This window comes from Aethalodelphis obliquidens, unplaced genomic scaffold (genome assembly GCF_003676395.1).
Source record: "Aethalodelphis obliquidens isolate GAN/ISIS:26980383/991018 unplaced genomic scaffold, ASM367639v1 scaffold95, whole genome shotgun sequence".
In the NCBI taxonomy this organism is placed as follows: domain Eukaryota; kingdom Metazoa; phylum Chordata; class Mammalia; order Artiodactyla; family Delphinidae; genus Aethalodelphis; species Aethalodelphis obliquidens.
The window spans coordinates 779279-901174 of NW_020838039.1; the positions used below are offsets into that span (position 1 = coordinate 779279).

Sequence of the window (121896 nt, forward strand, 5' to 3'; positions counted from 1 at the left end):
TTTTTCTAGTCCCAGTGGCACCCTGATCAATGGCTCAAATTCCTTATCTTTGATACTCAAGTCCCCTCAACTTAGCCTTGCTGGAGGATAAGCTGTATACATGGCCATGTTTGTTTTGCAAAGAAAACTTTCACCCCCACCTGATTTTGCTTCTAGGGATGGGTGTCAGTTAATGCTTTTCATTGTAGCAGATGGTTGGTTAGGTGCTGTCCATGCTGGTCCGAGAATAACTCTAGATTAAGAGGGGCCAGTTTCCCTCTGGGGTGGGGTCTGGCATTTCAGCCAGCCAGGCGTCTCTCCCACAAGAGTTTTGTCCACCAATTTGCTGCCTTCTCTTATCAATACCTGGCAGAACAGAGCTACCGGTCTCATGGCAAAGGGGGATGACGGTGAATTATTTTCTCTTATAGTCTACCTCCTGAAGCCCAGTGTGGGATTTAATGCATAAAAAAGTAGTATCTTGGCTTGCCACCAGCATCCAGCATGAAGTTTTTTTAGAATTTTATTTTATTTTTATTTTTTATTGAAATATAGTTGATTTTATTTATTTATTTTTTTAACATCTTTATTGGGGTATAATTGCTTTACAATGGTGTGTTAGTTTCTGCTTTATAACAAAGTGAATCAGTTATACATATACATATGTTCCCATATCTCTTCCCTCTTGCGTCTCCCTCCCTCCCACCCTCCCTATCCCACCCCTCCAGGCGGTCACAAAGCACCGAGCCAATATCCCTGTGCCACAGCATGAAGTTTTAAAGTGGGAATCAGGCACTTGAAAGCATAGTGCCCATTTGATTATAAATAAAAGTGAACTGTATGTTTTTGTATGTATCTGGTTATATACAACTGTGAAAAAAGGAGGGCAAGGAATGATGACACCCTGCATCCCTGCTCTCTGAGCATTCACTCCTCTGCACCTGGTCACGGTGTCTCCAAACCCTCTGACTCCGAGTGGGGCCCTGTAGGTGAAGTGTTGAAAGCTTCCCAGTCATTCTGATGTGTCTCACTGGTGCTGTAGAAGAACCAGTGCCCTGGACCCTAGCTCTGGCTTTTGGAGTTTGGGTCTCAGTATCCTCGTGTGTAGTGAGAGTCTCTCTTAGCCCTGGAAGAAGGCATCTGGTGGATGACCTTACCTGGATAGGCCGCTGTGTTGAGAGCCTTATCACACTGCCTCAGAGTGTGTAAAGTACACAACACAGGGTACTTTAAAAACACTTTAAACATTGCATCTGTTTCACAGGTACTTTAAAACATCGATGATGTTTTCACCCCAGCAGTTCTGCGGTTCTTCTAGGTACCACGAAGGAACCCTGTTGCTGCTGGTATGCCGGTGGGGGTGGGGTGGGCAGGATAAACTTATAGTTGGGTTCCTGTGTACATACTGGGAGAACCCTTTCGTAATAAACTAGACACTCTACAATAAAATAAAAGAAAAGGAAGAAGACCCTTTTGCATGAGGCCCCCATCTTTTTCCCTTTTCTGCCCACTGGTACCACCGTCAGACTCAAGTCAACTTCAGCTGCCTGGACTGATCCTGATCTAACAGAGGGATATTTAAACAGCTCCAAGAGTCTTATCTCCATCTCGATATTACACCATTGCCGTTCTGATAACTAGGTTTTCACCTCATTTCCAAGCACTGGTCCCACCTGTGGGTCTTTTACCCGGGTTTCTTCCATGGTCCCAGTTTTTCAGTACCAAATCTCATAACCTACCTTGCAATAACAGCAGTAGTAATAAAAATAATAACACATCTTTGAGTAATAATAACACATCGTTGAATAATAATAGCAATAATTACACTCTTGAGCACTTGCTACATGCCAGGCAGTTTTCAAAATGCATTACACACATTAATTCATTTAATATGTGCATCAGAGGTGCCCCCTTTGCCAGCTTTCCTCCTAGAATTGTAAACCGACTGGGAACTTTGTCCACGAGCAGAGGCCTCTCTCTGCATGGAGAGCAGCCTTAACACTAAGGGTCTTGATCCCTTCATCCCATTATTGAAGTGTTGTCTACATCAATTTCTACTGGATTTTAGGGCCCTTAGCATTTCATTTTATACCCTCCCATCCACTCCTGCTGTAGCTTGTCCTGACTACAACCTCAAGACAGACAACTTCTGCAACCAGAGCCTGCAGTTGGTCAGCTGCCCAGGAATCCCTGCCTCCTCAGAGGAAGGGGGCAATAGGCGGCAGTAGTGGTGCCAAGCTCTCCTTTCCTCACCGGCCCTGCTTTGCTGTCAGTTACTGACATGTCCTAGTAAATCCTGAAATGCATCTCTCTACGGCATTCATGTCAGGGCCAAACATCACCATGTCCACAGGGTACTTGATGGAACGAACTGATTCATACTAATTCCATGTAGTTTCCAAGAAACTATAAAACAGGACCTTATTGTATTTATTTGCAAAATGTTTTAAAATTATCTTTAAAGGGTTTCTTTCAGAGTAGGTAATAAATACTCCCCAGAAACCCTAAGCATAGCAATCAGCATATGTGAAGTAATCAAAAGAATAAAACAATATGTTTAATCAAGAAGAATACAACTCTTTCTGGGTCATGCTAGAGAAATGAGGTAACAGGACAGGCTCAGCGTCAAGCAATTAGGAGTTTTAATGTTGGTCTGCCATTTACCAGCTGCATGAGGTAAGGAATTTAAGTTCTGCATCTGTTTCTTCATCTGTTAAATAGAAATGCTGCGACACTTCTTTCAGTGCTGCAGTGGGGTTTCAAAATATGGCATTTCAAAGTGCCTGGCACAGAGTGTGGCACAAATACATGCTCAGTAGTGGTGAGGACGCTAGTGATGTAATGATGATGACCATGGCCATGGCCATGGACCATGGAGATATGCTATTTGGCTCTCTGGGAGAGACCACAGGATGAGCATTTGGTAACTGATGAATGAAACATCAAAAGAGAAGAATGGAAAAAGGAAAAGGAAGGGAAAGGGGAAAAAGAGCTAAGACAGTTTAAAAGCTAGAAGAGGCAGAAAAAAGTAGAGCAATACAAAACCAGCCTTGTGGCCCCTGGCATCGTAAACATTTCCTAGAAGCTTCATAAGTTGATTTTTCTTTTCTCAGCCATTGCAGAATATTTCAATATCTGCCTGGGTTGCACTGAGGACCCTTAACCCAACTAAGTTTTGCTCTGTTTTTAAAAACACTGATTCTCAGGGAATTTGCAATGATTTAAATTAATCACATGAAACTAAAGGTATGTACTACACTATGCTACAAACTCAAGTTATAACTGAGTTGGCTGTCTAGTAGAAATAAATAAAGAATCAGAACATTCATAAGTACCTAGAATGATATTTACCTAAGAACAGCAAAAGCAGGAAGTAGTGCAGACATAAAGTGAGACCTGAAAGTCAGCATTATTCTGTCAGACTTTCCTGAGGCAGACACCCCAAATGCCATCCAATCCCGCCACAGAAGACAATCCTCATGAGAATTTTGAAAAGACAAGTTGAGTCGTATGTTGGAACAAATGATGGGTTTTTACTCTCCCACAACACCAAATTGTTGAAAGATTTCAGAGGTTGTATAAATAAAATATGAATATCGAAGTGCATAGTTCCCCTTCCACAAGTTTATCTTTGTTTATGTGAAGAATTGAAAATCAAAATGTGAGTTGACATTAGCTATTCCTTCCATAGTAATGTCTGATTTTGTCAATGAGGGAAAAAAAGTTCAAATATGTTCATTATCTCATTAAAATCAACTGCCCACTCTTCTCCCTTTCTGATTTTCGTTACCTAAAAAAATCTGGTCTTGTTGTTCACAGTCCGATCTGCTTAACGCTCAGCTCTCATATCCCCCATGTTCTTGTCTGCTCTAACCTGTAGTTTCAAACCAAATCAAAACCCTTAGTTCAGAGTTTACATTTATGCCAAATTTATGTGAGGCAACAATGCAACATAACCTCCAAAAAAGGTAAGTATCATCCTAGAGATAAGAGAAGTACAATATTCAGAATGCAAGAGGTGCTGGTCCCATTTCACTTTTGGAAAAAAAAAAAAAAAAAAGCACTACACCTAACATATTATTTATATCTCTTAAAGGTTTTAGGGATTCTTCCATTCCTGAGTTCAGAACCAGCCAAAAAATAAGACACAGGAGACCAACAGGTTAAACTGTCAGCTTTATTACTGATAAATTGATTGGAGAAAGTGACCTTAGATCTGTGGACAAAAGAGCCTATTACTACTGTACCCTACAAGCCCTTCCTGCATCCCAGCACCGCCCACACACACAAAGCCTCCCTCAGTGACTGGGGGAGAGTCTGGAGCTGCCTCTGCCTGGGGCAGGGAAGGGAGGGTAAGGGAAGATTACTGTCCTTTTATATTAATAGATTTGTTCCACCCAATTAGCTCACCAGTCATCACCTAACAAGTGAGTGGCTGGCTTCTCTGTAGGAAAGAGTGAGTGAGGGATGGACTAGAGGCCAAGAGTCTCATTCCAGTAGGGGTCCTTCAACATAGAAACGTTAACCAAATGAAAGGAGAGTCCTTCTCAACAACACTCAATTCTAGACTCCTCATCAGATAAAATCTGAGCATGTTGACACCATGACCAGGATAGTTCGGACCTTTGAAACCCTGTATCATAATCACAAATTGCTGTAAGGGTAGAACTATGTGAAATTAACACCTTCCTTCCAACTGCTAAATGAGTGGTGGATTTGTCTGCATGGCCCTGTGGCAGAGGCCAAAATTCTACTTGTCCCCCAGTATTTCCTGCATCCTGTTCAGTTAGGCAAGGCCATGTGTCTAGTCCTGCCCAGTGAATTGTGAGCAGGGCTGACGTGTCACCTGCAGCCTAAGGCAAGTCTGTTCTTGGTTCTTGGGTCTCTCTTACCCACTGCTGCAGTGACCTGGGGCCTCTGTCAACCTAAGTCTTGAGTGAATGAGAGAGACGTTCAAGAAGGCAAGGCCATGGCCACGGGGAACAATGAGGAAGGAAGTGCTTCCCAGAGCGTAGAATCAATTCTGAATCCAGGTACATTCTTCATCCCCTGAAGAGGAGGCCTATAAAATATCTGTTCAGCAAGATTTCAGAATTGCTGCAGATCAGTGAATGCTGGGCACCTCTTACTCCTTACCATTCTGAATGGAGTGTTGACTCTGTTCTGTCACTGTATGTTGGGTGTGAGGGATGCAAAGAACCTCTCTTTTTAGTTTACAAGTTTCTGGAGCAAGAGTGACCATATGCAGACCTCATACAGAGGCTATCATGGGACTCCTCAAAAATCCCAACCTGAAGCTCAAAGCCTTGATTTGCTGTGACTTTAAGCTGCCTCCCCTGTGGAGGAGCTAGGTGAAATCTATATTTGGAAAAAGAAGAGCAAAGGTATGTTGGTGGCCAGAAGGAAAGACTAAGGTGGTGACAGTGTTGCTCACCAAATGCTCTGGTTCAACGAGGCTAAGCGCCGAGGTCTTGTCAATAAGCTGTGGACGGAAGTGACTCCAGGTATCTGTCCCTGTATCTAAGACAAGAGACTAAGGAAACTTTATGTTGAGAGAGCAGAGCCACAGCAGAGCCTGAAACATTCCTGGTGCGTCACTACACGCTGCAGGACAACTTTCCTGGAAAGTTACAGGGACCTATAGGCATTTCATGAAATTACTAAGTTAAACCACTAAGATTTAGGGTTTTGCTTCTTACTGCAGCATAGCCTAGCTTATCCTGTCTGAGATGAAACACAGGGAGCAGAATTCTGAAGTTCCTCAGAGGATCAGTCCGGATCCTATTTTCCTTCTAACTCTATGGGCTCTTCCTAGAGGATCTTATACATTCTCATGACTTTAAATACCATCTATAGGTAGGTAAGCCTACTCCCAAGTTGCCCCTGGCAGCTCTGAATTGTACTTGCCATCCTGGCAAAATTAGTTGTGCCCCTTTCATTTTCAAATATGCCCTGGTTCGGATAATTAAATAATATAGCACCTTATTTATATGTCAACTACTGTCAAATCTCTATTTCCAATCCCAGGCCTCTTTTAGAGCTTCACACATAGACTATGCAGCCATACAAGCAACACCTCCATTTGTATATATCACAAGCATAGGCATCTCAAGCTTAACATTTCCTATACTGAAATTTTTTCTTCTCACCTTTGCAATCTGCTGCTTCTCCAATATGCCACATGCCATGTACCCATTTGGTCAAGTTAGAAACATGATGTCATCTATGACACCTGCCTCCTCATCGCCCACATCCAATGTCTCACCAAGGCCTGTCAATTCCACCTCTGAAATACATCACAAACCACGCACATCTTCTCATCTCTACTGCCACAACCTGATCCAAGTCGCCACTATTCTGGGCCCTGCAATAGCTTCCTGACTAGTCTCTACTCTTGCTTCTACTCTGGACACAGCGGCAAGAATGACCTTTAAAACTTAAATTAGATCATGTCCTTTCCTAGCTTCAGACCATTCAGTGATTCTAAAAACAGAATCCTCAATTCTGGTCCATAAGGTCCTGCATGATTTTGTACCTGTCAACTTTCCTGGCCTTTACTTCCCACCTCCCACATCTCTGCTCCAGTCATTCTGTCCTTTTTCTAGTCCTCCAGCAAGCCATGTTCTTTCCTACCCTAATGCATCTTCACCTACTCTTCCTTCTATCTGGCAGAGGCTGTTACATGCTCACCAAAGATCATATTCTCTTCACCTACCTAGGTGTGCTGCTAGACTATATTTCCCAGACTCCTTTGCAGTCAATATAGCTAGAGGATACAATTCTAGACAATATGATGTGATCATAAGTCACGTATACCTCTTCCAGGCCTGGCCCATACAGACATTCCCTACATGCTCCTCCGTGCTCTTTCCCCTTTCCGATTGGCTGCAATGGAGATGACCACCAGGCAACTCTCGCAGCCACATGTAGAAGATGGAAGATCATCTGTCAGAAAGAGACTCAGAATGACTGCGTGGAGAAAAGCTATCTCATCTTTCTGTCTTCTGCCCAGTACAGGTACCTGAGTAAGAAATACACTTCTATTGTGTTTAAGCCAGTATATATTTGGGAGTCTATTATTACAATGGTTAGCACTATTTAATCAAAAACCTGTACCTGAAGCATTGCTCAACCATACCACCACCACTATGCACACACACACGCACCCCTACACTCAGTAACTCTGCATTACTCACACCTACTCATAGCCTAGGTCTGGGCTTACACGCATTGGGAGGCCATCCCTGAATCCCCTCATCCACTCTAAATTAAGTTGTGCTGACATTCTCTTTCTCCACACACTAGTCCTTCCTGTCACTTTACTCATCACAATGCTTAATTACATATTCATTTGTGTGTATATTTATTTAAAGTCTATGTCCACAGCTGGTCCATAAGATCCATGGAATCAGAACCTTTTGTCCACCAAAATAATATACACAGAGCTTGCACTGTGCTTGGCATACAACAGTCACTTAATAAATTTAAAAATATACAGGATGAACCAATGAGAGGCCACTCTCAAGGGAATACATATGTTTTTTATCACAAGACCACAACTCTAGACCAAAAATCATAGAGAATTAAAATATATATCATAGGGATTTTTTAATATTTAATCATTCAGAATGCAATTCTGGGACAATCGACAACCAAGAGAAACCCTACACTGTGAAGCAGTGTTAGCCAGCTGAATAATATAACAGTATTGCCCCGATATGTACAACCAAGAAGTCAATTTCCATTCCTTTCATAAAACCTCTTGCTAAACGTTTACATTTTCTTCCCATCGAGAATGCATTAATGAGATCATGCTTATATAGCTAGTCAGCACAAGAGACAATGACAATTTACACAGGTCTGGTTTAAGTCTTGCAGTAGAGTGCTCACAACTCAAGCTATAGCTGTTGACCTTTCTGATGGCATTCATTATGTGACATTGTCACCAATTACATTAAAAGGACTCACTAACTTTTAAAATCTAGAATTACTCAAAAAGTTCTGTATTGCAAATAATACATGGACTATTGCATCTACACCTAAAATGGCAAAATCACTTAAATCTCTTCTATGGTCCTCTGTGTCTTATATGTAGGAAAATGAACATTATAGACCAAGTTCTTATATTTTTACTTGAGTCTATTTTAAGTAATGCCTATTAATATTTAAATGATTAAAAAATAAATCAATGTTAAATATTAACTGCACAAAATCTAAAAGAAAATGGCCATATTACATCATACTACATTATATAGATTAAAAGCAGTTAATTAGAAGGCTTTTTAAAAATTTAAAGTTTCTGACATCATCTTCCACCATTCCATTAATTCTTCCTTCTCTTCTTCTTTCCTTTCAGAAAATGACTCCAGTTCAAAATCAACCTAAAGGAGAAAATAAGGGTATATTGTTATCAAACTGATTACGTACCTTTAAAAACTGAGAAAAGAACAGCAGGTTTAGAGTTTATTAAAATAAGCTCAATCCAGCCACCTGAATTAAAGTATATCCTAAAAAACCTCTCATGATAAGCAACAAGACACTTTTAGGGAAAAAAATATCAAAAGCCATTATGTTTCAAATGCCATTATGTTTCAAATGTGCTTTGATCTAATAGCTTTCTAGAATTATTGGAAAGCAGATTATTTAGAGGCAGATTGTTTAAAGGCAGTTTTTCCCCCATAAAAAGTTGTAACTTATAATTAGTTTTCTGCCTTTGACTATTCAGTGAGCTTCTCCTGCCAGCCCTGAATTTTCTCCTAAAAGCTGGGGAAATACGGAAGAATGCAGTTCAGTGTCCTGGTGTTCCAAACCACAAGGTTCTGCTTTCTAGAACCTTGAATCTGCTAAAAAAAACTGATGGAAATACACACATCTCCAAACCACCACGAAGGCCAGTAGTCCAGGAACTCAACTCTCCTATGAACTGGGCATCCTCATCAGGTCTATGGAGAATTCATACACTTCTGCACAAAGGACTGTTCAAAATACGCAGCTCCAAACCCCAGTCCTCCCCGGGCCCAGGAGATAGCCATGCCCCATTCCCCATGGATCTAAGAGTTCTTTGATCTGGCCACTTGAGCCTGTGGTTATTTAAGAAAGTGACTACTCAATACCTCCTTGAACTCACACGGGCTAGAAAGGCTAAGGGTCAAAATAGTTGAACCTTTTCAACCTGGCTCTGGAGCTACTTTTGTCCAGGTTTTATTTGCCCAAATTTACCTCCTGATTTTAATACATATCCAGCCTAATATATACATACACACAATCGAAACCAAAGCAACAGTTAAAAACTCAGGATATTTAGTTTGCAAAACCAAGCATTTATACTCCAAACTTTGGGGACATAAACAAAAACACAATAAATTCTTTTCAAGCTTTTTAATTGGAAACTCTGTAGGCCATTCCATAGTAAACGTAATACAAGGACAATAGTAAAATCCTTCTCTAAAGGAGTTTTGGTCTTATCACCACCACCTTCCTAGTAAAATAAATGGTATTTACTTAAATAGGTATCATTCTTGATAGTTCTTAGCATAGAGGGCCTTGCTCATAGTGTGTGCTTAATAAATGTTTAGTTAATGCCTAAATTTACCTTGCAGGCCTAATTTATTTTTCCAAATACTTATTGAGTAAGGTATTATACTAGGTGCTAGGGATAAAAAGATAAATTGAACAGAATATTATTGAGATTGAAATCAAGGTCAGCAAATAAAAGCTTCATTTTTTTAAGGTTTTATTTGATTTTCTGGTGGATCTCTTCAAAAACTGAGAAATGGTAATAGAGCTTCACACTGAGTGGTGTTAAATCAATCACTGAGCCCTTGGGCAAGTCACTTAACTTTGCTAGGCCTCAGTTTTCTCATCTTTTAACAGATGGATAACAGGATAATAATGGCTTCTATCTCACAGAATTATTATGAGAGCTAAACATAATCACTTAAACATGCCTGACCCATGGTAAGTGCTTAATACATTTTAGCTATTATCACGATCACTTACCCTGACAGCGGGGCTATAAGGAACTGCCACTTTCTTTGTTATCGCCAGATAGCCTGGTGCCGAGGCTGTAACTTTATAGTTTCCAGGAACAAGCAATCTCCAGTAATCACCATCCTTTGCTGCAGGGCAACAAAATTTCAAGTCACAGGCACATATATGAAATGCATAGTTATGCCATCTAAGTTCAATTTTGATTCCCTGTTTTAAAAGTAGATGTTTACTGAATTTAATGAAATTCCATTGAAAAGAGCATGACACTCTCTAGAGGGCATCGTTACTTACAGCAATTTTACAGACATTAATGTTATCTAATAAATCTTCTAATATGATGAATCATCATAATCATGTCAGGAGTAACACAGGTTAACAGCTATATCAAGTCCCCAAGCAGTGGGATCCCACCATCTGGCACCATGTTTTGATTCTTGCCGAGCATCTGGCTGTGAAGACCCGGAGGTCTGAGTCTAGGTCAGTCTCAGAAAGTGCGGCTGAAGGCACCTCGTCAGAAACCCTCAGGGACTTGTTAGAAATTTAAATTTCTAAAGACTCAGAATAGTTGGTCTGGCTGCCTTCTAGGAACTGCATTTACAATCAGCCCTCCAGAGGACTTCTGTTCCCATTCCTCCCCTCACACCCCCCGTCTTCTCCTTGAGCAGCTTAGGTTCCTGGGCACCCCAGTCAACGATACACATATCCTTCAACCTATGTGCTGTTCCCCACCTGCTTATAGGCCTGGCAAACCACCAGCGCTGAGTAACACCCACCTCCTCTACTGTCTGCCTGCCCCTGTGGCTGTGAGGGGCTGGGGAAAACACATACCCAAGCTGGGCTGTCTCCTGTCCACAAACACCAGCCTTCCACAGGCCCTGGTCCTGCCCTGTCTTCCTCCCAAGCCCTTTCACTCTCCCATTTCCTAGATTAGTGTGCATCAATCACCTGGGAAACAGTAAAGTACAAATTCTAATTCACTAGCTCTGGGATGAGACCTGAGCTTCTGCATTTCTGACCAGCTCCAGGTGATGCTGAATTCAGCTGCTGGTAGGGGTCATACTCTGAATACCAAGGATCTAGTGGACAGTCTCCCTTTTCCTAACACCTGTAAAGCATCCTCTTCATCCTCACTCTCTGTTGATGCTTCCCATTGTATTTCATTGTGAATATGGAAACCATCAGAAAAAAATAAACCCCCATCACCATCTCTTCCATTCTACCTCTGGACTCTACATCTCCTTTCAGCTAGTGCCTCATTTATCTTCTTTGCTTTACAGCAAAATCTCTGGAAAGACTTGTCTACTCTTCATTTCAAATGTGTCTCCTCCTCTCTCCTTAGACCCTCCCCAATTGGGCTCCGCTGGTCCACTGAAATAGACTCATCAAGACTCTCCACTCTGCCTTATCCACAAGATTCTCCACTCTGCCTCATTCCTGACACTTTTCACACTCTCTCCCTCCTGAAACATTCCAGCCTTCCTGAACAAGGCACTGGGTTTTCTCTCCACCTTAGACCCCGTTGCTCATCCCTCCCTACTACCTCACCCTGCCCTAGAAAAGCTGCAGTGTCCCAGAGCCCACTCCTCAGATTTCATTCCTTTCTACCTATAATTATTCCCAACGTCCAGATTTTTCTAAATTTTTCACATCTGGAATGCAGAGAAAATAATGTTTGTATGTTACGCTAGAGTTAACAGAAGCAGTTACTTGTGGCCACAGGGGACATGGCCTGGGTCCTTCAGGAGCCCCTCCCTGGGGGCGAAGGGAGCAATAACTTGGCACAGGTTCTGGCATATTGGTCTGGAAGCTGGGCTGGCACTTCATGGGGTGTTGATAAGTATTGTTTAATGAATAAATAAATGGAGTTTTAGAGAACAAATATTCAGAATTTAAAAAATACACATTATAAATGTGGAGGTTAAGAAATAGGTAATGGTATAGGATGTTTGGGCACTAAAGGTTCATTAATGCTAAGGTCTACAAACATGTAGAGTTTATAGCTAAAAAGATATTGTTGTTGTTGAAAAGATCCCAACAAATGAGAGTTACACTAAAACGAGCTGGATAGATATTTATTAACAGGAGTAGGTAGGTTTGCCAGGAAAATACATCATTTTCCCCAAAGTAGGAAAATGGAAATGAGGCTTTAAACTTAGAAATAACTAACATCAACCTCAATCCTGTAACATCCTGTTCAGCCTTGAATACATCTGGATTTATGATACAGATTAAATGAAGAAATGGATGGGAAATCCTAGACACACAATACACTGGCAGTTACCGTCCTTCCTACTCTTCTGCTCCCTCCTGAGGTTCACCAATTAACAGCTCATTAGTACTTCTTCTTAGAAGAGATCAGTATTTTAATTCCAGCTGGTTCATCTTCCTTTGCCTCGACAACTGCAGAGACTCCCGCAGATGGCCCCACCTCACAGCTCTGGGGTGAAACAGCTGAGGAAAGGGCGCCACCTGCTGCACCCCAATTTCTAAGCGCAGCAGCCATCCTAAGTAATTGCTTGACCTGCTCCCCAGAAAAATTTAACTAGATCAAAGCTGGGGGGAGAGGGGGTAAAGAGACATGACGCATATAATTGCTTTGCTTAGAACAGTGTAAGAAGTATAACTATGCTAAGAAGTAACCACGCTCTCGTGTGCAATACTAGAGCCTCCGATCACGGCAGAGAACACCCACCAGATGTGACATCATGGTCTATTCCTTCCACGGAGATGGTTGCATTGGCAATTGGGTTACCTTGAAGGTCTCGTACAAATCCTTTAACCCCTCGGTGTATCTGTGATGGTCAAGAACAACCAAAAAATCTGTATTAGAAACGACCTAAAAGCATGCTTCAATCAAACATCTTATTTTCTAGCAAAATACTGCAGATCCCCACTGTTTAAGAATCAAAACAAGCTAAAAAAAGCCACTGAATTTTCTGTGTACTCTTTACTCTGCTTTTCTGCAAGCAGACAAATGAGAAGTAATCCCCTGAAAACTGATATCTTGTTCTGAGTCAAAGAAGACTTTGAAGTACCTTCCAAACCACCAAAGCAAAAACAAAACAAAAAGGTCTGTCAATGTGTAAAACAGTTCTGGTCTTAGCACATTTCATTGTTTTTCTCTCTATTTTAAATTTGGTCACTTGCATATACTTTATATGGCAGCTGTCATTTAAAAAGATAACCACATTACAGCCCTTCAATACTTTTTACTTCTAGATAAAAGGATATACACTGTGAATACTTTTGCATTAAACCAATTAATAATATCATTTTGGTTGATAATCAGTGCATGAAAGGTCAGTGAACTTACTAACTGAAAACTGGGTTTAGAAATAAAATGAAAGAGCTTTTATTGAGACAAGCCCGTGAATTAAGTTGCTGTCATCAACTACTGCAATGCAAACTACAGAAACAGCTTTATTTTCTTTTTCTTTTTATTATTTTTTTTTTGCGGTACGTGGGCCTCTCACTGCTGTGGCCTCTCCCATTGCGGAGCACAGCCTCCGGACACGCAGGCTCAGCAGCCATGGCTCACGGGTGCAGCCGCTCCGCGGCATGTGGGATCTTCCCGGACTGGGGCACGAACCCATGTCCCCTACATCGGCAGGTGGACTCCCAACCACTGCGCCACCAGGGAAGCCCCAGAAACAGCTTTACTTTTAAATGATAATTCAACTAAGTCAATATGTATTTGAAGTGACGGAGAGCCACTTAAGGTCTCTGAGAAGGTACTGCTTCTGAAATATCAAATGATAATCTATTAAGCTTGATTACCTAACAAAACATCCCCCTCCCCAATGCTCCAGTTGCTCCTCACTCATCTGGCCCCAGAAAAATGAATTTTCTTTTGCTACTGATGATATTTGAATATTTCCCTACAGAAAGTAGAATAAGTCTCATGTATCCCTTTGTCACTGGAGAATAAATTTGGCAGTGGTACAATGTTTTATCAAAGAGATAGCCCTGGATATCAGCAAATTCTTTTTTCATTTTTTGTTTTGTTTTGTGTTTTTTTTGTGGTACGCGGGCCTCTCACTGTTGTGGCCTCTCCCGTTGCAGAGCACAGGCTCATGTGCAGGCTCAGCAGCCATGGCTCACGGGCCCAGCTGCTCTGCGGCATATGGGATCTTCCCGGACCGGGGCACAAACCCGTGTCCCCTGCATCGGCAGGCAGACTCTCAACCACTGCGCCACCAGGGAAGCCCCCATTTGCTGTTTTTTAAAAAAGCAAAACCTCTGAAACTCTATAAAAGTAACACACAATTCTTTTCTCTAAAGGCAATTTACCAATGGTAAAAAGCTATACATGTTGTCAGTAATAATAAATAATATTTTAATGGCAACCAGTATAGTGAGAAGAGAGTAAACACTTTTTTAAAACAAAAAGACATTCTTAGACTTTTCCCCAAGACTTACCTATGGATTAGCTAACCAAAATTGTAAGAGGCTGAAATTTAGCCACTGGAAACAAGAAAAGTTAGTTTTCTGAATGAAATTCACATGGTAAAAGTCACTGGGATCAGAAAAATTGTTGAGATGAATTTATTCATCTTGAGGCACTATAATCCTGATATATTATAAACCTTAAAGAAATGAAAGTTTTAAACTTCCTCATCTTTGGAAAATAAATCAATCATTTCAAAAACATATAATGCACCTACATTAGGCACAAATATACCCAGTTAATATTCATAACTTTACTTTTTTCTGCCTTTGCAACCCAAGACTTAAATTACAGTATGTGATTAACAAATAGTTAAATAAGTAAATGTCTATCTCTGATATGCCAATTGTGAAGCACAATATTTCTGTTTGAAATTTTCCACTGTAGGAATAAATCTCAACTGAAGTGTTATAGGCTGTCACGACTCCACAGGAATGCAGACTAGAAAATACTGTCACTTTATGATTTTTGCAAAAGAAATCCCAGAAGTTCAAATTTCACTCATACCTGGGGAAGCTATTTTACTACACTTGTCCTTCCTATAATTCTCTCTCCCCAGATTCCAGGACATTTCAATCAACCAAGGCTTTAAAAAAAAATCCAGAATATTCTTCATTGTTACTAGAACTGTTTATGTCAATAGCCCTTAAATCCTCGAATACTTAAATGCCCCCCAGAGAGCTTGCTGAAATGGAGACTCTGGGGTCCTGCCCTGCTAGGACTGTGATTCAGTGTTGGGACAGGAAACTCATTTTTAACAAGAATCTAGATGATTCTGATGCAGGTGCTCATGAACCATTCTTGAAAAATTCTTTGGAAATTTTGAGAACTAGATGGTTCCAAAGCTATTGTGTGGGAGCTCTTCTTAGCAAACTATTTACCCTAATTAACTTTACAGTTCCAGTTCCTGCAAACATTCCTTTAAAACTCTGCAAGAGATTTCCTCTCAACCAATTACTGAATTGGATCCCCTAATCACCTACTTTCCACGAGTTGTAAAATTAGTCCACACTTAGATTTTAGGCCCAGGTGTTCAATCATTAATCACCACCATATTGTTCCATTGTCAAGAAAATTTCAACACAGAACTTCTGGCAGTCTTCACTGATCTTCCGCCAGCCTTTGATTCCCTAAACTAGAGTGTCCTCCGAGGCAAGCTGTGTGAGCTCACTGCAAATACCACTCTTACTGCTTCTATATAGTCTGCACCATAACACTGATGTCATGCCAGGGTGGGTCACAGGTATCTGTGGACAGATCAAATTCTCATTCCAAGTGGCATAAAACAGGACTGTATGACCTGGTCCCTCTTCTTTTCAGATTATTCTTACATAAATTGTAACAGCTTTTAGATGAATTAATACACCTGCCACCATAAATATGACAAGCATTCTCCTCTTTCCAATGGCACACATTTGGGTTTTGTTTTATATTGCATTTTTTTCTCAAGAACTAAGAGAGAACTTAAGTAGCAGCTGAATTAGTTTTTTAATTGTTGACAGGGTAATAATCTTATTGACATGGACTATAGGGAATCCTATAGCATAGCTCCAATAAGCCTTTTCTGAACTGGCAGGACTGGGTTAGGGACCCTTCTGTGTACTGCCACTGCTCTTTATTTTAGCATTTATCATCCTCTCTTGTAATTAGGTATTGATATCTGAACCTCACTAATACAAAGCCTTCTTGAGGGCACTCTCCCCAGTACCTCACAGGGTACCTAGGACATGAAAATAGCTTAATTTTTGTTGAAAAAATATGTACATAAAATGAAAAGCATTGTATTAAGGAGGCATTCTTTGATACCTAGGCAAAGAACACACCAAATTGGCCCATCTTACTTCCTCTGCCTAAAACTATATGTTTAAATTTTGCTCTTAAAAGGTCCATCCAGGGCTTTCCTGGTGGCGCAGTGTCCACCAGGAGACGCCAATACAGTGAGAGGCCCGTGTACCGCAAAAAAAATAAATAAATAAAGGTCCATCCAAATATAGCTCTCCTCAAAGGACATTCTACAGGGGTACCCACTACATTTGTTCCAGGGTCAACATGGCTAATTATCCTTAGTTTTGTTGTTGAAAAATGCCTTTTTATGTTAACATGCAGCAGGATCCCACTGATTAAAAAAATCCTGTGTAATGTGTGTTTTTTAATCACTGTCTGTCATCATTGGATCTATTCCATGATAATCCCTTTTTGTAGGTATTATATGTATACGTGACATGCGTAAAAGAATTCTTAAGCTAATTTTACTTTTTTTTTTTTTTTTTGCGGTACACGGGCCTCTCACTGTTGTGGCCTCTCCTGTTGCAGAGCACAGGCTCCGGACGCGCAGGCTCAGCAGCCATGGCTCACGGGCCCAGGCGCTCCGTGGCATGTGGTTTCTTCCCAGACCGGGGCACGAACCCGTGTCCCCTGCATCGGCAGGCGGACTCTCAACCACTGTGCCACCAGGGAAGCCCTGATTTTACATTTTTTAATGCACTGGGTTCATGTGTATATGTTTATATGTACCTATATATGCAAATAGCATTTGTTTATGTTAAATTAGCTTAAACATTAGTCTGGACTACCTGCCAGCATGTGAAACTAACATCACTCTCCCTGACTTTGGGTGTAAATGGCCGCATACAGAATGGAATGTGAAATTGTCAAGGCACTGCAGGCAAAGAAAAGAGTCCTTAGGTCTTTCCCACCAGCACTGCCCCTGGTGCCAGTGTCTACCTGGTACAGAGGGCTAGGGCTATCAGGGCACTGGCCTGGGTTAAGTCTGAGTAGGTAGGTATTTTATTCTGACATATTGTGAGATTCCCCCAAATTCTGTACAGTGACTCTCTGGTAAAGATCTAAGCTTATGTCATGAGAGGCAACATGGCATGGTGATTCTGGAACTAGACATTCTGGCTGTTTAACTTCTCTGTGCCTCTGATTCCTCATTTTTAATTCGGGGATGATGATGATGAGGGAGTAGAAGATGATAATGGATCCAGCTGAGTCTAGGGTGAGACAAGTTAGGCATGTGGGGCACAGAATTTAAGGAGATACTCACATCCTATACCTGCATGACCCTGAGAGTGAAAGGCTCCTTAAATTTGCATCCCAGGTGCCTCACTTACCTCATTCTAGTTCTGGTCCTGCCTCAGATGCCTGAGAGACAAGGTGATAAGCGTGGAGGAGGATCCTAGGATTGCCCTTGCTTAGTACAATATGAAAGAAAGTAGGGTGTCACCTCACTTCTCCACAACTCTCCAGTTTAGTCAGTTCTCAGTGAATATTCATGAACCACAAAACCTATGACAAATGAAAGCCTATTTGAATCACTACTGACACATTTTCCAAACGCAGCATCCTCATTCTGGGTCAGATGGAGTCCTGTAGGCTGGGATCCTCTTAGGAAACTATTGTACTCCAGGTTTAAATGTTCTTAAATCTCCCATTTTATGCTAGAGACTGTGTTTACCTGCTGAATGTAGCTAATGAGGGAGTTTTTGTTATCTTCCCAGTAGCTCTTCAAAGTCTCTTCAGGTGGAAACTTTTCACAGCTAAGCTCCACGGTAATCTCAAAACAGTTGCTGCTGAGGTAATTGAAATCTTGCATTCCTGCCAAAAAAAAGACATGAAAAGTCAAAATATGCATGTGGTGACTAAAACCCTACACAGACTGCTCTGCCGAGGGCCAAGTAAAATATGTACCAACCAGTGCATCTTGGGGAGACTGTGGGAAATCGCAAGTGAAATCACCTTCCATAAGCGATGGAACAACATACTTGGGAAATAGTTACCACCTCACAAGCACAAGCTCTCTCAGGTTCTTAAGCAGTCATTTAGTGTAACACATTGCTGTTTTACAGTGCTAAAGCAAGTATCAGCCACATTCCACAATGCTGGAATCAGCTTTGAAGACTGAGAGTGACGTCATTAAAATGGTGAAATAGGAGTTTTCTACTGTCTTCCCTCCCCAAAGAACACCAATTTTGACAATTACCCATGAATAGAGTGCCTTTGTGGAAGTTCAGGAATCTAATGGAAAAGTTAAAGCACAGCATTGGAGAAAAAAAAATCCAAGCTTGGACACATTGAAGGGAGTGTGCATCACCCCCTTCTCTAAGGTGGCACAGCTCAGTGCCAAAGAGACCTAATTTAGTGATATGCAAACATATAAAAATATACAACACACTGGTAAAGGTAAGTATATAGTCAGATTCAGAATATTCTGATACTTTAATATGGTAGTGTATTAATCACTTAACTCTAGTATAAAGGTTTAAAAATATTAAAAATAACAATAGCTACAATAATTTGTTCATAGATACACAAAATGGTAGGATGTAAATTGTGACATCAAAACATAAAATGTGGGGGGAAGGAGGTAAAAGGGTAAAGTTTTTGTTTGCAATCAAAGTTAGGTTGTTGACAGCTTAAAATGGACTGTCATGCTATAAGATGTTTTATGTAAGCCTCATGGTAACCATAAAGCAAAATCCTATGGTAGATGCAAAAAGAACTAAACAGAAAGGAATCAAAGCCTACCATTGCAGAAAATCATCAGTTCACAAAGAAAGACAGCAAGAGGGGAAGAAAGGAACAAGGGAACTGCAAAACAGAAAACAATAAAATGGGAAGTCCTTATCAATATTTTAAATGTAAATAGATTAAATTCTCCAATCAAAAGGCATAGAGTGGGGCTTCCCTGGTGGCGCAGTGGTTGAGAGTCCGCCTGCTGATGCAGGGGACACGGGTTCGTGCCCCAGGCCTGGAAGATCCCACATGCCGCGGAGTGGCTGGGCCCGTGAGCCATGGCCGCTGAGCCTGCGCATCCGGAGCCTGTGCTCCACAACAGGAAAGGCCACAGCAGTGAGAGGCCCAAGTACCACAAAAAAAAAAAAGGCATAGAGTAGCTGAATAAATAAAAAAATAAGACCCAACTATATGGCACCTACAAGAAACTCACTTCAGCTTTAAGAACACATGTAGGCTCAAACTGAAGGGATGACAAAAAATACTCCATGCTTACGGAAACCAAAAGAGAGGAGAGGTAATGATACTTATCTCAGACAAAATACAGTTTAAGCCAAAAACTGAAACAAGAGACAAAGAAGGTCATTATATTTTGATAAAGTGGTCAATTCGTCAAAGGATATAACTATCAAAAATATATAAACACTCAACATTGGAGCATCTAAATATATTAGGCAAATACTAACAGGTCTGAAGGGAGAAATGACAATAGTACAATAATAGTAGGGGACTTCAGTACCCCACTTCCAATAATGGATAAATAGATCATCCAGACAGAGTATCAGTAAGGAAACACTGGCCTTGAACTATAGTTTATACCATATGAACCTAACAGACATACAGAACATACCATCCAACAGCTGCAGAATAAACATTCTTCTCAAGCATACATGAAACATTCTCCAGGGTAGATCATATGATAGGTCACAAAACAAATCTCAGCAGACTTAAGTAGACTGAAATCATACCAAGTATCTTTTCCAACCACAGTAGTACAAAACTAGAAATCATAAGAGTAAAACTGAAAAATTCACAAACATGTAGAAAAGTAAACAACACACTCTTGAACAAGCAGTGGGTCAAAGGGAAGCCAAAATATCTTGAACAAATGAAAACAGAAACACAACCTGCCAAAACTTATGAGATGCAGCAAAAGCAGTCCTAAGAAAGAAGTTTATTATGATAAATGCCTACATTTAAAAGAAAAAAGACAATTTATTTATTCCTACACTTCAAAAAACTAGAAAATGAACAAACCAAGGGCAAAATTGGCAGAAGGAAGGAAATAATAAGGATCAAAGCAGAAATAAATTAAATAGAGGCCAGGAAAACAATAGAAAAGATAAACAAATCTAAGGGCTGGTTTTTGAAAAGATAAACAAAATAGACAAACCTTTAGTTAGACTTAACAAGAAAACAAAGAGAGGGGACTCAAAAAAATCCGAAAATAAAGAGGAGACATTTCAACTAATACCATAGAAATACAAAGGATCATAAAAGACTACTGTGAACAATTATAAGCCAACAACTGGATAACCTAGAAGAAATGGATAAATTCACAGAAACATACAACCTACCCAGACTGAACCATGAAGAAATAGAAAATCAAAACAGACCAATTATTGGTAAGGAGATTGGATCAGTAATCAAAAACTTCCGAAAAAGGAAAGCCCAGGGTCAGACGGTTTCACTGGTGAATTCTACCAAACACTTAAAGAATTAACACCAATCCTTATCAAACTCTTCCAAAAAACTGAGGAGGAGGGAACACTCCCAAACTCTTTTTTACAAGTCCAGCATTATGCTGATTCCAAAGCCAGATAAGAACACTATGGGAAAAGAAATTACAGGCTAATTATCATGATGAATACAGATGCAAAATTTCTCAACAAGACACTAGCAAACTGAATTCAACAGTACATAAAAAAAAAGTCATATACCATGATCAAGTGAAATTTATCCCTAGGATGCAAGGATGGTTCAACATACACAAATCAACAAATGTAATATACTGCATTAATAGAATGAAAGATAAAAATGATATCATCATCTCAAAATATGCAGAAAAAGCATTTGAAAACATTCAGCATTTTTTCATGATAAAAACCCTCAACAGATTGGGTATAAAAAGAACATATCTTAACATAATAAAGTCCATATATGACAACACCACAGCTAACATCATACTCAATGGTGAAAGATTTAAAGCTTTTTCTCTAAGATCAAGAACAAGACAAGGGTGCCTACTCTCACCATTCCTATTCAACATAGTGCTAGAAGTTCTAGACAGAGAAATGAGGCAAGAAAAATAAATAAAAGACATCCAAGTTGGAAAGGAAGAAGTAAAATTATCTCTGTCTGTAACGATATGACCTTATGTATAGAAAACCCTAGAGACTCCACAAACACACACACACGAAGAAAAAAAAACTGTTGGGACTAATAAAATATTTCATAAAAGTTGCAGGATACCAAATCATCATACAAAGATAAGTTGCATTTTTATATGTTAATAACAAACTATCCAAAAAACATACAAAGAAATCAATCTCATTTACAATAGCATCAAAAACAATAAAATACTTAGGAATAAATTTAACCAAGGAGATGAAAGAGCTGTACACTGAAAACTATAAGACATTGATAAAAGAAATTGAAGAAGATACAAAGATAATGGAAAGATATCCAATGTTCATAAATTTAATATTGTTAAAACGTCCATACCACTCAAAGCTATCTATAGATTCAATACAATCCCTATCAAAATTCCAATGGAATTTTTCACAGAGATGGAGGAAAAAAAACAATCCTAAGATTCATATAGAGCTACAAAAGACAATGACTAGCCAAAGCAATCTTGAAAAAGAAGAACAAAGCTGGAGGCATCACACTTCCTGATTTCAAACTATACTACAAAGCTAAAATAATGAAAACAGTAATGGTGCTGGTATAAAAAGATGCACAGACCACTGTAATAGAATCAAGAGCCCAGAAATAAACTCTGATATATACACTCAACTAATACTTGACAATAGAGCCAAGAATACTAAATGGGAATAAGACACAGTCTCTTTAAAAAAAAGTTTTGGGAAAACTGGATACACATGTGCAAAAGAATGAAATTGGACTTTTATCTTATGCTATACACCTATATTAATTCCAAATGGATTAAAGGCTTAAATGCAAGACCTGAACTGTAAAGCTCCTAGGAGAAAACAGAGACAAGGCTCCCAATACTGGTCTTAGTAAAGTTTTTTGGGTATACCAAAAGCACAAGCAACAAAAACAAAAATTAATAAGTGGGACTGCATCAAACTGAAAGCTTCTGCACAGCAAAGGATATGGTCAACAAAATGAAAAGGCAACTTAAGGAATGGGAGAAAGTATTTTTAAATCATATATTGCATAAGGAGTTAATATCCAAAATACATAAGGAACTTATACAACTCAACATCAAAAAAAACCAAACAACCTGATTAAATAATGGGCAGAAGACCTGAACAGACATTTTTCCAAAGAAGACACACAGGTGGCCTAAAGGCACGTGAAAAGATGCTCAACATCGTTAGTCATCAGAGAATTGCAAATCAAAACCAAACTGAGGGCTTCCCTGGTGGCACAGTGGTTGAGAGTCCACCTGACGATGTGGGGAACATGGATTCATGTCCTGGTCTGGGAAGATCCCACATGCCGCAGAGCGGCTGGGCCCGTAAGCCATGTCCGCTGGGCCTGCACGTCCGGAGCCTGTGCTCCACAACAGGAGAGGCTACGGCAGTGACAGGGCCGCGTACCGCAAAAAAAAAAAAAAAAAAAAAAAAACTGAGATATTACCTCACACCTGTCAGAATGGTTATCATCAAAAATAACACAAATAACAAATGTTGACAACGATGCAGAGAAAAAGGAACCCTCCAACACTGTTGTTGGGAATTTAAATTGGTGCAGCCAGTGTGAAAAACATTTTGAAGGTTTCTGAAAAAACCAAAAATAGAACTACCATACAGCCCAACAATTCCACTCCTGAGTATATATCCGAAAAAAACAAAAACACTAATTCAAAAAGTTACATGCACCCCAATGTTCATAGCAGCATTATTTACAATTGACAAGATATGGAAGCAACCTAAGTGTCCATCAACAGATCAATGGATGAAGATGTGGTATATTTACACAATGGAATACTACTTAGCCATAAAACAGAACGAAATTTTGCCATCTACAGCAACATGGATGGAGTTGGAGGGTATTATGCCCAGTGAAATAAGTCACACAGAGAAAGGTAAATACTGTATGATATCACTTATATGTGGAATCTAAAAAATAAAGCTGTGACTATAACAACAACAAAACAGACTCACAGACATAGAGAACAAACTAGTTGTTACCAGTGGGGAGAGGGAAGTGGGGAGCAAGATAGGGGTAGGTGATTAAGAGGTACAATTACTATATATAAAATAAGCTACAAGGATATATTGTATAGCACAGGGAATACAGCCAATACTTTATAATAACTATAAATAGAGTACAACCTTTAAAAATTGTGAATCACTATGTTGTACACCTGTAACTTATATAATATTGTACATCAGCTATACCTCAATTTTTTAAAAAAACAGAATAAACATATATCAGAAAGAAAATATCTGGAAGAATATTTTTCTCAGGGCATAATTCAACCAAAAAAAAAAAACATATTAAACAAACCAAAATCCTATAATTAGCCACTGCTGCTACTGTCCTAAATTCTGTTTTCACTTCCAGGTAGGCCACAGAAAATTGTTCTTAGGCAGAGAAAAAAAATCAGTATCTTTACATTTCACTCTTCATCCTTGGTAGAGGCAATATTACACAACTATGAGTGATCCAGCCCGAAAAATGAGAGCTCTTCAAAAAATGAGAACTCTTCAAAGTCCATGCTAGATTGCCACATGAGCTGCCTTGGTGTCTAGAGATGCTTCCTCCAGCTGTGCTGAGGTGGGCTTTTCCCTTTTCAGACCCAATAAAAGGTGAAGTGCTTCCTGATCTAATAATAGTGTTTACTGCAGCAGTGAATACAAAATAAACATTCCACATGAAGTGAAATTTTTTAAATAAAAACAAATGGTATGTGGACCAAGATATACTAAAGGCCAAAGCCAGCCCTCTAAAATATACATTTACCTACAATCGAAGCATGACTAATATATAACGGGGATGGTATCTTATTCCCTAAGGCCAGAATTTGAAAAGTAGGGTAATTAACAATATTCAATCTATATTTTCCCAGCGGATGTCTTCAGTTCGTTTACTACAGCTCTTCAATTAGCATCTTGATTCTTAAAAATCAACAAAAAACTATAATAGCAATCATCCATGCATAAAGTAGACTAATTTTAATGGATGAACTATAGGTTCAGTCTATTTCTTAATGATTGAAGATTGAAGTTTCCCTAAATGTAAACGGTAATTATTTTTTAAAAGCCACTAATCACATAAAGAGCAAAAGGGAAACTCGCCTCCAGGCACGCTGTACCACGCTGCGCCGTTGGTCGTTCCTTCTACGAAGCTGCTGTCGTCATCATTCTTGCGACACGGGGGCCGATCCGGGTCCGACATGGGGGGGTTGAAGGACGAGTACGCCCGAGCCAAACTTTGGAAGATGTCATCATCTGGGCAGGAGCTGTATTCATGAGCACTACCTGGAAAATAAACCCACAAGACTAAAGAAACTGACACAGGCTGAGGAGCACTGCGTGTTTTCTGAAGAGTGATTTGGTGTTGATCTCTTGCTGACGTATTTTTTAGCTACATCACTATGGGAAAGGAGTGAAGGTTTACGTACTCAACAATTACACCTTAGTTTTTAGGTTGCATAACGTCCACTCCTAATACCACAAAGCAGAAACTGGGTAGAATGTACATTCTGCTTATGAATTGAAAGCTTCACAAGAAAAGGTGACAAGTTCATAGTAAATTGGACTTGGGAAGACAGCAAGGAGATTTCCATTGTTAACTCCACAGGCACTATGAACCACTCTCACACATATTTTTCAGTATCTAAATTTACACTTTTAAAAAATTTCCTATGTGTATTACTGAAATAAATAAATATTTTAGTACACGGTATTCTTATTCTGTATTATCAACTATACCAGTCCTTTAAATTTCCAGCTATTGACAAACCACAAAATCTCCAAATTTTAAGGATGTTTTACCAAAGACTCTTCAAAACTCAGTTTCCAATACCTACAGTTATCCTGTGTTTACAAAGACCTAACTTTTCAAAGGCTCCTAAGAATCCATTCAAAGCAGGAAATTTCCTGGAACAACAAAAATTAAGCTGATAATATCTATCTGGCTAAAGTTTGCTGTGCTTAACTAAAACTAGTTAAAGCTTAACTAAAACTAGTTAAAGGAAACCAAAGCATCACTTCCCCTCCCTGACACCACCAAGAAACAGTTCCAAATGCAGAAGTGGGGGCTTCCCTGGTGGCGCAGTGGTTGAGAGTCCGCCTGCTGATGCAGGGGACACGGGTTTGTGCCTCGGTCTGGGAAGATCCCACATGCCGTGGAGCGGCTGGGCCCGTGAGCCATGGCCGCTGAGCCTGCGCGACCGGAGCCTGTGCTCCGCAACGGGAGAGGCCAAAACAGCGAGAGGACCACGTACCACAAAAAAAAAAAACAAAAAAAACAACAAATACATAAGTGTGAGTGCACAAAAAGACACATGCAGAGATGTATATGGGCCCTGATGGAGCTGCAAAAGGCTGCCTCCATTTTTAAGCTATCTTGTACATAAACCTACATAAATTCCATTACTCCTCCATTTTACCACAGTCCAAGAGTGACCCAAGTTCATGACGTCTGTTTTCTCCCTCTCCCTTCTCTAAGTATTCAGTCAAGATCATGTTTCTCTTCACCTAAACTTTTTTTTTTAATTTATAGTCTTTTTCTGCCAGATATATATGCCAATACCACATGAAATAGGGGATATTCCAGTTCAGTAGATGTATTTCTACAGGCAAAATCACTGAATGACCAGTCCCTTAAAAGAATATTACAGAAATCATCCAATAAACTCTTGTAAACGAATTGTAAACCTTGAACCAATTAGAGAAGCAGGAAGGACACCTACCGCTCCGTGTCTCGTCATATGGGTAATTAGCCACAAGGTCTCCTCCATGAAGATTGGCCGAAAGCACAAAAGGAATATCCATAATCCAATGAATGACAGCCTTGGTCTCAGGAGCAAGCTGTATTAAAGATTAGAGATTAAAAGGATTGTAAATGTGGCAGTCATTGGTGGGATCACTTGACAGAAAAGACATAGAAAAGGTAAAAACAACAACAAAACCAAAAACAACAACTGAAAGCTGGTCATATTCCAAGAACTCTGTGATTGTTTTCATAGAAAGAAAGGAGCAGCATTCCCCATCTCTATCTTTCTCAGACTTATAAAAAATATTTCGATTTCCTTGCAAGTTCTACTTAAAAGCTGCCAGCTTTTCTTTCTTTGTAACGTGAAAAACAGCATACAAATCACTTACAAATTTGGGCACAACTCCATCTGATCTTTGTTAATAATAACTAAGGATAAGACAAGGAGAAAAGAAAATAGCTGAGCCGCAGAACAGGGTTCCTTCTCTGTGGTGGTGCAACTGAAGAAACATGGTTGATTTTCCTTCCAATTTTTGCTTACTATTTTTCCAATTCCCTTCAACTACTTTAAACATTTTTCCTAAGAAAAAAATTAAATTGGGTCTCTTCCAGATTTCACCATCAAATAGTTTACTTTGGGATGATCATCTTAAATTTTAAAACAAAGGCAAAAGTTTCAGGAATTCATGTTGTCTTTTGAATGCTTCACAGCCCCTCATACCTTGGAAGCAAAACAAAGGAGGAACGAAATGTATACCAAAGAATTAAACTGAGCCAAAAGCTTGATACTTTATGCGATGAGTTTTTAATAGCAACTAGGAAGACTCTCAAACTACCAAGTACCCCTCTGATTTAAAAAAAATAAAGCTTTTTACTGGAGATGTGATTCATATTGTTCTTTGGGACAGAATAACTAAAAGCATCAGTAGGTTTTGATGGTTATAATTAGATCTTGTATTTGTATGTCTCTGTTCAGTTTATGAATAGCTCTCACATACACTATTTTATTGAGCTTCACAACATCCCCATTTTGCAGGGGAGAATCTGAGAGTTGGGAGTGTTAATGACGTGTCCAAGTTCAGACATTTAAGATTCAAATCCAGTATATAAACTATAAGTCCCACATTATTTTCAGTATGTCAGCTTTAATGTATCAAAACTATCCTATTTTTCATGTAGGCTACTTCTAATTGTGGAAAAGTGTGATTGTGATTTAGAATAGGACATTGTCTTTATTATTTGTTTGGTTTATCTTATTCTCACTATAAAAAAATATGTTCATTGTAGAAAATGTAGAGGAGATAAACACAAAGGAAATTAATATCATTTATATACCATTTTGTATGCCACCTATTTTGCTCAACAGATAACACTTTTTCATGTCACCGAATTATTATTTCAATGGCTGAGTAGTATCCAATGTATGGACATATTCTTAAACATGGAAAAAATAACAGCTAATACTTATTAAACACTTTCTGCGTGACACACTGAATTTTCACATCCACCCTATGAGATAGGGACTGCACATACCCCCATTTTACTGATGCGTAAAGTGAGACACAGAGAAGTCGGGGAATAGCGTGAGGCCACCTCATTGGGAGTAGTAGGACTGGACTCAAACCCAGCAGTATGGCTCAGAGCTACTACACGAGCACTAGGGACCTCCACTTGGTGGAAGAGGAGGAGAAAATAGGAAGATGTTGGTCAAAGGGTACAAACTTTCAGTTACAGAACGAATTAGCTCTGGGAATCTAATGTATCCCCAGATGACTTAATAATACTGTATTGTGTACCTGAAATTTTCTAAGAGAGTAGGTCACAAGCGTTCTCAACACAAAAGAAAAAAAAAAGATAACTATGGGAGGTGATGGATGTGTTAATTAGCTTGATTGTGGTGACCATTTCACAGCATATATGTATATCAAATCATCACACTGTACATCTTAAATCTATACAATTTTTATGTGTCAATTATACTTCAATAAAGCTGTGGGGAGTGGATCGCCAATTGCTGGGTATTGACTTGTTTACTATGAAAAAAAATGCTGTGAACACACACTGCACTCTTTGTGCAGATCCACATTTTTTTAAGGGAAATTTCCCTAGAAATGGAAAGAATTGACCAAAAACTAAGCACATTTAGAAAAAAATTTTTTAATGTATTCCAGACTGCACCCCTGAAAGATACAACAATATACCCAGCAACACTATAATAAACCTGTCATTTGTAATTACTCTTACCAACATGGGATATGTGTTTTTTAAGTCTGTCACTTTGATACATGACAAATAGAATTTTTTTAATTTTCATTCTTTGATTAATAAAACTAGAGCAGTTTTTTATATGTTTAGTGACCACTTAGGTTTATTCTTTGGTGACATGTTTATACATGGTTTAACTGATTTTTCTATTGAAATGCATATTTTCTTATTAATTTGCAAGAGTTGTTTATTTATTAAAAACATTAACCCTCTATCTACTACACATTATAGATATTTTCTAAGTTTCTTATTTGCCTTTCAAATTTAAGAATAATAATAATTAAAATATAAAACATTAAGATATTTATGTTGTCAAATCTACTGATCTTTTTTTATGGTCTTGTCCCTTGCTTTTATATTTCATTCCTTTATTCAAAAACTATTAAGCGGCCACCATAAGCCAGTTTTCTATACTGGGATTTAGAAAGTTCTATCCCACTCCAAAAATGACAAATTTACCAAAGTATTCTTTTACTAGGTTCATACTTTTTATATTTAAGTCATAATACATCTAGATTTTATTTTGATCTATGCTAATATTTGTGAGATGGATTTGTCTCAATTCCATTTATTGAATAATCTATTCTTTCCATAATAATCTGAAACACTCCCTTTTCATAAACTAAATTCTTATATACACTTAAATTTGTTTCTAAAGTTTAAATTAATTTAAATCAAATCCAGTTTAAATTTTAATTTAAATCAACTTTAAAATAACTAATATAGGACAATTTAATCAAAAAATCTGTAACGTTTATGCTTTTTTGCAACGAATTTACGGTTTATTAGGCTCGATTGCTCAAGAATGGCATTAATATTATATGATATGGGTTTGTCACACATCCTTCTATAATATTCTGTTCAGAAGTTTTTCTTTTACTGCTGAATTCCTTGTCAGTCCTCTTGTTTGTACATCTGCCCCATCTTTCCTATTTATTCAAAACCCAGTGATTGGCTCTGACAAATATTTCACTGAGTTCAGACGAGACAGAAATCTCTGTGGTTTGGAAAATCACTAAGGATTTCAGGAAGGAGGTAGAACTTCACAATGTCTCGGGGGAAAAATAAGGTAGATTTGGACAGAGAAGCAAGCAAATACTCCCTGGAGCGAAGGATAGGTTTGAATGTGAGCTCAGGAGGCAACACCATTCTGCGGCAGACTGTACTCTTGTATTTATTATTCACCTGAAAAGGTTCAAAATGGCATGTTTCCATATATTTATATGTTGATTCATGTGTAAGAAATAATTTTGAAGGACACATACCAAAACGTGAATGGTGGTCATTTAAGAATGCTGGGTAATGGGTTATTTTTCTGCTTATTTATATTTGCTTTATCTTTTTGTTTATAATAAAATATTAATTTTTTAATAAAAAAGTTTTTAAAGAAAATGGTTTTTGAAGCAAATTTAAAGATACAGTCCTGAAATATCACACGCCACAACATAAATGATCCTTGAAAACATGCTCAGTGAAACAAGCCAGGCACGAAAGACCACATATTATATGATTCCACTCATATGAAGTGGCCAGAACAAGGAAGTCCACAGAAACAGAAAGCAGATTAGTGGTTTAAGGCTGGAGTGGGGGTGGAGGGATAGTGGGGTGATAGCTAAAGGGTATGGGGTTTCTTTCTGAGATGATAAAAATATTCCGAAACTGTGTGGTATTGGTTGCTCATTACCTGTGAATGTACTAAAAACCACTGAATTGTACACTTCACATGGGTGAGTTCTATGGTATATAAATCATATCTCAACAAAGCTGTTTTTTTAAAAGAGAAAAAGAAAAAAAAAGATACAGTCCTGAATACACAAAGTCGTATGTGACTATTAGGTTTAGCCTATTGTTAGTTCCTATACATACACTATTGCTAATATTCATGTTACTAGATGTTCAAAAGCAAGCAAGCAAACTCCACAATTTGATAAGTTGAACTCATTTCTCTTTGACTATTAATAGAGCCTTTTAGGCTGACTAAATGCTGAAATCTCCTGGGTATTGTAATCACATATTTAACTAATCCATAGAGAAGGCTTTGGAGCACCTCTTAGATGGAGCCCTTAACAGAATCCAGAGCCAATTATGACCTATCTTTAAAACTTCCATTTAAAGACTGTAAATATGGGCTTCCCTGGTGGCGCAGTGGTTGAGAGTCTGCCTGCCGACTCTCGACGACCGGGTTCGTGCCCCGGTCCAAGAAGATCCCACATGCCGCGGAGCGGCTGGGCCCGTGAACCATGGCCGCTGAGCCTGCACGTCCGGAGCCTGTGCTCCGCAATGGGAGAGGCCACAACAGTGAGAGGCCCGCGTACAGCAAAAAAAAAAAAACTACATAAAGACTGTAAATATAACTCAAATGTTATGCTCTATAAGTAGATGGCTTTGGCTCTTAAAATATATCAAAGCTATATTTATTCCATTTTCTTCACCACTCTAGCCATTAAAGACAAGTATTTAATATAATTATTTGATTTAATCACTCTGTTTCCATGCAGTCCAAGCCAAGGCTCATGTACCGAGCCCAGATAATAGTGGAAGTGACCAGGCTGAAGAGCTTGAGAGCAGATGAGAAATGACTTAGCAGGAAGAACTCCGGGGAGCAGGAGAGACCTTGTATTCAGAGAGGTTCGGAAGAGCAAGGAGAGCCTCTGGAGGACTTGGTAAAATGTAAGTTCCTCTCTATCACTCATTCCCATAGCAGATACACCCCAGGCTTCTTGATTCAGCAATCACAGGAATCTACAGTTTTTAAAATTGACGTATAGTTGATGTGCAATATTATATAAGTTTCAGTGTACAACACAGTGATTCACAATTTTTAAAGGTTATACTCCATTTGTAGCTATTATAAAATATTGGCTATATTGCCTGTGCTGTACAATATATCCTTGTAGTTTACTTATTTATACATAGTAGTTTACCTCTTAATCCATGACCCTTATCTTGCCCCTCCCCCTTCCCTGTAACCACCAGTTTGTTCTCTATATCTGTGAGTCTGCTTCTTTTTTGTAATATTCACTAGCCTGTTCTTTTTTTATATTTCACCTATAAGTGATATCATACAGTATTTATCTTTCTCTTGTCTGACTTATTTCACTTAGCCTAATGCCCTCCAAGTCTATCCATGTTGTTGCAAATGGCAAAATTTCATTCTCTTTTATGGCTGAGTAATATTCCATTGTATATATGTACCACATCTTCTTTATTCATTCCTCCGTTGATGGACACTTAGGTTGCTTCCATATCTTGGCTGTTGTAAATAAGGAATCTGTATATTTAACCCCTGATTCCTACAACCATAGAGATTTTAAAACCACTCTAAGGAAACAGGGAACAGATTGGTGGGTGCCAGAGGCAGGAGGCTGGGGGTGGATGAAATACGTGAAGAGAGTCAAAAGTACAGACTTCCAGTTAAACAATAAATAAGTCCTAGGCATGCCATGTACAGCATAGAGTAGATAGTTAATAATACCGTACTGTATATTTGAAAGTTGCTAAGAGAGAAGATCTTACAAGTTCTCCCCGCAAGAAAAAAAAAGTGTAACTGTGTATGGTGATGGATGTTAACTAGACTTATTATGGTGATCATTTCACAATATATAAAATATCAAATCATTATGTTGTATACCTCAAATTAAATAATGCTATAAATTATATCTCAGTAAATACATACACACACACACACACACACACACACACCTACAAACACACACACCACTACAAGGCCAAGAAGGCGAAGTGAGAAAGGGGTGATGTGTAATAACATTAATGAAATATCTACTATGTATCTTGTACTGGGCTGGGTCCAAACACTATCTGTGTCTAATTGACAAAGATGGAAAAAGGAGATGAGCCAGACATGGGCAATATCATCCCGTGATTTAAGCAGGTTTACTGAAGATTTAGTAAAATGTAAACAAATCTTACTTCTGTTCCAGAAAAGAGACTAAAATTTAATTTTTATGCATTTTTTTAATTTTACCTTTACCCAGAAAAAGTATTGATATTGAGACTATTTAAAATAAAAGCTCTAATTTTTTTAAAGTGCCTTGAACAAACATCATTTTTAAAAAGTATTGCTTAAACTAGAAATATGAAACATCTAATATAAATATGATACAAGTCCCATTGAGGAAGAGGAAGGCAGTGCTGGCTGAAAATGAAGGCACTTACATGAAGGCTGCTAATCTCATATCCTGTCAACGTGAGTTTATTTCTCAATTCTTCTATGATAGGTGACAGGAATTCTTTCTCTCATTCCTTAGTTTTAACAGACAGCATGGGCAAGGGGGAAAGTTTGGGCTGATACCCACACTGGGCTTCCAGAACAGTTTTTCATTTCAGTCTTAGGCCTCACAGGTCATCACACAAGACTACCCTCTTTTCCCCTCTAATTGCCCCTGCCCTTTGCTTTTCCAGCTCTTCCTTCTCCAGGGAAAGATGGTTTAGGGGCTGAGAAACTGCAAATCTGTGACTCAGAAACAGGAGTGTTGGGGCTTCCCTGGTGGCACAGTGGTTGAGAATCTGCCTGCCAACGCAGGGGACACAGATTCGAGCCCTGGTCTGGGAAGATCCCACGTGCCGTGGAGCAACTAGGCCCGTGAGCCACAACTACTGAGCCTGCGCGTCTGGAGCCTGTGCTCTGCAACAAGAGAGGTCATGACAGTGAGAGGCCCGCGCACTGCGATGAAGAGTGGCCCCCGCTCACCGCAACTAGAGAAAGCCCTCGCACAGAAACGAAGACCCAACACAGCCAAAAATTAATTAATTAATTAATTAATTTTTAAAAAAAATAAGAAACAGGAGTGTTTAAGTGAGTCACTTATCAAGTTCTGCCAAAATCCTCAGCCCCTGGCAGCCCTTTTCACAGACCAGTCCCCACTTATAGGCTCAGTCCAGGTTTCTGGGATGAACTTTAAATACAGGCAGGAGAATTTGAAGAATTTTAGACCAATAAGCTGAGACTCCCTCTCTCCTGGATCCTCTACACAGTGTCCCAGCCACGTGCTGAGTGCGTGTCTGGAACTCCAGCAGCTGGTGTTGCGATCTGCTTGCCAGGCTGGACTGCACTCATTCATAATAGGCTTCAAGCCTACTATGAGTCAGACTCAAATAGGAATTCTAATTCCTGTAATCAAGGGACTGAAATCTAGAATCACAAAGAAAAACAGCTGTGTAAACAAATAATAATATAACATCTATAAAGTTCTATACAACTATAAGCACCAGACTGGAAATATATATAAAGAACATAAAGGCAGGCTCAACAGGATCTGTCTGGAGGAGGAGAGGAAGGCTTCACAGAGGAGGTGACATGGAAGGAAAGGGAAGAGCACTGTGAACATAAAGTTAGTAGAAGACAGTATGCTTACGGAGTACATGGCATATCAAAGCCAGATTAAAGAGTGGCTGAGCTGGCAGCTGCCAGCAGCCAAGGGAAACTTGAATGGCCCTGGAACTGTAATAAAATGGAGACACCGTCTTTTCCAAGCTCTCACTTAGGAAAAATACTAGAAGAAGCTGATAAGCCAGAGTTGAATTGCCTGGAAAGACACAAGACGCAGTGGGGGCTGCCCCCAGCAGTCCTTGCCGTTCCTCTGTGATGGGCTCGCCTCCCCTCTGTGGAACTGAAAATAGTGTTCAAACCCAGTGTTTAGTGGGTGTGTGCGTCCATCTGACCTTGTGGTCCGTAACAGAGCACTGAGCAATGACGCTGACACAGCAGTAACAATTCCAGGTCCTGGCCTCCAGCACTTCACATGTACTGGCTCATCCAATCCTCATAACCTCACTATGGGCTGGATGCTATTGTCAGGTCCACACTTCGGATGAAGGGGAGGAAGCACACAGTGGTTACAGAACTTTGCAAAACTCACACAGCAAGGACAGAACCAGAATTTGAAGCAAAGTGGCTGCCTCCAGAGCCTCCACACTAAACCATCAAACTATTCTGACATTTTGAGTCTTTTCCTTTATCCTCTGGGCGGTGGAGACCCGGTAAGGTTAGGGTTTTTCAGCAATAGAGCAATAATTTGTGTATGAAGATCACTCTGGAGGAATTTGAGAAGACTGAATGGAGCTGGGAGAGGCTGAACCCCAAACAGGAATGGGGGCTCCCTTCCTCGTCAGAGCAAACCACAGGGCCTGAGTTGGCAGAGGAAGGAGAGGCTGAAAGGTGTCAGGAGGCCACATCGCCAAGATCTGGTTACATGTGTGGTGAGTGGTGACAGAGACGGAAAAATCAAGGCTTTGACGATCAAGTAAATGAGAGAATAGTGTTTTCTTAGGGAATGATTTATTTCTGGTCATGCTGAGCTTGAGGCCCCAGGTGTCACCAGATAAAGGGACTCAGTGAGCAGGCAAAAGAGATCTGGGAGAATTTGTATAATGGACAACACTGAAGGTCCAGGAGAGGATGGAAACCCAAGGAGAGACAGGAGGGTAGCAGATGGGACCCGGAAGGCCAGCATTTAGGCGAAGGCAGAAGAAGCAGGGAAAGAAACTGAGGAGTGGTCTGAAAGGTACTAGAAGAGGTAGGAGGAAGTGCAGTTGTGCAAGGCAGAAGAGGAGAAAGTTCTGGAAAATAAGAAAAAGTTCAACAAGGTGGAATGCTGTAGGAGTTGCTAATCAGATGTGCTGATAAAGGGCCTCTAAAGAGGCCAAAAAGACTTTCTAGACAACTGGGTTCTCCCTCCTACCCCTGTCCCTGCCTCCCACTCCCTAAACCCCTGACCACTTCTAGGGGCAGGACTAGTTTCCAGGCCCCAGGCGTCCCAGCCTTGACTTTCACAGCCATAGTGAACTATCCCATACAAGCTTTCACAACACTCCTGTGTCCTTCATTGTGATGAAGATAATAGACATCTTTCCTTAGGCTGGAGGACAGAACCCAGGAAAACCATACATGTTCTTTACCTTTGTGTTTTGATCCACAATTTTCTTCAGATTTTTCAACAGATGATTATTTGGACCACCTTCTTTCTCATTAACATAAACTATTCTGTCCAGGTCAGGAAAGTTCCGGTTCAGATCTATTCCCTGGGCATTGCTTCGACCCACGAACCAGTCCTTCAGCTCACCAGGCTGAAAAAAAAAAAAATCAGAGGAAAATCATCAGTTATTTATTATTATTGTTACCATCTATTTAAGGTCTTCATTAATGGTTTTTAAAATAATTTATTAAGATTATTCATTTCAACAATATCCTCCTACAATGGCATTTTCACTATCTTACTGATATACACATGAAAGTATCAGGTTTAAAGTATATATTATGGATATTTTGAAAATATTCTCAACGAACAATATTTTACATGTCAATAATAATTTTATTTAAAAGATAATCAACATCAAACTGCAAAAAAAGTCCATGTGTGTTAGTAGTAGATGGCATGCCATCTCACAGCATGCCACTCTGTACTTGGTTTAAGTAAAATACTCACTGCCTCTGAAAACCACAGCAACTACTTCTAAATATTCAAAAGAATAAATTACTAAAGAAGGTTAGATGCTTAAAATGAGTTTAACATGAATTGTTTACATATTAATAATATACCTCTCTCTTACCGTCTTCATGAAAATATATGAGCTCTAGAACTTTTGTTTCAACTTTGTAAGTTGAAAATTTTTTGTTCAATTTGAAACCTTTCATTTCACTAATGATATAATCTGGAAATTTAATAAATTTCCAGAATATTCAGTTATATTCCATAATGTAGATTTTCCTGTTTTACTGTTAAATTTTACTAGATCTCTAATATAGAGATAATGCCCATATTCTTAAAGTCATGTAAACTCAGATACCTTAGACTGTGAGGAATCAAAACCTATAAGACAGAAAATAGCAATGACAGTTTTTTGTCTATCCTGTCTTACAGTTCTGAATATCACCTTAAAATAGTCAATAATTTAATTCTCTATGTTACTAGAATTTTTCTCTCATAACTTTAGAAATTATATCAATATTATACTTACAGAAATTCACTGTCTGGTCACTTGATCTTTTATTTTTAAGGTACAAAACAACTTCTTAACTATAGATTAACATACTAAATATATGCTTTAATATGTTCCCGTAAAATAAGAAAATTATTTCAAACTGTAGAAAATAAAATGTCCTCCATCCCTGTCTAAACAAAAAGGGAGCACACTTAACTGTGAAAACATAATTACTTCCCAGCTTCTCTAACAGTTAAAATGTATTAAATTAATTTTGATTTGTAGATAGGAGGGTTTTGTTTTGATTTGTTTGTTTGTTTTTACTTTACACATCACATATAGATAAGGATTAAACATCAGTGAAACATTGGCCAAAAATCCTCATTCCTTGATTTCAGTAGAGGGCGCTATGATACCGCCTCATTCAGAGACAGCAATGGCCTCACTCTTCAATACATGGCAGTAGATAGTTTTCAAACTTCTAGATTTTTAGGAAGAAATTTACCTAGTCACACACATGAATGAATAAATATGATTCATTTAACAACGAAAACAAAACATTAATTTAATACTAACAAAATTTCTCATTCACAATCTCTGCTGAAGAAACCCTCGCCCACCATCCCTTACCTTCTGCACTTTTTCCTTACCAGCAAATTAAACACCATATCACTTATACCCGCCCCTGCACTATCTGTAAGCTTCATGTGAGCGTATATTCCTTATATGTGAGCATATATGTACAAACCGTAAAAAAAAAAGCAAGCATGCCCTGTTGTGAGCTGGCCCACACCCACCTGAGATGCTGCCTTCTCAAAGCCATCAGGGTTGAGGGAGGGCATGATGTGGATCCGGGTGTTGTGGATCAGCTGGACGATTGTCTCATTCCCCTTTTGGTATTCGTTGCACAGGTACTGGGCCAGGAAAACCAGCAGTTCCCGTCCAACAGCCTCATTGCCATGCATATTCCCAATGTATTTAAATTCAGGCTCACCTAAAAGCGCAAAAATAGATAGTATGGAGACTTTTTCTATCGCACCAAAGAGAAGGCAAATGACATATAGTGTAAAAAGTATTGTATAGTTACCAATTTATTACACACAGCTGATAACTTCTTTGCCCTCCACAGCTGATGCCTAAGAAATCTGCGCTAAAAATAAAATACTCCAAATGCCCCTCTGTCCTTCTAGTTCTCTCTCCCCAGCTTCCCACTTGTTATGCAGTGAATTATGCCCCCCAAAATCATAGGTTGAAGCCCTAAGTACCAATGTGACTGTATTTGGAGATAAGACCTTTAAGGAGGTAATTAAGGTTAAATGAGGTCATAATCCAGGAGGATTGTTGTCCTTATAAGAAGAGGAAGAGACACCAAAGATTCTGTCTCTCTCTCCACATGCATGAATAAAAGGCCATATGAGGACACCTCAGGCAGGCACCTGCCTGCAAGTCAGGAAGAGAGGCCTCATCAGAAACTAACACTGCAGGTGCCTTGACCTTGGACTTCCATCTTCCAGAACTGTGAGAAAATAAGTGTCTGTTGTGGTATTTTGTTATGGCAGCCCGAGCAGACAAATATACACCCCCCCCAATAACTAATAATAGTACATCGTGTGCATCCTACCATTAAACAGTGAACTTTCATGTTTTCTTATTTAGTCCCCACCAAACAGCTAAAAATAGGTATTATTACCCATCTGTATTTTAAGGTGAGCAAACTAAAGTTCAGACTGCTTGAGAGGCCTGACTTCAGTTACACAGCCAATGAACCCAGGATTCAAATGCTGGTCTTCTCATTTAGTTAAAAATCTACTTTTTTTTTCATTCTTTTTTAAACCATAGTGACTAAAAGCATTAACTTCTAGAGCCAGACTGGGTAGTTTCAAATCCTGGCACCAATTCTTACTGGCTGGCCTCAAGTAGTTACTTCAGCTTTCTGTGGCTCTGTTTCCCCATTTATAAATGAGATCCTAGATTCTACCTCATAAGGTTATTATAAAGTTAAATAATGAGTGTCAGTGCTTAGAACAGTGCCTGGCAAAAAACAGTGCTATGTGTTTGCTATTTTTTTTAATATTATTATTATTACATCACATTGTCTTGTCATTGTAAGGTGCTTTACCATACATAATCTAGTTTTCTCTTTATAACAGCCCACTAAAATACAGGAGACAGATAGTTTTATTATCATTATTGTAGAAATGCAGCCAAAGAGGATAAATTTTGCTGAAGGCCCCAGAATTCAAACATAAATCATGCTGCCTATCCCATTGCATTTTAGGAGGAGTAATAAAATTGCAGAGCATGGCAGCAAAATAATCTTTTTTTAATTTACAGAGATGTTTAATTAGCTTTATTTACAGAGCAGAGATTATTTTGTCTTCAATGGTGCCTAGATAACATCATTAGGCAAGAATGCCAGTTTAAAAGAAATCTATGCAGAATCCTAAAAATAGCAGACGTTGACGCTCCTCAAGAAGGGTCAAGCTTGACTATATCAGCAGCTCTATGTCTCAGTTACTCAGAAGCAATTCTGTTGCAGTCTCTACATCCCAAGATTTTGAAGACAAGGCCACTATTACTGCATTCCTATCAAAGCCCATAGCACATAGGTTTTCTATTTTTTTGGTGTATTTTGGACTAGAAACTGGTGCTCCAGCATACACATGTGCCCCAAGTCGAGCTGTCTGTTTGAACATTTCGGGATTTTGTTTGTACTGATTTGCTACTACTGCATCTTGTGGATCTTCTGGTTCTGCAGCTGCCAGTAGTGCTTCTAATGACAATAATACCGTGCGGAGTCATTGCTGCTGCCCATTGATCTTTCAGGATATCCAAACAAATAGCCCCTGTGATGGAACTAATATTAGGATGCCATATTTTAGTGATAAACCGGACCTTAGGGGGATTAAATAGATATGTTTCTAGTATTTTAATCTCTAGTTGATATCTTCCTCCTTCATATGGTGTGTCTGGAGGTCCTGCTATTTCTCCTCTTAATTCTGTAAAATTCTCATCTACTAGATCTACTTTAGTTTGATTTTTGCTCGTCTCCTCGCTCTTCAGCACCTCCTTGAACTCCGGCTTGATTCGCTGCACCGCGATGTTGGCCATGTCTCCGCCCGCAGCTGATTCGTGCCCGCCTCCTCCGCCACCACTACGACCGCCGCCACCTCTTCCTCCACCGCCTCCTCCCTCGGCGATTCACACCCGAGCACACGAACGCTGCCAACACCACCCCTGCCGCCGCGCTCTCCTGAGTGTGCAATCACCTCCGCACCCGGCCCCCAAAATCCAAAATAATCTTAATTAATCCTATTGTTCTGCTCCTTTCTGCTTCATCCATCCAAAAGACCCAATTTCTGCAGTGAACAAGATCCTCCCATTTACAAAATCACTAGGACTGCCCACCCCTGGTTAAAAAAAAGAAGTTGGAATTATCCTTCTCTTAGAAATATGTTACCTAAATATTCTTTGCATGAGATTTCTGGGTGTGTGATTTGAGTGACCGCCAGCTGCAGAAACCATGTCCTGTGTGACCTCTCAGCCTGAGCTGAAGCTAATCTTAATCTAAGGATCAGGTGGGAGCAGGGTCAGGGCTGTATTTATATGTCCCTCATTTTTCACTTAGAGGGAAAGAAAGCCTCACTTAAATCACCTCCAGAGACACACGCCAAAGGTATGCACGTGGGAAGAGATGTTTTCTTTGCTTCTGATTTCAAGTCATAATAATCTTCCTCCTTTCTGTCAAACTCACCCCTTCAGTGTGTGTGTTAGTGGGATTGAGGCACAGGGGACACTGCACCAGTCCACTATGGAAGAAAGCAAGAGACCAGGAAGCCAGTGGGGTCTCAGAAGCCTGCCTCCCAAAGTTATTAGAGAAGATTGCAGTGTTGGAGGCTTTCTGGTCCTGCTGCTTTACCCCAACACAACTTTGGAGCTTTCGTCACTCAAAAGAGCTTGGCCCACAACTCATAATGAGTACGTGAGCACATTGAAATTTCCTATTATTCCTCTGGATTGAAAAACTAAAATTCTTTAATCACTTGAAGGAGGAATAGCAAACTCATAGTCACGCAGCTAAACTTAGCATCCCAGTGTTTTGTTTGGCTATCAGAGACTATCTTGTGTTTGAATTTGAATGCTTGGGATAGAGCGTGCTTTTTCCAGTCTGCCACAGGCCGTACCACTCCATATCACTGCTTTATTTATTTATGTTTCCAGAGTCAGAAAATTTCCAATGTGGTTTTTCTTCCTGCTCTGTAGGAAGTCTCAGGAACCAATCTCCCCAATATGTCTATTATATTTGTAAGGAGGTAGTAATGACACTAGCAATGCTTTAGGCTGACATAAAGATAGACACTAAAGGTCATTTTATAGAAGATATTAACGTGTGGAAATAAAGTACAAGGCATATATGAGTTAGCAAAAGAAAAGGAAAGTGTGTTTTTATACACTTCCTCTGTCTTAAGGAACAAATTAGATCGCTAGATAATACTGTCACCAGAATACAGAAGGGCTGTGATCTTTTAAGGTGACTGACACGTCTTGTGAGTTGGGGAAGAGCCACAGTTTAAATACAGCCTTTGTTGAATGTATGCAAAGCCCAGTGTCAGACACTACAGGGACCCCGAAAGCAAGTAAAGCAGCATTCCTGAACTCAGGGAACACAGGGTCTGGAGGAGGGCGCTGACATGCGAACAGTGTTTATGAGGGAGGCAACCATGCAGGAACTTTGGATCCACAACCAACCAGCTTCAAGGCTCCAAAATGAAATGTTACCACCACCTCTCTGGCCTCTCTCTGGCCCTTTATCCTCCCAAAGCCAGAGCTATCTTTTCAAAAGATAGTTCCCTCTACCTGAAAATCCATCAGTTAACTTCCCACTGGCCTTCACCATAAACACCAAAGTTCTCCATTGTGTTAGAGCAGACAGGTAACTAGGTGTGAGCAGAGAAAGGGGGGCAGGGGCCAGGTGGCAGGAAACCACGCCTCTTGTAAACAGTGCGGGTTCACAGGCAGATAAAGAAAAGAAGGAACTTCCAGACTGAAAGGAAACCACACATTCTGGGGTTATAAGTATCCTGGAAACAGACAAAGAAAGGTGGGAAAAGGCAGGAATCTCCAGTGTCTGAATGTAACCTGTTGCTCATTATGCTCTCATTACAATAAAATTAGCCTTGCAGATAAGAAATTCCCATCACGCACCAAAGCTATGACACTTCCAATCAAAGCTAAATAAGGACAGAAATCCCTCCTCCCCTTGGGAAGGTGGAGCTGGGATGAAAATCAGCCAAGACGACCCCCAAACCTCTCCTTCCCCAGTGAAATTCCACCCCTTCATTTGTATGGCCCTCATAACTGGCTTGCCAAAGAAACCCAGGGCAGCTCCTTACCTGTCTGCCCACTCTCCCTCTGAGAGCGTATTCTTGCTTATGTAAATTCTCACTTTACTTTCTTAACCTCCCTGTCTCCTTTCTGAATTCTTTCTGTGAGGAGACAAGAACCTTACTTTCACAAGAACAACAGGATCTCTAACCCCCAAGGGGCCTGGCCTGAGGACCTCTCATCTCCTGAGGCACCATCTCCTCTCCAGTCTTCCAGCCACACCTCCTTCAGCACAGGGCTCTTCTGTGATGCTGTCTACTCCTCACATATATTTTGCCCTCTCATCCCTCTGATCACAGATAACTATGGTTTCCTTAGAGTATCTTTCATCCAAGTCCAGTTCCTCTGTTATTTTTAATACCTCAGTTGGAAAATGTACATTAATCAGTGTGATTATGTGCTTAATCCCCATCCCACACTGTATGTAGTGGGATGGTGTCTATGTCAGCTCATGTGTGTATCACCTGTGCCTGGCATCTATGCAGTGAGAGCACAGATACATCAATTAAATAAATTCATGACTAAATGAATAGAGGAATGGTCTTTTCCTAAATCCCATGCTCCCAGCAGCATAGCTGAGAGTAGAGCTTCCCCTTGAGATGTTCCTTTCTGGAACAGTGAAGGGAATAACTGAATAACTGAAGGGGGCCTGAGGCAGTGTCAGGGAGGCTGCGCCCCGAGTCCCAGTGCTTGTTGCCCCATCCCACATTCTCAGACAGGAATGGAAATTCTTTGGGGAGGAAGGCAGCAGTGTTGTGGACAGCTGATTTCCCAAAAAGATTAATCTCCATGGTCACAGAGAACCATAAAGCTCTCCAGGCATACACTTCCCTAAGGCTATTTTTGTTGTAAGGTCTAAACAAAGGGTTCTGAAAAGACTTTGCCTTCATAATGTTTAATCCAGAAACAGAGATAAAATGGAAGATTTTGGAATAAGCCTCTCCGCTGTCAATTTACTTTCAATTTGTTTAACAAAGGGGTGACAGCTTTTCCTCAGCACTTAATTTTCTTTTCTGTGGCTATAAAGATGGAGTTTACAACAGGATGACATATGCATTCCTGTTTATAGTGTCTGCGTGGGCCAGATGCCAGGTTTAACCAAGACGTCATTCCTTGTGTTTATAACTGGTGACGCACATGTACCCAGGCACTGGCTCATCTCTCTCCTGGCAACGGGAGGAAAAGGCAGCAGGCACTCTTCATAGTACACTGGGGGACAGTTGTTTTTACCTTCATCTTACTTTCCTCACTATCTTTTTACGAAGTAGTTACCCTGTTCCTGAGGAATCACACTTGCACAGCCTGCATCACATTGGCTCAGGAAGTACAGTTTCCCTGTTGCACCAATTTTTCCACAGTTTTGTGTAACTATCAGTTTTCCAGTCACTTCACATGGCACACAGTCATCAGTCAAGCTAGCATTAAAAGACAATCAACTCACAAACCACATTCAGCCTGGCTGGGCTGCGTTTCTATCTTCCTCATCTGTGCCGTACAACAATCAATGTACCTGAGTGGATCTGTATTTTCTTCATCAGAACAAGATAAGAATAACTTACAAGACTTTTTAAACATAAGATCCAAACTTTTATTGAAGTCAGAAATAATAAATCCCCACCTGGAGCAAGCAAATAATTTTAAATTCCATACTTCTTGTAACTCTTAATTTGCCCGTTGTGTATTGATGTAATTTGAAATAACTAAATCAGTAAGAAGGGAGATGGGGAGGGGAAGAAGGGAGGGAGGAAGGAAGGAAGGAAGGAAAGAAGGAAGGGAGGGGAGGGAGGGAGGGAGGGAGGGAGGGAGGAATTAATTTCTATTGCTTTAAAAATAAAACATAAGTACCCAGAACCCCACACCCTTAGGCTCAGCATTTGAGGCAAGTCTGCAGCTGACAGCAGACTGGCAAAGCCCCCAAGTGGGAGAATTAATGGTCTCAAAGTGACCAGAGACTCTGAAGCAGAATCCATACTCAATAGGCTGATCCTGAAAAAAATGATCAAATAAAGGGGCAAAAGTAAAAAAATAATACCGTCTGCCTTTCCCACAAAAAGCAAAATTTACTTTCACCTCCTTATTTGACCCAATTAGTCTCTCTAATATTTTCTCCTCCTCGAAATAGCTAACAGACAGGCTGACTATTGGGTAGAGTAATTGATCAGATAAATTTAAGGTCCCTTTCACATCTCAGAGTCAATTATTCAATGACCTTATATGGGAAGAAAACTGCAGAGGGAAAATATCTAATGGAAAATGAGATAAATGTGAAAGTGGGTGGTAAATTGTGAAGTTCTATCTAAGAGGTATAGCATCATTATTTAGAAAATATAAGTAGATTAAGGGTATTTTAAGAAAGAACTTGATCATAGTAACAGAACCCTTCATCTTTCATCCTGTAAATAGAGATGAAACTCACACTGAGATGAATCCTCCAACATCAAATTATTGCCAAAATGTAAGTTCACTAACTCATTCGAAGTGTATGTACTTAACTCACTGATTACATAATTCTTAGAGCTAGGGACAATTTCAAAATATATGTTCCTGGCACATGTAATATACTAAACACATTGCTGAACAACTATAGCATCTAAAAACAAAACCCCATTTCTCAAAGATATCATGGTAAAATGCTCTCATAACCAATGATTTTGAGAAACTGATAAGCAGTTACGCAAGCAGCACAATCACTGAACTGACTTGATTCACAAAACACTGGGCAAGCAAGTCAAACACACCTTTGGAACAGATGGACCTTTTAATCGATGACGTTCCTCCCTCAGTTGTGAAACTGGGGTCAAGACATTAGTGCTGGTAATGGTTTCCACTTGTTTGACATTCTAACATATTATAGCCTGTAAATCATTCTTGCAGAATGAACCCTGCAAGTTTCCTAGAACTCGTGGACAAATACGTCATAAATTGGTTCCTGTTTTAGCACATCTTAGCAACCTAAAATGCTGAGCAAATTCCTAAAAGAAATGGAAATCTTCAGGGTCCAAAGAAACAATGGAAGAAATGGGTACGCTTATAAAAAATGATTCCTCTTCTACAGAAGAGATGAGGAGCAAATAAAGAAGGAAGGGAGAAAGAGAAACCAAGGAAAGGCAAAAGTATAAAAAACAGCTGCAGAAGAAATTACAGAATTAGAAGATTATATTATCTCCCCTCACTCCCTCCTTCAGAGTAATATTTTTAAATAATTAAATTAAATGACATCTTGAAAGGGAAACCTGATTTTTAATGGGCAGTCAATATAGAATACATTACAGAATTATTCTGTAGAGATGCATTACAGGATTGTTTTTGAAAATATTATGTATTAGCCATTACACATAATTTTAAAGTTTTCTTACATATGACATCCAGAATGTTTCTAGTAATATTCTACCTGAAGAGGGTAAACAAAAGACCAGAAGATATTTCTAGCCATACCAGTCCATAAAACAATATAAGAGTTCTAATATTAATGAATACATTCAATTTTTTTTAATTAAAATGTTTGTTTTCACGTGAGTATGTCAGATACAGTGAGAAGCTGGTAAATGTTTAACAACCAGCTCTGATCTGTAGCATATCCCAATTTCCATGGTGTAAATACTCCTACCATGGCCAATTTGAAGCTATCTATATGAGGTCAATTAGCTCACAAATTTACTGAATAGTAAAAATAGGTCTCCTAAGCCAGTACAAGCCTACTCTAGCACACCACTGGACAGCAATTATTTGGGATGTATGGCTCCCAGTTTCCTCATAAGTTCTCCAGAAGGGGAATCTGAAGTCTAGGATATTTGAAGACTTTTCAAACACATGATAAGAAATATAATCAGATTAGTCTCTACTCTACTGTCTTTCTTTATGTTTAATTTTATACAGGAAGAATTAAAAGAGGTTTGTTTGGGTTTTTTCTTGTATTGATATAGAGCTGTTTTCCTAAGCACTGCACCATCATCCATTCATTCTAGGAGGAAGGGAAGATAGAGAGAAGTGGGGAATTTTTTTGGTTGAGTTAATTATCCCAGAAGGGACTAATGCACTGGATTATATCACCCTTTGCTCTAAATCTGCCCGTAATAAATCAATGAAAAAAATTTAACCTAGTCAATAGTTTTTCTAAAATATTTATCAGCAGTTTCACATTTTCAAAGTTCTTCCTACAGTCTTGACCTATAAGGCTATCTTTACAGTGGAAAAGGCAATATAATTTCTGTGCACACTCACAGAAATCAGTTATTTTAAATTAGTAACATGGGGCTTCCCTCGTGGCACAGTTGTGGCAAATTCAGGGGACACGGGTTTGAGCCCTGGTTGGGGAAGATCCCACATGCCGCAGGGCAGCTAAGCTCATGCACCACAACTACTGAGCCCACGAGCCACAACTGCTGAGCCCATGTGCCACAACTACTGCAGCCCACGTGCCTAGGGCCCATGCTCCACAACAAGACAAGCCACTGCAGTGAGAAGCCCGCGTACCACAACAAAGAGTAGCCCCCGCTCACCGCAACTAGAGAAAGCCCGCGCACAGCAATGAAGACCCAATGCAGCCAAAAATAATAAATAAAATAAATTTTTTAAAATTTTTTAAATTAAAATTAGTAATATGAAACACTTTATAATTACTGAGGAAAGACTGCCTACAAAAGCCTTTAGATTCAGAAAAATCTTTAAGAGCATCTTGAAGTGAACACAGAGAACTTTTAATACAGAAATAAGATATGGCAGAGATTATTTTAATGATGTAGTTTCATGATAGATTATCTTTCTGTAATACTAATCACAGAATTGCTTTAAAGCACTGCAACAGTTATGGATCTCCCCAAATGCTTGGCAGGATGCCTTTGTACACTCATTTACTAAAGGTGGCTTTTGGACCTTAAAGCATCCTTCAGAAATATTAATTTCTAGTTATTAATTTCTAGTTATATATTATTTTAGATAACTCTCTTAAAAGATTCTGCTTTCACCAGTATTCTTATCAAATAAAATAAAATGTAAAGTTAAATTTATCTAAGAGGCCAGGAACAGAATTAAATGAACTGGCACTAGAAGAGAGGAAACAGGAAAGGACCCAGTTTCAGACAAGTGATTATGATTCAGGTCTTTGCCAACTCTCTCACTAACGTATTTGGTTGTGACTGGTATGTTTATTCTGGAAAACAATGCTTATGAGGAACTCTTTTTGTAGCTTGAGAAGAGAAATTTAGGTGCAGCGTCAAGTTTCTGAAGATTGAAGTTTAAGTTTCCTAAGGTTGTTATGTGGGGAAGGATTTGACTCGGCAAAAGTCCAAGGACAAAACTAGAATTGAAACTAGAAGGTTCAGAGAGAGAGCATTTAATACAGCTGAAGAACCAACCTTCTTTCAGCTAGAGCTCTCGGAAGACAGAATGGTTGCAATGAAGTCATTAATTCCCCTGGAAGGCACAAAGCTATCTCAGAGATACGGTATAGAGGTTGGACTGGATGGTCTCTTAAAACATCCTATGATTCCACTGAAACAGGACCTTTGACAAACTATTGGTACTCAAGCTTCTAAACTTGTCCTATACAAATCATAGCCCTCAATACATGATAGTTGACAATTTTGATAGTTCTCTGAAACAGAGAAAATGGTGGATCATCATAGTGAACTAAGACATGATTATGAAATGTAATGGAAAAACACGAGTCCATTTCTACCAATCATCTCTCTTTATGCCCATGAATAAAGAGCTCATCTTACTTCAAAGATGAATATTTGAGAGGATGAGTAAAGTGAAGTCATCAGAACCTGTACAGATGGAATATGACAAGCATTTCTAGCAGACAAGGATGAATGAAGAAGAAAAATTTCAATTTGCTAATAAGCAGATAAAGTAGTAGCACAAGTAACTACCTAAAGCAAAATCAGCAATGTAAAAGCTTAGCTGAACAATCTCTCCCCAGAAACTCCTTGGAACTTTCTTTTTAACTCTCTCAGGAATAACTGAAAAGTCAAATTTATTTGTCAAAACATCTTCAAGATGTTATTTTTTGCAATATCATAACTAAAGACTTGCAGTGCTAAATATATACCAGTCTCAGCAGAAGTGGGCAACATAGTAGAATCTTCAAAGATGAGTAAAGGGCCAAATGGAGTCTGGTCTCTGTGCTGCCTCAATACCTAGCTGGTGATGACTCACCTGTGGGAGGACTGAGTCTACTCCAGGTCTCCCTCCAGGAGATTACTCCATACCAGGGCATGCATGAAGTATCCTCTTTTTTCAAAGATTTTAAAGAAAAGTGTGCTGACTTAACAGCTCTGTAGGTCAGAATCATTTGTGGACTTCCTATACATACAGATTTCTGAGCTCCGTTACCAAAGATCATACTTCAAAAGGTCTGAGAAGGGGCCTGAACACATGTATTTTTTAAAGGATCTAGAGGTGATTCTGATGCCCTTCCAGGATCGAGAAGGAGTGGTTAAGGAGGTAGGTGCAGGGAAAGTCTAAAGGTAGAGAGGAGGTCGATAATGCCAGCAGACAGGTGGGAATTCCAACAGCCAATTCCGTCAGGATACAGCCTGAGTAGGGTGTTTGTTCTTAACAATTTGCGGGTCGTGGACTTTTTTTGAGAAGTTGATTTAAACAAAACTATGAATTCTCTTCCCTCACATTTGCAAGGAAAAAAAATCCACAAAATTATGCGAAGATCTTACAAACTTAAGGAATATTATACTAAACAGTTATGTGCCAAGAAAGAGGGGAAATCATAGCCACCATAAATATCAATCTCTTACACAGGTTTCTTTTCTGTTCCAGACAAATAGGAGACTATTGCATGCACTTCCTTCCTGCACGTGGAACATGGCAGCACAGCAGCAACTTGGCACTGTTTTAAAACGTTGGGGAGGTGCAGAGCATGGATTTTGGTGAGACCAACTTGGGTTTGAATTTCAGCTCTAACATACCTAAACTTCTGCAAGCAACCCCTTCCCTGAGCCCTAGTATTCTTTTCTATAAATTGGCTTACTAAAACCTCTTTTGTCGAGTTGTTGAGGATTAAATGAGAAAATATAGACAAGACATTCTGCACCATGCCCAACAAATAGTAGGTAACCAATAAATGGAAATAATATTGCCCATGACCCACGCTGTTATAATATGAACAATCTTCTCTACGCAAGGCATATAGAAGCTAGAAGCTTCCAACAGGAATAAGAGGTGCGTTGGGATCTTTCAAAGAGCTATGGAATGTAAATGGGTTTGGAAAACTAACCAGTCCTTCCAGGAGTGTAGATAATAATTTCAGCCTAGTGTCAACCTATCCCATATGGCAGGCTCCTCGAGCTTGGACGTGCATGTGAATCACGTGGAGATCCTGTTAAAATGCAGATTCCGATTCAGTAGGTCTGCAGTGGGACCTGAGAGGCTGAAGCTCTAATAATCTCCTCAGAGATACTGCTGCTGGTCTATGGACCACTCTTTCAGTGTAGAAAGACTATTTGAAACCTCTAAAATCAAGAGTAGTGGAGAGAAAGAGCAAGAGAGACTGACTTTTAAATAACAAAAAAACCCTTTAGAAACTTGAGTGCTTCTTCTTATTGTTGGGTTACTCCAACCAACCTGTGTCCCTACCTCCCCAAAGGGACACAGCATAATTCTGGAGGCCATGACATGGCCTTAGGTCTAAGATTCACAATAAATGCTAAACTGCATGACCAAAAAAGTATCTGCTGGTGTACACTGAACCCAATGTTAGATGTGGGAAGATGGTAGACTATTACAGGGCTTACTGAAATAACCCTATAATGCTCCAGAACTATTCAGATCATAGGAAAGTATACTGCTCTTCTCGATTTTAATATCAATGTTTACACTTTAAATATACATTAAATAATTATACACAGGGTTAAATTTTTATTATAGTTATGAATAAATTGAGTAATTAGAGTCATATAGGATTATGTACTATCATATTTTTATTTTGTTTATAGTTCTCTCACTAAAGTACTTTCAAGATTTTCACTGATTGAAACTATTCTATTTTTACCTCCCACTCCATCTCACCCATTTTCTGCTACCCTTTTTATTTCTTCGGAGACTAAGATAAAACCTATAGAGAATTTGTGGGGGTTTTTTTGCAATGAAGACAAGAGGTAAAATAAGGGACAAAATCTCATACGAGGTCAAGTAGACAACTAAACAGATACACGTGGCCCCCAAAAGACTAGAGATTTCCGATCTTATAATATTTTATATTAGTTTGTATCGATATTAGTATTTTAACTTTTCCTTCCCTTAGGGATTCTTTTATGTTAATTTAAATAAATGTTCTACAAGCATTCAAAAGTAAAAATAATATTGAAATGTTCTGCTAAATACAATATAAGCCACATGGCTTCAATGAAGAAATAAAGACAATGAAGAAATAATGTCCTAAATATTAACTAATCATCTTTAATTTCATGTGATCACAAATAAACCATATCTAGAATCCCAAAATGTCAACAAAAAGTTTTATATTGAACCTTATTATTGTTTTTGCTATCATTGTTTTTATTCACAATTCTTTTAAAGCTATTTAAGATTTTGTATTTGGATGGTTTGAGATATCTTGTCAAAAACAGTCTTACTGAAACATTTCTTGGTGAACAAAATAAAGTTGTCTGCTTTCAAGTTTAATGATACAAATCATCATGTGTATCAAAATTTTCCATTTAAAAAGATTTTCTAATTGCTTAACAGCTCAGAAAAAGAAAAATAACTGTATCCCAAGCCCAACAAGAGAAAGAATTTCTTTTCTGGGAACATAATTAAATAACAACAACAAAAAAAAAACCCAGAAAAATTGCACATGAAATTGCATGAAATCAAAACAAACAAAAATGTATACAGTTCTATCTACACAGATGGATAAGTATATTTCAATAGCTTCTTCCAAAAAGGTTATAGCAATTCACACGCCCATAAGCAATGTAAGACAGTATCTGTTTACCCATACCATGGCCAGCAATGGAGCTTATTGTCTGTTTTTAATTTTAATAATAATTTCAATTTCATTTTAACTTGTATTTCTTTTATTAAAGAAGTTGAACCTTTTTCCTATATTTCATTCATTTGTATTGGCCATCTGCATTCCATCACATGTATCTTGCTTAATTGCAAGCTTTGCCTATTTTCTATCACGTTTCTGTTTCTCTTATTTTTTATAGAAGCTCATAGTACATTAAGTACAAGTTTCTAGTTTATCATGCAGTCTTGTAAATATTTTCAGTCTATAATTTTAATTTTTTACTTTTTGTCATATATTTTCCCACATAAAAATTCCTAATTTTGCTAGTCAAAAACTATCCAACTCTTTTCTTAAATGGCATCTAGATTTTCTTAAATGGCATCTAGTGGTTCTGGGACCACTTTTAGGTTTCATTGCTCTTCCTCAAACTAACACAAGGGCGTCTCCTAGAGCTCTGACTCACTGGCACAGACTCGGAACTGAAGACACACTGCAGGTTGATCAACTATATTTTCACCAGAGAATAAAAGGACTGTTTATACAAGCTCTGCCTATTCCTCTTTGTCATCGCCATCCAGTAGAACTTTCTGTACTGGTGGCAATCTTCTACACCTGTGCTGTCCAGTATAGTAACACGAGGGCACCCAAAATGTGGCTAGTGCAACTGAGAACTGGATTTTTAATTATACTTAATTTTAATTTAAATAGATGTGGCTACCATACTGAAGAACACAAGACTAAACTCCTTACAGCTTTTTTGTTTGTTTGTTAAAATCTGGAAACCGAATTTGGCACTTTTGTATGAATTCCCTGTATGCTGAGTTTATTTACATTACAAAAAGAAAGGTTTGAGGAGTATTGGAAGGAAACTCAGAAGCACTACTGTGGACAAACAAGCAAAAGCTGCAGTTATATTTTGGAATAAAAAACTCATTGTTTTGCTGTAGAAAGAAACTGTCCTTAGTGGGGAAATTTTAAAAGGTTCTGCCAAACCAGAAATTCTATCTGAATAATAAGAATTTACTCCCTTTTTGTAGCAGCAGAGATGACCAATGATTAGAACCATTTACAAAAGTCACCTTGAACACATCTGCATCCACAACCTAGGGCAGCAGCGAGAGAATGGAAGCAATAGAGGTCATTTTGGTGTGGTCAAAACATCCATAGGTCCTCAACCATAACCCACACCCTCCAGCTCGTGATGAAAGTCAAACCCAAGATTCTGAGTGAAGCCAAAGGAAAATAAAAAGGATCTGTAAAGAAAGCCCAAATATGATGTGTTAAATAATTGAGAGTAACTGAAACCAGGACCTTATGGAAAATGCCCACCCTGAAAGTTACTATTATTGGTTCTAGACTGCTACCTGGAAAACAGAGTTAGTGCGTGTGTGGAGCTGGCTTGCAAGTGAGTGCCCTGAAGACTCAAAGGACCACAGTGGCCTACTCCAGAGGCAGGCCTTGACAGGACATTCAAATGATGGCATCATTCTTTAGCAAAATGGAGCTGAGTTACTGTGATGTCCTCTGTCACAGGAAAGCTGAGATCCACCAAGTGCTGATCAGCCTTCTCTGAGTTCAGGATATACACGAGCCACCTCTTCTCCAAGTTGCTTCAGTTCTCTGGATAAACAATACTTATGCATTTGAGCAATTAAAAACACTTCAACATTCAGCAGATAACCAACCAAACTGGGACTCCTGAGAGTACAACAGTTCTCAATGACTAATTACTCCAGGGAAATAGTCATAAACCAGCCCATCCCGAGCAAACCAGGATAGGTGGTTATGCTAGCAATGCTGGGCATCTGGTGCAAAGGCCTCAGTTTGCAGTCAGATGTTTCAGCACCTGTATCTCCCTCACTTTGTCTCCTTTGTACTGATGAAATTTTCCATCCAGTGACATCCTGCAGTTCCTTTAAGGTAACAGCAGTTTACATTCTTCTTTTACTGATGAGATTAGATTGTAGGGGCTGGACTTTTAAGATTTACCTCATACTGACATTTGCTAATGCTGTCCATGCGATAAGGAGCATGGGAGTCTCACTGGGAACCAAGAAGCCCCTACCTCAGAGAGGGATGTCAGACATTCAGTAGCCAGTGCTTATCAAAAATTCACAGATCCCTGAGGCAAGCCCCTCAAGGCAAGCATTTCTCCATTGGAAATACAAAGACACAGGTGGCCATACTTTCTTGCACACTCCTTGGAATTCCCCCAGCATTGATGCTTATATTTACTAAGGACTATAGGTCATAGTGACACTATAAAGGAGCTCAATTGGGAGGGTATGAAGAGGATATCCTGTAAAGTGGATAAGGCTTAAAGTATATAAATTATTATAAAAATTTACTCTTGTTCATCCGCATGGTATTTACATGAATCATAAAATCAGTGACATTTCCCAAAACCCTGAAAGTCATGCCACTGCTCCAGAAGCCACAGCTTGGGAAGGGGTATGGCAGTAGCTGGGGGAATTCTGAAACTTATGCTTTGTTCATTTCTGCTGCAAATGAATACCTTGGTAATACTTCCATTTGCCAACATGTATGTTATAAGGGGCTTAGCTGATCTGACTTCTGAATAATTAAAGAGGCAAAGTTCTTTTCTGTGATGGTGAAGATTAACTCTAAAACCACCAATAGTCCTGCTGCCCAGTGATTCAGCACTGACAAAAAAACTAGGAGCCTTTCTGGTTAAAGACATCACAGCATGAGAAGCATGTTGAAAACTTGGAGAGGATACACAGAAAATAAAAACAGAAAACACACATATACACACAGTGTTTTTAGTAGGAAAAACTAAACAAAGCAAGAAAGGCTGATGTGGAAGTCTTATGTGAAGCTACATAACAGCCTAATTATATTATGCAAATGATAGTCTTTGAGCTAAGGTATCTAAAAATTTCTAGAAAAAAATATCTTAAAAAAATCTAAAAAAAAATCTAAAAATTTCTAGAAAGCAGAGAAGCAAATCTTCAAACAAGCAAATTGCATTTTGTTCATTCATCGGGTTAATGAGCTGATCTTGGGAATGGTTTAGCTCACTCATAACTCCATCAGTTCCCCATCACCTCAACATTCTTTTACCTATTACACTGACATTCTCTCAATTTAAGAAATCTGCTCCCCTTTTCTAACCAGATGGCTGCCCCAATCTTCTGGAAAGTTCTAGCAGCAACTGCAGATTTATACTATTAGTAATAGTATCCTTTTATTGTTAGTCTCTCTGAATTTTTTATGAGTAGGAAATGCAGCATGAATTTTCTGTTACATGAGAAATAAGTTTAAAACTGAAGTAAATCTTCAAAGTCACATAAAAAATTGCTTCAGCAGACTTCTGCCACAATACTTTGTTTTTCCTATGTGGTAAATTAGCAATAGAGAACACAGATGAATAATTTACTTCTAACAATTTAACTACAAAATGAATTCCTCTTGCCTTATTTTTTCTGAATGCTTCATTTAATCTACATAACAACCTTTTGAAGTAGACATAGAGAGGTTAAGTGACTTGCTCAAGGAAACACAGCTAGTCAGAGCTGCACCAATGTTCAAACCTAAGCAATCTGGCTCCAAACTCTGCTCTTAACCACTCCTCTGGAGTAAGGGTTTCCAGCACAGGCTTTTTTTTTTTTCTAATTGAAGTATAATTGCTTTACAATGCTGTGTTACTTTCTGCTGTACAGTGAAGCAAATCAGCCATATGTATACATATATCCCCTCCCTCTTGGACTTCCCCCCACCCCATCCCATCCATCTAGGTCATCACAGAGCACTGAGCTGAACGCCCTGTGCTAAACAGCAGGTTCCCACTAGCTATCTAATTTACACATGGTATTTATGTCAAACCTAATCTCCCAATTCATCCCACCCTCCCCTTCTCCCCGTGTCCACACATCCGTTCCCTACACCTGCCTTTCTATTCCTGCCCTGCAAATAGGTTCATGTGTATCATTTTTCTAGATTCCACATATATGCGTTAATACACGATATTTGTTTTTCTCTTTATGACTTACTTCACTCTGTATGACAGACTCTAGGTCCATCCACATCATTACAAATGACCCAATTTCATTTCTTTTTATGGCTGAGTAATATTCCATTATATATATGTACCACATCTTCTTTATCCATTCATCTGTCGATGGACACTTAGGTTGTTTCCATGCAGTGCTGCAATAAATACTGGGGTACATGTATCTTTTTGAATTATGGTTTTCTCAGGGTATATGCAGTAGTGGAACTGCTGGGTCATATGGTAGTTCTATTTTTACTTTTTTAAGGAACCACCATACTATTCTCCGCAGTGGCTGTATCAACTTACATTCCCACCAACAGTGCAAGAAGGTTCCCTTTTCTCTGTACCCTCTCCAGAATTTATTGTTTGTAGATTTTTTGATGATGGCCATTCTGACTGGTGTGAGGTGATACCTCATTGTAGTTTTGATTTGCATTTATCTAATGATTAGTGATGTTGAGCATCTTTTCACGTACCTCTTGGCCAGCTGTATGTCTTCTTTGGAGAAACATCTATTTAGGTCTTCCACCACTTTTTGATTGGGTTGTTTGTTTTTTTGATATTGAGCTGCATGAGCTGTTCGTATATTTTTGAGATTAATCCTTTGTCCATTGCTTCATTTGCAAATATTTTCTCCCATTCTGGGGGTGCTCTTTTCATCTTGTTTATGGTTTCCTTTGCTGTGCAAAAGCTTTTAAGTTTAATTGGGTCCCATTCGCTTATTTTTGTTTTTATTTTCATTACTCTAGGAGGTGGGTCAGGATAGAAAGCCCCAGAGATAAACCCACGCATCTATGGTTACCTAATCTATGACAAAGGAGGCAAGAAGATACAATGGAGACAAGACAGCCTCTTCAATAAATGGTGCTGGGAAAACTGGACAACTACATGTAAAAAAATGAAATTAGAACACTACCTAACACCATACACAAAAATAAACTCAAAATGGATTAAAGACCTAAATGTAAGACCAGACACTATAAAACTCTTAAGAGGAAAACATAGGAAAAACACTCTTTGACATAAATCACAGCAAGATCCTTTATGACCCACCTCTTGACTTATAAATCAAAATGATAAACAGGGCTTCCCTGGTGGTGCAGTGGTTAAGAATCAGCCTACCAATGCAGGGGACACAGGTTCGAGCCCTGGTCTGGGAAGATCCCACATGCCGCAGAGCAACTAAGCCCATGCGCCACAACTACTGAGCCTGTGCTCTAGAGCCTGTGAGCCACAACTACTGAGCCCGCGTGCCACAACTAATGAATCCCGCATGCCTTGAGTCTGTGCTCCGCAACAAGGGAAGCCACCGCAATGAGAAGCCCGCGCACCGCAACGAAAAGTAGCCCCTGCTCGCCGCAACTAGAGAAAGCCCACGCGCAGCAACAAAGACCCAATGCAGCCAAAAACAAATAAATTTTTAAAAAATAAATAAAATAAACAACAAAGTCACAGTCTACTGTCCTCCCTAACCCTAACCCTCCCCAGTTCTATGTTTTTCCCCCTCTTCTACCTTATCTATTTCCCTTTTCAGGTGATCTTTTTGTTGCCTTGCCAAATTTTAAAGTTGGCTTAACCCAAGGCCACTTTTGGCAATTACCAGACAACTGGTTTTTATGTTTTTGCTATTTGGGGGTGGGGTTGTTTGGTGGTGGTTGTTAACTGAGTTGGTTGGGTTGCTTTTTCTCAAACATGAAGCTGGACTATTTATCCAAAAACATCTTTAGTAAACCAGGCAAATGAAGGGTTTCTCATTATTCCTTTTTTTCTGTGTCAACTATACGAGCCAGATTCTCTGAAGGTTTAAGTCTCTTCCTGACTGCAAATCAGTCACCTCTGAAAAATACACTTACTCTTTAAAACACCAGGACACATATTAGACAGGAGTGTCTTATGCCAGATTGCTCAGTGTGAAAGGGGTCAGTCTTAGCACTGGAGTCAGTCCAAGCATCTCTGCCTCTTCCCAGTTTTCATGCTAAAATAGCAAGCTTACTATTTTTTCATTTCCCTATATAATTCAGGAGTAAGAGTTTTTAATGTTTTAACAAAAAAGTTTTAAAGATTGTAAGTTTTCCCATTGATCATGAAGACTGCTCTGCATGACCAGTCATTTTTATGATCCTATACTGCCACACAAAGTGAAAACTGCCTATATATTTACATATCATCAGCACAAAAGTGGCATCTAAAGCTATGAGACTGTGTGAGACCTACTCAGAAAAATGTTTTTTCAACTGCTAGTTGTGACTCATAAGTGGGTAGTGCAATCAATTTAGTGGATGTGAAGAGAATTTTTAATGAAATAGAAAAAAGAATAAATCAAAGTGCATTGTTTTGTGAGGACTTTGACTCAGTGTGTATGTGTGTGTACTCAGGAATGTCATAAAATGTATTTTTTTTAACTACCTAGGAATCAAAATAAGTTATAAAGTCACTGAACTAGGAAATGTATACAGACAGAGAAAAGGCTCAAGAACAAAGTCCCAGATACCCTACGTATTTGAGTCTGGGGAGTTGAAGGGAACTATAAAGCAGATAGAGAAGAATCAGCCAATGAGGAAAGAGGAGAACTAAGAAACCAAGTCCTGGAAGCCAAGTCAAAAAGTGTTTGTTTGGGCTTCCTGGTGACACAGTGGTTAAGAATCCGCCTGCCAGTGCAGGGGACATGGGTTCGAGCCCTGGCCTGGGAAGATCCCACATACCACGGAACAACTAAGCCCGTGTGCCACAACTACTGAGCCTGTGCTCTAGAGCCCACGAGCCACAACTACTGAGCCCACATGCCACAACTACTGAAGCCCGTGCACCTAGAGCCCATGCTCTTCAACAACAGAAGCCACCACAATGAGAAGCCCATGCACAATGAAGAGTAGCTCCCGCTCGCTGCAACCAGAGAAAGCCTGCACGTAGCAACGAAGACCCAATGCAGCCAAAAATTAATTAATTAATTTTTTTTAAAAAGTGTTTGTTTGAAGAAGTAAGAAATGACCAGCAAGGTCAACTGCTAATTCAATTACTACCGTATCAGCAACGTGGGCAATGACACAGTCTTGACAGTGATGGAGATGGTAACTGTCACTGGGGTTGAGGGAGCAAAAGCTTAACTGGAATTTATTCAACAGGAAGGAAAGCCAAGATTCCAACACAAAGGTTTTGCAGTAAAATGGCACAGATTGATATTTAAAATGTGTGAGGGACATGACACCAATGAAGTGAGTAAATGTCAGTACACATGGTATCAATCATGGTATATAAAATATGTTCAAATGTATATGTCATATTATTTTTTGCTCCCTTTCTATACCTTTTATGAATCATAAAGCTAAGAGGGCACACAAGAGGTCATAGTCCTCATATTTCCAAAACTTTCAGGAATTGTTAATATTTCACATCATAGTTATAATTATTTCCTATAATTAAACAACCCATAACATATTCCACTAATGAGTTAATTATATGTCTACTCTTCATAAAAACACAAACTCAAGCTTTCATCCTTTCTTCCTTTGCATCTCTGAATTATTTTTCAAGGTATGTTTTCTCCTATAGCCCAAAAAGCATTAGCATTTCAATTCTCCCAGAAAGTCATGATGTGCAAAATCATGGTCTCTTTTCATTTCATGGAGGCTGTATACAGTATCTGAGGCTATAACTTTTCCATCTTTTTTCCTATAGGTTTGACCAACTAGCTCCAAGGATCTTTTGTTATCACACATCAATCACCAGGTGTTGCTACAGCTCTTGTACCTGCTCACAGGCAGTTTCCCTCACTCTTACTTCCAGGATTTCATCTCCATCAATAGCTCATTAAACCCAGTGTTCAAGGCAATATGGTCCAGGTGGGCATTGTGATCCCTATGTTGGTGTTTGTTGGTTCCAATGAGTCCTTTAGGTGCTGGAAGTAAGAAGCTAAGAAAGAGGGCACACAATATTTAGTATTAGATTGAGGCACATGAAATTGCCTTTTTTGTAGGTCAAGGATGGTCAAATGTAAGCAGTTTCATATGGTTCAGCCTCCGCAGAAAAAGTTTTTCTTGCAAAATCTGTATGTCCTCCATAGCTGCTAGCCAAACACTACAACAATCTCCATTTCACCTTGATAATAGGAACTAGAAAGTTTCTCTAATATCGATTTTCACATTACAGATAGCAATTATAGATTTATTTACTTAGCAAATATTTGCTAAGTGCCTACTATAAAGGCACAGGATTTGATGTTGAGAATTCATAGGTGAAACTCCAGACATGTTTCCTGACCCTCAGGCTTTACTGTCTAGTAAGGGGCTAAATGTTAGACAAACAATGACACAATTGGGACTTCCTTGCAGTCCGGTGGTTAAGACTCTGCTCTTCCCATGCAGGGGGTGCTGGTTCGATCCCTGGTCATGGAACTGAGATCCCACCTACCACACAGTGCAACCAAAAAATAAAAACAAAAAACAATGACACAAGTATTTATTTAATTAAATTGAGTTTAAAACTATGAAAAAAAGGTATGGATATAGCAGAAAGAAACTAAATTAGTCTGGAAGGGGGTAGGGACGATTTCCCTGGGAAAGTGACATGTAAGCTGAGAGTTGAGTGAGAGTTAGGAAAGCGAAGGTTTCCAGGGAAAGGAAAGCAACTTGTATAAAGACTCCAAGTCAGGAAGGAACTTGGAGCTTTCAAGGACCTCAGTGAAATAAGGCCAAAAGGACTGGCTCAAAATGATCAAGAAGGAAGGGGGTCATAAGCAGAACAAAGACGCGGGCATTTCCAATTTACTCCCATGAGCTGCGAGAAGCAATTAAACACTAAACAGTGTTAAGCAGGGGCCTGACACCATTCACTGTGCATTTAAGAAGCATCACTAGCCACAGTGTAAAGCAGGATCCTCAGCAAACCATGGCTAGGACACCAAACCCTGTGGATGTGTTTTGTTCTGTGTTTCTATCTACCACATTCTTCTCTCTTGCCTTTGTTACCTATGTTCTCTATTAGCCTCTGCCATGGATGGGAATATCTACTTTATTCTGTGAAGCCCTAAATACATGCCCTTCCCTTCAGATCTTTTCTCATATATTTAACTGTTCTTATGACTCTGGGATCTTTATCATTCTTTACCATATTTTAATGCCTTCATGTTCAAACAGAAGCCTAATCAGCTTTCACAAGTCTCTACCCCAAATTCCAAGTTCTTCAAATACTTAATTTCAGTTATCACCATTGTATGTTATACAGAAAAAGCAGAAACTTTCCATTTCAAATGTTTCAAACTTGTAAGGCAGCAGCATGTTGTGGTGGAAAAAGAATGATTTTTGTCAGAAAAATTCCTCCTATTATTAACTGTGTGTCCTGACGTAATGGGGCTATGAACACCGGCTTCATAGAGAGCTGAGGGAATTAAATACAGAGATTACATATGGAAAGTGCCCCCAAGTTATCTTCTTCCCCTTCTTCCCTTCCCCTCCTCTCTCTTATACAGAAAGACAATCAGTTCTGCTAGCCCTTTACCCTTTGTGTAAGGGTGATTTTGTAGCTTTAACACACCTAAAGCACAGCCAGACAGGTAGGGAGCAGATGCAAAAACAAACGCTGATGCTAACCTGGGTGGCGTAATGTAGGCATGGACAGTGGACAACAGAGGTGTCCCTCAGGACGAGGGAGTCGTACCAGAGCAGGATCTGACAGGTATGGATGTCACTCAACACTACAGCTCCTGAGCTCAGAGGAAATATGGCTCAGAGATCAATATAAGGAGATCTAAGGGAAAAAAGCCAGGAGGCTGGGAAAAGGCAGGGGACATGTGGGAAACTCACTAGGAAATGGGGCTGGGGCTCCATCTTTCCAGAGTGAGCAGGTGCAGCAGGGGGCTGAGGCCACGTGCTGAAGGGCTATCTTTGGAGGCAAGTTTACTGGAAAAGGCCAGAGCGCAGGGCTGGTCAGGAGCAACCACCAAAGCCAGAGTTCCCTCTAGTAGGGAAGGTGCTGCATCAGTAACAGGATGCAGGTGCTGCATTGGACTTGCCCAGAGTCCCATTCAGTCCTTAGTTTCCTCTGGACTGTGTCAGCATCCTTCAACCTAAATCCAAATATTTAACTGAAATCACTTTCTGATTGTTCCTTTTGCTTTTTCTGAAATACAATTTCCTCACTCTAAATTTCATTCTCCCTTAGTAAGCCTGAAAAGTATATATCCTTAAATAACTTTCTGTTTACATTTCTTTTGTAAGGCATATATAGTAGATATAAATAAAAATCACTTTCGTACAGATCTATATTTTTTTCAAACTCCAACATGGAATGAAAACTATACATTTTACCAGCACACAGTTTCAACCATCAATCATACTGTGAATTTCAGACAGCTCTTATCATCTTCCTTTTGGGATCTGTGCTAGAAATGATGAAGCTTAATATTAATTGACAACAGTTCTAGTCTGTTCAAAATGTCACTGAAATGGGATCTTGCAGAATATATGTATAAACATCATTCAAAATGTCACTGAAATGGGATCTTGCAGAATATATCTATAAACATCATTCTGAAATCCCACACAAGCACTTAGGTTTGGAATCAGGCCCCCCAAAAATATTTTTGTTAATTTGTCACACGTTGTTTTGCACTGTTTTAAAAAAAAATTGTGCAAACTTCCCAAAGTGACATTTTCTTCAGGAACAAGAAGTCTTGTAGCAAGTATGACTAAGATTACTTCTTCCCAAAGTTGAGTCAGGACATGCAATCAACGTGGCCACATATGGTTACTTATATTAAATAAGTTAAATTTTTTTAATGAAAACTACCTCTAGGCTATGTGATTTCTATATCTATTAAAAACTGATACAAAGATAAAAAGACTAAAATCAATCCATTGTAAAGAGTATGGTAGCAATAATAACATTATTTCTATTTTCTTTGATATTTACACTCAGCTTTATAATGAGTCCCAACACAATCCTGGCTGGACTCATGCCAGTTGAGGTTATGACTTCCCCAGGGATTAGAAGTTAAGCATAAAACCTTTTTTACCTAACCATTAGTCATATATACAGCATGAAAAATAATCCAGAACCACAAGCACAGCATAAACAAGAATTTGTAATCCCTTATGGTTTGTCGTGGTGGTTTATTGTTTTTACATTATATGTACGTATATTTAATCTTTCTTATAAATTTAAAGTGTTGGTAACATGACAGAAGCTTAATAATTTTTAAAGTGTGTGTAAAAGAACAAAGAATCTTCCGAATATACTTACTCTGGTAATGCTTTTGTACAAACTTGGATTTCCAAAAGTATTAAATATGGGAGATGCAGGGAATTGTTAGAAACTGTTAAATTAATGGCTCTCAAAGAATCACAACTGCCTGAGTCCACATCCTGTGCCATCCCCTCTGGCCTGCTGGTAGCCCACAGCCTGCGCAGGCAGATATAAGTGCAGCCATGAACCCACCAGCTTCTAAGCGAACTCAGGCAAACCCAGAAGAACTGCCCAGCTGAGCCCAGCCCAAACTGCTGACCTACAGATTTATGAAAAAAATCAAATGATTGTTTTTAAGTCACTGAGTTTTGAGGGTGGTTTGTTATGCAGCAATAGATAACAAACTAATACAGGAGAGAAGAGTGACAACACTGGTTAAGAGAAACAGTAAAGACTGATGTTGTTAAAAGATAAACTGAAGCATATTAAAATTTTTTGGAGTTTATTTGAGCAAAAATCAATTCGAGTCAGGCAGCATCCAATCTAGCAGATAGAAAGGAGCTCCAAGAAGCTGTACAAAATGGAAAATTTTTACAGGCAGAAGGGAGCACAAATGAGGAAGTTATAATAGGCAAAAGAAGCAGGTTGCTTATTGAAAGGTTACTTTCCTTCAGTGGATGGCAGGGGTCTATCAGGCAGGTTACTAGTGCTACTAGTGCTGATCAGGTGATTCCTAATTGACTGGGTTAAGATTCCACTTCTGGGAGAGCTGAAACTGTAATTAAGTCTTGGTTTGGTGATATGGGGCTCAGCAAAAGTGACTCCATATGTTATGAGGAGATTTCACATACAGAAGAGGAGAAAGCAGTGTGACTACAAAGGCAGAGACTGGAGTGAGGTGGCCACAAGCCAAGGAATGCTGGCAGCAACCACAACCTGGAACAGGAAAGGAAGGGGCTCTCCCCTAGAGCCTCTGGAGGGAGCAATGGCCCTGCCAACACCTTTACTTCAGCCCAGTGATGCTAATTTTGAAATTCTGGACTCCAAAACTGTAGAGAATAAATTTCTGTTGTTTTAAACCACCAAGTAATTTGTTACAGAACCCACAGGAAACTAATACAATGGGTAATGCATGTATATGGAAGACAGGCTGTCTTTATGTATGACGTCAAAGGAAAAATTATCTCCCATTACAGATAAATCTTTTTTCTTTGAGCAGCAGGTCATTCTTTGAGTGTTTTCACTTTGGAATACTTAAAACTTGCAAAGGAGTAAGAAAGTACAGCATAAAGTACATGATCTTAAGGAAAGAGTCCACTTCACTAATAAGTAATAAAAGCATTATTTTGGGGGCTTCCCTGGTGGTGCAGCAGTTAAGAATCCGCCTGCCAATGCAGGGGACATGGGCTCGAGCCCTGGTCCGGGAAGATCCCACATGTCACGGAGCAACTAAGCCCGTGCGCCACAACTACTGAGCCCACGTGCCACAACTACTGAAGCCCGCGCGCCTAGAGCCCGTGCTCCGCAACAAGGGAAGCCACCTCAATGAGAAGCCCGCACACCACAATGAAGAGTAGCCCTCGCTCGCCGCAACTAGAGAAAGGCCACGCACAGCAACAAAGACCCAACACTGCCAAAAATAAAAATAAATAAATTTTTTAAAACACATTATTTTTATGTTATAGAATGCAATACAAATTCATATGATTTTTTTCAAGAAGAAAATTACACCTAAAATAAATATCAAATGTACAAGGTATGGGTGCTTAGGAATACACTCTGAGACTGTTGGAGATTCTAAATCACTATCCCTTATTGCTAGAGGAAATTCGATGAAAACTACTGAGATGAGTTATATCCACTTGTATTCATGTAACAAGGATAATGGATACTGCTGACAGAGTCTTAGAGATGTAAAGCATCAGCAGCAGGGAGTTCTGTCCATTCTGTAGAAGATAGGGTCTCCTTTAGAGGATCTAATATTCAGAAAGAAAGAATCAAAAAATTTTGTAGGTTCTTACCCAATGTCCATATAATTTTTTCTTTTTAATTCAGAAAGTATTCTCCACAAAACAACTAAACTATGCTACATCCATAAAATGGAGTATTATGCAACCATTAATATGTCTTCCAAATCCCTGTAGGAAATGGTTGAGGAGATGTTTCTGATAAAATGCTTTAAAAAGGCAAGACAAAACTATAACACCTACATACACAAAACTATAATATCTACATACACATATGCATGGAAAGAGGACAAAAAAAGGAGTAATGCCAAAGCACTACTGTGGTTATTTATATTTTTAATTTTCCCAAATGTGTGTGCATGTCTTTCTTTTATAAACCAGAAATGGTCCACCTCATATAGACACAGGAGATTTTTACTTCTTCCTACTTCTAAAAGAATTTGAGGCAGCTTACATAATTTAACATTACATAAACTAGACACTGAAATTGAAAAGTAAAACCAAGACCAACAAAAGGTGTCTCAAACTTTACTGTGCATAGGAATCACCTGGGACCTTGTTAACACGGAGATTTTGATCCAGTGAGTCTGTCTAAGGCCTGAGAGCCTGCACTTCTAAGGCAGGTGTTGTCAGTGCTGCTGGTAGAGGGGGCGGGGTGGGCACCACACTTTAGGCAGCAAGGAAAGAAACAGGGAGCAGGTGGCGTGGAGCACCTGAGATGACTTACTCGCTATAACTGGATGTGGGATTTAGCACTTTTCCTACCTGTTTAAACAGGTAGGAATGAATGAATCACCATACGTAACAAAGGCTAACCTTGGAAACTAACTCAGTAAAAAGAAATTTTCCAGTAACCTAGCCTTCAATTTTACTTTTTTAAAATACAGAAGTTTGGGCTTCCCTGGTGGCGCAGTGGTTGAGAGTCCGCCTGCCAATGCGGGGGACACAGGTTCGTACCCCGGTCCGGGAAGATCCCACATGCCGTGGAGTGGCTGCGCCCGTGAGCCATGGCTGCTGAGCCTGCGCGTCCGGAGCCTGTGCTCCGCAAGGGGAGAGGCCACAACAGTGAGAGGCCCGCGTACCGCAAAAAAATTAAAAAAATTTAAAAATACAGAAGTTTGCTTCACATCCTTCTTGAAGAAACAGTATTTATAGATTTACATAGGCTTTTGTTGAGCCACTAAAATAGAGCCTTAAATTTCTACTCTTGAAAGGCATTCTCCACGAGAATTTTTTTCAGTGTGGTAAAATTACCAGTTATTTTGACTTGGCTGAAAACTCTAGATCATAGCCAGTAAGAGTCCTGAAATCCAAAATACAGAGAATACAGAAAAGTTTATTGCTGACGTCTTCATGCAATTCATTCAGGCATGGATAGGTATTTGGATATTTGCTTCTGTCTTAGAAAAGTTATACAATGCACATCAACATTATTAAAAAAAACATCTACTACCGTACATAACCACTTAATCTAAGGTATCACCTAAGCTAAAGGAGGTATAACTGCGGCATTATTGCCCTTTGGGATCAGATTATTCACTGTGGGGCTGTCCTATGCACTGTAGGATGTTTAGCAGCACCTAAGGTCTCGACCCAATAAATGCCAGTAACACCTCTCCATGAGCTGTAACAATGAAAAATGTCTCCAGACATTGTTAAATGTTCCCTGGGGAGCAAAATCTCCCCTTGAAAATCACTAATCTAAAACATCTACTTGAACTTACTGGTATTAAGTAGTTTTTAGAGGAATATTTTGCTTGTAAACATATCTGACTTTGAGCAATCTTTGTATGATTTTGAGTGCATTATCAATATCTTAGCAACTCTGACAGATTATCTTTCGTTTCTGGCTCATCTTTATCCAACTAAGAAACAGGCAGGTTGAATTTTCTATTTTCCTAAGCAAGAATCAGGCAAAGCTTTCACCCTATCTTCTATCTGTAGGCACATAAAGGGAATATTAATCCAAAATATTTCTTGAGCAGAGTTCTACAAATTCCTTATACTCAGGAGATTAATTCAAGAGCCAGAAGATGCAGTAAAAAAAGACCTGTAGCAGTTTTTTAACAAGATAAAAGTATAGAAGCTAAAAAATCAGAGTAAAAACTCCTAACAAATATACAGAACCAACCAATGTTGAAAGATTTATATTTTTATAAGAATAAAAAGATTATAAATCTATATTATCTTTATGGTAAGCAACAGTGAAATTAAAAAGAGGCTTCTACTTTTAAAATCATTATATAAGCTAAAAATATAGATGATGGCCTTTGTTGTAAAATGCAAAATAGAAAGTAAATAGTAATGAAAAATAAAACCATAATAATAATAAAATCAAACATAATAATTATGGCAATCAATATAAATCTTTTATATTTTACTTTTATAAATCTTTTATATTTTACTATCAAAATGATAAAGGCCTAAGCCTAATTCTCCAACTTCTGGTAAATATACCTAAAATAAAATAACATGGAAATATTTTTTTTAAAAAAGAATATGTATAATGCATATAAAGCAAACCCAAAAATAAAAAAGTGAACTAATTATGCAAAGTTGACTTTACCTTTTTCCAAGAAGTAAGTAATATTTTGAAGTTACAATATCTACTGAGTACATATAACTCTGAATAAGGCATCAAGAAAAGTACATACACAAAAACCTTTGGAGATATAAGTAGAAAATGGTCAAAGTACACTTACATAAGAGACCAACTGTCCTCCACCGGTTTTCAGTAGGTCAAGCAGACAAAAAGGATGGGGAGATTTTAAAAAGAAAGATGAAAATTAATCAAAACATATCCAATTTGATAATCTAGAAATGGGAAATTCACCTTCTAACTTACAAATGAAACATAATGACTAATTACATAATTGGTCATAAAGACATTTTTGAGAAATTTCAAAAGGCAAAATTGTATAAATAAGACTATAGATCACATTCTCTAATAACCATACAATAAAAGTGGAAATTAATAAAAGTTTGAAAAGAGGCATATAATTAGAAATTTTAAAACGTTTTCCTAAAAAATGAGATTAAAGAAAAAATTAAAATCAAATAGCAATAATGAGTTTGTTTTATCAAAACCTTTAGGATTGGTCAAAAGTATATGTACTCAGAGACACGGCCATTATTTTTTTCATATTTAAATATTAAAATAAATGGACAAAACTATTTTTAAATTATAAAAAGATAGAAAAATTCCTTTAAAAATAATTAAAAGTAAAAAAAAAAAAATAGAGAGAAAAACTATGACTTGAATAAACAAATTCCAAAACTCCTTACTTGAAGAAATAATGATGTTGATGAAATAGACTAACACTTGCCAAATTGGTGTTAAGGAAAAAGTCAATACTGTGCCAAGAAAAAGTCTTCCTCTACACAAATAAGTTCTTTATTTTTAAGTTCTTTAAAACATTAAATAGACTTCACAAGTTTTCCCTTTTACTTTGAAACTTCTCAGATCTTTTCTTATGTTAATATGTACTTTGAATCCTTAAGAAGGGTATTTACTACAATTTCCCAAGCTTATTTGCCCTCTTTTTTAGTATTCTGAGAATAGCTTGCAAAATGCTGAACTAGACAAACCCCTAGCAAAACTATTAATGAAAAAAGCAGAAATGATTAGATTAGAAACAATAAAATGGAAATAATATATAGAGAAAATGTGTTAAAATGGGGTACTATGCACACACATTAATTAAAATGGGAGAACACACTAAGAAAGCATTGCCTTCTCATTTTAACTTTTGTTTTAAATCAGGACATGATATTAATTAGGATTATAAAATGGAAGAAAACGTGAGCACAAAATATTTAGCCTAAATCCAATTTTAAGTGAGCATTCTATAACTGCAGTTCAAATTGTCCTTTCCCAGGTGAAAAGATAGGCTATTTGAAGGGAGACAAAGAAGCTTCAAGTGTTCCTCTTTTAAAAGCAAGGATAGGGGATTTGTTAGGCAAATGTTAGGCGTACTTTGGTCAAACTTGGAGAAGAAAAGGGAATTCGCCCATTGGGAATAAGCCCTACCTCAGACAGTGAGACACCGGGACGGGAGCTTTAAACTGCCAAGTTCAGGGAATGGAATAGGGGCAGAGGTTATTTGCTGACCAGCCACACAAGGGACATAAAAATTAAGATTCAATCCCTTCTCTGCCCACTGGAGGAAAAGGAGCCAGGCATGCACATCCTGAAAGTAAATCTTTCAATATACCTGTTGTTTTCTGCCCTGAAGAAACCATCAGCCTACAGAGCACAGCAATGAAAAGTCTCCAAATCCTACTACAGGGAGAATAGAAAAAAACAGATTTAGATGATAAAATATTTTTTACTTTACTACTGCACTTAAATGTCTGCCTTAAGATCATGCTTAATTTGACCAGTCTTAGGCAATTAAAGCAGAGTATTAAGAACTGTAATACTTATGTAATTTTCCTGTATGATACAGACCTAAGTACATTTCCCATTACATTAATAAATATGTAGATCTCCATTAAATAATTTTCTGAAAATAAATTACAACTCTAATTCCAAATCTGACAAAAACTATATAAAATAGAAAAGTATAGGCTGTCAACTGAAAAAAAAAAAAAAGCACAACCTTAAAGTTGAGAATCATGTTTTATTTGGCAGACAAAACTGAGGACTTAAGCTGGGGAAACAGGTCTCAGCAGCTCTGAAGATGGCTCCGAAGGGGTCAGGGAGGAGCCAGGTTACACAGGAGTTTTTGCAACAAAGACCAGGCAGTCGGAACATCAAAAGATTACTGTTAATTAAAGACAACCAGACATCTCAAGTTAATGAGTTTAGCACTTTTCTTTGTATGGGAAGATTCAAGAGTCTGGGCTCATTGAAATCATTCCTTTGATACACATCTTAGCTATCTAGGGCCATATCCTGCTTTTCTCCATCCTGAATCCCCTCAGGTGCACAGGTGGGGGTTGGCTGCAGTGTCTGACTGTCAGATGGCAGGGCACCCTGTTTCTATCCTGAGTCCCCTCAGTGCACACTGTCAGGGTGGCTGTTATGTGATGGCTTGAAGGCTGCAACACCCTTTGTTTACTGATATGGCAGGCAACATTTTTTCATTGACAAGGCCAATCTCCTTTATGAAAATAGATATAAAAATCTAAATGAAATAGCAGAAAACAGAATATATTAGAAAAACAATCTGCCCCAATCAGAGTTTTTAATATGTTTTAAATAAAAACTCATTTCAAGTCAAAACAACATTTGATAAAACTAATTAATTATTGTAAAGGCTTAACATATTGAATCTGCAAGTACAGAAGTGTAGGCATGTGGACCATCATGCAGTGACACAGAAGAGCGATTCTCTCAAAAGCCAGAGGAAAGAGACACCTAATGGTATTATTACGTAACAATGCACTAGAAATTCTTAACTTTTAATATACACACGTGAAGAAATTAAGATATATAAACTTTGACAAATAAAATGCAAACATTGTATACAAATTATATCATATACTCAGGAAAACTGAAAGGAATCAACTGGACTACTATTAGACTTGAGAGTTCAGCAAAATGGCCCAAAATAAGATACATATACAAAAAATCAATAATTCTTATACTCCAGCAATAACTTTAAAATATAATTGAAAGACAATTCATCCACAGTAGTAATAAAAATATTGTTTATCTAGGAATGACTATAATGAAAAGTATATTACCAATATTAATAAACTGCTAGAATTTTCTGAGAAACAAAAGGTATAAAATACTTTCATTTTTTCCAGATTCATTCTTTGATGCATTTTCAGTCAGTATAAAAGAGGATATTTTTGTTACATGATAAAATGATTCTGAAGTTCTCTTATAGAACAGAAATGGTGAGAATAACAAAACAAAGAAAATAATTAAAGAGATGAGATCTGAGAATGAGGGTGAGGAAAGCACTAGTCCTGAAAGATATTATGAGATACCCACACATATAAGCCATAAAAGTGAAAAAATATGGGCACAAGAGAGAAACAATTATGTGTATATGTACATATATCTCTCAGAAATAACCTAGTACATTTCTTAATACCTGATAAAAAGACATTCTAAATCTGTGGTTTAAAGATAGTATTCAATAAAGGAGGTTGGATCAATTGGCTAGCAACTTGTAGAAAATAATGTTTAGGTCTGCACCTACCACCATACAATAAAGACTTAGTGGGTGGATGGGTGGGTTGGTCGGTTGGTTGGTTTGGAAACTTTGAACTTTAGCATTTCCCAACTGAAGGCTGGAATCAGAACCTCCTCTGAAACTTTTTCCATATACATATGCTTAGGCTCTACCCTGGACAAGTGTAAAGGACAAGCAGTCTAGGGGACAATGGGATTTATTTGCAAAACCCTTCCCCCTATTAAGATTCACTACCAATGGAAAGAGCTGGGAGACAAACAAAACTGAATTCAAATCCTGACTCCCTCGCTTATTAGGTGAAGACATTGACTTGGTTTTTATGATCCTTTGTTTCCTCAATTATAAAGTAGGGAAGATAATAACTGTTAAAATGTTATTTTGAGGATTAAATAACTTACGTAAAGTGTCTAGATATCATGATTCTGGTTCATTTAAAAATATACCAATACACAAGCTTGTTTCTCTGTCTGGAAAACCGTGTATTTAAAAAGTAAAATAAATTTTCATGATACAGTTGACCCTTGAACCATGCAGGGGTTAGGGGCACTAATCCTCCACACAGTCAAAAATACATGTACAACTTATAGTCGGCCCTCCGTATGCGAAGTTCCTCCATATTCATAGTTCCTCTTGTCTGCAGTTCTGTATCTGCAGATTCAACCGAGGACCAAGAGGTATTGTAGTACTTACTGTTGAGAAAATAACTGCCTATCAGTGAATCCATGCAGTCCAAATCCATGTTGTTCAAGGGTCAACTTTATATATGCTTTTTTGCCTTCAGTTCTCAAGGTAAAAGGCAGAAGCACCACTATACAATCCACCCCCCAGCCTTTCACTGTAGCCATTTAAACTTAAAACACAAAACTTACTGGTCAGTATGGTTAAAAATCCAAGAGCAAATCAACAAAAATAGATAAGAATCCAATATATTAAATTATTAATAATTTCTTCTAAAAAAGGAGAGTGAAGCATCTAATATTTCTTACATATGAAATCAAAGACATGTTCAAGCACACAGCAGAAATGCTTAGGTGGTCTAGAAGAAGGCTATAAAAACTCAGACTTCTTTGATTCCTTAAATTGGATACTGCCCTAAAAAAATGAAATAAGTAGGTTTGAATTAAAATTTAAGCATAGAAGGAGGCATGGCCAAGATGGCAAAGTAGGAAGACCTGGTCTCACTTCCTCCCGTGGACACAGCAAAATTTCAACTATTTACAGAGCAACTACCTATGAAATGACCTGAAGACTAGCAGAAAAGATTTTCCATAATTAGAGACATAAAGAAGGAACCTCAACAAGAAGGAAAAGAAGGGCAGAGACATGGTATACTCAAGACCTACACCCCTGGGTAGGTGACCCACAGACAGGAGGATAATCACAATTGCAGAGTTTCTCCCCAAGAAGTGAGGCATCTGAGCCCCACATAAGGCTCCGCATCCCAGAGGTCCTGCACCAGGAAGATGAGACACCAGAATGTCTGGCTTTGAAGGGCAGCAGGGCTTCCGTACAGGACAGCCAGAGGGCTGTAGGAAACAGAGACTCAGCTTTTCAAGTGCGTGTGCAAAATCTCACATGTGCTGAGACTCGGGGCAGAAGTAGCATTTTGAAAGGAGCCAGGGTCAGACCCACTTGCTGATCTTGGAGAACCTCTCAGAGAAGTGGGAGGCAACTGGGACTTTCCCTGGGGATACAGATGCTGGCAGCAGCCATTTTAAGGATCTCATTCTACCATGAGGACAATGGCACTGGCAAGTGCCATTTCAGAATCATCCCTGTAGCCTATCAGCACTGGAGGCTTACCTACCCACAAGGAGGCAAGGATGGACCCCCAAGCCCATGCATCCAATCACTCCAAGACTGGGGCCCACCCACCAGTGAGCCAAAACCAGCATGGGACCCCCAGCCCTGGCAGGCAGCCACCCCAGGACCTGGCCCTGCCCACCACTCGGCACCCAGCCCCACAGCCAGCTGTCCCTGGACCCAGCAGCATCCACCAGTGGGCCAGCAGCCACTGCATGAACCAGATCCTGGCAGCTAAGTATGCCAGTGGCCAGCTCTGCTTACTAGCATGCCCATAGTAGTTAACCCTGCCACAACAGAAGGGTCCACTCAGCACACATAGGGGGCATGCCTAGATCATACAGCTCTGGTGACCAGAGGGGAGAGTGATGCTGGGCTCCAAAGGATGGCTCCTATATAAGGCCACAACTCCAAGAATCAGGAAACATAACCAACCTACCTAACACATAAAAATAAACACAGAGAATTAAAATGAGGAGACAGAGGAATATGTTTCAAATGAAGGAACAAGACAAAACCTCAGAAAAAAAAACCAAATCAAGTGGAGGTAAGCAATCTACCCAATAAAGATTTCAAAGTAATGATCATAAAGATGCTCAATAAACTCAGGAGAAGAAAGGAAGTGAGAATTTTAAAATGAGTTAGAAAATATAAAGAATAACCAAACAGCTGAAGAATATAATAACTGAAATAAAAAATAAACTAGAAGGAATCAACAGTAGATTAGATGATACATAGGAATGGATCAGTGAACTTGAAGATAAAGTAGTGGAAATCACCCAAGCTGAAAAGAAAAGAGAATTTTTAAAAATGAGGATAGTTTAAGAGACCTCTAGGACACTATCAGTGTACTAACATTTGCCATTACAGGGGTACCAGAGGAGAAGAGAGAGAGAAAGGGGCAGAGAACTTGTTTGAATAATAATAGCAGAAAACTTCCCAAACCTGGGAAAGGAAACAGACATCCAGGTCCAGGAAGCACAGAGAGTCACAAATGAGAGGATCTGAAAGAAGTCCACCACAAGACACATTATAATTAAAACAGCAAAAATTAAAGATAAAGAGAGAATCTTAAAAGTAGCAAGAGAAAACCTTATGAACTGCCATAAGGCTTTCAGATGACCTTTCAGCAGAAATTTTGTGGGCCAGAAGGAATGGCTTTATATATTCCAAATGATGAAAGGACAAAACCTACAACCAAGAACACTCTACCTGGCAAAGCTTTCATTTAGATTTCATTCAGATTTGATGGACAGATCAAAAGTTTTACAGACAAGCAAAAGCTAAAAGTGTGCAGCACCACCAAACCAGCTTTATAAGAAATGTTCAAGGGACTTCTCTAAGACCATAACTAGATACATGAAAATTACAAAATGAAAAATCTCATTGGTAAAGGCAAATATAATAAAGCTAGTAAATCAACCACATGTAAAGCTAGTAGGAAGGTTAAAAAGACAAAAGTAAATATAGTAAAAAGTAAATATAGTAAAAAAGTAAATATAGTAAAATCATCTATATCTACATAAGTAGTCAAAGAATACAAAAAACACAAAGATGTAAAATATAACATCAAAAATATTAAATGAAAATGAGGGAGTAAAAATGCAGTTGTTAAAATGTGTTCAAACTTAAGAGAAGATCAATTTAAAATAATCTCATACATGTATGAACTTCGTGGTAATCACAAAACAAAAACCCATAATAGACACACACACACACACAAAAGAGAAAGGAAACCAAACATAACACTAAAGACACTCATCAAATCACATGTGAAGGGAACAAAAGAAGAAAAAGAAATAGAAAACTACAACAACAACCAGAAAACAGTTAACAAAATGGCAATAAGTACATACCTTCAATAATTACTTTAAAGGTAACAGGACTCCAATAAAAGACAGAGTGGGTAAATGGATTAAAAAAACAAGATCCATTTTTATACTTCCTACAAGAGACACACTTCATATCTAAAGACAAGCACAGACTGAGTAAGAGGATGGAAAAAGGTATTCCATGCAAATGGAAATGAAAAGAAAGCTGGGGAAGCAACACTTAATGTCAGACAAAACAGACTTTAAAACAAGACTGTAATAAGAGACAAAGAAGGACATTATATAAAGATAAAGGGATCCCTCCAACAAGAAGATATAAAATTGTAAACTATATGCACCTAACATAGGAGCACCTAAATACATAAGGCAAATATTAACAAACATAAAGGGATACATTGATAGAAGTACCAGAACACTAGGAGACTTTAACACCCCACTTACATCAATAGACAGATACTTCAGACAGAAAATCAGTAAGGAAACACTGGCTTTAAATGACACATTAGGGCTTTCCTGGTGGCACAGTGGTTGAGAGTCCGCCTGCCAATGCAGGGGACACGGGTTCGTGTACCGATCCGGGAAGATCCCACATGCCACGGAGCGGCTGGGCCCATGAGCCATGGCCGCTGAGCCTGCGCATCCGGAGCCTGTGCTCCGCAACGGGAGAGGCCACAACAGTGAGAGGCCCGCGTATCACAAAAAAATAAATAAATAAAAATAAATTTTAAAAAATGACACATTAGACCAGATAAACTTAATAAGTATATATATAACATTCCATCCAAAAGCAGCAGAATACACATTCTTCTCAAGTTTTCATGGAACACTCTCCAGGACAGATCACATGCTAGGACACAAAACAAGGCTCAACAAATTTAAGAAAACTGACATGATATCAAACATATTTTCTTACCAAAACAGAATGAGAATAGAAATTAACTACAAAAAAAAATTCTAGAAACATGAACATGTGGATGCTAAATAATATGTTACTAAACAACCAATGGGTCACTGAAGAAATCAAAGAGGAAATAAAAAATGCCTGAAGACAAAGGAAAATGAAAGCATAATGATACAAAATCTATGGAATGCAGCAAAAGCAGTTCTAAGAGGAAATTTATAGCAATACAAGCTTACCTCACGAAACAATAAAAATCTCAAATAAACATTCTAAGCTTACACCTAAAGGAACATACTTCAATATAATAAAGGCCATATCATAGTCGATGGAAAAAAGCTGAAAGCATCTCCTCTAAGATCACAAAACAAGATATGGATGCCCACTCTTGGCATTTCTATTTAGTATATTATTGGAAGTCCTAGCCACAGCAATCAGACAAGAAAAAGGAACAAAAGCAATCCAAATTGGAAAGAAGTAAAACTGTCACTGTTCGCACACAACTGATACTATATATAAGAAGTCCTAAAGATATCACCAAAAAACTTAGAACTCATCAATAAGTTCAGTAAAGTTGCAGGATACAAAATTAGTATACAGAAGTCTGTTCAATTTTTACACACTAACAACAAACTATCAGAAAGAGAAATCAAGAAAACAATTTCATTTACAATTACATCAAAAAGAATAAAATACCTAGGAATAAATCTAACCAAGGAGGTAAAAGACTTGTGCTCAGAAAACTATAAGATGATGAAAGAAACTGAAGACAATAAAACAAATTGAAAGATATACTGTGCTTGTAGATTAGAAGAATTAATACTATTAAAATGACCATACTAACCAATACAATCTACAGATTCAATGCAATCCCTATCTAAATACCAAAGTCATTTTTCACAGAACTAGAACAAATAATTCTAAAATTTGTATGAAAATACAAAAGACCCTGAATAGCCAAAGCAAACTTGAGAAATAAAAATACATTGAAGGTATCAAACTTCTGATTTTAAATTCTACTTCAATGGTACTTTAATCAAGCTAGTATGGTACTGGCACAAAAACAGACACATAGATCAATGGAACAGAATAGAGAGCCCAGAAATGAAGCCATATGTATATGGTCAAGTAATCTACAACAAAGCAAGCAAGAATGTACAATGTGGAAAAGAAACCTTCTTCAATAAACAGCATTGGGAAAACTGGACAGCTAAGTGTAAAAGAATCAAACTGGACTACTTCCTCACACCATACACAAAATTAAACTCAATATAGATTAAAGACTTAAATGTAAGACCTGAAACCATAAATATCCTAGAAGAAAACATAGATAGTACACCCTTTGATGTCAGTCTTACCAATATTTTTTTGGATCTTTCTCCTCAGGCAAGGGAAACAAAAGCAAAAATAAACAATGGGACTACAACAAACTAAAAAGTTTCTGCACAGCAAAGGAAACTACCACAAAATGAAAAGTCAGCCTAGTGAATGGAAGAAGATACTTGCAAACTATATACCTGATAAAGGGTTAATATACAAAATACACAAAGAACTCACAACTCAACATCAAACAGACAACCAACCCTATTTTAAAATGGGCAGAGGATCTGAATAGACATTTTTTCAAGGAAAGACATACAGATGGCCAACAGGCACATGAAAAGATGCTCAACATCACTAACCAAAAACGAAATGCAAATCAAAATCACGGAATACCACCTCACACCTATCAGGATGTCACCTGACACCTATCAACAAAGAAAACAAATAACAAGTGCTAGTGAAGATGTGAAGAAAAGTGAACCCTGATACACTCTTCGTGGGAATGTAAACTGGTGCAGCCACTATGGAAAACGGTATTGAGTTCCTCAAAGAATTAAAAATAGAACTACCACACAATCCAGCAGTTGCACTTCTAGGTATTTATATAAAGAAAAAAAATATATTCATTCAAAAAGATATATGCACCCCTATGTACACTGCAGTATTATTTACATTGGCGAAGATATGGAAGCAACCTAAGTGGTCATCAATTGATAAATAGATAAAGAAGATATGGTGTATATATACAATGGAATATTAATCGGTCATACAAAATGAAATCTTGCCATTTGTAACAACATGGATGGATCTAGAGAGTATTATGCTAAGGGAAATGAGTCAGACAGAGAAAGACAAATACTGCGTGATCTCACTTATATGTGAAATCTAAAAAGCAAAACAAACAAACAAAAAAAATGAAAACAGGTTCATAGATCCGGAGAACAAATGTGGTTGCCAAAAGTGAGGGCAGTGGGAATGGGTGGAGGAAACTGGTGAAGGGGATTAAGAGTATAAACCTCCAGTTATATAATAAATAAATCCTAAGATGTAAAATACACTATAATGAATATAGTCAATAATATTGTAATAATGTTGTATGGGGACAGGTGGTAAATAGACTTATCATGGTGATCATTTCATAAGGTACTGAGATGTCAAATCATTATGTAGTATACCTGAAACTAACATAATACTGTATGTCAACAATATTTCAATTTAAAAAATTTAAGCATAGGGTGGAGTAGAAGGACGTGCATTCACTCCCTCTGGTGAGAGCACCGGAATCACAACTAATTGCCAAATAACCATTGAAAGAAAGACACTGGAACTCACCGAAAATGATACCCCACATCCAAAGACAAAAGAGAACCCACAATGAGACAGTAGGAAGGGCACAATCACAATAAAATCAAATCCCATAACCACTGGGTGGGTGACTCACAAACTGGAGAAAATTATATCACAGAAGTCCACCCACTGGATTGAAGGTTCTGAGCCCCATGTCAGGCTTCCCAATATGGCGGTCTGGCAACGGGAGGAGGAATTCCCGGAGAATCAGACTTTGAAGACCAGTGGGATTTTACTGCAGGACTTCAACAAGACTGGGGAAAACAGAGACTCCACTCTTGGAGGGCACACGCAAAGCAGTGTGCTCATCGTGAGGACCCCAGGGGAAGGAGCAGGGACCCTGTAAGAGACTGAACCAGACCTACCTGCTAATGTTGGAGGGTCTCCTGCAGAGGTGGGGGGCAGCTGTGGCTCACCACTGGGACAAGGACACTGGCAACAGAAGTTCTGTGAAGTACTCCTTGGTGTGAGCCCTCCCAGAGTCCGCCATTAGCCCCACCAAAGAGCCTCTAGGCTCCAGTGCTGGGTTGCCTCAGGCCAAACAAACAACAGGGAGGGAACTCAACCCCACTGAAGAGCAGACAAGTGAATTAAAGTTTTACTGAGCTCTGCCCACCAGAGCAACACCCAGCTCTACCAACCACAAGTCCCTCCCATCAGGAAGCTTGCACAAGCCTCTTAGATAGGCACCAGATGGCAGACAGCAGAAGCAAGAAGAATTACTATCCTGCAGCCTGTAGAATAAAAACGACATTCACAGAAAGACAGACAAAATGAAAAGGCAGAGGACTATGTAACAGATGAAGGAACAAGAGAAAAACACAGAAAAACAACGAAATGAAGTACAGATAGGCAACCTTCTAGAAAAAGAATTCAGAATAACAATAGAGAAGATGATCCAGGACCTCGGAAAAAGAATGGAAGCAAAGATCGAGAAGAGGCAAGAAATGTTTAACAAACATGAAAAGAATTAAAGAACAAACACCTAGAAGAATTAAAGAACAAACAAATAGAGATGAACAATACAATAACTGAAATGAAAACTACACTAGAAGGAATCAATAGCAGAATAACTGAGGCAGAAGAACGGATAAGTGACCTCGAAGACAGAATGGTGGAATTCACTGCCACGGAACAGAATAAAGAAAAAAGAATGAAAAGAAAAGAAGACAGCCTAAGAGACCTCTGGGATAACATTAAACGCATCAACATTCGTATTAGAGGGGTCCCAGAAGGAGAAGAGAGAGAGAAAGGGCCCAAGAAAATATTTGAAGAGATTATAGTCGAAAACTTCCCTTACATGGGAAAGGAAATAACCACCCAAGTCCAGGAAGCACAGAGAGTCCCAAGCAGGATAAACCCAAGGAGAAACATGCCAAGACACACAGTAATCTAACTGACAAAAATTAAAGACAAAGAAAAATTATTAAAAGCAACAAGGGAAAAATGACAAATAACATACAAAGAAACTCCATAAGGTTAACAGCAGACTTTTCTGCAGAAACTCTACAAGCCAGAAGGGAGTGACACAATATAGTTAAAGTGATGAAGGGGAAGAACCTACATCCAAGATTACTCAACCCGGCAAGATCTCATTCAGATTTGACAGAGAAATCAAAAGCTTTACAGACAAGCAAAAGCTAAATGAATTCAGCACTGCCAAACCAGCTCTACGGCGAATGCTAAAGTAACTTCTCTAGGTGGGAAACATAAGGGAAGAAAAGGACCTACAAAAACAAACACGAAAAAATTAAGAAAATGGTCATAGGAACATACATATGGATAATTACCTTAAACATGAATGGATTAAATGCTCCAACCAAAAGATACAAGCTCGCCAAATGGATACAAAAACAAGACCCATATATGTGCTGTCTACAAGAGACCCACTTCAGAGCTAGGGACACATACAGACTGAAAGTGAGGGGAGGGAAAAAGATATTCCATGCAAATGGAAATCAAAAGAAAGCTGGAGTAGCAATACTGATATCAGATAAAGTAGACTTTAAAATAATGTTATGAGAGGCAAGGAAGGACACTACATAATGATCAAGATATCAATCCAAGAAGAAGATGTAACAATTATAAATACATATGCACCCAACGTAGGAACATCTCAATACATATGGCAAATGCTAACAGCTATAAAAGAGGAAATCAACAGTTAACACAGTAATAGTGGGGGACTTTAATACCTCACTTACACCAATGGACAGATCATCCAGAGAGAAAATTAATAAGGAAACAAAAGATTTAAATGACACAATAGACCAGATCAGATAGATTTAATTGATATTTATGACATTCCATCCGAAAACAGCAGATTACACTTTCTTCTCAAGTGCACATGAACATTCTCCAGGATAGATGACATCTTGAATCACAAATCAACTCTCAGTAAATTTAAGAAAATTGAAATCATATCAAGCATGTTTTCCAACCACAACGTTATGAGATTAGAAATCAATTACAGGGAAAAAAATGAAAAAAAAACACAGACACATGGAGGCTAAACAATACATTACTAAATAATCAAGAGAACACTGAAGGAATCAAAGAGGAAATCAAAAAATATCTAGAGACAATTTACAACAAAAACACAATGATCCAAAACCTAGGGGATGCAGCAAGAGCAGTTCTAAGAGGGAAGTTTATATCAATACAATCCTACATCAAGAAACAAGAAAAAACTCAAATAAACAATCTAACCTTACACCTAAAGGAACTAGAGAAAGAAGAACAAACAAAACCCAAAGTTAGTAGAAGGAAAGAAATCATAAAGATCAGAGCAGAAATAAATGAAATAGAAACAAAGAAAACAATAGCAAAGATCAATAAAACTAAAAGCTGGTTCTTTGAGAACATAAACAAAATTGATAAACCTTTAGGCAGACTCATCAAGAAAAAGAGGAAGAGGACTCAAATCAATAAAATTAGAAATGAAAAAGGAGAAGTTACAATGGACACCGCAGAAATACAAAGCGTCATTAGAGACTACTACAAGCAACTCTATGCCAATAAAATGGACAACCTGCAAGAAATGGACAAATTCTTAGAAAGATATAATCTTCTAAGACTGAACCAGGAAGAAACAGAAAATACGAACAGGGCAATCACAGGTAATGAAACTGAAACTGAGATTAAAAATCTTCCAACAAACAAAAGTCCAGGACCAGACGGCTTCACAGGTGAATTCTGTCAAACATTTAGAGAAGGGCTAACACCAATCCTTCTCAAACTCTTCCAAAAAATTTCAGAGGAAGGAACACTCCCAAACTCATTCTCTGAGGCCACCATCACCCTGACAGCAAAACCAGACAAAGATACCAAAAAAATAAAATTACAGACCAATATCACTGATGAATATAGATGCAAAAATCCTCAACAAAATACTAGCAAACAGAATCCAACAACACATTAAAAGGATCATACACCATGATCAAGTGGGATTTATCCCAGGGATGCAAGGATTCTTCAATATATGCAAATAAATCAATGTGATATACCATATTAACAAATTGAAGAATAAAAACCATATGATCATCTCAATAGATGCAGAAAAAGCTTTTGACAAAATTCAACATCCATTTATGATAAAAACTCTCCAGAGGGTGGGCACAGAGGGTAACTACCTCAACATAATAAAGGCCATATATGAAAAACTCACAGCAAACATCATTCTCAATGGTGAAAAACTGAAAGCATTTCCTCTAAGATCACGAACAAGACAAGGATGTCCACTCTTACCACTATTATTCAACATAGTTTTGGAAGTTCTAGCCACCGCAATCAGAGAAGAAAAAAAAAAATAAAAGGAATCCAAATTGGAAAAGAAAAAGTAAAACTATCACTGTTTGCAGATGACATGATACTATACATAGAGAATCCTAAAGATGCTACCAGAAAACTACTAGAGCCAATCAGTGAATTTGGTAAAGTTGCAGGATACAAAATTAATACCCAGAAATCTCTTGCACTCCTATACACTAACAACAAAAGATCAGAAAGAGAAATTAAGGAAACAATCCCATTCACCATTGCAACAAAAAGAATAAAATACCTAGGAATAAACCTACCTAAGGAGGTAAAACGCCTGTACTCAGAAAACTATAAGACACTGAAGAAAGAAATCAAAGATGACACAAACAGATGAAGAGATATACCATATTCTTGGATTGGAAGAATCAATATTGTGAAAATGACTATACTACCCAAAGCAATCTACACATTCAATGAAATCCTTATCAAATTACCAATGGCATTTTTTATAGAACTAGAACAAAAGAATCTTACAATTTGTATGGACACACAAAAGACCCCGAATAGCCAAAGCAACCTAGAGGGAAAACAACAGAGGTGGAGGAACAAGACTCCCTGACTTCAGACTATACTACAAAGCTACAGTAATCAAGACAATATGGTACTGGCACAAAAACAGAAATATAGATCAATGGAACAGGATGGAAAGACCAGAGATAAACCCACATATGGTCAAATGGTCAAATAATCTATGACAAAGGAGGCAAGGATATACAATGGAGAAAAGACAGCCCATTCAATAAGTGGTGTTGGGAAAACTGGACAGCTACATGTAAGAGAATGAAATTAAAACACTCACTAACACCATACACAAAAATAAACTCAAAATGGATTAAAAACCTAAATGTAAGACCAGACACTATAAAACTCTTAAAGGAAAACATACACAGAACACTCTTTGGCATAAATCACAGCAAGATCTTTTTGACTCATCTCCTAGAGTAATGGAAATAAAAACAAAACAAATGGGACCAAATGAAACTTAAAACCTTTTGCACAACAAAGGAATCTATAAACATGATGAAAAAACAACCCTCAGAATGGGAGAAAATATTTGCAAACAAATCAACGGACAAAGGACTAGTCTCCAAAATATATAAACAGCTCAAGCAGCTCAATATTAAAAAAACAAACAACCCAATTAAAAAATGGGTAGAAGACCTAAATAGACATTTCTCCACAGAAGACACACAGATGGCCAACAGGCACATGAAAAGCTGCTCAACATCATTAATTATTAGAGAAATGCAAATCAAAACTACAATGAGGTATCACCTCACACCAGTCAGAATGGGCATCATCAGAAAATCTACAAACAACAAATGCTGGAGAGGGTGTGGAGAAAAGGAAATCCTCTTGCACTATTGGTGGGAATGTAAATTGATACAGCCTCTATGGAGAACAGTATGGAGGTTCCTTAAAAAACTAAAAACAGAATTACCATATGGCTCAGTAATCCCACTACTGGGCATTACCCTGAGAAAACCATAATTCAAAAAGACACATGCACCCCAGTGTTCACTGCAGCACTATTTACAATAGCCAGGTCATGGAAGCAACCTAAATGCCCATCGACAGATGAACTGATGAAGAAGATGTGGCATACATACACAATGGAATATTACTCAGCCATAAAAAGGAACGAAACTGGGTCCTTTGCAGAGATGTGGATGGACCTAGAGACTGTCGTACAGAGTGAAGTAAGTCAGAAAGAGAAAAACAAATATTGTATATTAACGCATGTATGTGGAATCTAGAAAAATGGTACAGATGAACCAGTTTGCAAGACAGAAATAGAGACACAGATGTAGAGAACAAACATATGGACACCAAGGGGGGGAAATGGAGTGGGGGGGGACGAATTGGGAGATTGGGATTGACATTTATACACTAATATGTAGAAAACAGATAAGTAATAAGAACCTGCTGTATAAAATAAATAAAAGTCAAAACAAAAAGAAGTCAAGAAAAGAGGGGGAAAGTCCACAGAAAAATCAAATATAAGAAAATAAAGCAATATAAATATAAATAAATAAATAAAAAATTGAAGCATAGAGAATTAGGTCCTAATTTACTTAAAAACAAATCCTAATTCTAAATGTTTTTTGACTGCATCTGCCTTAAAATATTGACAATGAATATTTTTTCAAATTCTCCCAATAATGCGAAATGATCGGTTCTCACTGTTATATTTTTTCCTCAACTTTCTAATTAAAATTCTGTACCTTAAGTCTCAACATTTTTATTTCTCCTTTTCTATATCCCACACCAAAGACCTTTCTACGGGAAAAAAAATCAAAAAATATTTTGTATATTCTTTCAGTTGGAAAATTATTATTGCCATCCTAGCAACTTATTACCATTCTTAGGAGAATTGTTTCTTACATCAAAAATGTGAAAGGGACAGATTTAATACAAATCAGTCCTTCCTTTTATGAAAAACAAAACTTTTAAAATAATTTTCGTCACAATCTCTAAGTAAACAAAACTTCTAATGGAATAATGCATCCTGACACAAATACACACTTAATATTCTGTTTCTGTACTATCGCCCTTTCTTGTAATAAATACTAGCCAAGAGTTTTAACTTTTCCCCAAAACTTCAAAATACCAATGGATAATTTTATAGTCTGTGATTTTTAGCACAATCACTGCTCACTGAATACTTCCTGTCACCCTCTGCCTCTTTTAAGGCCAAATAGAACATTTCTTGGCTTGCTTCCTTTTCTGCACAGTCTGTTGTCTGGCATTTTTCTCACCACCTCCTGGCCTTCTGTATTTTTGGAGAGCTGCTGCAGTCTGATCAAGTCTCAGCTCTTCGTACTCATGTGTTCCTGGTTTTTCCAGTGGGTTTTGAATGTCAGTCAATGGGCTAAGCTCTCATTCACACAAAATGTGTTTGCCTTGCTGCCAGCTGATGATGCTTGCGTTTTAAGCCAACACATTTATTAAATTCCTGTATCTATTATTCTGAACGACTGCTGCATTGGTATGCTGTCTTGTTATCTTTTTTATATTTATTTATTTATTTGGCTGAGTTGGGTCTTAGTTGAGGCATGCAGGATGTTTGTTGTCATGTGCAAGATCTTCATTGAGGCATGTGGGATCTTTAGTTGATCCATGCAGGGTCTTTTAGTTGCAGCATTCGGACGCTTAGTTGTGGCATGCAGGATTTTTAGTTGCAGCATGTGAACCCTTAGTTGCGGCATGTGGGATCCAGTTCCCTGACCAGGGATCGAACATAGGTCCCCTGCATTGGGAGAATGGAGTCTTAGCCACTGGACCACCAGTGAAGTCCTGGAATCCTCCATCTTAGAGTAAAGGTGTAGAGGACAAGAAACTCAGTTCTTCTCAGAATTTCATTCCAACAGTGAGTGTAACAGTAGCACTTGAATTTGATCCTTGAAGTCCTTCATAATTTACATTCAGTGAAATGCCCCTTACACAGAATCACGGGGGGAAAAAAGTCAGACTTTGCTAATACTGAACAGAAAATGATTTATGATTCTGACTTTTCTCGTCCTATTTATTAAATGCCCACTGTGCATCAGGCACTGTTCTGGGTGCTGAGGATACAGTGCTGGAAAAGACAAAGTGCCCACCTCTCCAAATGCAAGGCCTAATGGGATGTGTGACTGCAAAAGAGAGTGATAAGCAGGCAGCTGTGGGTTTACTAGAGCTTATGGGGTCAGTCTAAGCCAGGCCTTGGGAATTGGGGGCATCTTACTGACTGTGAAATCTGAAGAATGAGAAGAAGCTAGTCAGACAATGGTGGGAAGAGTAGTCTAGGCAAAAGAAACAGCACGTGCAAAGCCTGGAATGGAACAGTGTTTTGGAGCAGTGGAAATGAAGCAAGTTACATGGAAGGGCTCAAATCGTCTATTGCATTTTCTCCCCTTTCTGGTTTCCAATCTGTTAACCCTACCTCCCCCATGTGTAAGTGCTTCACCCTGCTATGAGCTGTGCTACTGGAAATTTGAAACAGTATTTTGTGTCCCCACGTGGGGGAGAGCATTAGGAGAGCAGTCCCTCGGAACCAGCCCAGTGGTGACAGCATAACAGCTGAGAGCACAGAGGGGCAGGTGAGTGGAGGAGAGTGGGCAGAGTCAGGGCCAGGCTTGGTTACACCCTCCATGGAAACATCTCCCTCCATCACCCAGCATGGAAGATCAGGCCGACTAAAGAGGCCAGAGTCTCCTGGCACTGAACCAGAAGGCACTGATTTGGTCTCAGTTAAAGTTATGGTTGAGTTGGCACAGGAGTGTGGATGGTGACTGAGCTGGCAGGGAGCACAAGTGGGAACGTGCCTCACCTGGACCAGCACCTAAGTCTCCAAAACAGCTTAAGTGCCATGCCTAGAACTGGAGAACCCAAGCCAAGTTCGAATTCTCTATTTTACATTTACTGTTTAAATCTAGTGGATCTAGATCCTAAAAAAAAAAAAACTAAACTAAACAAACAACCAAAAAGGCTGTCTCCTTTTGAGAGCTATATATAATAGGATAATGAAGTTTAGTCCAGTTCTCCCATATTACTTACAAAGCAGACAAAGGACTTATGCGTGACAAAGATATACTTGAATTAATTTTGATCTATACATTTCTACATAATCAAGATTACATACTTTCAAGTTATGAACTAATTAGGTGATGCTAGGGAAACAGAGACAGACACAGAATATAAATGATCACCAAAAAGGCTGTACTTGTGGTGAAAATTTAAGTATTAATCATTGTTAATTATCCCAAAACATACCTTCAGGGAAAATAATACTGAGAAAGTATTAAAGTATTAAAGACTGTGGTGACAGCTACCCTAAATAATGACGCTTTCATTTTGCTGTATTTAATCCAAATGGTAAAATAATTTATTAAAATTACCCTCCAGGTAGTAGTAGCAGCTTTAAAAGAAAATCCAAGTCTGTTCTTACACAATCGCTCCCTAGAGAACAACTGATTCTACAAGTGACATGGGAAGAAACACACTCCTGTGTGTTTAGAAGCAGATTAGCTCACTGCCACAGAAACCTGTAAAAACCTTTCTGTGAAGGTTTTCCCAACCAGAAGGTCAGTGATGCAGAGGAACTTTCAGGTTTGGCATTATTAACATTTTCACTAATTTTACCTGTTTAAGATTTGTGATCAGCAAGGCTAAGGATGAAATAAAGATTCTAGACCAATGTTTCTTTCAAACACACACACACACACACACACACACACACACACACACACACACACATATATATGTATATATACATATATGTCATCCAGGTTATTTTTGTCAAACATTTCTTTGGACAAATAGTATAAACCAGTTGATTTTTGTCAAACTACTATAACGATGGAGCCAGGCAGCCTTCAAGGGATCCCTGTTCAGCCTGTTAATACACACAATTTATGCAAGAAAAATATTCTTAGCTTCCTGACTGCATCACTTTTTTTCTTACATAAAAACTATTCTTAGAAGCATAACAAATTTTGTTTTTCAATAAGAACATCTGGCTTTAAGTTGTATACAAATACACTCATTATTTAAATTCACCCTTCTTTAAAGCAGGTCATCCTATTCATTACAAGATTCTTTAAAATTTATAGCTTTGCTTGCATTTGTCATGAAAAAGCTTCCTTTGGCATAAAATAAATTTTATCCAAAGAGGCAGAACTATTTTCAAAATATGTTCATCTGACCAATTTGATACATGAAGCCTCTTCAAGGAGTAATTCCTCAAGTTATTTTAGGAAAACTGATGAAAGAGTAAAAACTTAAAATGTGAATTACATAGCTTTAAAAATTCTAAATCCTTCATGGATTTTATTTTGCTATTCTATTCCAGGAAAAATAAACAAATCTTTTGAGAAAATAATAAAGCTAAGACTTTTTTTTTCCCAGTAAGCTATAAGAAAGCTCAGAAAATGTTTCAAACTGAACATTCTTCTTGTCCATATTAAAAACAGTAGTCTCCAAGTGCTATTAATAATTTAACCTAGAATAGAATCATAAATATGCATGAATGGAAGATCACTTGCTCTATCCCAATACTCAGAAAGACCCTGGACTACACTTTTCCAGAGAGATAAACAGCTGGCCAATGTTCAGTATCTCTGGGCACGTCTATGCCAGAAGCTCTAAGGAAGACGAAGACAAGCTTCAATGTCGGCTTCCCGGACCCCTGGGCTGCCCTAGCTGCCATCCTCTGTGTTCCCACAGCATTATCCCATAATATGCATCATGCGCCATAATTATGTTAAGTCAGTTTCCCACACAAAAGTTCCCAAGCCATTTTAGTCATCCCTTTTTTATTTGAGAAAACAAGCTCTGAAAGGTTAAGTAACTGGCTTAAAGTCTCAAAAGTAGTAAGTGATAAAGCCATAATTCAATTAAGAGCTATCTGATTACGAAGTCCCTCAGACTCTCCATTATAAGTTGTATGGCAATTAAATTTCAATTTAAAAAGAGAGAGAGAGAGAACATGCTAAGAAGTTTGAGTTCGACCTGAGTACAAGCGGATCATTGGAGGGTTTTGAGCAGAGAAGCAGTATAGATTTGTGTTTGGGGGAAACCACTCTGCTACAGAGGGGTGAATGGGGATGGAGGGATGTGCTGATTGAAGGCTGGGAAGCCAGTGAGCAGCCTGGGGCATTAACCAAGCTACAGATGGAGGAGCAGTCTCCAGAACTTCCCTGATGTACCTCTTCAAATAGGGCACTTTCTAAATTTTTTATTTTTTCATATTTTTTAAATGTGAAGAAAAATACTTGCCCTGCCTGTTTCATGGGCCATCATTAAGGCTAAGACACCACACAGTCGGGGTGCTGACTGCATTGGATGGGGCCATACGGTGCGTAGGAGCACAGACTCGGGAGTGAGAAAGTCTGGGTTCCAATCCTGTCTGCTCTGCCTTCTCTATGAAACTTTGGGCAAGTTATATCACCTTTGTGTGTCTCGGTTTCCTAATATGTGAAATAGAGATAGTACTGGTACCTAATAAATTGTGTTTGTTGACAGGATTTAATGGAATAATGCCTGTTTTATTTATTGCCTTATCTCCAGCAACTAGAATTGTGCCTGGTATGTAGTAAGTGCTTATTAATGTTTATATTAAGTTGAAAATTATAAAGGATTATGTAATTGTAAGGAGTCACCATAACTATAAAATGTATTTAACATCTCCAATTTTCCCCACCGACAAACTGTACTAAAAAAATCCACAATCTTTGTTAACAGCACATCTGTTCTTTTAAACATAAAATGTAAGTTTACATCCTTCTCCTTTGCTTCTTCCTTAACTTTTCCATAATGTGCTTTATTCTTTCAAACAAAACCCCTTCTGTTGAATGCATTTGTTAACCGTAAGTTTCAGGCCGGCTGGGGCCCAAATGCCCTCTAACATCACCTAAAACTGCTCTGCACATGGACAGACGCTGTTCCACCAGAAGAGCTGTTTCTTGGGTGATGGCAGCCACTTGCTGTGCCAAAAGTTATGAATGATTACAAAAAAGATGGTTCTGCTATAGAAAGAAAGGGCTTTCATATCTGAAGAGAGGGATCATTCTCGTGGAGGAATTTAGAGATACTAAGACCCTACTGTTCCACATACCCCTCTCCCCACTCTTTCGGGTAAAGAAGGGTTTTCTCCTCGAATCACCAGCAACAGGTGTAGTGCTTCATCCAGCAGGGCCAGAATCCACTGAACAATTCACCATATACTGTAATAAGAGCAAAGTCTTCACTCTGAATAAAATTGAATTAATCACTTGATCATAAACAAAATGTGTTTGCCATGTACCCCTACCCCCTGACAGGCAGCTAGATGCCCATGAGAAAGCAGCTTCAATCACATCACAAGGTTTCCACTGTGTACCATAAAGAATTAGAATTCAAGCGGCCATACCTAAAAAAGAGGAAACCCTGGTTTCCCTCTTCATTCAATGGAGAATAAGGAGGGGAAGGTACATTCAGTGATCAAGGCTGTTGTTAGCCATTTAGCAATTTCTATGGCACTGACTGACCAACTGTGTTCAATGTCAAGTGGATTCTACCAGATGGTTGACTGTGAGCCCCAGAATGAGATAAACTCAATGAAACAAGGGATTATAGGAAGTTGAGGGGAAAGAGCAGGAAGGAGTTAGGAGGAGGGGAAAGAGGGAAAGGAGGAAAGGGAGGGAGAAAGAGGAAAAGGAAGAGAAAATGGGAAAGATGGAGGAAAAAAGTTGACAAAGAAAGGCCATTCTTAAATAAACAAGTACTGACGGCACCTCTCTTATGTGACTAAAAAAACTCCCTGATAATACTTCTTTGTTTTAATAATTTCTCTTCACAGAGGAGAAAAAGGGCAGAAATATTTCCTCCAGAGAAGAAAAAGGCCAACTCTCAGAAACAATGAGCTAGATTATTATCTTAAGTAACAGTGTGGTCAAGATCCCCTATGGTAATGCTGAAATAATCACTTCCCTATTTCCTTCAGGTCTGAAAGACAGTAATGCCCTCCATTCATACTCTCTCTGGTCCTGGTTTCATCTCCCCATGTAGTCCGTCAATCACCTTTGACATCCCCCAAACCAGGTTTCCTGCTGAACTGTTGTCATTTAGCCTCAATCCGGTAGCATCCACAGAAAGGGAACCCCAACAAACACACAGAAACCATGTACCTAAGGGGCAAAAGGTAGCACCATAAGCGAAAAGAAAAGAAATTTAGAGCAAGATTTTCTCATTATCTAAACTAATCCCAGGCTTTCAGTTAAGCCTTTAAAATATCTGTTAGTAAATTATTCCACCTTCCATTTGGGGAAAGGAACAAAAGTGAAGACAAATTTGGTCCACTCCCCTTAGTTATCTTTTCTTTTTTTTTTTTTTAGTAGCGGCAAACTTATAAAACCTCTGTCTCAACTCAAGTAGTACTGAGATTCTATTTCAGCACATTCTGGGATGACAAGAATCCATCCAAATGTATAATGAAAATAAATCTCCATTAATAGCTGGGTCTTTGGCAGCTGAGAGAGTTACTGGTCTCTTTCATTTACTCACCCAGCAAGGGTGTGAGTTCTACTTTGGGCACAGCTGTGAATAGGACCATTAATAGTCAGGCTGCATCAAAAAGGGATCAGTTCATAGCTCTGGGCGTCAATGATTATTTTTTGATCCTTATAAATTGAGTTGTTCTTCTGAAATGGATTGCTCATACAGTTCAAGACTGATCCATTAAGATCTCTGATTTTTTTTAATTTATTAATTTAAAAGCCTTGTATGGTTGATAGAGGGGCAACCAGTCCAATCCTGAGATTCTGTAAATCCCATTAATACTGCTTCTGCAATGAATTTACAGAACTCAGCAATATGAAGGTTACTAGGTGAGCATAAAGTCTAAATAAACTATAGTGTAAAACAATAAAGACTGGCCCATTCATGTCTGCTGCAGGATGAGCGAGATCACCACAGTATTTCATAGCTTCTTAGAAAAGCATTGATACACTGCTATTTTTATATTTTCTTTATCGAGATTTCATTTGTACTATGAAAGACTTAAAGCCAAAAAGAATCATCAAATTAAGTCCATTACTTATTTTTAGTCTCTCATACAAATGGCATCAATTCACTGAACCCGACTGTGGGATAGAAGATTATAACCAGCCTCACTCACATTACTTTCCTGATTCAGATTCACAGTCCAGCTGCTCTCTCTGTACTTCTCCCATCAACCACTCCCCAACCACCACCCCCTCCACAATAAGCTTGCCCATGCACTCAACAGCTCAGCTGCTCTAGGCATATTTGTGACAAAACAAACATGATAGTTCTGCTCCGTGATTTCACCAGCTGGAGGCAAAGGCTTGAGGTGGTTTCTTTTTTAACTTTTTAAATTTGTATTGCAATATGGTTGATTGACAATGTTGCATTAGTTTCAGGTGTAAAGTGATTCAGTTATACATATATATGTAAATACATGCATTCTTTTTTTTACATTCCCTTCCACTACAGGTTATTACAAGATATTTAGCATAGTTCCTTATGCTATACAGTAGGTCCTTGTTGGTTATCTAATTTATATATAGTAGTGTGTATATTTTAATCCCAAACTCCTAATTTATCCTGCCTGCCCCTTCCCTTTGGTAACCATAACTTTGTTTTCTATGTCTGTGAGTCTGTTTCTGTTTTATAAATAAGTTCATTTGTATCCTTTTTTTAGATTCCACATATAAGCGATATCACATGATATTTGTCTTTGTTTGGCTTACCTCACTTAGTATGATGAACTCTAGGTCCATCCATGTTGCTGCAAATGACATTATTTCATTCTTTTCTATGGCTGAGTAATATTCCATTGTACATATATACCACATCTTTTTATCTATTCATCTGTTGGTAGACATTTAGGTTGCTTCCATGCCTTGGCTATTGAAAACAGTACTGCAATGAACATTGAGGTGCATGTACATTTTCAAATTACGGTTGTCTCTGGATATATGCCTAGGAGTGGGATTGCAGGACCAAGGAGGCAAGAAAATACAATGGAAGAAAGACAGTCTTTTCAATAAGTGGTGCTGGGAAAACTGGACAGCTACATGTGAAAGAATGAAATTAGAACATTCTCTAACACCATACACAAAAATAAACTCAGAATGGATTAAAGACCTAAATGTAAGACTGGATACTATAAAACTCCTAGAGGAAAACATAGGCAGAACACTCTTTGACGTAAATCGCAGGAATTATCTTTTTGGATCTGTCTCCTAGGGTAATGAAAATAAAAACAAAAATAAACAAATGGGACCTAATTAAACTTAAAAGCTTTTGCCCAGCAAAGGAAACTGTAAACAAAACAAAAAGACAACCTATAGAATGGGAGAAAATATTTGCAAATGATACGACTGACAAGGGATTAATCTCCAAAATATACGAACAGCTCATATAGCTCCGTATCAAAAAAATAAAAATAACCCAACGAAAAAATGGGCAGAAGATCTAAAAAGACATTTCTCCAAAGAAGACATACAGATGGCCAAAAGACACATGAAAAGATGCTCAACACTAATTATTAGAGAAATGCAAATCAATACTACAGTGAGGTATCACCTCACTCTGGTCACAATGGCCATCATTGAAAAGTCTACAAATAATATGTGCTGGAGAGGGTGTGAAGAAAAAGGAACTCTTCTACACTCTTGGTGGGAATGTAAATTGGTACAGCCACTATAGAGAACAGTATAGAGGTTTGTTAAAAAACTAAAAATAGAGCTACCATATGATCCTGTTCTTCCCACTCTTGAGTTTACCCATAAATTAATCCATTCCCATAATGCCTCCTACAGAAACTTTTTCCAACTGTCTAACCAGAATTAATGTTTCCCTCCTCTGTGCCCTCTAGGCCCCTTTTATCTATATTGACTTTATATTATTTTCTCTCAAGTCTCCTTCCATCCCAACTGAAAGTTCTTTGAGTATCAGCAATCATACATAGCGGAAGCATGACAGTGTCTTACAATGGCTCGCAAAGTGTGGTCCCTGTACCAGCAGCATCAGCATCCCTGGATACTTGTTACAAATGCAAAATGTCATGTCCCAAATCAGACCTACTGAATCAGAAACTCTAGAGGTAGGGCCCAGCAACCTATGTTTCAACAAGTTCTCTAAGTGCTTCTGATGCAGGGTCAAGTTTGAGAACCTCTGGTATATTTGAACAAGTCTGGGTTTTGGAAGCAGACAATCTAATTCCTACTGTACCACTGATGACGACATTAAGCAAGTCATTTGACATCTCTGAGTTGCCTCTCCTCATCTGTGAAATGGAGAGAATATTAAACAATGCCTGACATTTAATAAGACCTCAGTAAATACTACTGCCTTTATATTTTGTATCTTCAAAACTGGTGTCTGGTCAACACTGTGAAAATACTTTGCCTTCCATACTTACCTACTTAATTGAATGAAATGAACTGAATGGAATGAGAAGAATAGACACAACCCCTGGGAACCAAACGGTAGTGTACCTGCAAGCACCACCACTGAAAGATACAGGTAATGGATAAGGAGGAAAGTCACATAAAACACCAATGAGGTAATATGCCAGGTCAGTAATCTTGACTGCTTTGTCTCAAAATGACCCTCCTGTAATCTCAAATTCCTGCCATATCTTTGCCACAATAAGAATTCCATTCTCTGTTAGAGATAAATATCCCATCAATCTCCCAAATTCTGTAATACTCACTGGGAATAAGTTACGGTACCCACATAAACTTTATACTATAGCAGTTATTTGCTAAATAACTCCTTTCAGTTGGAAATAGCTAACTTTCCTCCCATATTGTAGTCCGGGATTTAGAAAAGTTTGACCTCACAGAATTATCCCTGATATCTGGGGAAACCAATAAAACCCATTCATGACAGCTGAAAATACTGTGGGGGAAGGTTATTTTAAGAGAATAATTTTCAGTAACTGGTGCTGAGATAACTGGATATCCACATGCAGAAGAAGAAAGCTGGACCCCTATCTTACACCATATATAAGTTACCTCAAAATGAATCAAAGACCTAAGTAAAAGAGTGAAAACTATAAAATTCTTAGAAGAAAACATAGGTGTAAATCTTTGTGACCTTGGATTAGGCAACAGTTTCTTAGATGTAACACCAAGAATACAAGGAACAAAAGATAAAATAGATAAATTGGACTACATCAAAATTAAAAACATTTGTGCTTCAAACACCATCAAGAACAGAGAATCCACAGGAGTAGAAGTTTCCAAATCACATGTCTGAGAACAGACTTGATTCCAAAATATATAAAGAACTCTTACTACTTAACACTAAAAAGACAAATAGCCTAATCAAAAATGAGCAAAAGATTTGAAAAGGTATTTCTCCAAAGAAGATATAACTATGGCCTATAAGTACATGAAAAGATGCTCAACATCATTAGCCATTACAGAAATGCAAATCAAATAACAATGAGATACCACTTCACACCTAGTAGAATGGCCATATCAAAATGACAGAAAATAACAAGGTCAATAGGATGTGGAAAAATTGGAACCTTCATATATTGATGGTAAGAATGTAAAATGGTGCAGCCACTTTGGAAAACAGTCAGGCATTTCCTAAACATGTTAACCTAAATGTCACAATATGACCTAGCAATTTCACTGCTAGGAATATACCTAAAAGAAATGAAAACGTATGTCCACACAAAAACTTGTACATGAATGTTCATAGTGGCATTGTTCATGATCATCAAGAAGTGGAAAACAATCCAAATGTCTATCAAGGTGAACAGATAAATTGTGGAATATTCATATAAAGAAATATTATTTGGCAATAAAAATGAATTAAGTACTGATACATGCTACAACATGGATGAATCTTGAAAACATTATGCTAAATTAAAGAAGCCAGTTAACAAAAGACCACATATTGTATGATTCCATGTATGTGAAATACCTAGAACAGGCAAATCTATAGAGACAAAAAGTAGACTAGTAATTGCCAAGGGCTGGAAGAAATGGGGAAATGGAGAATGATTGCTAATGGATACAGGGTTCCTCGTTAGGGAGATGAAAATGCTCTCAAATTGACTGTGGTGATGGCTGCACAGCACTGTGCATACACTGAAACCAATGAATTTCATCCTTTAATGTGTGAATTGTTTGGTGTGTGATATCTATCTCAATAAATAAAATTTATTGTAATAAATATACTGTAATAAAATAATAATAAAACAGCAAGGCTTTTTGGCCATTAAAATAAAAGAAGCAAGGTTTAGGATACAGCTTGATAACAGTATGACTGAAATCTCAGGGAAAAAAAACTGTGACGTCAGTTCAATTATATTCTTCTTGATTACAGTGTGTCAAAGGAAATTTTTTTAAAAGATGAAAATGAGATTAAAAATGTGAATTACAAGGGGCTAGTGACTTCATCTTTTTACGTCATTAGCAACCAGAAAATACATCTCCCAAGGCATATACTGTCATTTAAATCTTGTTCAAAAATTAAACCATTGTCACATTAATAGTAATGGCAAGATTTTGGAGCTGGGGCCCTAGTGATTGTCTATTTCAACTCCCAGTTTCTACAAAAATAAACTTCTCTACCATTTTTCATACCATTCCAAATTACTTCCCCTCTAGTATGCAAACATTAGTTTTTACTTAATGCAATTCTAATAAGTTGTCTTCTGGAACATGTGTTTTATGGCCTCAAGTATGCAGATTTATTTTTATCTTAATTTTCTCACACTGTCTTCTTTTCAAGCTTTGCTCATCTGAACCTTTGTTGTTTTGGTAGGTGGTGATGGTTTTCTTTGTGATATACATATGTCATAACCATTCACCCTTCAGCTTTTTCCTTTTAATATCTTGTCTAGATAGTTATACAGAACTACAAAAGAATCAAGTAGCAACCTAAAAACTCTTCATAATCACCATTCATTTTTAGTTCTTTCCCAGTGCTGGACTTCTTAAATCTGAGCTCAGATTTGGTGTGTCTACACTTCAGTTCAAGACCATCTCCCAGTATTTGTTTCAAATCTTGAAAAGAGGAGGAAGTCTGGCAATTTACATTCCAGATTTCAAAGCAATAATTATTCCAAAGAAAAAGAAAAACTTTTACAAGTACTTTAAAGACATCGGTAGTTTTCTCCTTTCCATTTTTCAACTTGCCAAATTTATTAGATTTCCATATCGAATCGTTCCTCCTCTTCAGTAGAGAAAAATCTTTCTGTGATATATTTGAAAGTCTATATCTTAACTCACATGGTAACATGTAACAGACCAGAATCACTTGAGGTACAAATATCCTCCAAAAGTGAATTATGTATCAGGAGAAGTCTCTGTAACTATAAGAATAATAAAGACATCACAACTGGAAACAGTCATTTACAAAAGTCATGCAAGATATGAAGAGGCAAATTAACACCTAAGTAAACAGTGGGTGAATCCGGCTGAGGACATTTTCCATCATTATTACACATTCTCCTTCTCTCTCACACATATAGTGGCTCAAAAAAATCATGACATCTTGATCTATAATGAAGTTTTACTAAATATTTAATAAATATATCAATGAAGTTATCGTCTTCTGAAAAACTGATATGAAAAAAAAGTAATCTACAGATTTATCACCTTCCCCTACCTATCTTTTCCTCTTTATCCCACTGTCACCACCCTCTTCTAAGTTCTCATCAAATTATGCCACTATTATTTCAACAGCCTCCTGGCCCTCTTCCCTGTCCCAACTTTTAATACATCTGGCTTGATAATAAAATAACTAAGTTTAGTAAAACACCACTTTTCATAGAGCCACCCCTATACTTAAAAGCTTACAGATGCCCCTATTATCCACCATCGTCTCTAAGCTTCTTTGTCCAGCTTTCAGGGTCTCACATACTGCGGTAACACTCAGTCTTTTCAAAAATATTTTGTGTTCCCGCAACCATGGACCCTCCTCCACTCAGATAGGTAGGTGTTCTACATTTCATCAAGGTGGGATATATGGTAAGACAATAAGGTTTGGGGAATAATAACAGTCCCCATTATTTACTAAAGATTATCATGTGCCATGAACGACATAAAGCACATTACATGTGCTATCTCATTCTCTCCCTACATAAATGTGTGTGTGAGAGGTTTCCTGATTTTACAGAATGAACGTTGAGCCACATAGAGATTAAATATCTTCTTCAAGGTTTCTAAGCAACTAAATGGCACAGCTGGCAACCTATGTCTGTCTTACTCCAACACTCAAATTCTTGCCCACGTGTTGAATTTCACTTACAGCGAAACTGTCCACTGGGCAGATGAATATGCAAATCTGAAATTCAAGAAGAGAAACTAGAGTGATATTTTGCAGTTATTGTCTTACGGTTAGCTGTACCTATCTCTAAGAATGAGCTTGTCCACAGAGAGGGAGTATAATAAAAAGAGAAAAAACAGGAACAGAATTCTGAGCAAAAGGGGAGCTCGGAAGATACTGAGAAGATGTGAGGAGAACCAGGAGAGTTACCCAGCACAAGTCAGAGAAAGGAATTTCAAGTCACAGTTAAGGAGCACGATCAACCCACAAAGCAAAAAAAATTAAGTAAGGTCAAGTAAGGTAAAGATTGAAAACCGCTCACTGGAATTGTTGGTTAAGAGCTAGGGTGACTCAGAACTTATCATCCAAACCTGAACAGTTTTCAAAGTGAAAGAGGGCTCTATTAGCAAATATCCCAGGACCATGGAAAATTGTCCCGTGCAAACCAGGACACATGGACACCCTGTAAAGAGGTCACCTGTGCCCTTCATACAAACAGTTTCAATAGAGAGATGCAGTGCAAGCCACACTGCTGTGCGTTCAGAATGAATGTGCAATGAAGAGGTAGAGAGAGAGAGACTAGTCTTTCAAGAACTTTGGTTTGATTGATGGGTAACAAAAAGGTTACTGTTGGAGGGGAATCCGCCCCCCACTTCCTCCTTCTTCCTTTGTCTGGCTCCTTCCTCTCAACTCTACTGAAACTGCTTCCCCAAATGGCACCAGTGATTTCCAACCAGCTCAGGCAGAGAATAAGTGTCCTCTGCTTCAACCACTTCCACAGCATCTGCATTGTCCTACGCCGCTAGCCCTTGAAACTCTCTCTTGCCGTGATTTTGAGGCACTGAATTTTACCAATTGTCCCTATCTCTCTGACTACTCTCTGCTCTCATCTACCTCTCCTAACCTTAAAATCATCAATATATCCTAAGTTTCTGCCCTGAGACACCTTCTCTCTTTTGTTTATTCTCTCTCCCTCGTGGTCTCATCCACTATCACCACTTTCACCTTCACCAGTCACACAAATGAGTCTGAAATCTTTTCCTCTGTCCTCAAAACTTTCTCCTAAAATGAAGATCCTCATTTCAAACGAAGGACCATACATCTCTCTCCAGTAGTTGGTCCACAACACATCACCAAACCTGTCAAAACTGCACATTACCTTCTTTGTAAACCAGCGATCTGTACGTTTTCTTTTCTACAAATTGCCACACAGATGACATCTAAACCCTCAGCCTGGTAGTCAAGGTATGGTTAGAGCCTACCTGTTAAGATTTTGCTTCTACTACACATGCAGTAAGCTCTAGACACAAAGTGTTCTGTCAGTATTCACTGCACATTATGTGGGAATCCACTCTTAGAGAGGTGGGGGTTATAACTTTAATGAATGCTACTGCTTCTTCTAGAATTCTCCCTTCATCTTACACTGGCTAAGATTCTGGCCAATCAGGCCCCACTTCTTCCACAGGGACTTCTTGGTATCCTTACTGAATGTCCCACGTCATTCTTTTTTTTTTTTTTTTTTTTGCATTACGCGGGCCTCTCACTGTTGTGGCCTCTCCCGTTGCGGAGCACAGGCTCCGGACGCGCAGGCTCAGGGGCCATGGCTCACGGGCCCAGCCGCTCCATGGCATGTGGGATCCTCCCAAACCGGGGCACGAACCCGTGTCCCCTGCATCGGCAGGCGGACTCTCAACCAGTGCGCCACCAGGGAAGCCCCCCACGTCATTCTTTAATCTCAAACTCAACTTTGTATTTCTATGGCACTGCAAGTCCTTAAGACATATTCTGTCTTGATTATCATAACATGTACATAACATGTACATTATCCTCCCTACTATATTGGAAGCTCCTTAAAATTAGGGTATGTCTCTTAATAGATACACAACAGCTCTTTATTATTTAGAATGGATAGTTGTCATTTGTGTAACAGATGCACCTGACATCTTTTCATTCCTTACTTGAAAATCCATTATGTTTATCATCCTCAAATACAAAAGAAAAACTGACTATTCATGCTCTGACATATTAAGCATCCTTAGTAATCATTATTTTGAAAAATATATCTCTAACGATATAGTTTATGGACATGCAATGTGAGAGAACATTTTATTGAATGGGTCCATTTTTAGGTACATCAAAAATAATGTGACCACGTAAAGGTGTATATTTAAACAATTAAATTTGTATAACATAAGCAAGCTCAAAAGTAAAGCCCTTTAATTCCTAGTGTCATAGCCTAGAATTATGAATTACTAATTGGCTATAATAGGCAGTGATTTGAAGTAGAACTTCTTAGTCACTGACTAGTTAAAACAATGAACACCAGCAAAACCTATTTTTAACACCTCAGTGTGTGTCACCCGGTATTCTTTGTCCAACAGAACTGTACCTTTAAATACGGCTAATGCCAGATGGTCTCCTCAATAACAAAACAGCAGGAGGCAACATATTAATGCTACTCAACAAGCAAGTCTGCAGACACTCAACCAATGAAATTAGTCTTCAGTTGCTAAGCCTTTCTGTCACCATGGCAACACCTAGTTCAGAAAAAATATTGGATTTTCAAGATAAATGGGCCACCCGTCTTAAAACTCCAGTATCCTCCAAGCTTATGATCAGATACTTCAGCTAAAAGAACTGCCTAGATCTTCTCACTCATCTCAAATCAGGTCTACCTATGAAAAGCCATTTGCCTTTCCATTTAAAAATATTTATGTACATTCAGTTTCTAACTTTATTGACTTCCTAGATAAACACACTCCATTTAAAGGGGTGTGTGTATGTGCATATACTTGCAGGCTAACAGTTCTAAATATAATGACAAATGTTACTGTCTTAGAAATTTTTCACCGGTACATACTCTTATCAGTCTGTTATTATATCTGATTCAAGAGAATAATCAAAAAAATAATGTGGAAAGACCAGAATGACATTCCTATTGTTACCTAAGATACCTAATATGAATGTTCAAAGTAACAATTAAATCTTACTTTTAATACAGCCTCATTTTTAAGTTGAAATGATAATTTTCCCCAAGGGAGATGACCTTGTTTTACCTCATGAAAATGCAGGGTATCTGAAATAATGTTTGGAAATATATTGTAGAATCAAGATATGATGGGGGGGTGTGGAAAGGAGGCTTACTTTGGAAGCAAGGAGACAGGGTATCTTAGAACATGGCAGCAGCTTCCACTCAAATCACATGGTAAGAAGAATTCTCCAAAAAGGAAAGGGAGAAAGGCAAGAAGAAAGGAGACAGTTCAGAAGAAGGAAAGGGGATGAAGCAAATGGTATCTAATGCACTGATTTTTTGTATTTATTTAACAATGTAGCTATATATAAATATATTTTTCGTATCTTGGTTTTGCCACTTATAAGCCCATGATCTCTCAGGTAAGGGAACAAATCACTTATCTCTCTGTGCTTCAGCTTCCTAATTTATAGAATGGGGTTAATAATAGTATCAACTCCATAGGGGTTGAGGATTAGATGAGTTAAACCTTTAAACAGTACTTGACATATACTAAGCATTATTTAAGTATGAGAGAGAAAAAGTATACGCGTTTTATTTTCACAACATTTAAATACGCTTGTTTTTAGCCTTTCTATTTCATCGTTAAACTTTATTTTCTACCTTACTTATACTTTTGTGTGTGTGTGTGTGTGTGTGTGTGTATGTGTGTGTGTGTTGGGTCTTCGTCTCTGTACGAGGGCTTTCTCTAGTTGCGGCGAGCGGGGGCCCCTCTTCATCGCGGTGTGCGGGCCTCTCACTATCGCGGCCTCTCTTGTTGCAGAGCACAGGCTCCAGACGCGCAGGCTCAGTAGTTGTGGCTCACGGGCCTAGTAGCTCCGCAGCATGTGGGATCTTCCCAGACCAGGACTCGAATCCGTGTCCCCTGCATTGGCAGGCAGATTCTCAACCACTGAGCCACCAGGGAAGCCCCTGAACAATAATTTAAGGAGGCACTTTATTCCAGGTATAGTTCCTATACATATTTATTCTTTTAATATAGGCTGTTTGTTAGATATGTAATGTATCAATAATTCTTATACCATAGTAATGTTTTATAAAGGATTCACAAATATGGAAAGAAAGTTCTTTAAGAAACTGGATGCTGACCGTTGGTGTGGAAAAATTCGGAACAAATACGTAATCCTCTTTAGCACAAATAACTTTTTTAACATTAATATTTAATGCAGACACATGAACAGGTCAACATGAGCACTATTTTCCTGAAAGGAAACCTCACCCAATTTAAGTTATTTATACTCCATGCCCCTAATCTCCAACATAAAATTCATTCTGCTTGGCGCACACGAACCTCGAATTGGCTTACAAACCATAACCTAAAGGCTCTCTCCCAGTGTTTACATTCTCCTGGGATCAGGATTCCAATTTGGAATACACAACTCAGGAATGTGGGATTTCACTGTAAATGGTCAGTGAGATGGGGGATGTCTGGCTGACATTCCAAAAAAATTGCCTTTATGTCTTCTAGAAAGCACTATAGTATAGTATATATCTGATCTTTATTAATAAGGTTAATAAGTTCTTGTTTTATAACTTCTGTGTAACTGTCCTTCCTTGGACAACCTCTGGTTTTGCCAATCTTGAAGCAAGATTAAGTACTTCATCCCATCTCCCAAAGCAATCTACCACACAAAGCATCACAGAGCATAGAAGATTCTGTGACGTCACCATTCAACATGTCTGTTATCCCCAAAGTTCTTGTAAGCCACCAGCCATTAAGTCTTTTTCTCCCTCTCTGACTCTCCACCCAGTCTCTGAAAATATGCCTCTTCTTTTTATTCAATATTTTTATGTATTTAAACTGAGTAAGTTTAGCCCATTCCTGAGCCCTGAAGGCCCAGACCTCAAAAGAGTTCATCAGAACAGCCTTTCAACAAAAGCTTGTTTCTTCCTTGAGAGAGGATTCTACTGCCAAGAAAAATAATATTTCCTGTATATATTTACAGTATACTAAAGTGATTTACTTCAATCCTTTCTGGATTTTTTTGCCACTCAACATAGTCTCCCGCCACCCAGGCCCGGTCCCTCCACCTGGAAACACCCATACCCATTACAGCACATAGGTCAGGAAACTGCTCTAAGAAATTGAAAACACACTGATAAGTTACATTCCTGTACACTCCCTCACAGACTTCAGTCCACGTAAATAATTCATGACCCTCAAGGGCCACAGAAGTTATGTTTATCCCCCATCTGTATACATTGCTGTGAGGAATATTCTGAAAGGAATATTCTGAAAAGAATGCCCAACTTCCTGTATCAGGGAATGGGTTCTAGCCTCCTCCGAGGCTACACAAGCTCAAGCAGGTTGTTTAAAATCTCTCTGAAACTCAATTTATTCATCTATAAAAGTGTTCCTTCCAGCTAGGAAAAAAAACTATAATTCAATGTTCACAGTTCTATGTAACATTAATGAAAACTGGGCTTAACACAAGGAGTGATTCAAAATAAATTTACCCTAATCAAAAATGTATAGTTGGAAATTTTAAATAATAAACATTTCTGCATAGTGAATTTTTCTCCCAAAAGCATCCAACAAACTACATGGTCATATATAAGTGTTAGACAAGAGCAGCTAGATGAATGCTCTGGAGTGGCTGCAGGGCATGGATGCAGCTATGGACTGCATCCTCCTTCAATAACTCAGACTATAGCACTTTCTTACTGTGGTTCTTATTTTTGTTAAATACAGTTTTTGAAATGCATAATCAAAACAGAACATGAATTGAGCAGTATATAACTGCTGGAAATTGGCCTAATAAAATCAAAATTACTTGACATCTTTTTACTCCATGCCTTCAAGAGAGTGTTCAATAACAGCTACCTAGAGGGGAAAAGGAATTGTAATCAATTATTGCCTATTACAATATAATATACATTATATGCTTCATATCATTATATTTATATTATATATAGCCATATCATTATATATATATATATATATATATATCATAATCTCCATCCCAAATAGTTTTACTCTCATGATGAGGGAAATCAACCCTAAAGGACAACACTCTAAAAACTATATTCTCTCTAACAAGGTGGAAATTTCACATGTTAATGGAATGTAATTATCTGTCACAATACTTACTGAATATTGGTATGTCACCGCTATGGGGGATAGTGGAGAAAAGGACTCAAGAAGCGTGAATGATCTTACACTGGCATAGAATGAAGTCCTCTCTTCTACTTTCCAGATGTGGTTCATCCTTTAAGACCTGCTCAAGTCCCCGCCTCCTTCTGAAAGCCCTCCTTTGATGATCTCTCTCAACTTCCTGTGGAAATTGAATTAATATCTTCATCTTAAGTACTCTGTAAAATACTGTTGTTTGTTGCTCCTTTTGTAAGTATCTCTTCAATTTGCAAAATGTCACTAATATAGCAGGTACTTGGCAACTCTTGTGAAGTACATTCGAACTACAAATATAATAACACACACAGTAATGAAAGATGTACTTCGTTCTGACCTGCAGTACTCAAAAGAGTTTGATTTCTAAACGTGAACTGATTTAAAAGCATTTCTATCTGGTGTTTCCAAATGTCTAGTGAATGAATGACTTTAGTTTTCTTGGTGATTTGTCCAATTAGGGTGATTTATACCTGCAAGTTGTTAGTAGGGTCTAAAAATAATAAAGTGTTACTACCTTGGTCTGGGAACTGAGGACATCATGGAAAATGTGGTATGGGCTATAAAGGAGAGCCTTCTTGGCCTCTTGGAAATGCTGGTAGGTGTATGAATGTTTTGCTTATGCTACTGTCTTTACAGAGGCTATAAAACATTTTACCTTTATTCTATAAGTTTGGGGAAAATACCAGCCAGTCTCACCCTCTGTACGTTCATTTCAGAAACTCATTCTCATTCATTCCCTCTCCCTGTGCACACAGGTCATAGAATTACCGCTGCCAGCGATTCAGCTTCAATGTTAAAATAACAACAGCAACAATACAAGTTTTAAAACTATTCAGGAAAAATGCTTGATGTTCCTAAAAGTTACATGTCACTTTTTAAAATACAGTTTGTGCAAACTGAAGTAGAGTCCAAAGAGAAGGGGAAATGGTTTATTAGAATACCAGGTGCCCCCAACTCCCATCTATCCAGGAATTTGAATCAACTATGAAACGCACACCAAAAAATCTAGAAATAATGGAAAAGAGGTCTCAAAAATATTAAAAACACTTATCACATAGTTCATGGCTTTTACCACTCGTGCAAGGCTTAGCATTGTCCTCAACATACAGCCCCCCATGTAGACACTGAAGTGAAATTAATATACTCTGTCAACGAAGTTTCTCCAGGCCAGTCCACAGGTACCAGTGAAGAGCAAATGAGGCACTAATGTAGGTTTGAGAGATACAGTAAGATTGTGTATAACTCACATATATGAACCAATCCCCTGTAGATAATGAGGGATGACTACACAGACTTAACCAAAATGTGCATATTTTAAGACTCACAAGATTTTCCAAAACATAAATAACAGCATAATAACACCAAAAATATCAGTACCATAAATTTATGTACCTTTTCAGAGGGAATTAAGATCATTGTGACAAGATCTTTAAAAAACAAGAAAATCCACATTTCTAATTTTTCTTTTAAATACTTTTCAACAATAGGCAGACTCTTCCTGCATCTTTAAGTCCCCATAAAGGTAAATATTATCTAATTCCTCACCTGTGATAGGTATGAAAAAGCTGTTCATTTAGGACTAAACGAGGTTGTTTATGGGGAACCATCGAGTAAATGGCTGACAAATGAGCCAACACATGTCCCAGTGGGTTCATGACCCACATTTATCAGATGAAAGCCTCCCAGCTGACACCCAGACAATGACCCTTTCTTATTCTAATACCCACAGAAGAGGGGGAAGCAGAGGGGTATGGGGGAGAAGAACAGGCAGGGCCACATCCATCTGTTAGGGTCTCCAAACCCGCCTCAGTGGGTACCCAGTCAGAATCCTCGTGAAAGTAAAGGCAAATGTGGCCAAATATTTAAAATCCTGGTGGAATATCTGACCATACTTAAAGAAGGCAACAAGAGCCCAAGAAAACTTTCTGAAAGAAATAAACTTTTGAGAAATGATTTTTTCCATATAAGCCACTTAGATAAAAGAGAAAATTCTTCAATTCCTGATAAAAGCTATAGAAAGAAGTAAAAACAATTAAATTGAAGGGTATTTTATAGATGCAAGTGAAATTTAAAATACTGTAAAATGACGGCTCCACTCATGATTATCCTGCTGTCATCAAGAACTAGACAAAACCTACATGTCTATACAGTATTTCAGTCCATGTGTCAATATAGCATTAGTCACTATACAGCTATAAAATATTCACATGAGAAATATCTACCTATATTTTGTATTGCTTTAACATCTTCCAAAAACTGAATTTGACTCCAGAAAATACATTTAACAAGCAATTTCTCTCTATATATTTTGCTGTATAGGTTCTGCTGATTACGTAGAGTTAGTGCTGTTTCCAAAAGTACATTAACTTAATTCCCATGATGCTGATTATGTGCAGAATCTGGCCTGACATTTACTGAGTTCCCACAATGAATAACACTGGTTTTCTCCAATAAAATTTTTAAAAATTATGCTGAACAATGTCACGACTTAAGACAAATAGAACTATTTCAATAGATCTGTTGTACTTTAAAATCAGATGTCCGACACCACACCTAAAACACAAAAAGGGCAAAAAAACATTTTATTTTGCAAATGTCTAACATTCCCAGTAGTTTCACCTACAGATACTGTCTTTATATCTGCTACATCAAGAATAGTATAGGGAACTATTTGACCCTTGCATCTATATGCAGCATATATTTTGTAGAATCAAGGGATATGTCCACTGGTTATAAAACATGTCAGTTAAGCTCAACATGCGAAAGAGTGAATCCAAGACCAGTACCCAAATACACATTTCAATATGCAAAGGAACTGCTTAAAAGGGTGACCGGCAGATAGAGTAAAATAGCATATACAGAGTGGGCATTTGTTAACTATTCCCTAAATTAAATTGACAGTACTAGCTATATAGACAAAAGCCTACAGCTTCTTTTCCTCTTGGAAAGTCAATTTTAGCTTAGAATGATACACAGAAATTTTTATAAAGGTTATGAGAAAAGGTTGTTTTAAAAATTACCCCTTGGCTAGGAAAATAAAAATAACAGTACTGAGGACATTGGTCAGGGATGTGATGGTCCAACCTGTATATTCAAGTTTTCCTACCCTGAACTCATGGTCAAAGCTTATGATTTGTACAAGTTGCTGAACTGAGCTCTAGAAACAAGATATTTCTTGGGGAAAAATTACAGAATGGCAGTGAAGGAAGATTTTCTGGTTTTGAATACTTTAGGCTATGCGGGAAGGGAAATTGTGTAGGCCCATTCTGGTGGCATCACTTTGGGATCTGAACATCTGAGTAGCTGCCTGCATGTGCAAATACATGAGATAATTGTTGCTTTTCCCAATTACCTTGACATGAATCACCACAGCAAGGGATTTTTTTAGAACCTGGATTTAAGTTAAAGGTCCCATTTAAAAAATAAGTAATCTGTATCCACTTTTTAAATAAACAGCTTCTGTTTGACCTCAAACAGCTTTAAAGTGAATGGCATTATTATTATTGAACTATGATGCTCAGAGTGATTTCATAGTAAACAGATTTCTATTAAAAAAACAAAATATTTACCAGTAGTAGAAAGTTGTTTCAGGGTTTATTATCATAATTAACTTATTTATTTTTGTTTAAGAATCAACTTTGTAATTCTCTACACGAGCCACCCTAAAAGTTACTACGTAGGGACAGTTAAAGTTGTAGGTAAAGCATTGGAACATAGTAAGAGGTACTGGCAACACAGTCTCTTCTCTGAGGCCACATTGTATTAGAAAGAGCTGGCTGCTGGAAGGCCTACAAAACACCACATCCTGAATTTCAAAAGAAACATTTGCAGAGCAATGGACTGGCAGCAATTCCTGTAATTAATGAGATGGGAAGGAAAGAGCAAATTTAAACATGTCTCAAATTTGAGCTCATTTGACCCATCAGCTAACTTTCAGATAAATCTCCTCCTCTTCAGCATTTTCAAGTCCATGATTTGAATGCCATTTTCATGAGGGAAGGAAAGTTAAAACCTGGAGATGTATGGCTTCTATGTGTAAAACAGCCATACTAAGGAATCAGAATAGATATCTTAAAAGCCAAAAATTTTACTAAGTGAATTTTTACTAATTATCTTCAGAACTTTTATTTAACGCTTAAAAAGCAGCTTAACTTTCTATCAATAAAATGTCTCAAGAGGAAAGAGGCCAAGAGGAAACGAGCCTCAAACTACTTCACTTACAATAAACACACTCGAAAAGACGTGCAGTAGATGGATTTCTCCATTATGCAAAACCGGATGCATCACAACAAAATACAAGTGTTCACATAAGGAAAATACCATTTCTATCCTTTCTTGATATCATGCTTCTGGCTTGCTAACATGTATTAACTCAACACCGAACTTCAACACAGCTTTGTTTTGTGATGCCCATTCTTGCCTGTTTGAGAAATTTCAATTATTCCACAAACATTCACTGAGTGGCTGCTATGTCCTAAGCATAGAACTAGACATTTGGGATAAAGAAATGTGCAAAATACAACTCCTGACCACAAGGATCTCACAGCTTACTGGGGGAACACGTATACCAACAACAGAAAATGCCATAATAGAGATAATAATAATTGTTGACATACTTACTTAAGAGCTTTACATTTACTACTTCATTTAATCATCACATTATTGTCATTTTGTAGGTGACGAATCTGGGGCTTTGAGAGAAGTTAAGTGACTTGCCCAAGAACATTTAGTTTAAAATAGGAAGCCCTGATCTAAACTCAGGTCCCCTGACATTGAAGCATATACTGTAAACCTTGATGCTACCTCACCTCTCTTCGAAGAACTGTGGAAACACAAAGAAAAGACCTCAGTAGGGGTAAGAAAATTAGGGAGGGGTGAGAAAGGAGGTTTCGAAGATCTTTCACTTACACTGAGTCAGTAAAGGAATAAAGTAGTCAGGACCTGAGCAGTTTTATTATAAATTCTTCAGAAAAATAAGTTAGTTTGCCAAAGTAAATGCTGGAATTGCCCTAGATTTGTTTAGCTACCTGAAGATATAGTTCATCAAATAACGATGAACACTTACACTGTTTCCATTGAATGAAGCAAAATAAGATGTCAAGCTGAAGCAAAGCAGGAATGTCCTACATTTTAAAAATCGATAGAAGACAAACGTTTGTGAACAAGGAAACACTGACGATGAGAGGGTAGAAGTCCATCAGGGCTGCCTGCCGGGCTTGTGCAGATGGGCTTCCACTGGAACACGTAAGCATCCAAGGTCTCCTGTGATGACACACCAAGGAGGCCCCCTCCCAATGATGAAAGCTGATGGAGCACACTCCAGACCAACTTCCAGTTGGGAAGAAACATTTTAACAAATTACCCCATGTTCTTAATAACCAGATGAAAGCAACTGCATTAAATTCTTTTCTATACTACTTTGGCCTCACAGCAGCCCTGTGAGGTTTGAGTTTTTAAAGTATTCCTATTTTATAGACAAGAAAAGGAGGTACACAGAAGTTAAAAGCATGAAGCTACGTAACAATAAAACAATGGTAATGCATTTGTCACTTTAATCTTTCCAATCGAAAGCATCTGTCCTATGCCTCGTTGCCTCAAAAATCATGTTCTCAATTCAATAAGCATAACTTAAGTGCTTACTCTACATAAATCAATAAGTCAGCTGTTTATGGGCAAAAAAATGGAAAACATATGCTCCCCACCCCTAAGGAACTCCCTATTTGAGTGTCTCTGCTACAGAATTACCAAATCAATCCTTGAAAATATGATAATGAATAATAATGAGCTAGTGCTGTGCTTCTCTAACTAGTGCAATACCAGGTACAAAATAAGCTCCTTGGGGGATAAAAGGGAGTTCCATGCTGAAAAAGATTGGAAAATACTGTACAGCAAACATCTAAGTTGGAGGTTTGAAACATACATTAGTATATTAAAGGCTCTGATAAGTCTTGCAATATATAAACCTGTTTATCTTTGTTTACTTAATCCTTCTCAAACCAAGCTGAACTAACATTCCATCGAATACACTTTGGGGAAAGCTGGTTTATGTATCACCGCTTCTTACTGGAGCTGTTTTTGTATTTGTCAAAAATATCTTTCCCAAAGAACGGTAAAGGTGGGTATTGGAATATCCTCTGTGCTACACAATAAGGGAGATGCGGGCAGATGATTCCTTTGCCACCTCTCAAATCAGTTTCCATAGAAAGACACTTTGTCTGAGTACAGGATATAATGCTAGGGGCCAGCTCAATTTCCTCTCTTCCTTTAGCCAATCACAAGTCAATCAAGTACATTATTTCTGGCAAGAGCTACATTGACTCACTTGGGTCTAAAAATAACTCTTGACCACATGTGGTATATCTAGATCCTTCTCCACAATCTAACGTCAATATTCACCAGTTATAAGGTGCTACTCAGCTGTAATCATTGCCCACTAGTCCACACTAATCTGGTATTAAAAGAGGCCATACGAAATAACCAAAACCCCACTTTTTTTTTTTGAGTTGTATAGAAATTTTGCCAGCATTTAATGTTGCTCACGATATTTGGCAAATGCACACTGGCATTCATACACTTTAAATGTGAACATATTTGGGGAGGAACAAGTCCAAAATAATCATTCCAGCCTTTGAAAGAGGAAAATCTATGCCCTAAAGAATGTTTCTAAGATAACATTTTAGCTATAAATCAGATTTTCTCCCCAAGAGCAATCTTAAACTACACGTGAAAGAATTAGTGTTTTAAACAAACTAATCTTAACTCACGTTTAACCCTAGGAGGATTGGTCTGGGAATACAGATTCCATTGCTTAGTCATAAATTAAGAAAGGCTTCTTTTATGAGTACTGCAATAATTGCTATGCATGCCTAGGAGCGCATATATTTGGGTTTGAGAACATGAGTCCCTATGTGTAGAAACATTTTAAATGTATAAAATATAAGCAAGCAGAAAGAAAAATGGGAAACATGATCAGGCTTGGCAGTTATCACACCTCATGGGAACATACCCAAGAGCAGAGACTCAATCTTAGCCAATGCTCCATCCCAGCCCCACGTCTGGCGTCCAGATTCATGATGTGTGAGGAGATGAGACTGGGGCCAAGACCACGCGCAGTTCTTCTGAGAATGGCTGAGATCCACCACCCTCCTCCAGTAGATTTGTGCAGGCCTCCAAAGTGATCAAAATGAAAACTGAGACCCAACGTCCAGCTGGTCAGGAATCAAGCAGACAGAATAGGTATGGATATTCCTCCCTGACCAATTCCAAATAGAATTTTCTTTCCCTTTTGATGAATTCAAATGTGGAATATCTGAGAGAATTGATCACTTTCAGGAGATCGGTTCAAATTCAGCCCATGGCCTGGTACCAAACAAGTCCAATGATCACTTTTTCCCGCTCAGGAAGGGAGCTGGTGGGATCCAGGAACTCCCTCCGTCCATAATCTGCAAATCTAACCACATCAACTTCTACCACAGGGAAAGACTTGATGTATATATGTTGTTTTGTTTTGGGAGAGTTTTTCTATTATGATAAATACTTAGACGTTAGCTCTATTTTTTTAAAGTTCAGAAAAAGAATTTAGACTAAGAGGACTAACAAACCTGACACTTCTCTCTTGTTGGAGGATAAAATGAATACGGGCAACTTGATCAAAGTTTTAGTCAAGTAAATGAATTTGTTAAGGTAAATATTATTTCTGAATAGCATCATCAGAAATATTATTTTAACCTTCCCCAAAACACTTATAATGTGAAAACAGTGAAGACAGTTGCCCTCTTTCAAAAGCAGGGGCTCTGTTAAAACATACATCTGTATGAGCTACACTGGAATTGGTAAATTTCACTAATCTGTACATTTCCTGGCTTCTTGTCATCTATTCTTCAATAACCAAATGCCCTGACCTAACGTTCGCAGTCTCCTTTCTCTGGGCCCCCCACTCCCTTCTTGCAGCACTGACCACCTTTACACTGTCCTCCAACCTCCCAATTCTCAATCCCCGACAGGGCAAGGACCATCCTGTGTATCGCTGCACAGCCCGTACAACTTGCCCCATCTACAGTGTGTGTGGATGGTTCAAAACACACTGATTGCATCCATTTCTATCTCAAGATAAGTATGGAAATTCCCTTCTCATTTCTTAAAATATTTTAATCTAAAAACGAATATGAAGGCCATTTAAGAATGGTGAATACTTACCTTCATTCAAAACTTCCCAAAAAGTTAATCCCCACAAGTGCTATCAAACTCATATACTGATCAGATCTCTGCATTCACTAATGTTAAAAACAAGACAATAGGCCCCAAATGGAGTCGCTTATGCTAAGTCCCACATCACCAAACTGAAACTTAATTACAGTTTTGGTTCTCCCAGAAATGGAATCTTAAACCAGTCAATCAGGAACCCTGTGATCAGCACAAGTGAGGTAATCAAGGACCCCTGCCATCCCCTAAAAGAAAGTAACCTTGTGATAACCAACCCATCTTTTGCGTAGTGTAACCTCCTTGTTCCTGCTCCCTTCTGCCTATAAAAGTCTTTCATTTTGTACAGATCTTAGAACACCTTTCTATCTGCTAGACTGAATGACATTTAATTCATGAATCACTGAATAAAGTCAATAAGATCTTTAAAATTTACCCAGTTGAATTTTTTTTTAACACTAGTTCCCTGAAGATTTCCAACCTGCTCATCTCCTCTAAAAAGGTGGTGGAGGGGGAAATCACCCTGTGTTTTAGTGTTTGCTCATAATAGTTTACTTCAACCTTTAAAAATACAATGGGTAGACATTTTGTATTCTATTTATTAAGTAATACCATGACCTTAGTTTCCCTCATTTAACATGTAAACGCTTCTTTGTCCACCTTCTTAAAATGAATTTAATTGGTGTATTTTGTGTTTAAAAGGAATAAAACATTGAAGGCATTGTGTTACTCAGCAAATGACTGATTCATTTTTTCCCTAATGTGACCTGAGTGTCTGCTATGTGCCAGACCCGGCCTGGGTGCTGGAGATACAGCCCTACCTCATGGAGCCTGTAGTCTGAGAGGGATCTGCAGATCTTGACAGACTATACATTCCGGATATTTAAGCAAAAAAATTATGGTTTTCATTTTCAAAAGCATATCGCATTCTAACAATAATATCGCTTTACAATCTTGTTTCTAAACTTGAAGCAAGACAACAAAAAGTTAACATTCGCTTTCATATAATCTCTTTGAAGAGACAATTAACAAAATGTGAGGAGCAATCTACAACAGAATAACCAAAGGCTCTAATTAAGTAGGCAGGAGAATCACAAATATTTAGATTATCTTTATCTAAGCCTAGGATGTCTTGACTTTGATTATCTGAAATAACTGAAAATGAGTTGTCACATTTAAAATTTTTCTTTATCTTTAGATACAAACACGAAACTAATTTTCCAAATTTCCAATTCTACATGCTGAATCCTGCTAGAGAGCATTACTGAAAATGTTTTCTAGGATCTGATTTTAGGGTTTTGACTGCAAAATCACACATTTTTGTATACATTATTTGAAGATAAGAGATATTTCCCATTTGAAGATTTATTATTTATCAACCCATACTATTTCCATTTCAAGATCAAAGTGTCTCCATCGATCACCTATTTTCATCCCTTCTCAGTTTATAAATATCATTATAAAACTATCCTGGCGCTACATTGAGAATTTTTACCTGTTTTCTTGCTTTCTTTGTCATTAAAAACAAAAAAACAAGCATCCCATGCTAATGTCATTAGCCCAGATAACTTCAACAGTACCTTTATGATCATAAGATGTAAGACCAGGCCTTAAGAGTTATATCATTTCCAAAAAGCAATGAAAAAGAAGCACCAAGAACATTTTTTAAAATACCTCTTTATTAATACCAAATGCATAACATTTAACATAAGTTAAAACGTGCCCTAACACACTCAGGAGGAAGATGCATAAAATGGCCATATGGAAACATCTGTTGGAATAAAATCCTGGTCACAAACTACTCATCTCCAAGGGCTAGAGCAGAGAAAATGGAATATTCCTTTTTCCTTAGAAAAACTGTGTGCAGTTTCAAGATCCGAATGCCTGCCAGAGGCCACTTTCTCACCCTCTACCACCCAGTGTTGCCAAGGTCCTTAACATTCCCTGAGTATCCCAGCAGCGCGTGTACCTAATGCGCACATACAGGTAGAGGCGGGTACGTAGAGTCATCAGCACCAATAAACTGGAAATTAGGAAACAAATGATAATTGACTTTTCCTCATTTTCTCCAAGCTCCTGCCTTCTGCACCTTATCGTTCTACTCCTGTCTGCAAGGAAGGGCGACCTCCTTGCAGAGGCCTCGAAGTTATTCCCTGCGGTGTTCGGTACAGCGAAGTGGGGGTGACAGCGGGTTTGCAGGCGCGCAGATTTGCTCGCTGCGCTCCTACCTCCATCCGCCGCAGCCCCTCGGGCCTGTGCTCACCCAAGGGGGCCTCGAGGTTGGGGAGGGCGGCTGGCCGAGACTAGGTGACGGCAATCCCCATCGCCATCCCTCCCTCCACGTCCCATCTTCCACCCCGGGTGCCCCTCTCCCTCCTCCCCCACCGCCAGCCCACCCAGCGCGGCGCCCTTACCCGGCTCGTGGACGCCGGGGCTGTCGGACAGCTCGAGCACCAGCAGCTCGCGGCCCTCGAAGCTGCGCCCCACCGTGTAGATCCTGCTGACCGCGGCGCACTGCAGCCACACGGACACCAACGCCTCGCGCAGCTCGGGGTAGCGGTGGTACTCGAAGGGGATGCCGTCCTCCTGAGGCCGCCGGCGCCGCCTCGCGCCCGCCGGGGGCCCTCGGGGCCCCCGGGCCTCAGCGCCCAGCAGCCACGCACAGGCCGCCAGCGCGCCGCACAGCGCCAGCAGCGCGCGGCCCCCTCGCCCGGCCATCGCGCCACGCGTCTCCCGTGCGGCCTCCTGTATGCCCGGCGCCTCGGGGCGCACAGCCCGCGGGTCCCCTTGCCTCGCCTCCCGGCGGCCTGGAGCAGGCAGCGGAGGGAAGACCCAAGCAGCGAGCGCGGAGCCTGAGCGGAGCGCAGGACGCACCGCCGCCGAGCGCCGGACGAAGGGGAGGTGGCGCGGAGCCGGGCGGGGCGCGCGGGCGCGCGGGCGGGGCGGGGCGGTGCCGCGGGCCGGATTTGCGGATAACCGGGGGCAGCTGCACGATATGCGGGCTCGGAGCTACGTCAGAGCCAAATGGCGCCGGAACGACCCATGTGGGATGACAGCTAAGGTTGGGTCTGGATATGTTGCTGTCATTGAGAGAGCCGTGATTACTGCCTATGGAAAAAACACTCTGGGATTGTTAGTGCAGCCTTTTAATGTGCCATCAATCCCAAGCCGACCAGGTTTCTATCCTGATGCTCCAAAAACTAGAGAATATTGTAGAAAAAAAGAAGCACAAAAGAAGTATTGGCAGCCGCTTGCCTTCTCCCCGTGATGTGTGTTTAATAACTGTATTGATAGTCCAAACACAAACCCACGGGTTGGATGTTCATTGATTGCAAGGTCTGGCTGGAAAACAGAACACAATGCACTGTGATTCAGAGGTTTAGAGACTAAAAATGCATTCTATCAATTTGTAGATACTGTCTTTAATTGTATTTATGCACATTCCTGGATTCTTCGTGGGGGGACGCACAAATGAGATAATGTCATCTGCCAGTGCCTATGCCAACCCCCTTCTCTAACTCCTGTGGGGAAAACAGAGTGCCGCTGGGGAGTGCTGGACAAGGGATTTAGTTTGATATTAAGGTTAAATCTTTCCAGAACAGCTTATCTGGGTGGTTCAGGCTCAGGGTCTCCTACCTGGTTGAAACTAAGATGTTGGCCAGGAGTGCAGTCATCTAAAAGGCTTGAATGGGGCTGGAGAGTCTTCATCCAAGAAAAAAATAAAAGATCAAATCCTGTTATAGAAAGAAAACTCTGATGGTGAAAGATAAGATCTCCATTCCCATAATTGTTGCAAAAATATAAAATCATTTACAGCTTTAAATACCCAGCCTTTACACAGGATTTGTAGTCCTGGAACAACTCTGGAGCAGATGTCATTCTGAAGAGGTTGCCATTTGGATTAAAAAATAGCACAAATCTAAATAAATAAATAATCCATTGGGTATTTCAACCAAACAGTAAAACTGGACATCATGTGGGTGATTTTTCATGTTAGCCATTTTTTTTCTTAACTTACTCTTTCTCCACCTGTCTAACAGTGCAGTGCACTGAATAAAAACTTTCTCCTGGAAAAGAATCCAGATATTTAAATGACTTTATTGGATCAAAAAAAAAATGCTGCTGGAGAGGTTGGTTTCAAAACCCTCTGACTGTCTACGTTTCCACAGCAGCATGGATCTTCTTTTTTGGATTTTTTTGGGAAAAGCTGCCACTATAAAGACATGCCACTCAGTTGAATTTGGACGCCACCATGATCCTTGTCAATGTAGGCAGAGCTAAGAACCATATATTTTTCTCTATGACCAGTCTGAGTTTGATTACATGGTCCAGAAGTTTGAAACCAGAGTTATACTTAGATTTCTAAAATCATGCCCAAAAGAGCAATCTTGGAAATCTAGAAAAAGAAAACAGTGTAGCCAAAGCCAATAACTTCAGAAGTAGAAGGTTAGGATTTTCATGTTAGCAATTTAAGGTAACCACACTAATTTGAGGCAAGGTGGGCCATATAGTGGTAATGACACACATAAACAACATATGATTCAGTGAAATCTTGTTGCCCTTAAGCTTCTCTTCGAACAAAGGGTGTTTTCTATTTTCTCCCAAATCTCAGTTTTATGGATTTCTTTTTAAACTTTTTTTGAAAATGGATGGAATCCCACCAGCTCTGTGGCCTCACTTGAGGGAGATTTTTGTGAATCTTAGAAGTTTGTTTTCTTTATCTATAAAATGAAAGATTTGGATTCATTTGTGTGCAGCCGGATCATCTAGAGAATTTGTAAAGTATGCAGATTCCCAATCCCCCACCAATGCAGAAAGTCTGCGATGGGTTTCAGGTGTTAACAATGTTCCAGGTTTTAACAAGAATACCAGGTATTTCTGATTTTGATGTTTGATTGACAAACATACTTCAACAAAGTGTTTGTTCTATGGGTTTTCTGAAGTCTTTTCAAATCTCAAATGCTGTGATCCTGGAAGTTTTCTTTTTGAGAAAAGTTCCTGCTCACCAAAGCTCTGGGACACACCACATACACCAAGGAATCAGTTCAAAGGAATTAAAACTTTGTCTTTAAATTTCTGGGCAATTTTATGTGTAGGACAGCTTCACCGGAGCATAATTACTTTTGTGGTTTCATAAGCAATTATGTAAAAGGTTATATACCCATCCCGATTGCTACATAGAAAATCTTGCATGCTAACTGTCTCATGTGTTTGACCCTGTGTACCCATAGTTAAATCTAGTGTGCACCCACACTTTAAATCATGCACATGCATGCACACGCATGCAAGGAAGAGATCTGTTTTTTGTGTTATTTCTGAACATCTGTATGAGCATATTTAAGCTCCCCAAACCTTCACTTCCTGCATCACCTCCACTATTTTCAAACCCAGAAACCGTCTCTTCCTATATCCCAAACCCTGTATTCCCTCCTTCCGAAGCCATGTCTAAAACTCATCTAGTCCACAAAGGTTCTGTAAACACATAGCTTTATATCCTTTTAGTGGTGTGCTGGTAAATGTTTGACACTCAGCTCTCCATACGTGGTAAAATCTGATTTAGAGTGTTTGCTGATTTCTGTGGTATTAATATTCCCACCGTGGCTGATTCCAAATTGCCGATGTGATATCACTGAGCACAGCGTTGAGGAGAGGCACACAGCACACTTTTATACAAATTCTTTACACTCCTTCCTTTCAAGAGGGGGAGCTTAATTCCCTTCTACTTGAGTTTAGGCAGGACTTAGTGACTCGCTTCTAATGAACATAATATGGCAGAACTGATGGGATATATCTACTAAAATTAGGTTATGACAAAACTCTCTCTCCCCCTCTTTCTCATATCACTTGTCCTGGGCAAGTTGTCTGCCATGTTGTGGAGATGCACACAGCAAGGACTGGGAAGGCCTCTGTGGAAGCCTGAGAGGGACCTATGTCTGTAGCCCAGCAGCTGTGAGTTACTGAGGGCTGTCAACAGCCACGGAGCAGATCCTTCAGCCCCAGTCAAGTCTGGGAGGGCTGCTTGACTGACAGCTTGACTCTAGCCTCCTTACAGACCCTGAGCCAGAACCACCAGCTAGGCAGCAAAAGGTTCCCAACCTACAGAAACTGTTAGAGAATAAATGTGTGTTGTTTCAAGCTCCATATGCTGAGGATAACTACTACATACAGCATCTCTCCTGTACAGATACAATAGACACAAAAACCTCGAGAGCACAGAGGATAATAATAATATAGCAGCATAATGAACAAGTGGTGGGTTTCGAGTGTTTATTCCCTTTTTCTTCATATAATTTATTTAATTGCAAGTTTATATAATTTATTTTTTATAAATAATGGCTGTGTTTAACAAGTGACTCATAAGATTCCTTTAATTTTAACAATTGGCTCTTGCAAGTGTCAACCAAGAAACACACAAGGCTGCAAATAAGAAAAGAGTTTATTGGGGGGTCTTAGGAATTACAATACCAGAGACACAGATTCAGATAAAACCCAGTGTTCCAAGAAAGAGAAAGAGTCAGGGGCTTATAAAGGCAAAAGCCACAAGGTTGTTAAAGTTGTCTGGCAAGAATCATGATTGACCCTGGTGCAAGCAGATATTTGGGGTAAGGGTCCAATAAGCGTCTCGAGTTTCTGGAACATTGGGCAGGTGTTCTGCATGCCCGCGTTAAGAGAGTAAGTGGTCAAAAGGTCAGATTTCATCCGGAATCACTTCCTCAGTGGCCTTGAGGCTTCATTTCAGAGCTCTCTTAGCAGTCCCGCCTGCATTTGATTTTCCTTCCACACAAGCTGGTATGACCGGCTCCAGCAAATCTCTCTTCTTCCCTCTCCAGGCCCTATTCCTCACTCAGCAGTATCCCTTTCCGGCTGGCCCTCCTCTCTGGCCCCCCGGAGAGGCCATGCAGCGTTGAACTTCAGGGTTCATGAACCTGCTGCATCAGAATCACCTGGTGAGCATGGCCACATGCCAGACCGGTTAAATCCAATTTTCAGCTGGGTGTGGGGCTTGGAAGTCTGCACTTGAATAAGTTCCCCCCACCCCCATCCCCTCAGGGTGACTCTGATGCACAGTAGGATTGGAGGGACACTGGTTCAGGAGACTGGTGTTGAGGTTTGACAGGCAGCGTTCTAATCCCAGGTCTGCTTGTTTCTGGAAGCTGCTCAGTGACTTCACCCCAAAATGAGGGGCACGATGAGCATCCCATGAACTCGTGATAATGGAAGCAGAGGGAAGCAGAGTTAAAGAGAGAAGATGCTATGCTCCTGGCTTGGAAGATGGAGGAAAGAGCCGCCAAGCCAAGGAAGGCCGGGGAAAGAAGATGGAAAACGAACTAAGGCCTTTTTTTGTTTTTTTTTCCCCAGCTTACGTGCTGAATAAATAAGAATTTATCTACATACAAACGCACTTCATTTTCTGTACACTGTTCTGTTTCTGACGCAGAGGCCGCATGGATGCCCCGCAGGCGGGCGCGGGTCACGAGGGCGGCAGGTGGTTGTCCCCGCATTCCTGTACAGCTCGTTGGCTCCCAGCCCAGACAGCGCCTCGAAGAAGGGGCTCTGGGCCAGCGGAGACTCAGTGAGCCCTGGTCCACAGGGCTGAGCTCGACGTCATACCCGTCCTCCCACGCCGGCAAGGCGGGCGCTCACAAGAGGAGTGCTGGCTAAACAAAGCCTTCTGAGCCCCTTCACTCCCTGCTGGGACAGACTTCAGGCGTGGTACGTCTCACTGGCACTGCAGCCCCATCCAGACATCCTGCTTCAGAATCCTCCCTCCCCCGTGAACTCCCAGCACCAGTGCCGGGCGTTCCTGGGAAGCCCTGAAGAAATTCTCTGACCAAACTCTGCTTGACCTTCTCCCGTCCACACCATGAAGCCACTGTCGGGAGCCTGTGTCCCCAACCTGACCGGGGCTGCAGCTGGTCTCACCGGTCTCTCATTTCTCCCGTTTCCCATTTCCTTCATCACTGGGTTGTGTGCAAACCAAGCGTCAGGCAGGTGTCACCAAAGTGTTCCTGCCACTTTTACTTGTCATTGTGTAATTAAGTTAAAAAACTGGGTAAACTGATAAATACAAGAGTAGAAAAAAGTTGGATGCTTTGGAAACACTTGAATTTTTAAAATTTTTTTATAAATTTATTTTTCGCTGCGTTGGGCCTTCGTTGCTGTGCTCGGGCTTTCTCTAGTTGCGTCGAGCGGGGGCTACTCTTCGTTGCGGTGCGTGGGCTTCTCATTGTGGTAGCTTCTCTTGTTATGGAGCATGGGCTCTAGGCACGTGGGCTTCAGTAGTTGTGGCACACAGGCTCTACAGCGCAGGCTATGTAGTTGTGGTGCACAGGCTTAGTTGCTCTGCGGGTTGTGGGATCTTCCCGGACCAGGGCTCAAACCCGTATCCCCTGCATCAGCAGGCAGATTCTTAATCACTGCACCACCAGGAAAGTCCAGGAAACACTTGAATTTTAAAAATGGAATTAGGTATGAATGAAAAAACAGTGAAGGACTGAGGAAAAGATAAAAATCTTTAAGGATTCTGCTCTTAGATTTGTTCAAAACCTGTCACTTTAAAGAAACCGTAACAGTAGAAAACACATTGCGGGGAGAAGGCCTCGTTCCAACAACCAACAACCAACTGATGGATGAGTGGACACATGTTTTAAGTTTAAATAAACTAATTAAAGTGTGCTTTGTGCTTCTTTTTTTTATTTTTATTTTTGCGGTATGCGGGCCCCTCACTGTTGTGGCCTCTCCCGTTGCGGAGCACAGGCTCCGGACGCGCAGGCTCAGCGGCCATGGCTCACGGGCCTAGCCGCTCCGCGGCATGTGGGATCTTCCCAAACCGGGGCACGAACCCGTGTCCCCTGCATTGGTAGGCGGACTCTCAACCGCTGTGCCACCAGGGAAGCCCTGTGCTTCTTTTTTTATGATTCTCTCCTTTAGTTGATTTTTTTTCCATTAACCACCCACTGCATATCCAGTTCTATCAGCCGAGAGGGTGGATGTACCATAGCAGACAGGTAACAGCCAAAGGTACTCTGAACCCCCTGAATGAATCAGCAGGACAAAACTCCATGTATGGGTATCACAGCCTGAAACCTAATTACCAACTCAAATTAAATACGGTTTATCACTACAGCTCTGCCTTGTACCAATTCCTCCGTATCCCAGTGGCCACCCCAGTATTACTGACCTCCCAGCAGCACTGCCCAACAAAAATACATTTTGAGCCATATATGTAATTTGTAACTTTCTAGTAGCCACGTTGTTAAAAAAAAAAAAAAGTAAAAAGGAAGAGGGGAAATTAATTTTAATAGTAAAATTTTTAACCCAATATATTCCAACTATTATCATTTCAACTTGTAAACAATAGAAATATATTAATGAAATACTTTTTTCATACTAAGTCTTCAAAACCTGTTGTATAATTCACATCACAGCACATCAGCACAATTCAGACTAGCCATATTTCCAGAGCTCACTGGCCACAAGTGGCTTGTGACAGCTGTATTGGACAGTTGAGATATATTGCTGTTCTTATATTCCTATCTTCTAAAATTATTCCTCCTGTTTTATCTTCCCAGTTAATGCCTTAGTCCAGGCTCTGGTTATTTCTTGCCTGGACTATGGCAACATCCTCCCCTGAAGATTATTCCTCTCATCACCAGTTAATCTCAGTTTCTAATCTTGCTGCCAAAACCACCTTCTCCATCATTCACCTTGATTATGCCATCCACCATCCTGTCCTGTCCATCACTCAGGGATCAAAGCCAAAGCCGTGGTCCTCTTCCTCGGAGAATTCCTTAGAGAGCCTTAGGAAAGCTCACTTCCTTCCTGCGCCCCCTCCTGCTTCTTTCACTACCACACTTTCTCTCTCAAATTCCTGCACCGTCATCCCCCAAGCCACAATGTAGTTACACCTACCCCATCCTTACGCTGTGCCGTCCTTCCCCCTCCCCAGGCCAGCCTTAATCCCCCACCCAACTCCTGCCCCACGTCCCCACTAGGCAGGCTTCCTCTCTCCTGAAACTGTACCTCTTTGCTCTCCTTGCACTTCCCTTTGGTCAACCCTCTTCTCTCCTCTGGAAAAAAAAAAACTGAAATTCTCATTTGAGTTTCCTTTCCCCATTAGTTATCATCCAAACACCTCAACTTTCTCATAGCTCATTCCCCTCCCACTCGACTTCTACTCTGTGGGTTCTACCCACCCAACCAGACTTAACGTCCTCTGGCCTTGCCTGGGCTTCCTCAAGCCCACACTCAGCCTATTGTTCTGCTCTCTCTTCACGTGATCTGTCTGGGTGAACTTATCTGTGCTCATGGTGTCAAGTATCACCTCTCTGTTGCCCTGTTTGTAGCTGCTAAGATTGAGTCCTATATCCACTCCCTCCCACTGAGAGACAGAGACTGGCCTGCTTGTGTGTTTGCCTCCACAGCCCAGCACAGTGAGAGCCACGGCCACTGGGGCTCAGTATGCTTGCCATGAGTGGATGAACTACTACTGCCACCATCTACCTTCTACCTTTGGCACTCAGACTTATGCCTGTGTTTTTAATGCTTTGCTCACTCTGCAAACTCCTGGGCTCTTACATTCTCCTGCAGGATCCCTTCCTAGGTGTGACACAGCCAGTTCAGTTCCCTCTGCACTCATCAACCATATTTACCAAGTTGCTTGCATGTAACAAGTCGTTTGCTAATGTTCTCAGTTTATATAATGTAGTTCCTATTTCTGTCTTCATTATTATTGTCTATGTTGTCAGTTTATGTCTACCACGTCACAAATACACTCTTTAGCTATGA

The 121896-nt window shown here is 39.0% G+C and overlaps 1 protein-coding gene and 1 pseudogene across 1 annotated transcript; both read right to left on the bottom strand.

Moving 5' to 3' along the window:
• Positions 1–7325: 7325 nt before the first annotated feature.
• CPE (carboxypeptidase E) lies at positions 7326–113993 on the bottom strand. Its single transcript, XM_027095838.1, has 9 exons — positions 113523–113993; positions 37075–37271; positions 35255–35422; positions 26049–26166; positions 24430–24612; positions 17877–18016; positions 12662–12761; positions 9979–10097; positions 7326–8360 (listed from the first exon to the last, which is right to left on the bottom strand). The coding sequence occupies exons 1-9, from the start codon at positions 113824–113826 to the stop codon at positions 8262–8264; spliced, it is 1428 nt and encodes a 475-aa protein (XP_026951639.1). The 5' UTR covers positions 113827–113993; the 3' UTR covers positions 7326–8261.
• On the bottom strand, positions 38747–39438 carry LOC113614383 (ubiquitin-conjugating enzyme E2 K pseudogene; annotated as a pseudogene).
• Positions 113994–121896: the final 7903 nt, after the last annotated feature.

Bases quoted from the DNA above. Each gene is read 5' to 3' on its own strand.
- CPE (XM_027095838.1), bottom strand. From the start codon at position 113,826: ATGGCCGGGCGAGGGGGCCGCGCGCTGCTGGCGCTGTGCGGCGCGCTG. The intron at 12,762-17,876 runs GTAAACACAGTC...TGACCATCACAG, and splicing joins TCATTAGCTACATTCAGCAG to ATACACCGAGGGGTTAAAGG. The intron at 8,361-9,978 runs GTAAGTGATCGT...TTTCTCCTTTAG, and splicing joins CTTATAGCCCCGCTGTCAGG to GTTGATTTTGAACTGGAGTC.